The sequence below is a fragment of the Cyprinus carpio genome, chromosome A12 (genome assembly GCF_018340385.1).
Source record: "Cyprinus carpio isolate SPL01 chromosome A12, ASM1834038v1, whole genome shotgun sequence".
Lineage (NCBI taxonomy): Eukaryota > Metazoa > Chordata > Actinopteri > Cypriniformes > Cyprinidae > Cyprinus > Cyprinus carpio.
This window is the reverse complement of record NC_056583.1, coordinates 21,686,109-21,830,287: the sequence shown is the minus strand read 5'-3', so window position 1 is coordinate 21,830,287 and position 144,179 is coordinate 21,686,109. Positions and strand designations below refer to the sequence as shown.

The 144,179-nt window shown below is 38.8% G+C and overlaps 1 pseudogene; it reads right to left on the bottom strand.

Annotated features, from left to right (window-relative positions):
- Positions 1-40,513: 40,513 nt before the first annotated feature.
- Positions 40,514-128,792, bottom strand: LOC122133911 (annotated as a pseudogene).
- Between the last annotated feature and the right edge of the window lie 15,387 nt (positions 128,793-144,179).

Below are 144,179 nucleotides of genomic sequence, written 5' to 3'. Positions count from 1 at the left end.
AGGAATTGGCCTTAGGCGGTGGCTCAGTGTTGATAAGGAGATTAGTCCCCATAGAGCCTCATCGTTCCTCAAAGAGAAATTAAAGGCTGCCAATTCCTCTCTCACCTGTCCCCGCGACAGCTCTCTCGCCCCTAATCCCTGTCCTACTCCAAAGAAGCATTTATTAAGAAATTAAGAGGCCTTGTGTCGGCCCTTAGCACCTCCTCTCCTCCCCTCCCGTCGCAGTCAGGTTGGTCTTCAAAAAGTTGTCTCGATAGCAGTGACAGGGTGATTATCAATGAAAAAATTATTTATAACATCACCGCAGGGCCTTTTCTCTGACATGCCTAATAAGTCACAAGGGTAGATATCAATCAAACCCAGCCTGGATGTAGTAAAATATTCCCCCAAGTTCAGGCAAATTACCTTGATTATGTGGAGCTCTGCATGGGTCAGCTTTAGGGGAGAGGGCAGGCTCTGGGAGGAGACCCAGTGTGTGTGTGTTTGTGTGTGTTTGTGTGTTCTGAGTTTAGCAGGGAGGTAGCGACTGGGTCTGTTTGCTAATAAAGTTAACATCATCTGAGAACCAATTAGAATTAAAATTAAAATCAGTCTTTATATATATGTACTTTAATTGCCAATTTACTGTATCAGGTAGAATATTTTATTTATTCTAATATTTTTAGTAATAAATGTAACTTTTGAAATTAACCAATAATACAATACAATAAAAATGAGCTTTTATCTAGTATCATTACAGTGCATTTATTGTGAATTGTCCCTTTGCAAACAAATAAATGTTTTTATAAATAATGTATAAATAATTTATTATTTTAAAACATTTGCTTAATGTGTTTGTACATGGAACATTCACAATACATATATTGTATTTAATTGTATTTATTTATTTAATTGATACAGTTTTCTTATTTCTGTTTTCTAAAAGCAACAAGCCACATGAGACTAAAGTGTACAGTAATGTACTTTATTTAGTAATTTTATTAAAGCAATACATTAACTTTTAGCTGTGGCTATATTGACAGCGTAGCACAGGCATTACCTTGTAATTTGAAGAAAATCAAATTTATCCTCTTCAAATAATTGATAAATTAACTGCCATCAGCTTGCTGTCGCTTGGATGATCCACCCCCCGTCGTCACAGAATTTACCCCGCGGCCGAACGCGCCCAGCCATTAGAAAATTACTCGCGGACACCTCGCAAGATGACGGCCATCTTAATGACTCAAACAAAGTCCTGAAGCACGCTGATTGACACATTTAGGACTGCGAAATTCTCACGTCACACAATGCCAAGCGCTCTCCTTTATGTTCTTCCAACGGTGGAGAACACGCTCTTGTGCTGCTGCCACTCGTGTCTTCTCTTCCAGCAGCATCTCTCTGCCTCAGGCCAAAGACTACCCACATTGTAATCAGTCCAAATTAACCACAAATAACAACCAGCGCTACCGATACAGGCCTTTGAGCGTGCCGGCTCACTCTGGTGATTAAATGGGGTTTCGGGGCTTATTTCATTGTTATAATTCGCCGTTGAATTCAGTCAAATCGGTAATGGAGAAAAGAATGGATTTGAAATAAATCCCTGGTAAGTAATCACGGTACACAAACGTGTTTGCCTAGAGGAAGTCTGGCCCAGGTCTGGTGACACGACAACACCCGGTAATGAAAGCAAAGCTGTTAATGTGGTTTTCTTCTGTTAAATTGATTCCGGAATTTCGAAGAGAACATTATCTAATGAATTTACTCTGAATAGAAAGCAATTAAAAGGACACATCAGGCTGATTAAACCCCAATGTCACCCATCAGCCACAATTGATGTACACTTTTAAAATGATTTTCATAAGAAAAACTGGAGCAGATTTGCTGTCTTTCTGCCCTCGACTAATCCAGACAAATTAATGACAAAAAGTTAATTTCTGTGATGACCCTGTTCCACTCTGACCTGGATTACTCTGGTTCCTAATGCGGCCCGTGTCACGATGTTAAGGACTAATCAGCTTTTTTTTCCCCTTTTTCAATCAACTCATTACCTTTCACTGTAGCTGGAAAGCAAGTTCGGGATTTAGTTATCCTGACATTTTCAGGCACCGCTGTAAACAAGCTTAAAATTAGCTTTTTCCGAGCCGGGCAATTTATTTTCCCCTCTCCGCTGGAATGAGTTGACGGGGTCTGATAGTGCCGGAATTGGCCTTATTATTTAATTAATAAGCTTTTCTCTTTCTCTTTGTGGTATGACCTATATTCATCAACTTGTGTTAATAGTTCACCCTCTATAAAATGTTTGATTTTAATTTTTAATTGAGTTGAGACACTTCCCCGCTTAAAGAACTTCTTCTTTTGCCTCCAAAAAGCCAATAAGCGTGGGATAATGAAAAGACAGGATGTGAGCTATTTGCGCCATGGACTGATTAAAGTTCCCTGACACAGCAAGATCCAGATTTTTTTATTTTTTTTTAAATAACTGCTACTGCATAAGATAACTATTTATGCAAAAAATGACTAGCTAAAGATAAAAACAGTCAATCGATGCGTATTACATTACAGAAGTACAGAGGGAAAATGAAAACCTTTCGGTCTCTAGTGAAAGTCTTTTTCTTAACCTGAACCAGACAGTAATGTCTTTTGCTTCTTCCACAGCTGGTTTAACGCACGTAATTCATGCAGTGACCTTCAGTATTAAGATAAGGCAAAAAAAAAAAAAAAAACAAAGATGTTTTAACACATACTGTACAGCCATTCTTTTCACACTATACTGAGGATGTTGTGAGAACAATCCACTTCAGGAAGGAAAATGGGGCATACAGTGTAAGTAAATGATGATTATAAAATGACGTTATGCAATACTCACCAGCGTTTATGGGTAAATTATGTAACACTCATTTGTTTTACTATTTTATTCATTTTTGATAAACAGACAGAGGTCAAAATGTTAGAGTGGTGTAATTAAAAGGCTAAGGTTTGTAATCTTACATAATATTTATTTATTATTTGCCATAACCTTTTATTATTATTTATGAAAAAGCAGTGGAGCAGTATTGTTTATTTTTTTTTTTTATGTGACAAGAAAATCTTGGAAATAATATCACAGAGAGTCATTAACAGTACTTTTTTTAATAACATGGCAAACAACAAAGATATTCATGATTTTGAAACTTTGTAATTGATAATTTAATAATGATTTTTATACTAATTATTATTTTTTGATTAAGATGTGAACGTTTATGCATTGAAGGTGTGTGGAAAATATGTGCTTTTTTGTTACAACGTTTGACATTTTTAGACTCATTAATTCAAAAAGATTTTAATATTTCAGAGTCAGTTAGATTACCTTTTTAATAACATGACAAAAAATATCTAAATTTCATGATAATATTTTTGATATTTTCTGGCATGGGAAATGTCTGAAACTTTAAGTGTACATGTATGCATTCAGATAGTAGGGAAAAACATGCTATTCATTTGACTTTTTTAGACTCATTAAATCAAACTACATTTGACACATGCGTTTGAAACTGGCAGATATGCGTGTTATGCTTATTATTTAAAGTATAAGTCCGTATCAGGGCAGTGTGACAGTGCGAGTGTGATGAAATGTGTGTTTCCTGCACGGGCTCAAATTAAAACATTTCCAGCACTGACATCCTCTGCTCACCGTGGTGTCATATTGACTGCGATTTCGCTACCAGTGGCTCGATACCACCCAAAAATCGATACGCAGGGAGAAGTTTCGCCCGCATCTTTTTTCCACTTGACAAATCCTTTAGCTAGCAGCTAGTTTATTCAGCACCAGCCATGGCCATTAATGCCTGTGTCCATGTTTTTCTGCACTCATCTCCATGGCCTGCTGATAATGATTTTGTATCATGCTCGGCTTGTCATGCCTGTCAACTGTGTAGAACCATTTGACCAGAAGGAGGGGAAAAACGCATGCTGGACTATTGATTCCACCTTCTCCATGTCACTTGTTCACCAGGATTTAGCTATTGATGAGGCGGAGAGGGGAAACAAAGCTCTCTCCCCAGTGGCTGACTTACTAAGGAGAGTAAAAATGCAAAGTTGGGGGAAAATATTCAGCTGGAGTCCGAATGCGGGGCATTCCTCCATCGATTGGAACGCACCTTCATGTCGCTTTTCCTCCCTCTCTCTTTGTCAGCCAGACAAATCGGCCAAGGTTTCAGGACGGTTTATCACTGCTAGAATGGTGGGCTGCTGTAAATGATGAATTCTCGTACGGGATAAATTAGATTCCGCAGTCACTCGGATGCTGTCAGGACTGCCAGTGTGTGCAGAATTAATAGCGATTATCAAATTTGGCCACACACCAGCTGAAGGCGCACAGAGGCGTTTTGTCAGGAGTTTGTTCATCATTAGAGACCAGAGCAGGTATTTGTCCATCATGAGTAATTGAGTTACATGTCAAAAGGTCAACACGAATAGCCCACTTGATTACAGCACTTCGAGAATTCTCTGAAAGAAGTGGTGCACTGATTTTCCAGAGTTTGACTGATATCGCTTTTAAATTATCAGCTGAAACTGATTTTCTAGTGAGAATATAACATTATAGAAAAAAAATAAAAAATAAAACATTCAAGTACATCTAATTCATCATGTAATTCTCTTTTTGTCACGACTCTTCCTCTAATCTGATGCAACTTTTAAGAGCTGGAAACTCCAGCATTTAGAGCGAGAGAAAAAATGCACTTAAAGTGATAAAAATCCACCTCGAAGAATGAAAAAATGTACGCAGTTATAAAATAGAGCGAGCGAGGTAGGATATGTTATTCGTCTCTACCTCTTTTTCGGTCAGTATCATTCACAAACGTCAATCCCGTGCTCTGATACTGTATTCACCTCATCCAGTGCTGAGATTACATTTAGATATGGAGGAGTCTCTCAGTTTCAATCCAGCTTATCTCGTTCTCCACACAGCACAAACAAACCCTTCCTCTTTACTTCTCTTCTCTGTCTCAGGCCTCGTTCCACCCGAGCATGTCGGGTACATGGGTCATGTGTGGCCTTGTAGGGCACATGAAAGCTGAACTGCCCCTTAATATCATTACATGTAGTATAAGGATAGACTGTATTCATCGCTCTGCAGGTTCGAGCTACAAATATTCAGAACACATATAAAATGGATTTCCTTGCCATTTCAAAATACAAGAATTTGAGTTTTCTTCTCTCTGTTACAATACTGTTCAAAAAGTTTCCTCTTTTTTTATTGAAAGAAATTAAAATTTTATTCAGCAAGAATGCATTAAATGTATCATATGTGACAGTAAAGGCCCTTATAATTTTAGAAAATATCTATATTTCTATTCTATTATATCGATTCAAAATTAACTTTTTATTCTTCACATAATCCTGAAAAAAAGCTTTGTCAAGTTCTTCAAAAATATTCGTAGCTAACCTGTTTTCAACACTGATAATAATAAATGTTTCTTGAGCAGCAAATCAGCATATTAGAATGATTTCTGAATGATCATGTGACACTGAAGACTGGCAATGATGCTGCAGCCTTGATCACAGGAATAAATTATTTAAAATAAATAAATAAAAAATAAAAAAACACCTTAAAATAGAAAACATTTTACTGTATTTTTGATCAAATAAATGCAGCCTTGATGAAAAACATTACTAAAAGACATTACAAAATATTAAATGGTATATAGTTGCACTTTATTTTTTGTGTTTGTCACTTTTTCTGATTGAAACTGTATAATCAATTCTTAATGTATTAAATTTGGTGTGGGAATTGATTTTATTCATTGGGAGTTGATTGGATGGTGAAAAATGGTCTCTGTGTTGCAGGCGGTTGGAGGGGTTGAAAGCCCTTGACGTCAGCTGAAAAGTAATTAACAAGCAAGTTACTAAATTCTGATGAAAGATTATGAAGACGAACTGGCATTGATCACTGGCATTGAATCATTCACAATAAGAGCAGGAACATGCATTAAAAAAGCTAAAGAGGGTCAATTTTGTTTGCGTGTTGACTTTAACGTATGACCACATTTACATACCAACTGCTACTCATTATTCAGCAACTGAGCCCTGATGACAGTGTGAACTACGCCAGCGTATGGAGTTTAGACAGTCACAACTGATGTCATTTACATACTGAAGTCTTTAAGGAAGAAAGGTGCAGCAGAGCGGGGATTGAAAATGGTTTGGAAAAATGTCTTTACAATTGATTTTGATGAAAGAAAAAGACTGAAAAGGTATCAAATCTGGGAAATTTAAGTGACTTGGGTGCTTTATTTAAATATGAAAAGACACTGGATGTCCTGGCGGAGTGGCATCACTGCTTGCATTTTTAAATGCTTTTAGAGTGTAAACCGAATGCTTCATTCTACGCTGTGTGTTTCTGCATTTGTTCTGTTCCTCTGTTCAGAATTGTTCTATTTTTAATGTCCATGAAAGCCTGATTTAAAGGGACGGGTGGGGGAAGGGGTCTGTAGCGGGGCCAAACTCTGCCCCTAAAGAGATGGCCCTTTAAGGAAGCATCTGTTGTGTTGAAGGACAATATCCAGTCCTGGACGTTAATGTGTTTGTGTGTGGAAAAGAACATGAACCACTCTCTGTACAAACCTAAAACGCACACACACATCCCCGACCCTAAGCGAAAAACAGATGTCATAACTCATTGACATAATGCTTAAATTAAATACAGAAATGCACTGCATGCTTGTGTTTCTAATCAAGTGTTGTTTTGCAGTGCATTTAGAGTTCATTACATGAAGTTAATGACCTTGTAAAACGGGGAAACAAGTTTAGCAAACCCACACTTGTAAAATGCTGCCTCCGTTAAACTAAGCTTGGCAGTGGATATATAATGTAGCGAAAGAGTCATTAAAACTACACGCAATCACTGTGACATTTCAAATGTTATTGGGTTATTTAAACGCATCTTGCTATAGCGTGGATCTTTTTGGCGTGGATGCAAGCGGTCGGTTTTGTTGATCCGCAGGGTCTGTGGTCGGCTCCTGGTGTGTTTTCACTCGACTCTAATTATTCTTTATGGTTTGGATGGATTTCTTGTTAACTTTCGTGGCTCATAGTCTTGACTCGTGTTACGCTGGTGATTGTCAGCCAGAGGTGCGGTGTGTTTATATGTTACAGGGCCGAGGCAGATCGACCAAACTCTGAGAAACAGGAAATGGACAAATTTAAGCTAACGGCACGACTCAATTTAAAAACAAATATTTGAACAGAAACGCAATGAGATAATGAGGTGTGCAAAAATGTCAGTCTAATACATGTGCTGAGTGCAAAGGCAAGAATGTTTTATAATGTAGAAAACCAGAGCTGTGCCTGCGACGACACTCGTGCAAACATTACGCTTCTCTAGTAATGATTACAATATGACATCTGATTATTCTCAATAATTAAAGATTTACCATGTATCAACATCATGGTAAACAACCAGTTGTCTAATTGCTTGTGCAGTATAATTTGCATTAAAAACACTTCAATTTATAGCACTGAAATTAATTTATACAACAGTCTCAAACACAACAGATTCATTCTGAAGAGATGGGTTTTATTTTATTGAATTTAAATTGTTATGTTAAACGCCCGAAAGCAATATAAAAACACACATGCTTCAGTGTGTGTAGAGACTCAGAGCTGAACATGGAGGAAATTTTCTCCTGTCTTCCACTCATGTGCTGTTTGATATCCAACAGAGGGCAGTACTGTTTAGAGGAAGTGCGCGCACACACACACACACACACACACACACACACACACACACACACACACACACACACACACACACACACACACACACACACACACACAGTGGTAAGTTACTACAGACTTGAAGTATTCTTTAAAGATTTTATTTTTATAGTTCTGACAGATCATACCACCAGCAACTCCAGGATTATGGATTCAGTTTTCAAGTACTGATAAAATATATACCTTAAATTTATATACATTTCATTTTTATCTAATAGATTGTAATAATAAATTATATTACACTTTATGCATTTTATTTACTTAAATTAAGTTAAATGTTAGTCAATATACACATACTGTCATTCTGATAATATATATATATCTAGAATATATATATATAATATATATATATATATATATATATATAATATATATATATATATATATATATTATATATATATATATCTACACCTTAAATCATCATATACACCGAAAACTGATATTATTTAAAGTAATATTTCATTTTTATTCAATATATTTTAACATGAACATTTAATTCAAACATTTATGCATGTCATCTAGTAATATCATTTAATTTTTAGTTAATATACACATGCTTGATAAAATGTATACCTTAATTTAATTTAGTAGTTTATTCATATTATTTATTTTAAATATTAATTAATTGAACTAATATATGATTGTTATTTTATATGTTTACTTTATTTATTCATATTATTTTAGACATTATTTAATGTAGTGAATATTGAATAGGATTATATTTATAAATTAACATTTTATTGATTAATTGATCCCTAATGCATTGCCTAGTGTTAATATACACAGAGTTATTGTAAATGGTTGCCATTGTAACAATATGTTATTGCAGCAAGCCAGCAACACAAAGAGAGAGAGAGAGAGAGATGCCATTGTAACAATATGTTATTGCAGCAAGCCAGCTTGAAGTGAAACAAGAGGAAAGAGGGTCGTTGGTGGCCGGGGTTTTTTTTCTCTGTGCGCGCACCGGTGTGCACGACGGAGCATTTGTATGTATATATACAGCAGGAGTGTGGATGGGTGCATGGGGTGGGAGGAGAGGAGGAGGATGGGGGTTGCTGGTGGCCATGCAGGCGGACAGGTAGATGAAAGAAGGCCCGTCGTCAGACGCTGATTTCTGAGATTGCTAATGATGCCCGGACAGCAAGACTGGAGCCGACACTAATGAAAGGTGCCCACACAACTCTGGAACCTCAAGGGGTTCGATTTAAGAGAGAGAGAGTAAGAATTAACACACCACCACCAGAGCTGCAGGGAAAAAGGGCTGCAACCTCCCCCCCTCTGTAATTTTTAAGACTCGTTCCAACCTTTCTTTTTTAAACACTTTTTTTTTGAGGGGTGGGATTCACAGATGATATTCTTCAGGGGAATGTCTCGTCTCCACGAGAGGGGCTGGAGTGTGTTTCTAGACTTGGATGCTTTACTATAATTGCATTAAAGTCTGTCGTTGTTGTAAACTCTCTCTCCCTTTGTGGAACAAGCTCTTTTCTGCTGAGATTCTTGACACGTTTGCTTACATTAGAATGGTGTTTCTCTTCAGCCCTTTGTTTCATGCAGCACTGCATTTGCACACATTTTTTGGCTAAATTGAGCAATTACCTTCCACTCATTACAAGTGGAAAAAGTCAGATATTCAGCAGAAGTTTGTATTCTGTCCACTGTGATATATCTGATACTATCTGATAGAAAAGCTGTAATACTTTCTGTGTCCATTAACACTTCAGACAACAAGCACACACTGTGTGTGACATGTTGTAGTGTAATGTTAATCTAGATCCACGTTTACAATGGTTTAAGAATGTCTGGCATGATGTGAAGTGGGTAAAGATAGTATAGTTAGTAGATTTAGTGGACTTGGTGACAGAGTTCAAAATAAACACTTGCCAAGTCACTAATTTTGACTATAGTATTGCACAAGTTTATAAAATGGTTAGAGAAAGTGGAGAGACATTATATATATATATATATATTATATATTATATAATATATATATATAAATATATATATATATATAATATATATATATATCTTTTTCAAAATATCAGCAATCATTACTATAAATGTGTAATAAGCATATTTTAATTTTATGTTTTATATGTGTGTGTGTGTGTGTGTGTGTTTGTGTGTGTGGTTGTGTGTGTGTGGGTGTGTGTGTGGTGTGTGTGTACGTGTGTGTGTGCTGTGTGTGTGTGTGTGTGAAATAAAGAGTTCATTGCAGTTAAACATTTATGGCCAATAAATTTTATAGAAAATATCAACAAGTTAATATTGGACCCATTATAGTGCAAATAGGTTCAGCTGAGCTGATGTGCTGTTACAAGTGTACATGTATTTAAGAACAGCTTCGATTGTGACTCATTCAACTGAATTTCAGGTTTTGAGATCACGTATCTCAAATGAAAGAAAAAAAAAATAAAATGATGATGATGATGATGATGATGATGATGAGTTGATAATATAGTGCTGTTGTGTTTCGCAGGCTCTAACGGACGCTGCCTCATCATCTGAGAGTTGCTCTCACGACACAGCGTCCAGCAGACTGCAGTTGACTGTCACGCCTCTGGATCAGTTCTGCGGCTTTGTGCCCGTGCCCTTTGATGGTCACCTCGTGTTGGCCTCTTAGCCCCCCACCTGGCTGGGCTTTCCACCTACAGTGTTGTGTGGCTCTCAGATACTGCCCAGAACTCCAGGAGAGGAGGAGAGAGACGGACGGACGGACAGAGGAGAATGATTCTCAGAGATAGGCCTGTCCTTTAGTCCGCACTGACCTATCCAATTCCCCGCTCTTCTGCCCTGTCTGCCTTTGAACCGCTGACATTGAGTGACTGTTCACTCGCTCTGCCTCAGCAGCTGGCTTTGCACGCATCTAATACAGACCCATGCCCTGTTTTTAGCCCCTTTCCACCGAGAAAGATAATGAAAGATTCAAAAATAATATTTGTTTTGGCGCCGCTACCTTTATAATGAAATGGATGCCCTTGACCAAGGGAGAAATGGCTTTTTTTGTTTCGCTGGCCTGTTTCTGATCAGTGTTTGTGGGTCAAAATACTGTTTTATTCTGTTTTATTCTTCAGTGATTTCGTATTTCAGTCATGCGTACTCGCTTTATTCTCTCTCCCGGTGTCTCTCTTTGGTAGGTTTACTCCTGCCCGGTACAGGAAGTGCATGTTTCGCTGTAATGCCTGTCTTCTAGCTGCTGTGTTTAAATTCAAAAGAAAAGAGGCCACATGTGTTCCTCTGTGCAGACTTACTTAACTAACCTGTACCGGTTCTATTTTTTTCAGCTGAATAAAAATAGTAGCCCGGTCATGTCCTGCGATAAATAATATATTTCTGATTATAGATGTAGCTACTTTCAGTGCACCCTGCAAAATCCCACAACCATGAATTTCCTTATGTTTTTCCATTTGAAATATTTTCATGTTACAGCCATTGCCCCCCCTATACAAAGATAATGAATTATTAATATTAAAGGACTGGTGGGCCGCTGAGTTGTTTCTGAAAGAGCAGGAGGTCTGTGGTCAGGGACTGAAATACTTGTACTTTTCCCTTGGAAATCCCACTCCGTTTCACATTCTAACACAGAATAGAGTTTTTGGCCTATTCCCACCTACTGTGGATTTTGAAACCAAATTATAAAATGTAACGATTCATCATTCTATCACAAAGAGCAGCTAATTTTATCAGGTAATGGATTAAAAGGGGATAGTTAATCCAATAATAATAATAAAAAAAATGTACACAACCTCATGTCATTCCAAACCTACAGTTTTTTTGCTTCAATGGAATGCACTTGTTATTGCGCTGCTTAAAAACAATGGGTTTCTGGTCACCCAGCCTAAATGAACTGGTCTGTTGACTGGTTTTGTAGGGGTTTTGAACACTTTTTAGTTGGTTAGACTCTGAGACCAGGCTAAAGCAGCTTAAGCTTGGATTCCACTGAAGAAGTTTGTTTTATTTTCACTTAGCAGTATTTTGCATCAATGTGACATACATTTATGGTGCGTTTAAAGCTGGTATAAATATTACATATTTAGACAGATTGCAATTTGAGACAAATGAATGTTTAAATCAGTTTATGTTTAAGTCAAGTGGATGGTGCTCTTCATCTGAATAATTCCACCCATCTTGCAGAGGAAACTGAGATTTGGCCGCTTCCAGGAGGAAAATCTACAGCAGAAGTTGGATCTGTAAAACTGTCCTCCCCGTTGGGTTGCTCTTGGCCGTTCGTTCACTAGCTGTCTGGTCTGTATCTAAATTCACATTTTTTTCTTTTTCTTTTTTACTTTTCAGAACAGTACGAAGTCTGATTGGATTTCACTTAGTGCTCTCAGCACATTCATGTTCAGCTAAACGCATCGGACATTAAGAAAACAAACATTTCTGGGGTACGCTGGCTGCTCACTTACACAGACGTGGGTGATCAATGCACACATTATGCTCCAATTTTTTTTTTTTTTTTTTTGTTTCCTGGGCAACATAAAGTTGCAACCATTCACCCTCCACTGGAGTTTAAAACATTTGAGATTTTTTGGCCTCTGGTTACCCTCCTGCCAGGGATGCCTCAGATACCTCAACACACACACATTTTTAAACACAGGACATTAAATCGTAATCGAGCTGCTACAATCTATCCAAAATACCATGTTTCTACCATGCAGAACTCATTCTACATCTGAGTTTTTTTTTTTTTTTTTTTTTTTTTGGGTCCGCAAGATGCATTTCTTGTGGATAAATGGTTTCATCAGTGTAGCGACTGACTCTATTTGTTTGTCCAATTAAAATGGATATCAGTCAGCTCTTAAGATGTAATGATACTCTGCATGTGTGGTAAAAATAAAGAAATAAGACATAAGAGGCAGGGATTTCGAATGATTTTACCGTAGAGATTGCTGTAGACAGCTTTAACTGTTGGGTTTGTAAAATTACTGTAACAATGGCTTTAAGTGGCTTATTAATTTTATTAAAAAAGGGGACCCCAGAATTTTACAAAACTCTCCCAGTTAACCATTGTGAAATTATGTAAAAAAATGGACTCTCCCAGTTAACCATTGTGAAATTATGTAAAAAATGCCAAAATATGAGCAGCTATGGCAAAAATTTAGGAGCTGATTTTACACGAGGTTAAAAACAGAAACATTTTTGTAAAACAAAGAACTATTATGAAGTTAATTCTAAATAAATAAAAATCTTAAATAAAAAACAATCTTTCTGGCAAAATATTATGTATATATACATTTTTTTTTTTTTAAGTTTGAAATCATGTAAAACAAAGAACTATTATGAAGTTAAATTCTAAAAATATTAAATAAAAAAAAAACAATCTTTCTGGCAAAATATTGGTACTTACCTGGTGTGCTTTCTTGGTTCAGCTGAACAGAGTGAAGTTGAATTATTGTAGTGTTGTTCTGTAATGAAAATCAAAAAAGCTATTTTGGATCTATTTCATTGTTGTGTTTTGATATGCATGCACAAATTATGTGTGTTCACAAAATTTTATCACCATAATTTAAACTCCAATCTGTTTTATGGAAGAAATTGTAACGTGTGTATAAACCTGTCTGAATTATTACTGTAAAAGTTTGACGCTGATGTCAGTGAAATTGCGAGTTTATTTGTCTAGCACTTTGTCTTGTTGAAAAGGTGGTTTTAGTCTTGAGTTTTTTTGTTCCTTCATATTTTGGTTCACTTGAAAAGCATTTTATTTAGAAAGTAAATGTTAGGGAGAGCGTGATGAAAAAAAGCAGCCCCCTGTTACGTTTGTGTGTATGAGCGAGGTGTTGGATGGGGTTTGGGGCAGCTGGTTTATGTGGATGTGTTTTTGGGGGCCTCCACGCAGGTTTGGTTGGGGTTTCAGGGTGGCACCAGCGCCAGACAGCCAGAGAGTCTGGGCTCTATCAGCGCCGACTCACCCCAGACGTAGAACTCCAATCTGGGCAGGAGGAGCGCAGGGGGAGGCCTGGCTCTCTGGCTGCGCAGAGGGCCCGGAAATTGAAAGGAACGTGTTGCTTTGACAGCGCATTGATTGATGACGCCTGGCTACTGACAGATATGCTTTAAAAACTTTTCAGTGGTGCTCTTATACCTCTGAAAAGTCCAATCCACACACCACACACACACATGAACAGACAGACAGTGTGGTCAGGTGTGAGTGAGTTATCGCCAGGATGGAGAATCAGCCTGCGTGAAGCGAACACACCTTTATTTCTCAGGAGGCTAATTATTTCTGCTGAAAAAACAGAGACAGAACACAACATGGAGTGAGTGCAATGCATTCCAAATGAACTAAAACAGAAATTAGCCCATGTAGTACATCCACAAAGCATTCCCATTGCTCAGTCGAGTGTTGTGTCTTGAAAAGGTGTCAGAACGATTACTATTTTGAAGAGGTTTGAATAATCTCCATGGATGGTGACAATTAAAAACGAAATCTCCCGTTGCTCTTTTAGGAAAGACAACAGTGTAACAGCTTGTGCAGAGTACCATCATGTTCTAACAACGAGACCGTCACTTTGTGCGACTTTGATCGAAACTGTAGTATCGAATGTGGTCGCAGTATGAGAAAATTGATTACTTAGTAGAGTCAATGTCAACCTTTATTTTCTATAACACTTTATACAATACAGTTTGTGTTCAAAAAAGCAACTTCACAGCAAAATAGCAGAAACCATTACAGAACCGCTACTATGGAGAAAAGATCAGATTCTGCTGTAAAGCGGCTCTCTGGCTCTAAAAGACATTAGAGTGTGATATTTCAGTGTGTTTTATTGATAAGTTTAGTGCGGCGGCATAACAGACTGGTTTGGGAGTTAAAGAACAGGAGGTAAAATAATTCTACCATCAATTTAGTTTGGTCAATGTATGTACTGATATGCAGTGTATTTTTATTTATAAAATTTATCTTTTTTTTGTTTTTGTTTATTTTTATTTTATTTGGGGTTTAATTTGGCTAGTGCATTACGCCACATTACTTCTGCGATCGTCACTGTCCTCGCTCTCGGAGATAGAAAGCAAGGCTTTTGGATAGCTGAAATCCAGTGTAGCTCTTTGTTTATGCCCACAGGCTAATGTCTGGGCTTGGTCTGGGTCGCTCCCTGCTCTTTTGAGAGCAATTCGGATCGCCTCCCTCCATATTCATACTTTCCACTGAGCGTCGCTCCTCGGAAAACGTGACATGCACTTTTAGCTTTGGGTCATAGCCCAGCGTCGCTCCTCTCGCGGGACCCTCCAGAAGATCCTGCTGCAAGTGTTCTCCCCTCATTATTTTTAGTGGCAAGGAGCATTGCATTGTGGTGAGGTAGAAAGGCAGGGAATGCGTCCTGGCGCATGATACAGAGAGATCTTTGGTGTGCGTTTCTCAGTGGCCTACATTACAGTCAAACACAGCCAGGCGTGAACATCTGATTTGTGGCCCGATAGATTTCACAACAATATGGCAAGCTCTCTGTGAGTTTTCACTCCCAAAACTGTTTGAAAAACTCACACATGACGTGCAGTTCAAGTAACACCATCGGGGGGAAAGGGAGGAAGGGCGAACTTGGGGATGGCAGCCGCTTTCTGTTGGTTATTTCAGGATCGGGTTGACACAATTCTCCTGCATTGTTTTTAGCGGGGATGCTCCGTGGACACTTTGCCATCTACGGAAACCCAGCGTATCTGAATGGATTTAAGCTGGCATTCCAACAAAACTCTTCAGTCAACAAAAGGAAAGAAAGGATGGAGTTTCAATACTGCTTTTATTTAAAACTGTTGGGGACACATTGGTACTGACTCAGGCCTCTGAGGTATCGTAATTGGTGAATACTATAATATAATTTAAAAAGAGGGCCATCACTAGGCGGCAGGCCGCTGAAAGCACTGGTTGAACAACTCAAGGCCATATAAATCTGTATTGGAGCAGAGCTATTAGCCAAGGTCGTGAGAGCTGCTTAGATTGAAGTGTAATATTGCTGTTAAGCCCTAATACATGTTACTCAAGAAACCCTGATGAGATAGCCTGCCAAGGCGATTGATTCAAGAGGCCAGTGCGATTCAAGAAGAATGTTATGTGATTTCAAGCCGTAGGCCTTACGTGTAGAGCACAAGAAGAAAGATGGATGAGAACTTACCCTCTCCTATCGCCAGGTCAACAGTTCGGAGGAGAAAAAGATGTTTTCCATTCCCCGTTATTTGTCATTTGCATTTCAGCTAATAACGGGTGCCCACCACACATTTGTAATTAAAATATGGAGGTTTGGTGTACAGGCGGATGGGATATTGAACTCTAGAACCCCTGTGTTGACACGGATACAAGCTAACGATGATTTGACCTTACCGGACCTTTGCCAGGGGGACTGGACACAAAACAAACAAAAAAAAAAATGACACTATTTGCATGTGTGTCTTGTCGCTTGTTTTATTTTTTTTTTGGATTCCTGTGAATGGCAACGGTAATCAGAAACATTGTGCCACCCAGGGGTGGGTGGGTTTTGGGATTACGATGCGCAATGTTGATTTTCCCAGTTCTTTCACACAAAATGCTGACAAGTTAATGTCAGTACCGATGCTGGCTTTCCTCAGGAGAGCTCGGACTCTGCGTTTTAGCGAAGCTCTCTATGAGCCTGCAGCCTGTTATCATCGCACTATCACCAAATGAAGCACGGCTGCCGGTGGAGCTAGTAGAAACTGGGTCACTGTAAATTCACGCATTTCCTGACCAATGAAGCGACATATTCTCAGAGTGACGCTATCAGCCGACAGACAGCATATTACATGATGTTGGCAACATCCCAGCCGGAAGTGTGTTTTTAGTCTGGAGCGAGTTCTGTACTAGCGTGGCGCTTCTTGTACACACGATAGTTTGATGGCAACAATTAATAGTGTTACTTATAGTACCAAGCAGACTGCTCATACCCTACTAACAAAAATGCACGTCCTGTTTTACGAACAATGAATATATATTTGTATTACATGGTCATAATGAGAAAGGCTACATACATGTATGAAAAAGTTAAAAGCTGTGACATATCAAATTGTTTCTTGACCAATCTCACATTGTTAGCTATTGTTTTTTTACATTGATTAGATATTACAGAAAATGTTTAGTTGGATTATAATTAGTATTATTAGGATATAGTTTTTTTCCAAGTACACAATGATTTTTAACTATAAGCATGGTTTTCTTGAGAAATCGTGTTATGTTCATTGGTGGGATCAAATTTATCACTATTCAAATCAATTTAGTTATACGATCCTTTCATACCGACAGCTGAAACCAATTGGATGGTGAAATAAATTTATCTGTAGAGAGAAATTTCTTGTCGGTAAATTACAAGTCCATAAAAGTAACACACTGCAATTATGTCATCATGTTTTCAAACCGTGTGAAAGTCCTGAAGAAAAAAACATCAAAAAAACCTCTGCTTCCCTATTTACATCTGCTTCATGCGTTAGTTCTAAAATCTGGCTCATTATCTGACATGTATGTCAAATACATTGAGTTTGTAATAAATACACTAAAGTGCCTGAGCTGAGCCCCAGAAGCCACACAGTGAGAAGAATCGAAACTGTCATCTTTTTTTATAGAGAAAACGCACTTCAATGTTGTTGAAATATACATCGCTTTGATATTGCTAATGAATAACATAAGGAAGGGACCTCTGTATAATATAAAATACTTTTCACTAAGTATGAGCGAATGCCGCAGTGCCGTTGATTTATGCAACATCGAGACCAGCCTCTGAATAATGGTCGGGTTCCATCTCAGCTGACTGAGTGAGCAAAGTCCATATGCTGCATCGGATTCAGGTTTTACCTCAGACAAGCCAGAGTGAGAGAAGGAAATGAGCGTTAGGAAATCAGGCTGAGTGGCGGATCCCATTGTTAGCAGGGAGTAGGGCTAACTGAATGTCCATGAGTTATTAAAGTGAAGTGACTAATTGTACCTAGATCCTCAGATGATCCCCCAGGGGGGGCCTGTGCAGTGGGACATATGCATTTTCCATAGCTCGAAAGATCCCTACAACCCCAGGCTGTATGAAATGCATGGAAACACCCCCCTAATCTCTACCCAACCCCTGGTCTGTAGCTAAAATTGGTGGTTGTCGTTAGTTGTCGGTGGGGAGGAGTGGAGTATTATCTTACCTTGTGTAAACAAGGAGGGTGAAGCAAAGTCACTCCATAATGAAGTCCATGAAAAAATCTCAATTCATTCTAAATATATAAACTCTCATCACTCTTTCAACACATTACACCTGAATTGTTTGTGTGTGCTTGCTTATGCATGTCATTCATGCTTAAATGGTTAGGCTACTATAAAGCAATAGTACCATGAGCTAAAAACGGGACAAAAATAAAACAAGCAAACCAACTGAAATATTGAGCAAAGGTCTTTGTGTCGTGACCGTGTGGACGGAACTAAGATATTTACTCTGAATATCTGGCGTTAAAAGGAAACATTCCTTCTTGACCTGGTTTTGCCTTTAATCAACTGACTGACAAAAAAAAGATATATAAAGATTAATGATAATGACAGACACACATTACACACACTAGGTGTCAAAACTTTGGAATAATTAAGATTTTATTAAATGTTTTCAATGTTGAGGTTTTCAACAAGGTGCATTTATTTGATCAAAATACAGTAAAAACAGTAATACTGTAAATTATTATTACAATGTACAATATTTTTTTTTCTATTTGAATATATTTTTAATAGTAATTATTTCTTGTTTTATTCATGTTGAATATTTTTGTGGAAACCATGATACGCTACCATTAAAAAAGTTTGTATAATATATATATACCTGTATATATATATATATATATATATATATATATATATATATATATTGTTTTAGTTAAATATAATAATACCATTTCAGCAAGGACATATTCAATTAAGAAAAAAGTGACAATAAAGACATCTATAATGTTACAAAGTATTTTTACTTCAAACAAATTGTGTTCTTTAGAACTTTCTATTCACCCCCCCCCCCCCCCCCAAAAAAAAAAGAAAACTTTAAAATATATTAAAATATTTTTTTTGCAACAATAATTCACAGCAGGTAGGGTTTGCTTCGTTTTTAATCAAATAAATGCAGTATTAGTGCATAAACAAGCAAAAAATATAAAAAACAATATATATATATTCTTAATTATTTCAAAAGTTTTGATTGGTGTAAATAAACACTGTAAATGAAGATTAAGTATGTGTATGTATATGCAAGCTTCTATCTAGCTATGTTCATAAATATAACAGATCGAAACAGTCAAAACGACTAAATTAGTGCAACAAGGTGCCTAATAGGATCATTAACCCCTGTCGCTATATGTTTTGGCCATGGCACGAGAGTCTGCGTGTGTTTTAGCGTGTGCATGTGTGTGTGTGTGTGTGTGTGTGTGTGTGTGTGTGTGTGGGATGCTGGTGCGTGGCAGATTGCAGGAACAGGCTGACTGTTAGCGGCTAGCTCAGCAGTGCCGAGCTCGATCTGCCATCTTCCCGTGGATTTACAGCTGACGCTGTGGTACTTCAATTAGCTCTATAGCACACAGATGTTGCTTAAATGTGCCTGCTAATGATACTGCAATAAGCGTGAGATTCATGCCATATTCACAGGCACGTAAATTTCTCAAGTGGCACAGTTAAAGGGGGAATACAGGATGGGCGGCGGAGAGGTGGCAGACCCTCCAGTTGGAAAACTGCAGGTCTGATCTGTAATGGGTCACCATGCTATTCCACTTTAACGCTTTATTTCACTCAGATTGGGTTTTGTTTTTCGCTAAAGAAAGGAAAATAGCATTTTCTGGAGGCTTTGTTGTCTGAATATCTTCTCGTTTGCATTGTTGCGGAATGGTCGTAGAATGTGTTTTGTTTATTTATTCATTTATTTTTCTATTAGTATTTATGCATTTATTCAGTTTCATAAATATATTTTCTTATAGTTTAAGCTATATTATATAACCAATAAATGTAGATACATTACTTGAATATACTGTAAATGTATTTGTATAGTTTAAATTGTTCATTTCGAGGATGGTGTTTGGTTATTTATTAATTTCTTATAAATTGTTTATGTACTATATAACTATTTATGCATTTGGAAAAATTTATATATGTGTAAAATATATATAGTAAATTAGTGCAAAAAATTCTATATATTTTAACTAAATTTTTTATACAGTAAATATATACAGTACACACACACACACACACACACACACACACACACACACACACACACACACACACACACACACACATACACACACACACACACACACACACACACACACACACATTTGTGTGTGTGTGTGTATATGATTTTACATACACTAAAATGCAACTCTGACCGAATTTCTGATGTGTGTGTATCAGAACGTCAGAAGGTCATTTTTCCAGCACTGTGACTTCAGGCAGATCTACTGACCCAAACACTGAAGATCCAGTATTTCTCTTCACTCCCCGTGGAGACGATATAAAAAGCTCTCGCTCTCTCTTTCTCTCTCACTCCTGGATCTGGAAAAACAGGGATCTCTTTGATAGAAAGACAAAAGAATAAAAATGAGAATCAATGGCAGTTTACCAGTTTTATAAATGACAGATGTACAGTTCTGACAGGCCACCCTTGAACTCAATGCAACATTTATAGTCACGCAAATAATGACAAACTTAATAATTCTTCAGACAACAATGGCAGCCCAACATAAAAGCACCTTTGCCACAAAATGCAGCTATTTATAGATTATGTTTCATTAAAACTAATTCACAGCCTGTGGCGTGGTGTTTCTTTGATATATTAACAAAATAAACAATATATTTTATATGAAAATTCACAATGTATGCATTTTTCAGAGCTGCTGGAATTGCTATGATGGTTGTCACAGCAGATGGATCAATAAAAATCATCATAAAAGAACAGCAAGAAAACAGTTTCCAGTTCTCGTATGAGATAATCACTGATCATTTATCCTGCAACGGTGTGACAGATCTGAATACTGGTTATTCATAATAGTCGGTTAACCCTGATTTTGTTTTCCCTGCAAAAACAATGTTCTCATGCAAGTCAATCAAGTTGCGTCGCTTTCATGGCTAAATCATATCATAGGCAATGACAGATATGATGTTGATACATTAACACAAAGGTGCTCGGCTGCCTTTGTTCCCATGATGCCTTTGAATTCACGGTGTGTGTCATAAATAACTTTTGTGCCAAGCAAAATGCGTTCGACATTGCTTGTATGCGGCTGTTCCTTATTCTATCAAATCATCAGGACCTCATGGGACTTTGGGAAGTTGGGTGTCTTGGGATGTTTTGTAGTTTGTTTTACCTTTTTTCAATGGACGTCCGCCCAACTGAACAGGAACAATTGAGTAGTTTCATGGTGACGCATTTTGCGTTTATGAACAATATTGCATGTTGGTGTTGTGTTTTTTTTTTTTATGTGATGGTGAAAACCTGAATGTTTCGGCCTTACTTCTCTTCTCCAGGTTCTTCAGTGTCACGAAAAATTGATCCTTCAGGAAATCATTCCCTAATATGCTGATTTGCCTATTTTATCTTCAGATATTGTTGCTATAGTGGTTAGATGAATGTTAAGAACAGTTGTACTGCTATCATAATTTTTGTGGAAACTTGTGTTAATATTTTATATTTACTTTTTTAGTTTTAGTATTCTTTTATGGATAGAAAAAGCTCTAATAATGACTTCAACGCAAAAATCCAAATACAGTGCATAGACCAATATTATATGTGATTTTGTTATTCCTTTTTATAGCTTGACAGTATGTGGTCATTATGAACTGTTTGCATATTGAAGAGAATCTGTGCTCAAAGACAAGACATTTTATGTGTTTACATAGACAAAACCGATGATAGTAAATAAACCTGTCATTATTTCAGGGGTATTTATTTTTTATTAGTTGTTGTTATTGTTATTATTATTATTATCAATATTTAAACTGTGATAGGATAAAATTTTAAGTATGTACTACACACTTCTTTGCAATTTGTTCCAGCAAGCCAATTCATGCAACATTTGCTACATAATAGATACGTTTTACTTGAAAAGCAAAATACCATTAAGTATATTAAGTATTAGAGCTTCTGACAGGTGGAAAAAATCATTGTGTCAATAAGGTTTAACGAAACAAAAAAAATTTCCTTACAACGGTTGACCATTTTGGTTTTGTTATGGTTTTATATGATGCATTAAAAAATCAATTTTGTTTTTAGTACATGTTTTCAAGAACCAAGACTTTGTATCCCTTGATTTCCAAACGAATCCTTAGACCATTATAATATGGTAAAACAACAAGAGGACAAAAAACTGATTGATACTAAGAGAGAATTGTTTTTTGTTGGCGTGGTTTTGCGTACTTTTTTTTTTTTTTTTTTGCACTCGAATATTGTGTATGGTCTAACAATCAGAAGTACGTGTATAAACATTTTCAGCATGTTACCCTCCAGAAGTGCACATGGCTAATGTATGTTTATGTGTTACATAGCTTTGATTTCGCGGTTGTTTGACTAATCTAGAACAAAAAACTCAGCAAAAACACGGAAAACCTTAACCCATGCTGTGCCTCAAGGTACGATTTTTATACCTCTCTCCCTAAGGAAACCTCTCCCCGCTTGCTTTCCACATTATTCATCATACAAAGACTCTCGGTAAAAGATAGACAGGCCATTGATGTACATGAAGATAATTTCCCCACAGACTCAGCACAAACAAGGTTTGTATATTTCTCCAACAGCAAGAGCTCCATTTCCGACATCCTTCAACACACACCCATCGGGCCCTAGACTACAAAGTCCACCCGCAGTCTCCCAGTCTCTCGCAGACAGCTGAACGCGAGCCTCTTTACGGTAGCGTGGGCAGCACAGGGTGGAAGCTTCTCCGCAGGGTGGTATCCTGACTCAGGGGGACGAGCGTCAAGCGGTGTAAACGGCGGGCAGTTTATCGCGCCCGCAGTGTCTCCGCCGTGCTTGGATGGGTGTATCTGGACCAAGATTCACGCGGTAGTCCAGCAAGAGGGAGATTAAGTCATAAAACTGTCATAACAAACAGTCCACACACCCTGTTTCGCTGGGGAAGATCACAACCATAGCCAACAATAGTGTAAAGATATAAAAAAGCGTGAGTTTGTGCCAATGATGTTTCCGAACATCAACAGAAGCGATCTGTCGTGCTGTCTGGCTCAGCATGTCTCTTCTGTGCTAACACAACAGCATGATTAAGAGACAAGAGTTTCAATCCACAAATGAACATGCTGTCATCTTTTAAACTCAAACCCTGGGAAAAATCGAATGTGCAACGCAAAACTCACACACACACAACTGTAAAATGTTGAGACCGCCACGCTCTTTTTTCTTTTTAGTTTTATCAACAGTTTTCCTAGCATGTGAAGATAGAAACAACATGTATAAATCTCAAGATCCTTTCTTCACAAGTAGGAAATTGCGGGTAATGCCGCCTACGTTACTTTTTATGAGATATACCGTTTGAGAAACAAATGTTTTAAGATACGTTGTGGCCTTTTTTCATATTAATGTTAATATTTGGCGCCTAAAACTTTCTTCTGCACCAACAATAGAATAAGTGCTCCTGTAGCCCTCAAGTGGTAGAGATTGCGTTACAAAGAGCAAAGGTGTGGGGGTTCGATTCGCCCGGGAACACGTGATAGGAAGAGTAAGAAATTGATAGCCTGAATGTGCACGGTAGATGAGGTCCGCGGATTGGATAAAAGCGTCTGCTGCAAGTGCATACATGTTAATTTAATAAATGGTATTAAACCGTATATAAATAAAGTATAAAACATACATTTTAAAAAAAAATTATATGTAATGATGACCAAGCGTGAATTTATTTTTGATTAACAAGACACAGTAAAACAGTCGATACCTGTCAAATATTATTACAAATTCATCAAAGAACTGTTTTTATTGTTATATGTTTTTAAAATTATGTGTAATTTTATTTTCCTTGTGATCAATCCTGAATTTTCACAGCACTCGTTTCTTTCAGGTGGTACATGATACCAAATTCAGAAAAAGCCATTTTAAAATAAAAGTAGAGAGCTATGGGGATTGGCTGCTAACAAAATGCTAAAAAATTTTCAGGTGCTGAATTTTTTATTTAATTTATTTTTTTATTTTTAGAAAACCAATTCACGAACGTTTTTAAGAAAGACATTTTTCTTCTTAAGGTTGAGTGAAATTAAGGGCTTGTTTAAATAGATAAAAAAGAAAATAATAATAAGTATTACAGTAAACTGCTTACATACGATAGCCATAAAGATATAGACTATATTTAGTGAGCTTTTTATGGTAGGCTAGGGGTATAACAAAACTAACTAGGTTGCCCACTGGTTGTTTAAAAACAAAATAGTGACTCATAATAATACTAATAAAGGTCTGTGTGATTGCTTGTGCTATATTCCCTTAAATTGGTTTAATGCTAAAATAGTTTGTGATGAAAAAAATTAAAGTCGTGATTCACCAAAGGTAATTTTCAAATTTCAATCTAGACTAGAAGACGCTTTGTATGGCCCAAGATCTAGAAGAATGCCAAACTCCAACTTAGGTGCTCCATGAGTGCAGAAAATGGTGGTGATATGAGGGTGAGTAGATGACAGAATTTACATTGTTGTGTCAACTCACCCTTTAAAATAAGTAGACAAGAACCAAGTCTGGTCCCCAAACATTTTGGCTTTTTGAAAACCCCAGTCAATGGCCTAAGAGGCAGTTGTAGCATAAGCGCTAGGCGCAGTTTATCTAAGGTACAGCGGGAATCTGGCCAGCTTTCAGTAAAGTAAGCCACTACAACTGCACTCCCGAGACGAGATCCGGTCTAAAGGGTTATCTCCCCATTGTGATTCATTGTCACTTAAGCATTATATATTCAGCTAAGCATCTCAAGGATTCCCATCTTTTGTTTGTTAGTCTTTAAGAGGTTTAAACGCCAACCATGGTTATCCTGCACTATGACTTACTCATCTGACACGCCTCGACTCAGTGAATTCAGAGAGAGAGGGAGAGAGCTGTCAGACGTCCTAGAGCTGCTAAGTGTTTCACTAAATGAGCCACATTCAGAGCCCGCGGTGAGGGAGAGCCATTGGATATGGGTAGTTCAGTAAGAGAGAGAAAGCGGTGGATAGCTCTTTCCTTTTTCTCACAGTGCTTGTGAAAAAAGAGAGCACAGATCAGATGTCACCTGAAATCCTAGGCCGGTCTAGAAAGAGACGTGATCGTGGCTTCCTTTCCTTACCACAAGGTAGATCGTGACTGTTGGTCTATTCATTTACTGCCTATTAATAAAACGGGATATTGAGTAAATAAGAATTTTGAATGCTCACCAAAGCTCGGCATTTATATAGTTAAATAATTTATGAAAAAACAGTAAAATGTGTAAAAATATTATTATAAATTTAAAAAAATGACAGAGTGTCCCAATATTGAAAATAATTTTTGGTGTTCACATGTATCGTTCCCAGAAAACCATTTTTAATATACCTGAGCTTGTTTTCAGTCTCTTTTGATGAATAGAGAGTAAAAAAAAAACCAGTAATTTCATTTTTGGAAATACTATATATATATATATATATATATCTATAATATAATATATAATATATATGTTCTTTTTTAATATGAAGCATAATTGTTTTGTATCAATTTATATTCGTACAAAAAATTTATGCATGCAATAGAAGTCTTAATTTACTTAAAAACAAAAAATAATAATAATACCAAATAAAACCTTACATAACTGTGACATCAAACCTTGCATGAAAATAAAACACAACAGAAAAAATCAAAAAAAATTCAATTCCAAACACTTACTTGATATGCAAGTCAACACAGTGTTTTTAATCAATGCAAGCCTAATTTCAAAAAATTCATGAGGCTACTTATAGGTTTTGGCATAAACTTTTAAATAAAGAGGGAAAAAAATAACTAACTAAATAAATTTTAAGTTGAAATGCGTATTGATAACACACTAATTTGGCAGAGTGCTTTTGATGGAAACATTTACTTTTCTGTTAAAAGGAATGCACATTATATATTGCTAGTGCTGCCGGTTAGCCCAGCAATGCTTTGGTGGACTTGCTGAGCTCTGACCAGATTTGGGTTACAATTTACTCCTTTAGTAGTACCACACTGTCGGTGTCCGAGCTGTTTAGTCACATAAGTGTGGCTGTGTTTTTAGCATTACTGTTTTACTATTTGTCATGAATGTTGAAGGATCTCTGAAATCCTAAAGATCTGTATGTGTGGGTAAGAATGCATTGGCTTGGACAACGTATTGGATAGTAGGCCTTGTGGTTACATATTTTTAGAGGTTGCGTTTCTCGAAAACAGTCTTCTTCGTCCTAACAGTCTATGCATGCCCCGCCGTCTTTTCATAAGTGAATTTCAATATTTGGCCAATGAGATAACACAAAGTGTCCAGAAATTCATTTAAAAGAAGTTACTCTTCACACTGGAGATTAATCTCCACACTTGGTTTTGGGGGTCATTCATATACCCGAATCACCTATGAATGTAACAAGTCAAACCTGTTAAAACACCCTCTGTGGTGATTAGATATGAAAGTGTGTTCATTCAGGTGTACATGTATGTGAGGGGTATGAAAGGGTGTCCTTTTATTTATTTATTTTTTTATCTAACCAAAAGCTTGTGTTTTGTCAAGCGAATCGATCGCAAAATGAAGAATTCACAAGCCCCCCCAGTGATTTACAGAACTGATTGCTCAATTGATTAACCTAATGAATCATATCATCCATCCAATTATAGTTCCACAAGTCCCGCTCAACTGATACCCACTGAAGATCAATCAGCAGTTCATCTGCAGCTGTGAAGGACAAGAGCGTTTTGAAAGTGTGCATGCTCTCTGGTTACAAGACCAGAACTGTGCGAGAAATTAAAAAAACTGCCAAATGACTTGTTTCTCATGTGAACATTCAATAAGACCTGGTAGTATGTTATTTGGGCTCTTTCCTATCACAATATCAAGATTATACAAATTCATTAAAGGGACCATAACATATTCCTATCCACCACCCATGAAGTCCACTGATAATAGATACGTTATTTGTATTAGTACTATTAGTACTTTTAGTTGTTATATTCTTACCTGTTGACATCCATCTATTAAGTGTGTGGTGTTTTCACTTGACCCCCCCCTGTGGTGTGTGCACTTTAGATGGGGTTTAAAAAATGCAGAGCACAAATTCTTAGTATGGGTCGCCCATACTTGCTGTTTTGTCACATCACTCCACTCACATTTTTCAACTTATCACTTTTTTTTTTTTCACCTTTTTTTTTTTTTTTTCTGTTCTATGAAACTCTTGTTTTTATTTTTTTTTTATTTAAAAATTACTTATTTTTTTTTTAATTTATTTTTAAATCCTTTTAAAAAACATTTTTTTTTAGCATATCCCTATATCTTTCCTATATTATTTCTACTTGTATTTTTTTTTTGAATATTTTATTTATTATAAAAACCATATAATTTTAATTTAAGCGAACCACAAATTTTTTAAGATTTATTTTTTTGGATAAGTTATTAACGATTTTTTTTTATAAGAAACCTATATTATTGCTACTATAAAACAAAATTAACGACAAACAAACGAAAGCAACCTGTTATACTGGTGCGAACCCCCACCCCTGTCCCCGCCCATGAACCCAGATCCTACTGTCCTCTTTTGTTGAAAAACTAAAATATTGTCACCCTGTACATCCACGTACGTCCTACTAGACATATATCGTCAAAATGTCATCTAAACATTGTTACAACATCCTGCTTGCTGCTTTTGTTTCTGACCAAATAATGTAAATGTTTTAAAACTAAATCACGTTACTAACTGGCCTTTAGCTCAAAACAATGCTCAGGTCAGATCATCTCACATCAGAATATAGAGCGAAAGGTGCTCTCTCTCACTCCTCTCATAGCTAGCATTAAAATAAACTCACTCGAAACCTCACATCAACCTAGCAAAAAAGAGACAAAAACAACAACAAAGAAAGCTCGATACCTGAATCTGAATCAAGCAAATGAGTGCTCTAATGATAGCTAGCTAACGTTACCTATTGAGCTTGAAATGTCTTACCAGCATTAGAAACAAAAACCATTACACGACTGTTGCATCTCTGTTTCAGTCTTCATCAGTCCCCTTCAGATCTCGGAGATTGTTGGCACCTCTTATCCACCACCTTTTTCTTGACGGTAAAATGGCGCGTCCATTTGTAAAATTTTAATTTTATGGGTCTGGCTTCCGTCTCATCATTCTGCGTCCTTCTATCCAGCAGATTATTAGCTGAACAAAACAGTTCGTTTTGCTGCTTGATAATTGAAAGTTGGTTGTGTCTTATCATCTTTATTTTAATGTACTTTACTGTATTATCTTAATTATGAGGACACTGGTTTGTAGTGCAAACAGTTTTTTAACCTTTTTTACTGCTGCCGTTTGTTATTCTCTTCTTCTCCTCATTTATTTACCTATAGAGGTTAATGAAACCGGAAATCACTCACCCGTAGGCTAACCTACTTCCGCGTTTGAAGGAAAAAACGGGTGGAAAAGCCATGCTGGATATTTACCGCCGATTTTAATCTCGTGTTAGGCACAAGCCCTCTGTCACTTTAAATTATAATATTTTTTTTGTTTTTTTTACTGCAGACTCTCCGCCCTGTGAGGTTAGGTTTTCTTTTCTTTTTTTTAGTTTTGAACAACAGCTTCCTCCAACCCTTTCCCCAGATGTTAGCGATGCTTGCCCCTTTTATAAATTGATCAATCAACATTAAATAATCCCTTCTTCTGATGGAAACATTTAATGTAAACGGCTCACATCCTTCACAAGACATCAAGCAAGCATCCCGGGAAACTTCTTTCTGTTCACGGGACGTTGAAGAAACCACCGCAAAGACATCAAACTGACGAAAGGGACATACATTTCCCCGGAAAATCAGGCCAGACACCTGAAATGAAACAATTATTTTAAGCTTGCCGTTGCAAATTGAGTTAATGTAACAAGACTGTTTTGAACACTGATGTCTCATGTATTATGTACTTGTTTAATATCTGACATTTTTTTTTTTAACAAAAAAAGTTACATACTGCACGTAAATGATGTTTTCAGATGGCAAGTCATGCACAAGCCACAAAATTAAGATTTTCATTATGTTATGCCATAGACAATCTGCCAGTTTTCACATCTGCTTATGTTCTTTTAGAGACTTAGTTGTTCACTATGCTCATTATGAGTGCTTTCGGCACATCTTATTGAAGTCAGTCTGGAGCTGTGAGAGTTGTTGTGTGATGTTATGAGAGAGTTGTGTCTACAGAAGACCCGAACGAGCAGCTGGTGTCGGGTGTCCCCGGGTCAGAGTTGCCTGCCTCCGATGGGGTCATGAAGATCTCCATGGGTTAACCGACAGTTGGGCCTGCAAAAACAAAAGATTATGCCATGGAAGCCGGAATGGGGGGGCGGTGAGAAAAAATCACTGTCTGAAAGAAAAAGAGGGGAAGAAGAAGAAAGGAAGAGACGAGCAGACGAGGTCTGTTGTGTTGTTGCTGCAGTTGGCCGTGTTGTCCATCATGGTTGTTACTCATAAGACATTAGCAGCAGTACAGAGTTGAGAGGACAAGGAATTACAAGCTGACTGGGTTCGCCTAACAGGGAACCAGTCCAGGACACATTGATTACAAAGAGGTCAAGGCTTTCACTTTTCATTTTCAAGTTCCCTAGCGTGGCTGCAGTTTTCACCATACGCTTATGTCCAGAATTTTGTGCTTATATTCGTGTGAAAGTATTTATATATATATGATTTTCTATAAATGGAAAAGCAAAATTAGATTATAATCCCGTCTGGGCCATTCTTTTCCATGTAATGAAAGCAAAAAGAGAAAACAAAAGTGCATAAAAATGTATTAATCATTGATAAGCCTGATGCAAGGAATCCTGAAAGTGCCATATTTAAACATGTGTAAAATGCAAATGAGATTAAAAGTTTGTATAATAGTGAATAATAGGAATAAAGGAATCATTTAATTCCTTTTAAATTTTGACAGCCCGCAGCAAAAATTCATCGTTCCATTTATATATACCACACCTGGTCAAAATCTGTTTCATTTTCAGAAGTTCGTCTGAAGAGGACAAAACATCTGATTTTTCACAGATTCAGAAACCACCTTTGTAGGTGTTGAATATCCATATTTTTTTAAAATCAACATTAAAATTGTTTATTTTATTTTTATGTTTTATTTTATTTTTATTTTATTTTAATTTTATTTTAAAAAACTGAACTTGGTTTGCAGTGCATTTCTTTATGGGGGTCACCACAGACGAAAGCGATTTTGTATTAGAATATGCCCACCCAAAAGACTGAACCTTTAAGCACATCATTTTTTAGACACTTTTGTTGTTTCAAAAAAAAGCAAAACTCCATCATCACATCATGGGTCAATATATCGTCCATGCTTTGATCAAAAATCAACTGTGACTACTTGCAAAACTAATTGTCCTCATAATAATATGAACAGCAGATGCTTGCTGCTGCCCTTTGCCTAGTTTTGATTGTATGCAACCTCGTGACCTTTTGCCTTTATATTTGAGGAGCACACAAACAAAACAACGGGGGCCAACAGTAAATGAATGAGTGGCTGTTACTCCTGTCCTCCATAATGTGACTGAGGTTATGAAAGATTTATTGACTCAGGTTTTATAAATAGTTTAATGCTCACTATTTAAAAAACTATGGCAGAGGATGGCCAATTAGGGCTGCCGTAATAAATCAAGAGGCTTTGCTGTGTGATTGTGAGTGAGGTGAGGGCCGAGCAGGGCGGGGCCGATCAGGGGCCACTCTTTGATGAAGAATACGCAACAGAACACGGTTGTGGAAGGTTCTGTCCTTTGGCATTTATTTAATTATTTTGGAAAAGACACGCGGAACAGATTGACTGGACAGTACGGCAGCGTCACACGTGCTTCAGCTCGGCAGCTGCCCAACCATATTGCTTCAGAGGACCCCGACTTCATGTTTTTTTATGGCTGGTGATAGAGCGCAGAATAATTATTTTGAACTTCATAACCTTACAGTTGCATCACTGTAGTAGTTGAAAGCATTGGACATTAGTTGAATTCCCCCCAATAAAACGCTCAACGCTGTGTAGGGATCTGCATTCGTGGTACTTTCAGTGACGTTGGAGGATGTGATAAATGCTCCTGTTCATACATTTATAATGTAACTGTGGTAAACTTTTTTGATTGTTTTATTTGGTGTTACCAAGATTGACTATATTAGCAAAGAAACAGATGCTCATGTAAGCGTCTTCAGGCACAGCAGCCGTTCCCAACAGCGGACGTTAGCCCTGAATGGCAGGCATCCACTAAAAAATCGATCCCTAATCTGATTGAGGGTATTTTTATGGTTTTATTACCCGTCTGATAGGATTAGATTTTTCTCTGAAGAAGCAAGTTCTCTCGCGGGATTTAAAAAGAAAGCTTATTTAAGGGTTGTAGAACAGGCAGATTTCATATTTCTTTTCTGGGGCCAAGTAATAAAGACTATTGTCCAGATTTGTTCATTGTGGCAAAAATTGTCAGGAGACAACACGATTAGGCCACCGTGCAGTGTCCTCAGCAGTATATAACGCTCAAGTTAATCTGGCTACAGAATCCCCCGTCCAGGGCAAATAGGCACAACAGATCACCTTCAACCTGCTGATTCACTTTGGCATATTGACACATCGCGGCTATCAGCCGAGGCCTGTTATCTGACTGAAGCCCTAGATTCTATGCCAGTGGGGCGGGGCGCTGCCATATAACCTGCGAATCACGTTATGCAGAATAGGACTCTGCCTCCCCTTTCACACTGTACATTGTGGCCCATTGTGAGGTAAGAAAACATGCGGGGCGGAGCACCGTTTGTCTTGAGTGATAAATTGACATTTTTCTTTTCTGATTCTGACCTGCTATCCAGAGGCACTCAGAGAAACGACAGATAAGGATACGTGGTTGTTTTAAAAATTGCAGGGTAAGGTTATTCTTCACTAGGACTGTGCAGATGGAAGTATGGATTGAACGACCATAGACTATGAACTTATGAAGGGTTTCCACAACCGTCCTTTTAGACAAGTGATAACCCCTTGGCCATTTAATGCATCGACTGATTATTTTCGCAGTTAGTTTTTTTCCCCCACCAGGCATCCATGTAAGTGTTTTCATGGAATAAAATTATGGATGCTGTGGCAAACAAAACTTTTGAAACTTTTGAAGTGCATTTTATTTATTTTAACAGGGTTTTGTAACACCATTTTTTTCTTCTTATTGTTCAACTAAAACAAGCAAAGTTTTGTTAAGACTTGGCTTTGGAAAGAAAAGGCTGTCATTTTTATTTGAACCACAAATACAGTTACATACAAAAAAATAAAAACCAAAAACTGTATTAATGTGAAATATTAATTACACATTCAAAACCAAACAACCCGTGTTTCTAATTTGAATATTTTTTTTTTAAAATTATACACTTATATTATCAAAAAAAAAAAAAAAATTCCTATAAAAAAAACGCATGGACACAAAGGCTGAACATTTTTCCCCTCCAACACAGGCATCACTCAAGTACTTAGTGTCACCATGATCCTTCAGAAATCATTCTATATCCTGAATTTGCTGGTGTTTAAAAAAAAAAAAAAAAAAAAAAAAAAAAAAAAAAAAAAAAAAGAACAAACTAAAATTTAATTTAATGATCAAAAAGTTTTTTAAAATGATTGTGCAGCCTTAATACTTATGATATTTACAAGATTATAAGTGTCTTTACTGTCGCTTTTTGATCAATTTTAATTAAATTTTCCACTTGCTGAAAATACATTAAAAGTTATTATTTTTTTAAGGGTTGTTAAAGGCACAACGCAAGGCGTGGCAAAGAAAAAAAAAAAAAAAAAAGAAAAAAGAAAAAAAAAAAAAAAAAATAAAACAACAAAATAAAAAAAAAAAAAAAAAAAACAAAAAAAAAAAAAAAAAAAAAAAAAGAAAAAAAAAAAAAAAAAAAAAAAAAAAAAGAAAAAGGAAAACAATAAACATGATTATTTAAAGATGCAAGGAGTAGGTTCGGTATTCAATTAACTATTGCATTTTATGAATATTAAGACCAGTTTGTAGTCTGTTTAATGTCTCTTAAGTACTTAAAAATGATTTTAAAAAGAGGGCTCAGGCTGTGTGTCAAAAGAAATCAACACTTACCCTATTTGCTTTCTTAATACAGCCCTTATTGTGGAAGATCAATCCAAACACATTATTGAAATAAAACAGTTGTGTCATGTTTAATGTCATAACTTAATGAGACTTCTGATGACCTAATCAAACCCTTTGACCTCTTTGTTTCAAATTTCCACCTGACAGATGCAAATCAGTCACTTGTAAACTATGACGGCATCAAGCATGCTGACCTTTTTTTGAAGAGTGTGTTGAACCCTATATCAGCTATTTTACACCAGTTTTACCCACTACGTGTACAAAACACTTCCTAAATGGGTTTGAAAAAGGCTCAATTTGACTGTTAAATCCAGCGTGGTTTAAAAAAGAAGGCCACGACTCCCAGCGCTAGACTGCCCTTGTAGGGCTCCTTTACGCCTGAAATTGCTTCAACTTACCTTTCAAACACTGGGCTCAAGCGAGGCATTCCAGTTTTGACTCATTAGATATCGAGCAGCTTCCTGATGAGTACAGAGGACAGTGAAGCTCAATTCTACAGTCAGCTCACTTAATGAACCTTCAAACCCAGCGTTTAGCAGTGCAATGTACCTCTGCATTCACCTGCAGCGAAGAGCGCTACGTCTAATGATGCCATAGCCTGAATGACAAACTCCCATGTGGTTCTGCAGGTTGTTTAATCACATCCTGTGGTTGAAGGAACGAGGTGCCCATAATCCCATAATGCATGTATTGTTAAATGTTTTGATGGAAACGAGGAAGGGAACGTTTTTCCATTGTGCAGGGTTGTCATACGTTTTGCGCCTCTGGATGAAATTGCCAGATAAATTAATCATCCTGGCTTTCCTATCTGAGCCGAGGCCCCAAACCACAGTGCACATTGGAGTGTCCGGGCGTCGTGTGAAAATGGCAGTTGTTCTTCGTGGATCACTGCGTTGACACAGGAGGGGCGGAGCCTGCCCCTACCCCTCCCCGGGAGACACCCCTGTCAACGGAGGTATGTTTTTTTTCTCTTTTTTCTGTCCTTCTTTTGTTTATTCATTTTCCCCCCCCCCTTTTCCTTTCTTTTTCTTGTTTCTTCCCCTTCCTTTTTCATTTTTTTTTCCGTTTTTTCATTTCCTCCTCCTGCACTTTTTTTTTCCTCTTTTAGGGAAAGAGAGTCACAGAAATGAAATTAAAGCTTCTTGGCCCTCATCGTCTAACCCAAAACCACCGGCCGTAAAGAGTCTCAGCCCATTGCGAAACATCAATGCCAAAGGCCAGCCAGTAGAGAAGCGGGGCCGCCACCTCCTAGCAGCTTGGTTCTGCTTCACACAAAACTTCAAGTGATTTAATTTATAAGACCAGAATCAGCAGAAGCAACAGCCTGGGAACAAGCGCTCAGGCCTGACTTTTTTTCCTTTGTTTAATTGTTGCCGGCGTGTTTCCTATCTCGTCCCTTGCTTCCTTGACATTTTTATTACTCAGCTCAAAACCCAAGAAATTCAGAATGTTTGGTTAATTCCCGCCCCCCAGTTTAAACGTAATTACATTTCAGCAATTAAGTTACAAGAGGTCTGTATCTGCACTCTAAATAATTAGTGTTTTTAAATATGTTTAATATTGCTTTACAAAGCAGGTTTCATGAAGTATCCTCTTTCTGCTAGAACAGTGAAAAGGAAAGTAAAACAAGGCAAGAGTGGTCTGGAATGAGTTGTTTTGAGGGGAGGGACGGGGAGATAAATAACCACTTTAATGTTATCCATCAAAAGAAAATGTTGAAACAGTTGTCAGATTTGCCCTTGCAGAAGAGGGGAACATTTGGTGAGAATGACCAGTTAACCCTAAAAAAAGTTACATTTTTAAAATAAAGATTATGGAGGCAAACACTGTTTTATTTCAAAAAAAATTGTAGCATGACTGAAAAACCATAGTTGACCAATCAGCAAGCAGGGAAAAAAAATAAATAAAAAATAAACCTTCACATTTATCTAGATAAAAAAAAAAGGCAAAAAATGTCGCTCAAAGACAAACTTTAGGTTGACTTTGAGAAAGCCTATGCCCGAAAAGTTTAAAGTAGTATTGTAAAAGCCTGCATTTTGAAAATTTTTAATTGTAATTAGATAGATGTTGGATAACGTTTTTTTGCTAATCACGATTAGCACATGTTTTTTAACATGGCCAGGTTACTAGGATATATAGCTGGCATGATTAGCATTGTTTGCTAGCATGGATTAGCAGTTTACTAGCCATTTGTAAAAAAAAAAGAAAAAAAGACAACCTAGAAGTGATGGGGGGTCGCGGCAGAGGGTTACTAGGGCGATGGTTGCTACTGGGCATGGATTAGCATGCTAGGTACATGTTTTTTATCATGATTAGCAAGGACTAGCACCTGTAATTAACATGACTAGTCAAAGTTACTACTATGTCCCGGTAGCAGGATTAGCAATTTACTAAGCCTTTACCTAGACTAAGGATGTTTCGTGCCTTATTTAGGCCATGTTACTACCCTAGTTTGCCTAGGCCATGATTAGCATAAGCGTCTTTTTTTTTTTTTACAAGCATATGTAAGGTTTAATATGCATCTTGTACAGACGTGCACGTAGTTAATATCGTTAAAATGATTGTCTTTGTTTGTAATGTAAGACTTTTACAGTTGGTTTAGATTTAGTGTTTAGGTTTTTATGGTAATTACATTTAATCCTTTTTGGATTAGTCCCCCTTTTTTTATTATTGCACTGGCATGGTTTTGCTATTTAGAGCGCAAAACAGACCCAAATCAGATTTGCATGGAAGAATACTGGTCACAGACAAGAAAATACTTTTATTTAATATTAGGTGAAACGGAAACACATTGTACAATCAATACTCAGAATTGGTGGCCATATAACAACTCGGATAAAACCCATACATGAGCCTTGAAACAAAGGCATTGGTTCTTTAAACACTACTCGTTGTTTAGTCATTTCTTCTGAGTATTGGGTACTTTACTTTAGAATAACGACAAAACCAGATTGCAGAAAATGCCTAAAATCCACACAATGCACTTTCAACGTAACCATTAGGAGTTTTTCTTGACTTTCAGGTGGTGACCTCTCCGCGTCGCATTTTTGCGCAAGCGTTGTTGAGCAGACCTCACAAGAGCAAATACATGTACTGAGGTCATCATTGTCTTTACGTGTGCTCAGACTGCCTTGCTTCCTGCAGCTAAGGAAACATTGTGGTGCCGATAATGCCAAACTGAACATCGCTCTAATTTGGTTTGAAACAGAAGAGGTGAGCACCTGCTGAACCATAGCAGGGCATTTAAAAATCCTGTAACAAGGAGACGAAAAGCGACAAAAAGAGGCTCAAAAATGCAACCTGTGGGTTATCATGTTTGCGGGTGATTTGGCACAACCTCGTGAAATCCAATGTCATTGAGAGAAAAAAAAAGTGTAAATAAGGTGATCTGAATTTTGGCTATGCTGATACGGTGATCATGAGTTAACTTACACAATGACCATTACAACTATAGACGCATCTTCATCTTTGTTTACCATATATGATACAAAAACAAACCTAAATTTTATTTCCTGTTGTTTTCATTCCCTCTGAATTCTGTTTTATACTTGAGTAATAGGGTAAACTTAATGTTGAAAAATGACAAGCTGACAAAGAGTTCCAAAAAGGATGGAGGTGTCAACAATACTTACTCTGAAATTTTGTTTATTTTAAAGTCAAAATTGTTTATATGCTTTTTTACAACATCTGATCGTAAATGCTATTGAGATTCACTGTGGTGTCTGGTTGGTCAAAAAATGAAACGTCAGAACAGAGTTTCCTCTCAGGAGATTCACTTGAAAGCCTCGTTTGACAGGAGCATTTTGGGGTGTTTTTCGACATATTGTAATAAACATTAAGTAACTTAATTTATAGTTCCATTGGCCGAATAAGTATCTTCTCTATATTTGCGTTTTTTTTTCCTTCTATGATCCCTTATAAACAGTGGTTCAGAAAAAACGCTTAGGTTGCATAAGTCATTGGTTGTCAGATAGTAAAAATTGACTTTTTACATCTCTACAAAAGCAAAATTTACACCACCCATTGGTATTTTCCCCGCCCTGGTGCGCTTGACAGGATAAGACCTTTTTTATCATACTACTAAGTAAGTTATTACAGCCAAGGGGACACAACCAATTTATTTGACACTAACCCAACCCAGTTTTCTACTGTTCTTCAAAAAGGTAACTGTCTTAATTAGAGCTTTAAAAAATTAGAGCAAAAATACAAGCATGGGTTGTGACCTGCTCCTCGAAATACAAATTAAACAAACACACAAAACCAAATGGACGGAAAACATAGGGTCTGATGGCCTCAAAAAAATTCTGAATTATAAATGAAAATGACACAGATCTAATCGGGTACCAAAGTCATCAGAATGTAGGTGATTAATTCCTTCTGGCTTAACCTTCATTTGTAATTTTCGACCATGGAAAACAATACAGGTGAGATCAAAGAAACATGAGGGTGAAAGACAATAATACAAAAGTAACAAATGATAAATACAATAGTTTTTGAATTGTTTATATTACAAAATTCCCTTAGTGACCGCAAGTGTTTTGTGTAAAGTTGTTTGCAATGTATAGAAGCCATTTTACTCCTAACTGTAGGAATAAAGCTCTGTACTAAATCTGTTAGTGAATCTGGAAAATTTCAAAATAAAAAAAAAACAAAAACCAAAAAGAACATAAAAAAAAAAAAACAAAAAAAAAAAAAAAAAAAAAAAAACAAACAAATAAAAAAAGTAAAAAAAAAGAGCTATAAGGGGTAAAGGACAACTTTCTGGTACAAAAACCGACTTCACGTACTACGATGCAATAGTAGACGTGCTAGAAAAAAGTTGAAAAACATCGCAGATAACACGCTTGCTTTACGCAGACGCTTTTGCAGTAAAGAAATATTTTGCTTTCTTTTTTTTTCTTTTTTGTCTTTTTTTTACCAACAGACAGTAGCGCTTCGTCTCTGTTAGTGTGCTTGTTGAAGGCAAGAGAATAATTTTTGCAATATCAAAGTTACAACTTCTACCTACAATAAGTTACAATGTTCATTTCTGCCGAACGAACTGACCGATATAAGATCTCCTTTCCCGGTTCCTCGCACCGTTCCTTCTTCCTTGCCTTTCTTTTTGATTTATAAATCATATATCTTATATTATTTCCAGTTTATTGGCTCTGTATATATTGGCCCCCTTTTTATTACCACAATCAAAAAAAAAAAAAAAAGCAAAACAATAAACAAAAAATAATAATAATAAAAAAGGAAAATGAATTCACATTATGAAGATGTGCAGCGGCAGCACATTGGTGAAAGAGAAACATTCTTACACATTTTTTTTTATCAGTGTTTTCATCAAATGGCATATCCACAATGTTTCTTCCCACACATAGCAAGAACTAGACATAGCCAAGATTAAACCAGAAATGTTTATACAAAATAGGTACGTTTTGTTCTTTTTTTTTTTTTTTGAGATTGTGAAAATATGACAAGAGATTCAGTCAATAAAATGAAATTGTTCATGACGAAGTCGCTTGCATGTCAATTTCGAATAAACTCTTTGAAACAAAGTGTCTTTTTCCTGTGAATAACAGAATTAGTTGCTGATTAACTTCATGACAATTGACGACTTCGAGGAAGATCCTCCGTACAACGTACTACGCTTCGTCCTGGTGAGGAGGCGGCTGCTTTACAAGTAAAGGGGGTGCAATTTACATGGGTGGGACCACCAGTCCGGACATAGCTGAAAGAGAAAGAGAAACAATTTTAGCACGGGAGGTCCCGAGACGCCACATAGAAGACAAAAAAAGAACACAGCAGTAAGTATGTCACTCGCATTTCACAAAATACTCGACTCGAAAGGCGCTGGGGGATGCTTGTAAAATGGAGTCTGTTGCTGTCGGGTTCCGACGGGTAGGGCGGGGAGTGGATTGAGTGAAATGTGCTTCACCGGGACAAGACGTGGCTGGAAGTACTTCACTTTTTGAAAGAGGAGCTTTCTGACATTTTGAGGAGAAAGCATCCTGGACTCCCACATGTGTGATATTTCTCTTAGCGTATTGTCAATGGCAAACAGGGGCCAGGGGAACTCCCAGGAGAGGGTCCCTGCTGACAGCCGTGAAACAACACGAGTCACTTCTGCTAACGTCACGTAGACCCCGACGGTCTCCCCTCCTCGTCAGCAACCAGACCACCCCTCGGCTTTGCCCAATTTGAAATCTTTGCCTCGCTCCCTCCTGCCATTACCAGCGCTGAGTGGGATGCTGGGAAAACCATTTGCATTCTCTCTGTCAAGCCCGTATTTTTCCCCCAATCTCTCCCTTATCGGTTACATCTAAAGAAGGCCGGACTAGGTCCGTCGTACGCCCACTTCTCTGGCCGCCTGATGCAGAGATTGGATGTACTCGCTGCATTTCCGCAATTAGGTGTCAGTGAAGTGCCAGGGGGGGCAAACGGGAAGCAAGCTCTTTTGCCGCTTTCAACTTATTTGTAGAGTCATGCTTGGAGTGCTTTTAAGTTTGGCCAAGGCATCTGATGTTGTGGCATTCCTCATTAATTTCTGTAAACCACATATTAATAAGTAGATGCATGTAGCAGCATGAACTTTAATTTCTCAGTTCATTAGGTCTAACATTATTAATCTCGCTTGCACACGCTATGGCTAAAACATGTTTTCAAAGCAAACAACTGGGCCTTGACGGGAGAGCAAATAACGAGCACACTAAACAGCCAGAGTAAGTCTTTAATTTGCTGAACGCGATGCCGCCCTGCCGAGAATATACCATGAGCTCTTGCCTCTCACGACCGTCGCTCATTCTTCTTATGACCCCCCCCACATCACATTCAACCTGGGTTATAATCACTTCTTCTGCTGTTAAGTTCCTCTCTGGCAATGTTATTCGATGTCGGATGAGCGAGCACGGCGAGGCGTTAACATTTCTGCCCTTTTCGGCTCCATCGCTTGCGCTACTATTGTAGGAAACATCAATTTTTAACTTGCTACAGTTATTTAGAGGTAAGAGGGGGTCGTTGTACCGCCAATGTAAAGAGAATATGGTTACTCATACGCTGAGCTCAGTTGAATGCAAAAGAGCCGGTTGAATAATAGAGTCAGTAGAGTCGATTTTATTTGCGCAAGAAGCTGTTTCCGAATTATAGCGATCCCAGCCACTCGAGTATGAAATCTCATGAGGACACTTAACTTTGCTTAATCATTAATGAAATATAAATGAAATCAATAAAAACACCCACACATGCACATGCATCTTACATGCCCACATGCATAATGTCGTTCTTGCACTTATCCGACACACTCATCCGTCCATCCACGCGCAAATGCTAATGAACGCGGACGGGAGGCTGTGTTCGTTGAAGCGCTGGGGATGCCGGATGGGTGGCGTCCTGGGTACCAGAGTGCAATAATGCGACCCACAGGTGAGGCAAACTGCGGGGCGTTCTAAAAGGCAGGGAGTCGGCTCTCACCTTGAAGTCCATTGCCATTTGCACGGTGCAAGAAGGAGGGTGGAGATGCTTTGGGGCCTGGACAACTGGAGCAAAAGGCGCTTTTTTGTTTTCACTGCAGAGATGACATGGCAGGTGAGAATGAGAAAATGCAGGTGTGTACTGCTACAGTTTGAAGAGAGGCTGACCCGAAGAGGCTGCCATGGTAGGCTCGACGGAAACTACTGCAACAAAGCAGACATAGTCAAAGAAGCCCACCCCTCAGAGAGAGAGTCACTTCTTACAGACGAAGAGTCGGAGAGCCGGGCCTCGCCTCTTTTTCAAATCACTATTGCATGGGAATGAAACCCAAATCAGGGAGAAATGGTTGGGGGGGATATGGGGGAAATTTGGGTTGTGGGTCTTTTTTGGTGGGGGACTAAAACAAACGAGCAAATCAACAGGTAAATGAAGTTGGAATGGGATATTGAGATGTCCTGCCTTGGCCCACTTCTGGATAATAGGCGTTTTTATCGACTCTGACTGGGTAATTTTGCCGAAAACATTTGTTTTTAAGAGATTTTGAGTGCTGTTTTGGTGGCCTTCTTATAATTGCAATTGGATTTGCTTTTCACATCGGCAGCTTTTGATTGGTCGAATTTGCTAAATGTCATCGGTTGTTCAGCCTCCAGAGTCACCCCTCCTTTTATCCAGTAGCACACATTCCCAAAGATAACAAAACAAACAACAAACAACCAACAGAACAACAACAGAGGAGTGTCAAAAAGGAAAGGGAAGCACAGGTGGGGGACAGAGAGAGCGGGGGGCTCGTCATTACCTTGATACTTACTGCCGTAGGGAGAGTTTGCTGAGGAGCCGTTCAAGAAGCCCGGTGGACTGGGCACGCCCAGGTTCCGTGCATTCCCGCGTTGCATAGCCGTTCAAGAAATAACTTTTTTTTTTTTTTTTTTTTTTATTGACAGAGTTGTAGTTGGACTGCTGCGGGGTGCTGCTGGGCACGTAACCGCGAGGTGACACACTGCTCGTGTTGCGACTGTAGCCCACTGTGGATGGAAAGACAAAGGTCAAAATCTGCCACAATGTTCGCAATCTATATAATTCTTGAGGTGCCATCACCTGTTTCAAAGGTTTTTCCAATTTGTTGTATTTTTTTTAAGTTTTTTTTTTTTTCCTAAACAATTTGCACAGTAATGCATTCTACTTGTTTCATGAGTATGGCCCAATGTGCTAAATTCACCTCCTTGTATGTAAGGAGAATATTCAGCATTTTCCCTAGTGTGTATTCCGGTGTGATTGTTCCCTGTCCTGACCTGAGTGGTAGGCAACAACGGAACAGGTGTAAACCTATTATCGGTACACTGGCTAAATGCAGTGTGTGAGATAGTGCAGCGTGTTCTGGCAGGTGGCAGCGGAGAGATGGGGACAGGGTCAGGCACCTCCTGGGATCTATGCTATACACAGCCAGGAAAGATACAGTGCAGCCGGCCTGTGCCATGATTCATGCTGCTAGCAGCTCGCTAATGTTCGCTAATCGTTGCAAGCATTTTTCTAGAAACGTATATAACTCATTTTGATATTCGCAGTTGAATAACTAAAGAGGTTAGTAGGTTCTCCTGCCTGGCTGTGCTGGTTAGGCTGTTCTAGAGGGGCATTGGTGGTTATCTTTAGACTGACAAGCCTCCAGTTGGCCAGATTAACCACCTTTTATTCTGGGATTAAGCTTTTTTCTGCAGGGTTCATTGTAATCTACAAGCTAATCTTTTACGCCTTCTTCATGCCACATACCTGTGAGGTCTCTGAGACGTTGACAGCGAGCTGACCGCCGCAAACGAGTTGACTCCAATCATTCCACCGTGAGAGGCCGTGTTGGCGAGGGATGGGATCCTGGTTGTGGTACGTGGGGACACTGTACAAGAGCCTCTGCAATATCTGCGGCCCTCTTCAGGATGATCTCCTACCACACAGAAACAGAGAGAGGAGAGTTATCAGTCATGTTCTCAAAGGAACTTGAGGCCAGGGATCTGAAATCATTATGCCTCATTTATAAAAAACACTTATTGTGTAAATGTATGTAAAAACACATATAAAATGGCATGTAAATAAAAGCAATCAATAATACTTAAAGAATTTTTTTTTTCTTCTTTGTTTTCATGAATGAGTACATTTGGCATACATTTTGCCACTTATATAAATAGTATAGATATACACACATACACACACTATGATAACTATACTGTAAAAACTACTTTTTATATATAAAAATGTATATCTAAATATAAATAGAATTTTTACTATATATATAATATATATATATATATATATATATATATATATGATGTATAATATATATATATATATATACATACACATACATGCACATACACAAACACACACACACACAACCATAAATATGGATTTTTTTGTCTGCAGGTAAACATAAATGACATGACGTTAGCATTTGTTTTGCTGTAGTTGGACTGCAGTGTCTTCACTTCAGTGCTACTCATCTGGGGAAAATAATGTAATGGATCATTTCTTCTGAATATGTATTAGACCCTCTCAAGCATAGCTGGACCGCTCTGTAGAATATATTCCAGAAGTGCACCTTTTTAGGGCCAAGTTCAAGGTTATCCTCCAATTTAAATAAGCCTGTATATGGCTGTGCGCATGTGTTCTGAGTGATTAACTTGTCACTTTGCACCCAAGAGCTGCAGCCAGGAATTAAATTGTTGAAAAGCAGAAGAAGAAGAAAACAAGCTTTCACCCCGGCTACCAATACAAAGGCCCCCACCTAGCTTTGAAACATAACAGGAATGTAGCAAAAGGAGACGATATGCTGACTTAATTACAGCCACCGTGCAAAGGAAGAGGAAAAGGTGCTTCATTAGTATGAGTTGTTGTACCGGGTTGTTGTGTGGCATCCCGTACAGCGCTTCTACAAAGGTCAGCGGCTTCTCTCCTAGCAACACCTCCTGCAATATACAACATAATCAGTCATAAAGACATATAAACACCCTCAGCCAGTACATTGTACATAACAAAAAGCCGTGCATGTGGATCCGGGTAAATTATAAGCTCTTTATCTCTGGTTGGGGAAAAATACACAAGCTGACAAGTGGAAATAAAACGTTTTTAATTATTATATTAACAAATGCATTCTTTTATTTTTAGTCACATGCATTTGACTAGTTAGACTAGTGAAGTGGTTGTGCAACTTAAGCTAAATGAGTCAACATAAGGACTTGCGTTTCAACGATGTGGCCTTGTGGGTATAAAAACAAACAAACACTAGCACCCGAGTTCAAAACAGACGCCAAGTTCGCCTGCTAATGCCACACACTTTAGATCAGAAAGAACAATGAGTCATTTTCCATATCTTAATTAAACTGGCAGAGTCCTCAAAGGACAACATCTCACCCTAATTCATGCCCCAAATTTGCAGAAGAGTTCAATGCCATTCCTCTTTCTTCAGGACAATAAAGGAATTAGCTCAGTTAATCTAGGTCCTCCTAATGACATTAGGAAATTTTTCAATTAAACCTCTTTCTCTGGCTGTTGTAAAGGACTTCATAAACGAACTTCCCTCCAGAGTGGCGTGAGAGGCTGTGCCCTGGGACAAGTGATGCTGGGAACTCTCGCTTATCCCCGCTGCAAGCTGTCCCATGACTATAAACACAACAAGGATTAACCTGCGCTTATTTTCCCTTCAAAAATCACACCTAAGCTTGCCAACGAGGTGTGTGCGGCAGGACCTCCAAAGCGTTTTGCATTGGCTGCCGCTTGTTTTCTTTTCCAAGAGCTACTTTTTGGGAATTGATTATAGTGTTGTTGCATATTTTAGCATGTCTTGAACTTGCTGACATACTTTTTATCGATTTGCAGGCTGCGTTTGAGGGATAACCACATTCATGGCATTGTCCTTGCGAGTGCAAAGGCCCGGAGCGCCTTCATCATGGCTCGATGGCTTATTTCATTCCCATGCACAAGCGCCATTGTTGGATTCATATTTATCAAGATTAAATCCAGGCCTGTGCGTTTTATAGAGACACACTCCAAACCTGAGTCTACCGGATGACTGCTTCTTCAAAGGGCATTTACCTCAGAAAACTGGGGGCTGCGTTCATGTTGCATGCATCTAGTTTGCATACAAATAAGAATTAAATTGTCATTAAGCAGGTAGTGTCAATGAAAGGGCCCAGCTGTCTAGTCCGGCTCTCAGCTTCTCTCTAAGCAAGATTAAGTGTTTTTCTGAGCCGCTAATAACATTAATCATCATCTCAGTATCAGATCACAAGACGTCTTACATGCCTCCCAATTTCACCCGACGATTATCACAATAACTTCGCCAAAACCTCTCCCCGGCTGACACCTAATTGAACTTCTCATCCATTATGGCAGCGAGAGGAGGAAGAAGACGTAAGGATAGTTTAGGGGAAAACGATGTCTATACTCTAAACTAGTAATCTGTCATTTGCCATTGAGGGTGTTTCCTAATGAAACCGGATTTAGCAGCGACACGTTGAAGTGGGAGGTCTATGGCGTGTCGAAACGTGTTGGACCAATCGGCGAAGTAGGCTGTGAATGAGTATGTATGTTTGTTCCAGCATGCCCCTCTTATCCTCCCGGCCTCACGCTGAGAAATATGATTAGCGGTGGAGCGTGTGTTCGGAAAAGCATTTTATGTAAATTTCAGAGCGGCGGGCGTTAAGTGTAATTGGATCCCCTTCTTTCCGCATCGGACACAAGACTTCCAGGTTAGACTGGGAACTATTTAAGCCCGATAACGATCCCAGGGCTGTTCCGTGACAAATGCGAACGCTTATTATTACAAGAGCTCATTGTTCCGCGGTGGACGAGAATCGTTTAAATGGAAAACTTGTTATTATCACTCTTGAATATCGTGAGTGGTATATATCACCACTGTTAAAAGAAGCCAAGTGATGGTGAGGGGCTGGAGGTGCTAATGTCATTAATAAAAGGTAAAGCAATTATTCTCGGTAGTTCTTTGCCTGAGGTGATGAATGAATTGAGAAGTGCGGGACCAATACGTGTAGCTACCTCGCAGAAGCCGAGAGACAGAAAGATGAATTTTAATGCATAGGGTAATTTGTCAACATGAATGCATTTCTAATAATTTTTCTTGGATATAGATTGAACGGGAAGCGGAATATGATTGGTGTGTTTGCGAGCTGAAACAGGACGCAAAGAGGCTAAGGAACTAATGAATGGAGAATACGGGCTGACAGGTTATACTATATGATTCGCAATAAGATTATTTTATGGCACATAAGTGAACGTATAGAGCCTGATCAGATTTTTCATTCCAGTGTTTTTTCTCATCCTTAAATCGAGACAAATGGATGACACTGATTTCAAACAAGGACTTAAAAGAAAGAGGATTGGAAGGTCCCCTTTAGCAATCTTCTGCCTCATCACCATGAGTGACTCACATATGCTTTTATCTCTCTCTTGCCGTCTTCGTATATAAAACGTGTTCATTGGGTGCCCCTCCCCTTGGATCAAGCACTTTTGATTTGATCTAAAATTAGGGAGGTAAGCTTCAATTCCGAGCAAGTTGCTTAGTATGACTATGTTTAGGGATTTCAAAAAGTATTGGTAAAATAAAAAAAAGCAAAATAATTGAGGAAATACTTGTATTTTTAACGTTAAATATTTAGCAGTTGCATGTCACAGAATACACTGCACGCCATATTGGCTTTTCTGTCTGCTACGACTTCCCATCAGACCTTGTGCATTGTAGATCCCTGCCTGAAAAGGAGGAAGGAAAAGGAAAAAAAAAACAATCCAGGAATCGGATATGAGGGGCATATTATCAACTCTACAGCAGTCGAGCGGGCGAGCACGAGTGTGACAGCTTTACCTTATTTGCTAACACACTGTGTACATCCCTCCCCCCTCGAAAACCTATTATTACAGCGGTCTGTCTGCTGCCTGTAACATACTGATGCAGCCTCTCCTCCCAGACGCTCTGCCTCTTATTGAGAATATGTGTAAGGGTCAATTGCTGCTTTGCGTGGAGCTGGCTGTGACCCTCAAAACGCCACGATTAGAGGTGCAGACGGGCTGCGGTTAACTATGATGAATCACTTGGCACTTTCATTTACATGCTGCTGAACTCACATTGGGTCCATTAGAGAGCCAAAATCAAATATTTATGTTGGTTATTGGAACTGCTTGGTGTGATGGCCCTGTGTGAGGGTTTACCGAATTGAAATGAGTGAAATTGCATGCACTGAGAAAATAAATAAAAATGTTATTGTTTTGTTACTGTGCTGTTGTATTCTTCTTCTTTTAAGGTAAATAAAATATGTAATAACAAAAATACAATACCAACAAAATTTAAATAAGTAAATAATAAATACCTTATAGCTTTTGTCCAGCTTCAAAAAAGTGCTCAAGCAGATGGCTTTATTTTAGGTATTAAACTTTTAGCATTTATTGGAAGAGAATTCTGTCCAATATTGGCCTCCACAGAGGACAGAGAGCCAAGGTAATTTGAAACCAATCATGTGGTGGCAGGGCAAAGTCTTATGGGTTCTTAGTGTGGTCCTGTGTGCTGTGTCTGCGGGCACTACGCTGAGACAACGCCATTCCAGAGCTGTTCAGAGGAAGTTAATGATAGCAGCTGCTCCCATGCTGTGCTTTAATAGATATTTGTATGATATCTGTTATTAGGCCTCCGTGGTGGTCAGCTCGTGCCGAGCACCCATGAACAGGGTACAAAATAATCTCTTAACATATTATTAAGAAAAGCCCTCGGCGCCGCACCGCTCTCAGATGGGAAATTAGCACGTTTTCTATTAGCCGGGCACAAGTCATAGATCCTATCAAAGCTAAATGAGCAAAAAAAAAAAAAGAAAAGAGGGACGAATCAAAGAATAGGAAATAGAAAACGTCCGACAGGCATGCTTTGTCTTTCATGTCACACATCAAAACAAACAGACCTGTGATACGGTGTCGACCACATGGGAACTGCAGGCAAACTGCATGGTTGGTGGAATTTAAGTGGGGAAAAAAAATAAATAAATGAAGCTAGAAAGCCCAGAGAGAGGGCTTGCCCATATTAACGTGCGCAAAACTCATTTATTAACCTGCTAAGACAAGGACTTTTAACGGAAAGCTCTGTAAACAAAAGATTAAACTGGATCTAGCTTTGGAAAATGAAAGGAAAAACAAGACCAAAATAATCACATCTGAAAAGGCCTCTGCTTAGATTACAATCGCCACTGCCTACTGGGGGGGGAAAAATACTTAATTGAACCATTTCGACGTGCTGAAAGTTTGCGCGAATCCAGCGGAATCCAAACACGCCGGATTGCATAGTGATGACTTGCCAAAAGCGACTGCATGCACTTGCTCATCTAGCCAGTGAATTGTTTCCCATTTTGACATTTCTGTGACAAATAGCTCTTTCACAAACACACACACATAAACACAGAATCACTAACCTTGGGCAACCTCTCCGGATCACCTGGATGTCTGGGAATGACCTTCTGCAGTCTCTGGAAGCCGTTAGTCAATAGTTGGTTCATTCAAAGCTAAACCGCACAAAAACAAGCAAACGCCATCAGTTAGCATCCTGCGCAGGCAAAACAAATGAACAGATTTGTGTTTTCATCATAAATGTTATTACATTTGCTCTTGAGAATGTATGCACCCATCATGCATTTTATTCCAGATAGGCCTGAGCATTTGAATAAAAGGTAATAATGTGGTGTGCAATACTCTGTCAGAGCCACATCTATCACCTCTCCTATTTGGAAGAACGAGGCCTATAATTGATCAGATAAATTTGAAGGAGTTAGTGGATACATTATGAATGAAATAGGCACGCTCATACAGACTCACACACACACTCGATTGCGACTGTCAGCCCTGTGAAGTCTGCATCAGTCCTGCTTCCTGAAGCACCCGCTGGATTTATGGGCAACGGGCGATAATGACATATGTCTGGCTATTGCACCCTCTCAGATTTATCCCTCTTTCTCTGCCATCGTGCGCTAAAGCTAAGCAGGCAGGGAGGAACACTTCATCTTATGGAGCTTTTAATAAATCTGTGAATGGGTGACTACAAACTGATGTAGGGGCGCTATCATTTCACAGCTGTGCCGGGGCTGGCCTCATGAAATTTCTGGCCACAAATAGTAATTAATCTTTTCCTTCACACACACACACGGTGCACACACACACATGTTCCCTCCCTCTCAAATTGGAATTTTGAGTAGAAGTGCCCCGGTTATAAATCAGACAGAGCTGCTCCGTATACAAGGGCATGAATCATAATTCAACTTCCTGCTACCGCATGCATTGTGTTTAACAAGCTTTAGAAAGAGCACATGGAGGTCGATTATGGTCACACTACACTTTAAGCATGGGAAGTTATTTTCAACAAATATGAAATATGTTGCACTCTAGGAGTTTTTTTTTTTTTTTTTGCATAAAATGTGAATAGTATTTGCCCATGCCAAAAAAAGTCAAACAATGTTAAGATTATTTAGGTGCTTGATTAAGGTGTTGCGATGTGTTTGCTGTTTTTTAAAGTTGACATGAAAAAAAAAAAAAAAAAGGCACAGCGATCACTTATAAGCTTATAAGCACAACTTTAAATAATAACATATGACTTACAGTATCTTTTTCCATAAACACAAACGTGAGTGTAAAAGTGTGAAATTTCTGTCACTAAAATCTACAAACAGAAATGCACAAATGATAATTACTGATTTCAAACAAGTTTCCTAAACACTAATCTGCCAAAGGCCAGACATACAGGGAGCACGCCCACAAATGCATACCCACTTGTTTGAGTGGATACATACAAATGAACATTAAAAAATGATAAACAGAAGAAAGAAAATATCACAAGAGGAAATGAAGCAAGCAGAACATCAGCATTAAAAATATTATCAGACAAGAATGTAGACGTTGTTGTCAGTGATGAGGCTGTATGAATCAATGTGCTTTTTCTTTTGAAGATCAAAATCTGTTCTGTTCCCCGTATTCAGCAGCGGTATGCCTCTGAACTCTGCTCTGATGGAAACCGGGGAGGAACCACTGAGAAACAAAACTAAAGCACCGGAATGAGAGATGACAGCCTGAGAGGAGAAGATGAGCATATTGAACCAGGAATTTCCTGGAAATAATGTGTGTGACTTTATGATGAAAGGGCTACAATTACATCTAGAAGATGTGTTGAGAGAGGCGCAATCCAATCCGTCTGGATCTGATCAAATATCAAGACGGCGCTTAGTTTTGGCGCACAAGATGCTGTGTCATCATGGACAGCCAGTGATGATGCTATTTTGACTGCATCTTGCATGGCTGAAGACAAAGTAGCGTGCAGGAATCCGAAGTAAGATGTCGGCTTGTTAATAAAGCATTGATCGGGCGTATTGATTTTACATGACATGGCTTTCACAAGGATGTAGCTCTCTCATGCACACCTTCACCTCCCCCTTTCCTTCTCCTCTTGCCTGTCGTTCCTAGACGGACACCCTCCACCTCTCCAAGATTTAAATTGTTTGTATTACAGCACTTCATTATGCCTGATTTTGCCCATATGAGGGAATCCATCATTTTAGCCCCGTTTTTTATGTCTGGCGCCTGGAACTACACAAATGGATCATGCACTTTGACACAAGCCCTTCAGGATGTGTATTTGCCCTGGGACACATAATAAAAGTAGCCAGTGACATTAAATATGGCCCAAAAGCAGTCAGATTTACAGCCGTTCTGATGGCACTTTCACACAACGCAGCCCCGAGCAGCAACATGTTGTTCTGCGCTCTGACATTGAGGCTTTGCTGATGAAGGAATGTGTGCGGTTTGATAAATGTATCAGAACAGTGGGTGCTAAACGCTCTTCAGTTATTGATCTGATGCTAATGCAGTAAAAGAGGTCAGTGAGACCTTCATTAGTGCAAGACAGTCCCTCACCTCTGAGATCCTCCACCTCAAACCACGCCAGGAATTATTAACTACAGTGGGTGAAAAAACACACTGGATTTACTATGGTAACCAAATTCTGTGTAAACGCCCTAGCATAACTGCACCAGCATTGATTTAGCCAGATAATGTGTCATAAAACAAAAAGAATAAACGAAAATACTGAGCATTGTAAAGCACATATCAGGGCTCACATCTGTAAGGGCCCGTTATGAATTATGGAGTGTAGTTATAAAAGGAGAATTGTGTTGCTAACGGAGTCTAGACATGCTGTTCGGGCACTCGCCTTCGCAGAAACGAGTGGATGTGAATGAACAGAAAGGTTGCGTTTGATGGATGACAAATCTAAAGCTCTTGGGCTCGGTCATCCTGTTAGTTGTTTTTGTTTCACCCTCCATTTGTAAAAAGATGAATGTTAAGCCTCATCTGCCCGTTGACTTAACGGTTTGAAAACAAGCCTCTGATTTGCATCAGCGAGAGTCCTGGTGTGTAGTCTACATGCGCCTTCTCGTGCGTGTGTGTGTGTCTGTCTATATATTTCAGCTTTGAAGTGTTTCTACCTTGTTTTCTTGACAGGACTGTAAATATTGTCATTCTTCAAAGCTGACACACTATAGTGCTGTCAGATCTAAACTGTGACATAACGGTTTTTTTATTTATAGCATAAAGAGCGGGCCGCATAGTAATACATCCCTGGGACAGTAGACACATGAGCAATCCACTCACATAAATCCACGCTTCGGGACTCGCCCAAAGACGAATTACGAAAACTGACTTGAGTTCCACTATGCAATAAAACTGTTCCATCCACAATCGTGGTCATTTTCTGCCAAATCTGGTTAGAATCTGGTAAAATCTGGAACTCAATTCAGCTCTTTTAAGTATAGATTAGCCAAAATTTTAATAAAAGGTATGTTTAATAGCCCTTTCCTGTCTCCCTTGGCCTACTTTAAGAAAAACTGCAGGAAAATGGAAAGAATAAACCAACATACCGCCAAACAGCTTCTTAGGCTGATAAACCTGGTTCTCTGGTGTTGATTCTGGGTACTGAAGTGCGCTTCCACTAAGGTACATAAAAATGGGTGTGTGTGTGGGCGTGTGTATATATATATCTATGAGTATATATTATATTATATCTTACATACACACACTTTGGAACTATTACCAGATGTTGTTCATTCTGGTAAAGCAATCGGGACAAATTCAGCAGATATTTAAAAATTGCCATTACTTGAACACCCTTAAAATGCTAATCTAAACACTTGCTGCAGATCAAATTCTGTTCATATTCTTTTCATTTAGTTAAAAAAAAAAAAATCTGTGTCGTGCATTTCAGTACGTCCATAACATCCCGTTGATGATGATACGTCTGTACTCTTTGGCTCTGATAATGAATGGGCTTTATGGCTGGTTGCTCGTCTATGCGACTTCTGTCTCATTATCCCTTAACTGCTGCGAGGCGTAGCTCCGCCCCACCGGTCCACGATCAAGAACCCCGTTTCCACTTTTTTTTTTCTTCTTCTACACACAAATCCAGAAAGGGGAAACGCAAGAGATTTTAAAACGGAGTGAGATCTGGAATAGTTCTGCCCCCTATCTGGATTGGCATGGACCTGTTGTCAACACGCGCTGCGAAACAAAAACAGAAAGGAAATGTCTTTTAACACGGATTGGCCCAGTGTTCCACAGTGGAAAACAGAAACATGCATGAAACAGAAAAGGAAAAAAAAAATGAAAGAGGGAAAACATCACAGGCCCCAAAGAGTTTGTTTGAGTTTATGCCGCATCATAAAAAACAGAAACAACATTCATTGGTGTTCCAAGCACAGGCGGCTGGATTTGTCCTCTAAAGGAGGTTCATTTTCATTTCAATAATGATCATCTGTCCTGAAAAACTGCCAGACAAAGAGATGCAGTAATAATTTCAGTTACTTTTCTTAGTTGGAAAAAGACCACCGTTCATAAGCAGAATTTCTTTGTGAACAGACCTGAAAATAAACTGAGAGAAGACGACTAAGGCATTTTTTGCCTCTTAACAAGAGAGATAGATAGACACGCTAGCAACTGCCATTAACACCCCACAGAGTTTATATTTTTAATTCATGATATTTAAATTAAAATAAAATAAATATTATATTATATATATATATAATATCTATATATAACTGAGTGCTTTGAAGGTCAAGTCTGATTTGAACAAGGGAAAAAAAGCAAACGAGTGAGGAAGGAGGGGAAAAAAAAGTTGGTTTTTCGGAGAACAGAGTGAGCCGGAGCTCTTCAACATGGTGTCTAACTTCTTCTATTTTTTGCCAGCTGTCTCTCGAGGAAGCTATTTCATCTCCAAGACAATCAGCTACTCCGGAAATTAAAATTTCAAAGATCTGCGAGCAGTGAAAAAAAAAAAAAAGAGAGCGTGTGGGCGGAAAAAAATCATGGATGCAGACAGGCTCCTAGAAATGTTTCCCTATAAGTACACGCGATCGTTTTGCAACTCAGATAATTATGACCTTTGAAGCTGAGACAGCAGGATGATGAAATAAATAGAGATGAGCGTGCCGCTCGAGCCACGATTAAGTGTCCGACAAGGAATAGAAGCCCCCTCTCACAAATTAGGCCGTTCACTATTTATTTCCCTGACGAGAAATTAACATTTGAAGTCTATGTCTGTAACAAGGAAATGTTAAAAAAGACCCCCATTAAGTCCTTCCCTTCTCTTTTTCCCCCTCCGTTTGTACAGCATTCCCCTGCCATGTGACTCACCTCCACGGATCTACATCTTCAAACGCGCCCATTTTTTAACGGCTTGCGCCCGATGTAAAATCGTACTGGTTCCAACCTTCAGCTGATAGAAGACAGCAAATTAATATTGTAAAATGAAGATAAATACATGGATGATCGGGGCAGGGCGGGATCGATGGGTGCTAAATTATTGCTGCATTTTTTCCTCATTCGAGATGAGTTGTGTTTTAATTTGCCGGTCAATACTTTTGTGGCTTCTCTCATTAATCTTATAAATAAATCTGGCGATGAATGTGGTGCCCAGGTTCAGAGGGCTGCAAACGGGAAGATGTTTGGGGAACGATGGGGAGGTAAGGTAGAGAGAGCGCCCCCATCCATCAGAAACCCGAGTGCTGGCCACTGGAGCATGACGAATTTCTCTTGACTTAGTGAGGACCAAACCTATTTAAGTAAGCTGCCAGAGGTTATAAAAAAAAAAAAAAAAAAAATAATTATTGACCGAGCCAAAATAGCAACCAGCGTGGGCCAATTATACCCAAATCACCCCAGTACAACTCTCTTTAAGGAGAGAGGGTTCATTCGACCTCCCTTCCAGCACATGACAGGGGTTGACTTGAATCTTTTTTGGACCACTGCTTATATAGAGTTGTAGCTTGTCACAATATTGCGTTAAAATATCACCACAATCCCCAATGGTGTGTGGCATTGCTCACAATAATGGCACGCTCCTCTCTGAAGTAAAAGGAATCTATTTCTCAAAGAAAGGTCTGCAGAAAGAAAAATCTCATCTGCTGAGAAGGACTCAGTTCTTTGGTTCTAGTTATTAGTGAGCATCATTCCCCAGTATACTGTACATTAGAACAAGAGCGCGATAGTGAGGGTCCATCGCTTTTTTGCCCTTCCATTCATTTTCTCCACAGGAGACTATTTCATTAAAGCGTGTAGATGCAAAACAGTATTAGAAATTAAATAAAATACAATATATATATATAGAACATTTAACAATACGCCGAAATAGAACATGATAATTTTGACTGTATTTGTAAAACATTTAGTTCTAATTTAATTTAATTATCTTTAATTTAACCTTTATTTTCATTTAATTTAATTTAATCTCTTAATTTAATCGTTAATGTCTTCTTAATTGCTGATCAAATTTGGGAATCTTTTCCTTCGTTTTTGTTCTTTCCCGGATCTTTGATTCAGATAGTCGAATCTTTTCTTATTTTGAATGCATAAGCTTTGACGGTGAACGGAAATTGAATCGGAGATTGTGAAATTCACATTATTTTATTAGTATTTAACATGAGTAACAATAAAAATATTTTTGCCCTTTTCTAACATATTTAATTGCATCTGTACATTTTTATCTTTAAGGGCTTCTAAAACTCTTTCAAAATAAGGCTCTTGTCAAGTCAATATTCAAATTGATCTGACAAAACGTTTGCTTTCTAATTACAAACAACAGTTATGATCAAATTCTTGATTTTTCAAATTCTTCTTCTGTCCAAATCCAGTAAATTAGATGACAGAATTCTCAAGTTTAATTGCTGAATAGTGCACAATCCTGCTACTTAATCAAACAATTTCTCTATGGTGAAAAAGAATGGATCTTCTATATTAAGCTGTAGGAGTGCAGCTTATTGTACTTAATGTATGTGACATGATGGAGATGGAGAGAGGAAACAATCCTGGACTGCGTTCAAAACATCTGGTTTACTTTCCTTCCCCTACTACTGCTTACTTCTGGTACGGAGATTCTGTGGTGTTTGCTTATGTCTGTGTGTGTGTGTCGTCTGCAGGTCCGATCAGATACAGCTCGTGGCTTAGCTAGCCCAAAGGCAGTGGGTGGGGAACGAGGGTCTGATGGACAGATAGCCCAGTGCAAACGGCTGGCTGATATTCGCTGATATGCCGTTTTATGTGCCACCGTTTTAGATGTTTGTTTACCAGGTGCTTCCTGTTGTCCACAGTCCCCTCCCCATCTGCTTACAAGACCCCACTACTGAAGATTGTACTCTCCGAGCGGGTAATGACTCTTCTCTAGAAGCGGCGAGTCGTTTGAAGTACGATTGCGCAACTACAGAAGGGAGGTGAAAGGTAAAAAATTCACTCTTTACAAATTTAAACACTTGCGTCAGAGGTTAATTGCCTCTAAATGTCAGTAATTAGTCTAATGAAGACCTGCGTTTGGTTCCATGCTGGTGTGCATGTGTGCCAGGATCTAGATGGGCATCTTTAACGCGGCAGTGGCCGAGTGAGGTGAAGGGGCGAGGATGACCCCTTTGTCCTTTTGTGCTATGATAAATGGCCGTCTCCTCCTCTGTGCGTTTTGTCAGTTTCGGCGCAGTTGAGTCAATACCTTCACCTTGACAAAGAAACTTTGTGATTTTCAGGATATCAGGGGCCAATCAACAGGCCGGGAGCTCGGGGCCCTTGGAGAGGAGCCGAGAGCATGCTGTGGTCAAGTCTTGGGGAGCTGAATAGCGCGGACATTGTCAACAGCATGATAGACAAATGAGTCTTGTTAAAGCGGCTAAAAAAAGTGCGGAGGGGTCTTGAGATAGAGAGAAAAAAGTGAGAAATAAAAAGCAAAAAAACGCTTTGACTCGTACTAATAACAGAAAGAGTCTAGAGCGGTCACGCGGGTTAAAAGACGGAGCACCCTGTCACGCCGCAGGTTTGGAAATTAGCAAAAATGTTTCCCGAGCCCTGATAAATGTTGACAGGGCTCCCTCGCAAATCATTTTTTAACATTTTGATGCATGTCTACAAATCCATCGGAGGAAAGGAAAGTTTACTGGGCCCTCGAATGTGCCGTGACAAATGAAGGCTGGTAAGTGCACGATTTCTGTATGAAGTATAGTTCATTTTTGCCAATTCTGGTAAATGGGTGTCACTGATTAGGACAAATAAGTCTGGAAGGGTGATAGCTCCTGCCGTACGTCTCTATTCCTCTCTCTCTTTCTCTCCCCAGCCTCCAGTGGAGCGTTAAGGCCGTGGGTCACCAGTGACCATGCCTAAATAGAAAGCAATAGCTTTTTGATGCAATTAGAGTCCGACGTTGAGCTTTATTTATGGATGGTGTCATTGTTCGGATCGTTTGTAAAAAGCGCTCAGGAGGACTGCCTCCGTTAAAAGTGTCTATTAGAGCCGGAGCGCTCAAATACATATATATCTTAATTTATATCTCTCACTTTCCCCTTGTTAGGAGCCAAAGGAGATCATTGCTGCTTCCAAATATGGGTCATAGAGACGGACAGAAAGTATTTCCAAGTATTCCACTCTGTCATTCCAATTTTATTGATAAGGATGTACCAGCTTATTTTTAAGGTACTTTTGAGACCAAAAAGGTTCAATGACAAAGAAAAAGAAAAGGCAATTCTGACACCAGTTTAAGGTAAATTTCAAATTCAATTTGTATTGTCTATTAAAAAGATATAAAAAGTTATATATATTCCTGTTTCAATAGAAAATACATCAAGAAAATTCTGCACTCATCAAGCCATTTCATGAGGAATTTAAAGTGAACATCTGGATAGGGTTTTTAAAATAGCCAGATCAGCTAAAGAGAGCATTTGCGAGTTGAGAGCTATTGGCAAAGGGACAAACACAGCCATCCTGCTTTGATCCCCCCCAACACTCCCCTTCTGACAAGCTGTTCCATGCCAGACCTATACAGGTATCAGATGGTGCAGCGGTGGCCTTGTGTTAACAGAAGACACGATCGTACAAACATGCAAGGTTAAAGCTAAAAAAATAACAACACACAGATCTTTGAAGGATACAAAGGGATGCGGACTCAATAAACCACTGCAGTGTTTCCTTTTAAATGAAGACACTAACAGCCTGGAGCTGTAAATAGGCCTAACACACACACACAGACACATGAGGTAGAGCTGAGTGTTAATGGACGGCCACTGAATAACACATTGTTTTAGGCCCAGTTCTAGCAGCACATAAACTACCGAGACCCTCTGTTTGCGTAACCTTACAGGATGCCGACAGCCCATCACAGGCCCTCTTTAATGTCCCCAGGTCTTGGTGGATCTCTGTGGCGTGTTTAATTTCACTGCTGTTTAGCTGTGTCAGAGCGAGAGGTGTTGGAGAGTACCGGAGGACATTAGGAGCCGCTTTCAGAGTCTGAGCAGAGTAATTTGTTTAAAGAGCATTGACCTCTGAGACAGGCGGCTTTTGTTGGCCGTGATGGAGGAGAATTATCGACTCTTAAAGTAGCACAGCACTCTGACAGGAGATTGCCGCCACATCTGAGCGATCACTAAGGACCTTTTACAACACCTTCAGCACTGACACTATTGCAGGGCGATGAAGCTTTCTGGGGGAATCTCACAAAAAGCCATCATGCCATACTGTATATTCCTATGGCATATATATATATATATATATATATATATATATATATATATATGTGAATGTATGTATATACAATATGGCATGATGAAAAATCATTGGATTATTATTATATTTATAAAGATTTAAATAAAGCATTGTCATAAAACAAATTTTACTAAAATATTTAATTGTTGTAAAAATTATATCATAACGAAAAAAAAAATAAAAAATCCTTATAAAAATGGGGAATATGCATAGGTGTGATATGCAAATATTTCGTGAAATTCACCCCACTCACTGCATCATTATTTTAAAGTTACTATTGATATTATATAATATACATTTAAAAAAGCAATTTCAGGCACAGTAAATGGTGAAATCACAGCATACATCACTCAACAACAGATGGTTGCTCTAAGCTAGTAATGATAAACCCCATATCTGAATGTACTACGCCCCTGCAGCAAAAGGGGCCACAGCACTGTATTTAATTGGCCGTGAAGATGAGAGCAAGGGTGTGTCTGACTCAGAAACAAGAGGGTGGTCAGCATGAATTCTGTAACGCCCAAGAAAAACTCTCTTTGTACCTTTTTTTTTCTTAATAACTTTATAAAATATCCAGCCTTTACACAATTTAGCAAACACACACACACACAGAGAGAGAGAGAGAGAGATCTATAACTAGTGAATGCTTTTAGCATTTCCAGGTCAAAGCATCTGTTTATGAACTAATTACAGGCATAAACTTGAGCAATTTGTTTCACTCGATAGCACTTACAAGTGTTACAAGAGTTCAAGAATTGAAAATAGGAGAAGAGAAGAGGAAAAAACTGAAATATAGAATGAACTAAAAGAAAATAATCATAATTATAACAACTGTTTTTGATATTGTTGCATGTTTAAGAACAGTCATTAATAAATATGTTTTGAAGGGGAATTTAATTGACTTGAAATGTCAACCAGTTTAATAAAGCCTTATAACACAGCATGAACTGAATCCAGTCTAGTGTGTGTGTGTGTGTGTGTGTTCTGATTTGCCTGTCATTTGTGACCTCAGAGAGGGAGGTGAGGCATTATGGGGATTGGAGTTCAAAAGATGAGAGGGACGGGGTGTGTAGTCTGTGACTTCCCTTTTTTAATTTGAGGGGATAATTAAGTAAGTCCTCAAAATCTCCGCCAGTAATTATATCTCCTCAACTGATGAGCAGGAACAAGGATCAGTGAGGGGAAACAAAAAACAAAAAACATCTCATGAAGACAGGGGAAGGTGGGGGTGACAGACGCTGGATTGTCTTCTATAATAGCCTCCGGTAAATTTTGAGTATAGGATATATTTTTATAGTGTATAAGTTTATATATACTGTATAGATAAACTATATTTACAGTACTAAATGCATAAATTGTTAACATAAAGCAGCTGTTTTGTTTTTGGACACAGCCCAAGTTTTACTATGTTCAGAAACTATGGTTACCACTGTCAGATTTTTGTTAGGGTTGATGACGTCAAAACATTATAATGTGTGCTGAATTTGACACAGACTCCCTATTTTGTGCTTATTAGCATTAGCACATGTTTGGTCCCTGAGTCTCTGTGGCTTTAACGATGGCAGACATTAATGTCTCAGCAGGTCTGGTATTAGCTGGCCCCGTGTTCTCGGGTTTCATTATTGCAGGGGCTCGTTGGCCTCTGCCCTGCCCCTGCTGAGAGGGTTAAATGTGGGAGGGAGAATCGGCCCACAGCCCCTGTGGGCCTGAGATGGGGAACAGCTGCCTGGGGGGACCGGGGCCCCTTCCTCACCTCCCTCTCTCTCTCTGTAATTTTCCCTCTCTCTCTCGGCCTTGACATTCCTGAGTGTGAGAGTAATTCCTGATGATTATCTCATTGTCCTACTCAATTTGGGATCAGACACACTGCTTCCAGGTCAAACACGGTGTGACCGTGTAACCTCCAGTATCAGCTGTACCGAGGGAGAGATTACGCTCATCTACGTCCACATAAAAACACAAGCGGGCCCAAAATCCACACATAGCACAACCTTGTGAGCTGGTCACACATAGGTATGCACACATAAGTAACCTGGGTGACAAAAAACACTAGTGTTTTTGTGCAAAGTAGAGGACATGGTGCAGGAGAAAGGGCTTGGAGATGTGTTGTCAGGGTTTGAGATTAACTAGAGTTGGCAGCTGTCCCCAACTCCATTGCCTTGCCTTAGATGGAGGAGATATTGGGTTACAGAGGCATGCATCCCACACCGGATGGGGTTCAGCACTTAACGATGGAGCCAAAGATGTAAGAAAACCAACTGAAAAACTCACCTGTATACACAAATCGCCCTGGTGCACCTTTGCAGAACTGCTTGGACTTGTAGGACAAGGTGACCTCTACGACACCCGGGATGTGTCTCGGAGGGGTCTGCACTCGGATGGCATGGGGGGTAATGAGCTACGAGAGACAATGGGTAAAGTTGGTTAGGAGCATGCAAACTGCACCAATTGCTGCACTGATTTGAACAACTGGCATCCAATTAAAACATTTAACCAATGAGCACACGGGCTTCTCTAATTGTAATAAACCCTTTAAAACACATCAAAATATGTTTCTTGTTGTTTTAGGGGTTTTGCTTACACAGAGCTCAGAAATAGGGCATTACCAGACAGTGGGCAAGCTAGGTTAGGACCCTGCCCATTGTTGCACAAAATTTGAACGCCTGAGTGGTACATTAACCTGTCGAGAAGAAGCCATTCAAAACTGAACTGCAAAGTTTCTTAATTTTTCTTTTCCTCGCTTTAGAGTTAACGTCAGAAAACAGACCTTGGGTTACACTGAGCCAAGAAAAGGCCAAGGGGCATGAGTTCTGCTAAAATCACCTCCATATGTCTTTCCTTCACTGTTTTCCTTGCTTTCCCTGGCTTGTTTTCCCCCTCTGAGATATTTCACCCCTAATTGTTCAATTGTTTTGAAAGACCTCATGGTTCGGCAAGGAACGCGGCGGAGGCCTCTGTGGACTTATTGTGGGGCTGTTTAGCATGCAGTTTGTTTATCTAACTCCTTATCTGCTCTTGTGATTAAACTAGGAAAAGAAAAATAATAAAATAAAATTGAATAAACAAATGCTGATTGGCTCGTTGAGGCTCCAACCGGCAAATATATGCCAGACAGTTTTATCAACTCATAAAGGAACATACTAACCTGAAGTCTTTATTAGCTCCGAACTAATTACAATGCAGCTTCGGCATCCCTTTAGTTCACTCTTATTTATATGTTTATGTGGCGTGAAATGAACAAAAAATAAATGTAAAGAGACAATAAATGGATGCCAGCGTAATTGCATTAAACCGGTAGAAGCAGGGCTTCATAAACTGTGTATAATCACAGTTTTCACGTAATCACTTTTTATAGAATCTAATGAAGTTCATTAGAAGGCTGTTACAGAAACAAATGGCTGGGCAAATATCTCATGCACAATAAAATGGTTTTATGTAAAAGTCTTACCTCACTCCATACTAGCATGGTGCCAAACACGACCTGTAGTCCATCAAAGAAGTTATCGCCAATGATGATGACCGTGGCTCCTCCAGTGGTCCAGCCTTCACTGGGGCTAATGGCCTTTATGCACGGGGTAGCTGCTTATAACAGAACGAAAAGCACAACTCTCAGGATCCCTCTTTTGTACGGACATGCACTAGCCACATGCAGATCATTCTCTTGCTGAGGATAATCAAACCCTAAAGTAAACAAAGCATGAATGATTTGGGCCACGTAAAGACAAAAGGCCTGATTTGTACATCAACCCTTCCATGTAGAAATCAGCCATTAAACGGTTCGCTAACAAAATGAGAGGGAAAAGAAAACATAGACTGATGCGCCTACCGCCCATCTAGCAGATAAACTGCCGTACGGATACGTTAGACCAAATACGGCCATTACTGATGATTAAGCACTGTGCACGCTAGGACCGTCGATTTATCTGTCTGGCTTTCACAGATCTGAGATCAGTCAATCAAAAGGTTGTGGAGCAAAGCACGGTCAGAGAGTGCAAAAAAGTAGGGTTTCGATTTTTCATGCACCCGCTAATTGGGTCGAGCCTTTTCATCCACAAACTTCGCCTTTGGTTTAAAAACTTCCAACCCTTTATCTCCCTGGGTCTCTTATCTTTTGGTAATGAGTACTTTGTGGGGTCTTTAAAATCACATTTTAGAGAAGATGAGATGGGATTTGCAGGTTTACGATTGAAATAGTCAAGCTATCATGCTACTGCTGACGTACATGTGTTCTTAAATGAGAAAATGAGGTCGTGGCCTTGACCCCGCCTTTGTCGTGAAGTTAGCCAATGGCTTATTAGCATACATTATTGTACTGCCCCCTCCACCCCTGCAGAGTTGAGAGGTGCTATCACAGTTGTAAGCGGTCGGAGGCCCAGGGCGACTCGACCCCCCGTTAACATCTTAGTGCTGCCTGCTTTGATCAGCTTTTCCACTTCACTCTGTTGACTCTGTTCCGCCACCCCCTCCAAAGCACCTTTTAAATACAAACTCCTGTGCAAAGAGAGTGCGGATACAACAACACTCCTCTAATACTGTCCAACAATTCAACCGCAACAATAGCCCTTCACCTTGAGCTGTTTTCATTTTATTTTACAGCTTTCCCTGCCCACTCCCTTCATTTCTTTTCCCGAGAAAAAACCCGAGAAAAAAACAATGGCATTGTGCTTTTAGATTTTAAAGTCTCAGGGAGGTTATTAATAATGCACAGAAGATGGCTGGCCTCTTTGGTATCGGTTTAGAATCTCTCCACTCCATTAAAAGTGTCTGACATCATTTTCATCAGCCCACAGACTCTGACATCATTTTATCACCTAAAATATTCATTACTCCACTTATGCCAATACTAATGCTGCTCTCACAGTTTATATATATATATATATATATATATATATATATATATATATATATATATATATATATATATATAATTAAAAACCTATGTATTATGTATTAGAAATGTTCACAATTTATATAAATAAAAATATATTTAAAATTATATTAGTTATTTATATAATAGTTTTATAAATACAAGTGTATATTATAAATTCTTATAAATTTCATTTGATATTTTCATTTAAATAATTTGTTGATTAATATATTTAAGGAATAATTTAGAATGGGATGTTCTATTATCGAGAAATATTAAAATCACATCATAAATCATAAAATATGACTGTATAAAAATTCTTAAATTAAACATTTTTTAAAAAAGGAGACCCCAAGGTCTATATGATAGTCTAGTCCCTATATATGCCTTGGGTTCCAAAACTATGAGACTTGTTTGTCTGTTTAATGCTTCACAAGGTGAATAATAGAAGTCTTATCGCTGGTCTGGGACATATTAGATGCCCAAATTTAATACTTAAGATTAGGGGTTGTTCATTTACTTCTTAAGCTCCACTAATAACACAATAAATTATATGTTTATGACCGTTACATGAGGTAAACCTGCAGGGTTAAGCCTTTATGTGTGCAGGTCTTTCTCTTTCCTGCCTCTCTGCTGTTCTGGCGGCCCTAGTTAATCAACATTAGGTATTGTTGTGTAGAACAGCCCAGACAAGGCAGCTCTCTTTGTTTGCCTTAATGTTGGACTAGTGGAGGTTATATTTACTCATTCCTCTCATCTCCCAGAGCACCAGAAGCCCTGAGCTCGATCACTCACACACACACACACACAGACACACTGGGAGCTTGCCCTTAACTAGAGCTGTTGACTTCATGCTAATAAGTTCATACAAATTTTCATTTCTGAGGCTTGGGAATGACATTTGCTTTTCTTAATTGCAGGCAGAGCGTTTGAAAGAGGATCAAGTCTCTAAAGACAGACACGACTCCTCATAGGGACTGACCTTCATCAGCGCAACCAATTATAGCAAATCATTCACCAAAAATTACAGTAAACAAATTTACTTTGTGTAGGTGAGTAGAAGGAAGGGAATGCGTGCACGTGAGCATGTCTGCGCGTGTGTGTGATGTGAGAACGGGCCCACGAGAGGGACAGTCTGGCAGCTGTGGCCTGAGATCACCACGCATTGCCTCGGAATTCGAAACGCTCCCCCCCGCCATCCTAGAGAAAGGGCTGCCAGACCTCTCGCCCCTCCGCCGTGGAGCATTTGCATACATTCTGCGTGAATATAGAGAGGGAACATGTGTTGAATGGGAAGCATAAAGGAGTGAATTACACAGCCTGTGTTCATCAGCTAATGATATACGTGCGAATTGCACTCAGGCGGATGATGGAAACTGGAGAAAGGAGACATGGTCTATGGCGGCCCGGAGAGGCCAAGTTCAACACTCCACTAGGAAGTGACGGGCAGGAACATGTTTTAACAAGGGAGAACAATTTAGCAGGAGATGTAGTTTGGTCTATGTTAGCATAAAACCATTACATGGACTATCCCACAATACATTTATGAAATTTTGGATATGAACAAACATATATATATAAATAATAACAAATAATTATATAGCAATATAATAATGTTAAAATATTATTACAAATATTATATATTTTAAATTATTTATTTATATTCAAGTGCTGATTGGACGCCACTCACATGCAAAATAATGAGATCATGTGATTAAAAATGTGGCATACTATTGTTTGAAGTGTTTACTGTTGACCATTTCACTTTTTTTTTCTTTTTTTTATATTATTCAGTATATGTGTGCATGTTATTGGGACTATAAATCAGTGAAATGTGGTAAAGTTCATAATAGCATAAGTATTGCAAGAAGGAATCTGCATGCATGCATGGATGTATAAATTCATTGTGGTAGTTCTTTACACTCAGAGAAATCGCTGGCTTTGTTTCGACGGGCTTCCTCTGGCTGAAGTGGACAGTCAACCAGCAAGACTGTGTGTGTGTGTGTGTGTGTGTGTGTGTGTGTGTGTGTGTGTGTGTGTGTGTGTGTGTGTGTGTGTGTGTGTGTGTGTGTGTGTGTTTTCCCGTGTGTATTGTTTACAGAACACCATGGCGTCTTGGTGTGAAGCTTTAATCAGACTTGAGTCGTCTTCCATGGCAACATGGTGGCCGGCGTGTTTGTCACCTTCTTTGCTGCACTCCCCAATATTGAGGCACTCTAACAGGTCCCATCCTGCCTGCTGCAACCTTCCTTTGTTCCAGCGCGTAAAATGTCTTGTAATTGTGCAGGGGATGTCCAGATGGCAGGCTGATCCCGGCGCTGATGGGATTAGAGCTCTTACCTCACGTCGGCCCATCTGTCCTCTCTAACTGGCTACGGCCTCACAGACGCCGACCGCTCGTCTTTATTGCATAAACCTAACAACATTACCGCCACTTGGTATGCAAATCAACCCGGAGCTGTAGGCCCAGACCGGAGGGGGTGCGTGCGCCGCAAGAGAGACTTTCTTTTGCTTAGACTAAATGTCTTCCTCCTCTTTTCTGTCTTGTGCATCGCCATATTCACAGAACCAACGCTAGGCAGTTTCCAAATCTGGGAATATGTGCTTTTAGACAAGGGAGGGGGCTGTCGGTTGTGTATGTTGTGTCTGGCTATGTGCAGATGGGGCCGTTTTGGATGCGAGCGCGTGCGCACACGTTCGCACATGTGTGAATTTGTACATATGTTTCTGCACAGTGAATCTAAATGGCGCTAATGCAAAAGAAACCCTCCTGTAGGGGTGCGCTCTCGCCTCTTTCTCCTCCCCCAGGTTTCATTCTCCAGCTGTAAATAATGAAAGGGGCTCATGTGCTCGGAGAGCACGGCAACGGTGAGGGTCCACTGGGCCATGCGAGAGGGAATTACTTTAAGTTGAAGATCAGAAGGCAGAGTAAATTCACTGTCTGGGATAATTCCCCTGAATTAGATGATTAGATAAAAGTGTGAAAGGAAAGTAGAAATGGTTGGACCTCCCTGTGGCCGCTTTCGAGCTCTCTCAGCTTGCATTTATCACTTTCAAGAATGTGTTTCTAATCTAAAGCACCCTGTATCTGTGGCGCAGGTCCGGACTTGACCGTAAATATGGGTGAATTTTTATTTTACGACTATATATCCTGTACATGTGTGCTAGGAGCTCTTCTAGACCAGAATGGAAAGAGATGACAGGTTGAACCTTTCTCGAGTTTCCTTCTCAGCCGAATGATAAGTCTTAAATGTTCTCCCGAGTTTAAAGAAGTGATTAAACGCCAAGTTCGGCAACTGTCAGATGCTAGGAAACTTCTTTCCGTTTAACGGTCCCCTGGTTGCCCTTAAAAGGCCAGATATTAGACAGGTAGCTGTAATATTCACAACAGCCCAAATTTGCCATGAGGGGCGGGTGAAACAGCAGGTAACTAAGTGGTGAGAGCATATGTCTGCGAGGCCGGTGGGTGTTTAAGGAGAAGGTGAGCTTTTAAAACAGTCGGAAATTTAAAGGAGCTGTCAGGAATATCGCCACCACTTGTTACAGTGCTGTCAGAATTCACCGCGAGAGGGAACGGATTCATTTAAATTTGACCGTGAATACCGTATGCAAGGCCTAACGATAGAAAGTTTTGATGAAAACGATAAAATCACAAATTATGAACGATCTTTTCCCCAAGCACAGTAAAACCACTGAAATCTGAACTATATGATGGTTGTAAACACAGTAATGGAAGCTTAGAAAAAGATTTACAATAAAAAGAGCTCTGCAAACCAGGCTTTAATGAAGAATAGCCTTGGCAGTGTTTGGGTTGGGCGTGTTTTTCTTTCTTTCTCCCTCTCGGTCTCACGGGACTCAGGCAGACGAGGGGAGAGGCCTCAACCTTCTTAATTGCTCTCCTAATTAAAGGCGGTTGCTAAGGAAAACACACCTACTATCAAGCGACTACAGCGGAGAGACAAACAATACGTCAGCACACCAAACACTCGAGCGCTCAGGGCACAAACGTTCAATTACGCTACTTCTGTACTGTTTCACCGACGTTAATGCGCGAAGCCGGCAAATAGAAAACAAATATTTTTTACTGGGTTTTTTGTCTCACACGAGCAGGGATTTGATGTGATTTCTCTTGCATCATTAAATATTACTGGCGCGTTGGTTGATATGGTAATTACGGACTGATTAAGACAAAGAAAATACTAATGTTATGCTTTTAAATGAGCAGAGATTATGTTATTAGATTGTGTTTTAATGCTTAGCCCAGAGATTTGAGTACTGAAGTAGAGTGATCAAAACCAGCTCAGTCTAACAAAGCAGCAAAATCTGAATTTTACCATCCAGTGACTTGCTTTTTACCTTCAAGAAGCGAAAAATTTTGTATAAAGGTACACTGTTAATTAAAACCAAACCCGGATGAAATATGAATTCGGAGGAATATTCACAGTAAAATGCAGACATGAAGGTATATTCAAATCAACCCATGAGATCAAAATAACACCACACTTGATTTAAGATATAGTCTTCAGAATTACAAAAAAAAAAATTTATAATAATAATGAAAAAGTATTAAAAAGACTTGAAAAACGTGGCCCAAAATCATTCATATAAATAGCTAAAACTAAATTAAAAAAAATAGTACAGTAACATCAATAATAGTATTAACGATAAAAAAATAGTGAGTTAGTCAAGTAGCAACATCATAAAATCTAAACTAAAAAGTTCTAAAAGAACCACTCAGTGGACAGAGAAAGCATGAATATTCTCTAAAAGATGAACTAGCCATGTTTCATCTATAGCTTCACTACTATGTTTTGTGGAAGGAGGATGTGGATGACTAAAAGAATGTGAGCTAAAAATGAGAAAAAGGGAAAAGGGAAAGGCAGGAAAAAGGAGAAAGTGAAAAAAGCTCAGCAAATAATAGTGTCATGGGAAATGTGCCTACCATTTTCCAGATAAGGAGTGGCCGTACCTTCTGAGGGGTCAAGGCGGCGGGCTCTTCTGCCGTGTTTTGAGTTGTTGTGGACGAACATGTTGTCCGACACGGCCAACACGTGACCATCCACATTAACCGTTGTCGACACAACGACCTGTGAAGAAACCGTAAAGATTGTTTGAAGGCATGTTCCATCTCTGGGCGATGTGTGAAGAAGTTCATAGAGAAGTACTGCTTCACATTATTCCTATGAAAAATTCTGACTTGGTATTAATTGGTATTTAAAAATTAACTAGCACCATCCAAATAATATTAAATATTATAAACTGAAAAATTTAATTTTAAACAAATTCAAAACTGTTCTAAATTAAAAAATAAATAAATACAGATGATAGTTGTGAATTATTTTTGAATTTGGTATGATAGAGTTTGCAGAAATCTATTATTTCACATTAAAATCATGCTGGACATGTTTTTCTTGCCAAAAACTATGAACTTGATGCAAACAGACTCTACATAGACTTCATTCTAAATGAAACATTTGGCATCCAAAAACATCAGGCCATTTTATTTATTTTTTTTACTAGAGGCCTTTCTGAGTACTTAAAGGCCAGAGAAACAAGAAGGACACTTCTGAGGGGTTCTGCGGGGTCTTTATCAGAAACCGAGACTCTTTTTTCAGCTCCCTCTTTGTTGTGGGTCTTATTCGCAAGAAAACGAACACAAAAAGTCTTTTTGGCCTGTGGTGTCGACTCAACATGAGAGGAGGTCTCAGTACAGTTAGTGGATGAACCCAGCACCCCTCTGATCAGTAGGGTCCTTTGGACACAGACGCACACGCGCCACACACACCGCGTTCGTGGCTTTGTTTGTTTGACTTCTCTCCTCCGTACCAGCGAGGCTTTATTTTGAATGCTGACAACCGTGCGACCACTCCACACCTTCGAAACAATAACCGCAAACACATTTGCCTCACTAAGCGCTGGAGCTTGAACCCGTGCCCATTGTTTATTTTCCAAGCCAAGCAGGAGGGAGCGAAACACAAGGGAAAAGTTGCTCGCTTTTGCAGTCTTACTATGTGTGGGTGAAACTACTCCCCGCAGGCTTCACATTATTAAAACAATAAGTTATATCACTATAATCTGAAAAAAGGAGTCTGTTTTCACACCTTAAGCAACAAAAGATGACTTGCGCGGTTCAATACGCTTCGTGTAAGCTGGCACAGCGTCTGACTGCTAATGACCCAGCCTGAATTCGAACAGGCTACTCTTAGCTATGGCTGAAATCTGCTTAGAAACTTCCACATAAACACGTTCACTTCAGATAATCCGATTAATGCGAATGCATTTGACATGTTTGCACTTTTCCAAAAATGGACTACACTAATTCTGGGTGTCAAACATGAAATCATATTCGCTTAATAAGGGTGAAAAATGTTTAACATTGTCTTATTCTGGTCCTCGGATGCAATAGGTCATCATATTTCTTTCTCCATGCAGGAATCAACTCTATATAAAGCACATTTAATTTCTCATTTGAAGAATATAATTAACCTTTGTAAGAAGGAGAGCTGCTTTTTTTTTCCTATTTAAAGGAGACACTTGGGCGTTTACATGAGTGCACGTGTTAGATAAAGGACGAGAGGCTTGTCTGAGAAGAACTAGCCAAGCCCTTGTCAATCAAAGAGAGGCCTCCATTTTAAAGCGCTGTGGCTTTTTTCACAAAAGGCTACAATTAGTGTTTAATCTGCCACTTAAGGTGAACAGAAATAAGCGGAGAGTCTCTCATCTGCTCCATCATCCATTAGCAGCCACTCGAATGCAGCCTCCGGCCCACAGATCACTAGCTCACCCCATTACATTGATCTATAGATTTATTGATTAGCTGTTTTATCTTATTAGTCACAGCTTGAGTAAGGGCCGTGATGGAGAAGGGTGGCAGATCCTCAAAAGAAAAAAAAATAATTTGAAAAGAGCCCCCCTGGTAGCAGATGAGGGGCTTTTCTTTGTTTTTGTTGATCTGTTTACTAAAGAGGGCTGCCCATACAGTTGCATTGAGAGAATGATGGTTGTTTAGCATCTGAATGAGGAGAGGGGCTGGAGGGGTGGGCTGCGGTGTTGTGGAGGGTCCGAGGTGGAAATGGAGCAGTTACAATCTGGAATATTCACTCTGTCACATTCACAGACGTTGAGACCTATTCACAACAAATAAGATGCAATTTAATGTTCACAAACTATGTTTGCAATACCGAAGTTGATCCTATCTCTTGGATAAAATTTGGATATTGAAATGAATTATTTAGCATTGAACCAGTTTAAAAACTGAATATGTAAATATCATTTTAAAAGTAATGATTATTAATAAAATCGAATTGTAAAATAATTAAAATGTATGTATAAAAATAAATAAATAAATAATAATAATAATAATAATAATAATAATAATAATAATAATAATAATAATAATTTGGAATTTAAGTAAAAGAAGAAGAAAGAACTTAATAAAAAAATTAAAATCAGGAAAATACATAAATAAATAATGTAATAATAAATAAAATAATAATGATAAATAAAATATATTTTTAATAAAAAATAAATATATTATTAGATAAATAGTATTAATCGATAAACAAAATATAAATTATTATTTTAAACATTTTTTTTTTTTTTTAAATACTTGGAGTGTGAAGAAAAACTTACTGAATATAGAAACCAAAAATTGATGGTGATTACATTTTTTCTAATTAGGTTCAGAAGCATTTTTTTTTTCTTTTTTTTTTTGCATTAAATATAATTATGGATGTCTGTCCTGTCAAAATGACATGCTGTGGATAGGCCTCTTGATGTATTCTTCTCACAGGAAAAACAGAGGAAAAGACAGGACGACAGGAAAAAAAAGAGAGAGAGGGAAAATGGAATGGCAAATGGGGGAAGACAGAGACCCCAAAAGCACGACCTTGCCATGAGATCATGGAGAAAGGAACATGAGTGAAATTTATTCTGGAGGTGGCATTTAGCTTAGCAGAGCAGAGTTTAAGGGTTAGCGCTGGAGGAGAGGTGTCTTGTTAATGGACTCTGCTCACAGACTGACAGGCATCACGGCTTTGGGTCATTCGTCTCACAGGCTGCTTCCGGTTGGAATTGTCTTCTGATTATGATTTCAAAAAAGTGATGCTGTCATAAGCTCTCCCCGCAGGGTTTTTTAAATTATTTTGAGTAAAAACACCAGAATGTGGAGTGTAGAAGCGAATGTTTTGGTTGTGAAGGGTGATGTTTCCTTGAAGGAAGTTTTTAGGATATAAGAAGTGATTCCACAGGCCACGACTGATGGAGAAGCGAGAAGTCAGAGTGAGTGAATGAAAAGAAACGAGTGCTCTTTGAGGATACAGTGCATTAGTATGGCTCTCCACACACACACACACCTCCACCAGGTGCTGAGGCAGAGGAAGTGTAAATACGTTGAAAAACCAGACATGCTGCTACAGCGAGAGAAAGAGAGGTCCAGTGGCTTTATTGTGGGGAGGCACATACGCGGTGACGGATGTTTCTTTTACTCGGCATGCAGACAGAAAGGACACTTCCTCTCACATCGCCTCTGACCTTCTGCTCTGGAAGCATGGATCAATATCAGTGAAGACCCTTGACGTCCCAAAGCATGAAAAATGAAAGTTGTGCAAACGGCTGCAACACTGTTGCCTGCTCGACAATACATCTATATAACCACAAGTATATAAACACACATCCTCACAGCACTGGGTTAAGCGGAGCTGTCATACACACACACATAATGAAGTCCAAGGCTGCGGCCTTTCTGTGTACTGGATCTAATAATGCCTTCTGTGATTGGATGATACCATCCATAAATGCATGAAAATAGTGTAGATATTTATAGCCTAGATTAATTTGTGGAGTATAGACCTTTACATAAGAAAATATGTATAGAACGATATAATTATAGAATGACAGAATAATAGATAAAACGATGAAATGATAGATAGATATATAGGTATACAGACAGACAGATAGATTCAGGAATAGATAGATAGATAGATAGATAGATAGATAGATAGATAGATAGATAGATAGATAGATAGATAGATAGATAGATAGATAGATAGATAGATAGATAGATAGTGTGGGTTTATTTTTATGTGTATAACATTAGGAATGTGCTTCAGCAGAACTGCAGAATCGAAGCATCTCTGGAGGAGACAGTTCTGGCCTTCGACCGGGTCCAGGCAGGCCGTTTAAATATATCCACCAAGCGATACACCATACAGCTACCCCAGCAAGCCTGTTTTTAACATCAGGATGTGTGTGTGTGGAGAGAAAAAGAAAACATTACCTGGAATCTGCGCATGTCCCGTGGGTTTCCTGCATTCTTCAGGCAGTTCTGATTACACTTGAGGAAGAATTTCAAAAAGAATCTGCAAGAGAAGACAAAGAGAGGGAAAACTCCACGTTAGACAATCAAACCAGCACGGAACAAATCAATAGCACAAAATACAACTGTAGATTTCATAGCAGAGCGAGTCCAGGAAGTCCACACGCAAAGGTGCGATCAAACCGACAGCTGGATTCACCTTGTTTCTAGATAATTCCCCTCAGAGTAATGATCATTAGTGTTTTGTTCTTCACCCTCCCACGACCTCCCTGTCTCTCTGTTTATCTGTTTTTCAGTCTGTCCGTGTGGCTGACGCATCCAAATCCCACAGTTCCCCACAGAACCCATCTGCCCGTCACTGACAGGAAGTCAGTTAATATTCCGCCCCCCTCTTTCCTCCCCTGTTCTACCCTGTAATTAAGGCTTAACGTGCTCAATGGGGAGGTAAACCAGCACACCTGAGCCCTGCTCATCACAGACGAGGACTGAGTTAATAACGGGGTAGGAGACCTAACGAGGTGAGAACGGCCCGCAAACTTACAGTCCTGTTAGACAATTAGACACACCCCGCCACCGGCACAACAGCACCCGGTAATTATTGCGCAAATTACTAACTGCATAATCTGTTCGGCAAATGTCATGTGCGAGCGAGAGTCAGAGAAGGTCCCATCGGACGGGCACTCGCACACACACACACCTCAAGAACTAAAACCTGGTGTTTTTAAGAGGTAAAGAGACACTTCAAGAGTCCTTCAAGAGAAGGAAGAAGCATAAGAGGGCTTAAGGGAAGAGGAAGTTGAACGCTCGTACAGCTGGTGCCACACTCCTTGTATAACAGGAAGTGGTTAGTTTAAGAGGAAGACCACTTGTAGAAAAAAAAAAAAAAATATGGGAGAAATATCAATAGAAGTCAGATGAGCCGTTTTTTGATAAATTGGTTTTTAAAGCCATTTGTTTGCAGCTATAGAGTGAGAAATGGATTGATGGATGGAACGATAGAACTATAGACAGATATATGGATGGATGGAATGATAGAACTATAGACAGAAGGATGGATGGAATGATAGCACTATGGATGGATGGAACAATAGATAGTTAGAACCATAGAACCATGGATGGATGGATGGATGGATGGATAGAACTATTTTATTAATGATTTGACATATGCATATGCAATTTTGACAAAACAATTTTGGAAATTTCTGTCTGACCTATTGAAAATCACCAATATGGTTGCAGAGTGAGCTAACGTTTCCTAAAAGGGACCGCGGTTCATCCCGAATTATCCTGCAGGTGGAAAATTTGTCTTTGTATATGGATGTCCATGTCCACCAATATTTACCTCAGCGTTTCAACCCTTGAGAGGCCGGATGTACGACGTAAAGGTCCCTCATGCTCTCGCTTGCGTTCACGCTACAATGTCATGCATTGCAGATTGTGTTCAGTATTGAGTTAACACATGTATTTCACTAGGTAAACAGTGTGTGTATGCAGGATGAAGTCTCTCATTCGGACTCTCCGATGGGACCGCGAGCCGAGCAATATATCACTGTGTGAAATGACATCTGCAACCCTGAACACCCTTCCACTTCCAATTCTCATTTATATACAGTCACCCTTTCCTCCCGACAGAGAGGGAATGTTTAGGATTGAGACAGATTGAGGAAAAGTAAGAAAAAGGTGAAGCAAGGGCCCTGAAGGTGGCCTTGGTAGTTTCAGAAATTTTTTAGTGACCGGCGTCAATAAAAAGTGAATTTTAGCATCGCTGGGGGTGGGCGTAAAGAAATATGGCAGTCATAATGGCAAGAGGAGGCCAAAAACGTGTCTCTCGTCATTAGAGCATTAGCTTTAATTGTGTACAGTGTGTGTATGATAGTTGTTGGACAGGCCATTATCAGAATGAGTATTACGAGCTGTAATTCGTGGCCCCTGTTTTATTTCCCCATAGAGCTGTAATGTTTCACAGCAGGTATCGGAGTAAATCAAGCCTGAAATATAGCCTTTATTTACCTCTCTCACTCGCTATCTCTTTCTCTCTCACTTGTTTTTTTCTCACTCTATGGCCGCAAACAAATGGCTTCACACACATGTACACAGGTGGACACACTTGTGTTAACTCAAAGATTATTGCAAAGCACCCATTCAGAGGTTTGAAAGTGAGATGGACCGCATCAATTTCAATAGATACAGCAAAAACATGAAAAAGCCTAGAGATATAAAAATCCCGGAATGCATTTGGACTACACTTACAATGTGAGATGTGGTACAAAAAATAAAAAAATTATATATATATATATATATATATATATATATATATATATATATATATATATATATATATATATATATATATATATATATATATATTTGTATATATATACACCATTCCCTTTCATTCTATAGTAAATTATATAAAAAGAAAATTAAATAACTTACTATAGCACACCACACTTACAATTAATGTCAAAGCAAATCATTAAATTAAATTAATTATAAACGAAATTGCAGGTTATTATCACCAACAGGCAAATGTAGAAGTGTTCAAAAACACACACACTCTCATTAAAACTGCACTCAGTGGTTGCGCATGTTCGCTTGGGGTCTGTTTACCTCCGAGTTTGATTAAGTGAATTTCCACAGCTTTCTGAGCACAATGATATTCAGCTGCTGTCCACAACTGCACCGTAATTTCGTCTGAATTAGAGCAGTTTCACTTCTGCGTGGGGATTGAGTAAATTAGTCCTTTGTGAAAAGGCAAGCAATTACGGCCACACGGTTCTCTCTCCCTTTTACTCTCTCTAAATGGCTCCAGAACTTTGCGGCGATGTTCGCGACCGTCGGAAATAAAGAAAGCAGTTAAATAGTCATTTAATGGAATATCAAGAAGAACTCAGCATTAGATGCTGGCAATGGAGAGCAAGGAAGAGAAGAAAAAAAATTAACTGCAATTATGTTTGATTAAAGCTATCCTTCTCAATAATCAGCATTTGTGACAGGACACAGGACTCTGGTGGCCTATGGATGCCATGGAGATGTTGAGCAATATTAAGGCCAATAAAGGGATATTAGCATAGCTAATTATGGAAGAGCTGTAGCAGTGAAAGGGGGCCTCTGTGTATTGTAAAGCGCAAAATAATTGGCTGAGGCAGTTATCAATTACACAAGACACAAATTTGGTTGTCAGAGGGAAAAAAAGCAAAGCAGACATGTTTAATTTCACATCAGAGACCCTTCTTCCCTCGCCTTTGTTCTTCACCGGAGGCATTGGACTTCTAGCTTCCACTGCAACTTGTCGACAAATCTGTGATAAAATGATCTGGCCAGCCGGCGCGGAGTAATTAATACAACCTGTCCTTCACCACTCTTTCTGACCAGAGGCGAACGAGCGCATGAGAGAGAGAGAGAGAGAGAGAGAGAGAGAGAGAGAAGATGGGGGCTTGTCGTTTGAAAGGACTTTGGCTTCACAGGCTGAGGTAATTGAGAGGAAAAAAGGGTACGTTTCAAGCACATCAGCTCAATAACAGCCCTTAGCTCTTATCTTAACCCAAACCATCATTGGATCGTTTTCCTGCCCTCATTCAAAGGAGAAGCCCCCTCCCAGCCTCTCCTTCACACTAATCCCACTTCATTCAGCACAAAAGACGCAAAAACAAATAAATGCAGAGGCCGATGCTAAAGCAGGTTAACTGCAGATGACAGCTATGACAAAAATCGAAGTATTATTGCTCTTTCCTAGCTCAGATACTGTTTAAGTATCCGTTTTGTTTAGAAGTTTCTTCTAAAATTACTGAAACGAACAAACAAAAAAGTTTCATATTTCAAAATTTCATTTGAATTCAATGTTACTTGCCATTTCTTTTAAATTATTTGTGAAATTCTCTAGCAAATTCTGAGAGAAAATTGCCCACACCATTTTTTTTTTCTGTTTGATTTACTTGTATGTATATGAAATGATTTTCACTTAGAAATTGCTAGTAAATTTCACAAGTAATTACAAAATAATGGCATTGTATCTGAATTAAAGATGAGATTTTAAAGTAGAAAGACTCGGGGTAAAATGGTATTTAGAAATATACTTAGAAATAGCATTTTCTTGTAAAATATACTAATCTGTTTTATTAACAACTGAATATATGTTTTAATTTGGACATTTGGGAGAATTTGATGAGAAATCTTGTTATTCTCCTTTTGCCCTCAATTTAACATCATTGCTGTGTAGGAAAAATCTAAAAATAATTACATTTTTGTTTTAAAAAGATACTAAAAAGAAAAATTACTAAAATTTTATGTATGTATGTATGTATGTATGAATGAATTAATGAATTAATGAATGTATGTTTGTTTGTTTGTTTTTTTTTTTTTGGTTTATTTTTTTGTTTGTTTTTTTTTATGGGACAATAATCAAGATAGATTTATTTGCAGTCCTTTATTCTGAAATATTTGATAGCTCCATAAATTATTGTATTGTGTTTGTTTTGTTGTCTTATGTTGTCGTATTTAAACAAAAGATTGGGAAAAACTGCAACTGCTTTTTTTGCTGTCGTCCCAAGACAGATGAGTGGTTGTAAAGAGAGGTAAAGAAATACAATGGCAGATGGGAGTGTGTGTGTGAGAGGTCAGTGTGGACACTAATTGCTGCTCAGGCGTTAATGGTTAGGGCACAGCTGTGTGACTCTGCTGAGTATTGATCACTAAGCAACTTTAGCTGATCAGACCCCAGCCAGCCAGACAATACAGAACACAGACACATATACACACACACACACACACACACACTCTTACACAAGTACATTCTGCTGATGTCAGGTCCAGAAGCTGAGACGGTACACAGGTCAATACAGATCGCATTTCCAAAATGCACAAGCTCTGGCTTCTGATTGGCTGACGGGTCTGATTGTGTCTGATTGGTCTGTGGGTGCATCTCATTTGACAGCGAGACATTTTTCCAAAACCTTTAACCTCAAGTACTGAACTTCGGTGAATAACTCTTCTACATCATTTCTGGAGTGCTATTTCTTTTCTAAGCGATTAGACTTAAACTTTACACTTGGCAGACAATAAAACAAGCATAAAAATACCACAGACGTACACTTAAGGAGAAACCAGAGGAGCCCAAAATATCAAAGAAACTTAAACACCTAGCAACCAGTGCCACAGACAAGCACTACTGAAATCTACTTAATAAAGTGCAAAAATATGAGAAATATATATTAGAAACTCTAAATATGTTCAAATCAGGTTCTGAGCATCACTGCACTTCCTTGTTTAATCACAAAAGTAGTGACCCGAACACACAAAGTTATCAAAGAGACATAATTTCGTATGTTTGAGCATATCTGAGCATCTGCCTAAACATATTTATGCCAGAAGTGTTTTTGGGACATGTGGTTCTGTCGTGTGTGTGTGTGTGTGTGTGTGTGTGTGTGTGTGTGTGTGTGTGTGTGTGTGTTTTCTCCCTCAGGCAGACTGCTGTACCAGACCCAGACTGGTGTGCACATTCTCTCCTCCTTTCTCTCTTGCTCTCTCTATTCGTCTTCTCCTCCATAGTTTTTCCTAATGTGTAACATGCCTCTGACATTATTTCCCCAACAGATCACTGCTTCTGTCAATCACAGCATTTTGTCTTAGACTGGGGCCTCATTAACAGACTATCTCTCTCTCTCTCTCTCTCTCTCTCTCTCTCTCTCTATATACTCTCTCTGTCTCTGTCATCCTTTTCCATTCCCTCTCTTTCTCCCCTTGTAACACTTTTTTTTTCTGGTTTAGGTGTATACAAGCCTCTTGTGGAGGTTCTCCATTGCAAATCGGGCTTCTGTGCCTCTCTTTCAATTACAGGGTGTTATGTGAGATAATATATACATCAAATAAATTTGGTAAAAGACAAGAACAGAAAACAAAACTACATCGTTAACATTATAATTAACGAAAACATTTTTTTAAGCTATAGTTACGTTTTTTATTTAATAATTAAATAATAATTAATGTAATAACTGTAGTTATTAGTAGTAGTAATAGTAGTTAATATATTAAATATAAAAAAAAAACATTTACAAACATAACATAATTGTGATTAATATTAATTATTCATTGAATATTAAAAATAAAATAAAAATACAAAACGAGACTGCTCAGATTTTAAATCAACAAATCCCTGCAAAACCTTTTTAGATATAGTTAAATACTTAAAAAAAGAATTTAACAATTAATTATAACTTATTAATAACGGATACAGATACTATTATTATTATTATTAATAATAATAATAATATTATTAAATAAAAATGTCATTTTTAAAACACTTCATAATGAATTTTATTCATTAAATATTTAAACAACTTAAAGCAGCTTGTGATGGCACAAATACACTATTTCAAATTCTTTAAATATATTGGATAAAATATGCTCTGGAGACATCACATAAAAAAAAAAAAAATGCTAGCAAATTATGTAGCAAAATAGTCAATTATGTCATCATTCAGCTCTCTGGAAATGAAGGCCAGTTCTGAAAGAGCTCTGCAAATCCCCCGTACTGAGAACCAGCACTGTTTCTGGGGTAGAGGGGTAGTAGGCTATGCATGTTTTACCTCTCTTGCTCTTTCAGCTCTTTGATGTTGGGATACAGGCTCAAGTTTCCCTGGGAGGAGGTGAGGGGCGGAAAAGGAGTGGTGGTGGTGGTGGTGGGGGGTCTGTTGTGGTGGGTTTCAAACTGGCTTCTGATTGGTTGAAAGACTGACCACACATGGCCAAGGATGCTGTTGTCTTTACCTGACCTAATGCTCACTCGCTGACAGATATGTAATCGCTATTTTGTTTGTTTCTTTGTTTGTTGTGTCTCCATTCTACTCCAGACGTCTCCTTGTGTGTTCATTACCCTTTCTCGACTCTCTCTCTCTCTCTCTCTCTCTCTCTCTCTCCTTTCCCATCTAAAATTCATACATTCCCACATTCTTTCAAGACAGCCCTAATTAGGAACTGTCATCTTTGCCGATTTTAATTATTAATTAACAACAGGAAGGAGAGAGTGAAAAAAGCACATTTCAAATCAGGCCATGGAGAACACACACACATACACGGCTTGCCTGATGTCTGAAGGCTGTGGTCTCAGTGATGCTGATTAAAAACGTATTAAAACATTATAAATGATTAATGTGGATCCAGTTCTGAGTGGCAGTTATTGGTTTTAACACAGGTAATGCAGCCTAATGACACGGGCACATGTGGGCCCTTCGTCCATGTCATTATTCCTGCATGTCAACAACCACACAGAGAGAGAGCGAGAGAGAGAGGGTCAGGTCGTTACATCAGAGCGTTTTCAAGTCATCCATCAGCTCGCCGTAGCTCAATCAGAGACGCTGAGGTGCTGTAACGTGCCCCCAGACAGGCGGCGGGTGATCGCCACTAATAGATTTCCATAATGGACATGAGCAGAGGATGTGCAGGTCACTTTGCAGAAGCTTCGCTTCAGTTCAAAACCAGAAAGTGAGTCTCTCACCAAAATAACTCCAATGAACACCAAGTTGGGAGGGACTTCAAAGAAAACAATCAGAAATTAGATCTCTTTAATACCTCATTTCAAATTGTTTCTATTAGATTGCAATGATATTGAATGGAGAACAAGCTGTGATTATCTCATTATCTCATATGTCTCCTCTACAATTTAGGATCTCAAAAATGCTTCAGACTGTGCTCATATTCACTAAATTACCAACTTAGATGAACGTTTTATTGCTCATTGGTTGCTCTTTCAGTGCTTAAGGAACTTGGAGTTTCACTTAAGTCTCAACTTTGTTTCTGCTCATCTCATATGGGAAATAATAAATAGACAGATTGTTTGGCAAATCTGATTGAGACATTGTTGAGATTTCTTCTTAAACTCTACTTATGTGAGATTACTGGGGCCTTTTTCTCACTCAGGCTCATACTATACAGATATACACTGAATTACCAACCTTGAAAAAAGATTTATTGCTCATCGGTTGCTCTTTCATTGCTCAATTAACGGTTTCTGCTAACACATCTTAGGAGAAATAAAATAGCTGACTGGCAAATCTGAGCACAGCTCGAGACACTGAGATCTTTTCTTAAACTCTACATATGTAAAATACTGGGGTCGTTTTATCAGGAGATTGATGCATAAGTCTTTATTTGATCTCCAGTTAATCTCATTACTGTCTAATAATGTCATGAACTATGAAAGAGCTTCTGAACAATAAAATCCTCAAAAGAGAAGAGCAAATAGAGTGGTTGTTCCAAGAAACGTGCATCATTTTATTCCTAATGCATAATATATGTTTCTAAAGTGAATACGAGTGTGAAGTAGTTACCACGCATGAAAAAAGACAATGATAGACAGGGAGAGGGTACATAGAGAGAGAGAGGGTAAAGGTGCATTAGTGCTACCCGGTGCACCGTACGGCAAGAGCGAGGGGTCAGTCATTAAGAGACAGAAGGGCAAACGCAAGAGCTAAAACAACAGAGCAGGTGAAATGAAATGACAAATGAAGAGAAGCCGGATTAGGTGCCGTGCCCGTCCAGAAATGACGTGAGTGCCATATTTTGTGAACAATAATGCGGCTGGCAGCACGGATCCATGTTCCTGATTCATCGTTATGGCCGTATGGCGTAGCTTTGTCAGTCTGCGCGTGGTATAAATTATTCAGTCTGAGAGATGGCAATTACAGAACCCTGCACAACCAAAATGAATATTTTTATAAGGACTAAAACTGCACCGGAATGAATCATACACACACACACACGTACACACACAGACTGGGAGTGTGTTTGTACATGGCAGGACCAGAGGCCTTTGGTGCTTTCATATTGTTGACTGAAATCCAGAGAATTCTAATAAGCAAATATATTAGAGGTTTACATTGTCACCGTTTTGCCGGCCGTGCCTGTGGACAGATCCCATGAAAAGGGATTCTGACTCGGAAACTCCACAATCTGAAAGGGTATGTCAATTCTTTTAATTTAGAATACAAAGCAATTAATGCAGCATTTCAAATCAAAATGGAGCATCCTATCACAGCCTATTTTACCTACTGTAATTTTGACATCTAAAGTGAAATGGGATAAATTTAGACAGAGACTTAATTTCACTAATCAGGAACTGTGGTGAAAAAATTGTGGAGCTGAAATAAAAGATTCCTGACGTCAGCCCACCATTTTGTTGTAAGATTATGAACACATTTTTTTAAATAATGTGCACTAATGAATCATGCAAAAAATAAGAGCAGGATGTGCATTAAGAAAGCAAATACGGTCCGATTTCATGCTGATGTATTTTAACATCTCCAGTTTTAAAACACTTTGTTATTAAAGCAGAGAAACTCTGTCTTGTCATGACCCCTGTGAATGTAATCTTCGTTTTTTGCCAACAAGAAAGAGAGCAAGTGAGTGAGAAAGATGGAAAACGAGGTAAAAAAAAGACAGAGAAAGAAAGAGAAAGAAACACACTGAAAGGCTAATGGAGGTGGATTACTACTGCCAGCCTACCCGAAGCATCGTCTGATAAAGGTTTTGTCTGGTGAGTTTCCTGCAAAAGTTCCAGCTTTATAATGCTGAAACAAAAAATAACATTGTTCTTTAGGCTTGCAGGAGCAAAGCAAACCTGCTTGAATGGGCATTGTGTTAACAGAGGCAGGTGATACCTAAAGCCTTTGTACAGCAGAGGCAGGTCAAGCCTATGACATCAGCGCGACACAAGCAGGCCTCTGTGCGGCCCGCTACAGCAGGAGCTCAGCATGGTGGGAAAATACGTCTGGAGAAAGCTTCCTTTTTTTTTATCTGAGCACTCTCTCTCTCACACACACACACACACAACACACACACACACACACACACATTCATGACGATGGGACACCACACACAGAGGCCAACACATATGGGGGGTTTTTTTAAATCACACCTGAAGTAACATTTTAATGCTCATATTTTTTGCTCTTTATAGTCAGGAGACATAACTGTGAACTCAATGAAGTATAATCATTGTCTTTCCTGAAATTACATGAGAAATGAATAATGTAACGAAAAAATGTTGAGTTCATACTGAAATATTTTGAGTGCAGTTTGAGTCACTGGAGAGATCTCATCTGAAACGTGTTTCTCTGGAACAAATCTTCTCTATTTCTTTTTGATTTGATCTAATTACTGTCTAGTAGAAACAACTGATATATTTGAGATTTTTTTCTTAGGTGACACAAATGCACATTTTATTGCTCAGAAGTTGCAGCTTAATATCTCATGAAACTCATGTTAAACATAACAAAGAACTCCGTGAAGTTTAAAATTTTTCTTCTTATTAATTTATTTTTTGTGCAAATCTGAGCACAATTTGAGACATTGCTGAGATCTCATCTAAAATAAAAATAACTGAGAACTCCATGGAGTATCGACTTTGTCTAATCTAAAATTCCTTAAGAAATAATAATGGTGGAATTATTACTATTAATTATATATAAACCTGAGCACAGTTGGAGATATTGTTGAGATCTCTTCTGAAACTCTGATGTTTTTCAGTAGGATAAAACATCTTCTTTATTACTTATTACTGTCTGAGAAACAGCTGATATATTTCTTCTGATTTTTCTCTCCTATGTGACCCAAAATGCATTTTTATTTCTCAAAGCTTGCTCTTTCATTGTTTAAGGCACTTATTAGGAGTTGTCAGTTATGGATCATTTTAGCATCCACTTTGTCTCAGATGTGTCTCCTATAAATACATGACATAAATCTTGGCCAACTGTTTGAGGTGAGTCATTTGCTCTCCATTTAACTTCACTGATGTTTAGGAGAAATAATCAAGACATTAAAGAGATCAAATAAAATGCTCATTTAAGCAGTAACAGATGAACTACGAGTTCTGTGAGGGAAGCGGCGAGATGACAGAATCCGATTTGCATGCTTTAAAAGTGAACAGGAGGGACAGGGAATGACAAAGTGCTCGCAGCACAGCGGGATAAATGGTCTGAAGAGGAGTGAAATACAGACAGGGAAGGAAGCGGAGAAGGAGACATGCATTCCAAAGCTGCTGTCCCTCTGATGGCTGTTACCCGGATAACTGACACCGCTGCTTTTGCCTGTCTGCATGGTACACATGGGCTTTCAAACAGGGTTATAGGCAAATAATAAGGATGCTCTCGCTCACAGAACTGACATGCAAGCATCCTTTACTACAGAAAAAAAAACAAGACGGGTGGAGGGGGGCACTTCTCTCCATGGAGAAAACAGCGAGTTGTCAGGTTGATTTTGTAGAGCAGTAGTTGAGGCAAGAGCCGACAGAGTTGGCCTCTGTCTTTCCTGTCACAGGTACACAAATGTGTCAGCATACCTGGAGATGCGGCTCCTCAGGGGCCGCCACACGCACGCTGGGGTTTGGGGGCGATAAGCTGGAGGTTATTAAAGTATCTCATAGTGCTTTCAGCTGTATTAGGATGACAAGCCACAGGGAGAGGTGGTTTCCAAACTGCTGCGTGCCACTAGGGGGCTTTCGGCTCAACAGGAGAGGAAACACAAACATATTGCATTTTAAATGATAAAAGGAAATATGATTCTAAAGTGGGCGTGCAATGGTTAAAACTGTGTCAAGCGGTTGATATAACCACTTTATTATTTATTTTAGTCTATTATATAGCTTGATCCAATCACAATAACTTTGAATGTAACTCAAGAGGATTTAATTTAAATGCCAGATTTTAAAAATGGTTTGCTCTGAATAATTTTAGGATTGGATTGCATGCATAAAACCGCAAAATAAATAAAGACAATTATAAATGAAGTATATTTAATTTGTACAATTTATTTGTTAAATATATATTAAATTTACTATTATTATAATAATTGCTATCTATTTGGGCCATTCTGCTCTCCTAATTATGAAACTACTCTTGTTCATGAGATCAAAATGTTCGGATGAAGTGTGGCGCAGTAACAGTTATTATAAACGGCCCACGTACATGTTGAGGTCAAAGGGCACAGTTGATTTAAACCTTGCCTTTCTCTTCTCATTTTAAGATCTATTTGCAGACATTACACCCTGCTGGCCTGATTATCTGAAGTCAATCAGAAACCCTGATCACACAGAACGACTCCCTCACATCTATCAGAGGAGCCGGCGAAGAAGAAAAAAAAAGCTAAATCTTGTTACCTATGTACAATAGCGGTGCTCAGGCCTGGGAAGGCTGGGGCCCTCCCTGGAGGAAACGGGCCCATTAATTGTCGCTGTAAGTGTGGATCTCCAGCACAAGGGGTGGGATTCAATACAGAGCCGTTTATCCGTTGAAACCTGCTGTCACGGCGCCGGGGTCACGATCCCAAACCGTCCCGTCGAAATCACCAAGGAGAAGCGATAATGAAAAATTTCTTCATGTAAAATCCTTAATCAAAATGCTGTCGGTGTCATCTACCGGCAGCACTCGCTACTTAAATTAATATACAACAGAACCTTTGGCAAAATTAACATGCCCTCTTTTGACATGCGATTCCCAACCTCAGCCTAGATGAAGGGATGAAAGAAAGAAAGATACAAGGAAAAAAGAGAAACAAACAGAAAATAACTAATAAAAAACTCTAACAAGCTCGCAATTGGGCCTAACAATTGAATATCTTTTCACTTATAACTTTTAAAAACAACAAGAAAAAAAAATCCAATTATTGGGCGCGATTTTTTTCGCTGTGTTTATGGGTGTGGATTTGTTGATGTAATGCTTCCTCTATCTGTCCCAGGCGGATATTAGTGAACTCGCCCTCCGAGAAACAACAGTTTCAGCAAAACACCATGGAGTAATGCAGATATTCACACTTTTCAAATGACCTCAGGGAACACAGCTAGCGTTAGGCAGCGTGCTACGAACAAAGAGCAGACTCGTAGACTATCTAGCTCCCCTCCGCTGCTGACACGGCTGCATCGCGCAAATAAAACCTGTGTTTGATAAACAAGAGCTCTGCTATGAAATGCAATAACGCTACAAGGGACACGTTGGCGTAGCGACGCCTGGGGGACTGCAGAAGTCTCTCCTCAACTTTTCATTTAACAATTGGACCGTTCCAGTGAGTGCGTCTATCTGAATGCACTCGCATGTACTTAGCACAGCTCGGCCCGGGCGGTTATCTGGAAATGTGTTCAAATTGGCCACTTTCTTTGTGGAATGTCATAGCGATCATTGATTTCACAAACGTCGGCCCCAACAGACCGAACATCAGCTTTTCTCGTGCATGCAGGAGAACTCTCAATTTACCCTGAGACAGGTCTCAGACTACAACGGCGGGTCCCATCTGCATGCTTGCAGATTAAACATTCAATTTGCTCCCTGATAGGCCACAACTCCCACCACTTACCATACAAATGAAAAAAAAGAAAGAAAAAAAAACACGTCAGACCTGCGTCTCAGCCTCTGTCCCTCAATAGCCTCCTATTGCTGTAATATTTACTTCAGGGGAATTGCGACACGAGGTGTATTTATCTTCATGAAAAATGAGCATCTGAAATTGAAATCACCTTTTGAATGGGGCGCGGATACAGCCTGCCGCTAATATGCTTCATGAACTATAAAATTTAGTCACACGGTACGGCTGTATTACTGCCGAGGGTTTGGCACACGCTCGCGCACACACATCAGGCAAATTTTCCCCGTGTTAAGCTTCCGCAAGCTCCGGCAGTTGATTCAGTGTGATAGTCATTACGCTTACATGACGGTACAAGTCAGCCCTGTCAGATTTATGCCCCTCTCCTCCGTTTCTGCTTTAATCTCACCCTCAATAAGCTATTTGCACTTGCTGCCTCACGCAGGCAAATTGAAATAGGGTGCAAATTGCGGGTCTAAAATCTGAACAAGTACAGACGCATATTTTTCACCTGCCTCCCCTCATTTTCTCACAAGTAAACACAATACACACATCCTCCGTCATGCATTTATGCCTCCAAAAAGATTTGTCTTTCTTCTTCTCATTTCCACTCTCTCCCTTTCTCTCCACCTTCGCAGCGAGAAAATAATATGCTGCTAAACAGCTGTTGGCTAAATCCATGAATGCTTGCGTAACTCGACAGAAAACAACATTTCCTCTTTAAAAATAAATAAATAAATATCGTAAATCTCGCTGATTGGAATTTGCATGGCAATTATGCTTTCTAAAACACTTAGTGCAATGTAGCGTGAATCCCCTCTTCAAGAAATTAGGGTGATGATGGTGCCGGTTTGGGAAGTGAAATACAAAAACAGGTGTTTGTTATGAATGAGAGCGCAGGAATATTTCCCCCAACGCTAGGTGACATTTAGCGGACAGAAACGTTTATGTGAAAACCGCTCAACGTCGGAGTCTAAAAGTCATCCAGGTCCGGCTTTAGCCTAAAGATCAAAGGTAGGCCGTGGGATTCTCATGGAGGGCCGAGGTGTTATTTGAAACAAGGAAAACTGCAAAAAGTGCTTTTTAAGAGCATAGAAAATGCATGCTATCAATAAAACAAAAAGGGGATTTTTCATCTTATAATGAAACAGACTAAAAATGCTTTAGAATACTGTATTAAATTACAAAATAATGCAAAATATCAGCATTATCACATCCCACTCTAGATCCAGACTGCTCTTGAGCGAGTGGATATAGATGTAGAGGCGCTAGAGACTGGCTGATGTGGTGATGATACAGATATATGGGGCCCCAGACTTTGGCCTTTGACAGCGGTAAAGCAGGAAGTCGGAGCAGGGTGAGTCTGATGTGTGACCTTCGGCCTCTGCAGCTGTTGTTGCGGAGTGATTTATCTTAATACGCATCTGTCTCTCAGTCAAGTACACCCTGACCCAGGGCTGCTCGGTGCCACCACAAAACACTTATTTCATAAGACTGACAGTGGCAGGGAAAAAGAAAAGAGAGAGAGCGAAAAAGAGTAAGAGATGAACCCCGGTTCTATTTATCACTGCCCAGACAAGGAGGTCTGATATGAACAGATCTTAACACACGTGTGTGCGCAGCAAGGTTGTGTGCCATTCCGAACATCGTTTAGAATGCTTTTAAATTACAATTGTAATTTTTTTTTTAAATTCCAAACTTCTACATTTGAATTGAATTTGATTTGACATAACAATGTGAAAGTACCGAAGCAGGATTAAAATGTATTGAAATTCGAATTTAAAAATAATTTACATTTAAAATGTTGAACTAAAAAAACTAGAAAAGCACATTTATCACAACAAGCTCGAATGTTCACTTGAAAATGTTTTAAAACCTTTGAAGTTTTAAAGTGGACTTACATAAATATAATTTATTTATTTAACACATTAACATTGTGGACCAGGGTGAAAGAAACACTTTCATTTACTAGAATGATTTTAAATGAGATCAGAATTCAGTAAATTCCACTTCATGTAATTCTGATTCAACTTCCTTCAAAAAACAATTCTGACTGTACGAGTACTAAACAAAGACAAAAGTAAATAAATAAATCCAATGTTTCGTAAATACAGATGTATAATAGGAAAGATAATTATTGAAATAGCCGGAGTAGGTAAAAGTACACCCATGGGCTTTGAACCTGTATGCTTCCATTACAGCCTTGTTTAAACACACTAAAAGGAAAAAGGAAGCAACAGAAAATAATGTGTGTGCGAGAGAGGATTTTTTCTTTAATGGACAGGGTCAAGACCGTTTAATGCTTAATTACTCCTCTCCCATCACTTCCTCCCAAAGCTTCAAACACTGCGGGGGCAAAGGCTCCTGTACTTCTGAATACACACACTCACACACACAGAGCGATGAGAAATCTGGAAAGTTAATCTGTTACAGCGATCTGATTATAAGTAGGAGTAATCAAAATTCGTGTGATAATCAAATATCATTATAGCAGTTATCTGCCGAAAAAGAATGACCAAAAACAAAACATTGCGCAAATAATAATATAGATGAATGCGTTATGTAGGAATATCAATTGTTATATTTTTGGATTCTCTGTTAAATTGCTAATGTGTTTCTTGCTAAAATCTGAAAGCATGGGTCGCCAACTAATCCAACACATCTTATTAGCGGAGCCATACTATATCAATCCAGTATTACATTCCTCCTGCACACTCTCTCTCTCCTCATCTCTCGTCTCTCTCTCTCTCTTCTCTCTCATCTCTCCCGCTGCAGATCTCCATAGCGTTATGACTATAATGATTGTGATTCTCAGCTGAAAGCCAGAGAGTCCCAGGGGAAGCGGAGGAGAGCCGCCATTCATTCAAGACCCGGCCCATAAGTGAAAATTTATACAAGGTATGCAGATGTTTAGAGTTTTGGGGTAATCAATAAAGGGTAAATAAAAGATTGCAGTCACTATACTCCACTGACAGACTCCCGCCTAATGTTTGTCAAGCAAATTAAAGCGTCCCCGACTCCTCACCTGCCTCTGAGCTCACTGCCACATATGGCTCTGAACTTCAAAATAAGAAAAATGTGCATACATTATCATGCATAATGTACAAAACTCCCTCCATTTAATATGCAAAATTTTGTAAAAAAGATTACTGAATACCTTCTGTTCTAAATGGAATAATAAATTTGAATTGCAATTAGAATAATCTTGTATAATTAATGAAAACCTGTCAATTTTTGTTCATAAGTAAGTATTGATTAAACATGTTGATAGGACACTTATCAAGTTCAGTAAACTGTTAGATTAGGAAGATGAAAAAAATTTGAGGAAAATTTTTACCAGCTCTGACAATTTCCCCTGGCATGGTAAACAAAGACGCTGCTGGCAAACTTCCTGACGTGCCGAGATAGGATTGGGGGGGGTGGGTTACAGGAAAAGAAAAAGGGAAAAAGCCAAAAAAAGTACAGAGAAGGAGAGTCTCTTGAGCAAATCTATGAATCACAGTCCAAAGATGAAACCGAGCCATCATGGGCTGCTGCTAATTTCATTGATAAAGAGACAAGGCGTCTGCGGGGGTCAAGGCGAGGCGAGCCCCCTCGGCACAAGCAAATTACACGAAACACACACGCGCGTGCTCTTATCCCACTGACATACATACAAACATACAATTAACCCTCCAACGTGCATGCAAATGGCGTTTGCTTGTCGTTCTAACTGTGCAACATTGTTCCCACAGTCCTTTGAAAAAAACAAATAATCTACATGTGGTCGTGGCAGAGGGGAGCGTTCAGACCCCTTGTTAAACCCCTGCGATTCAGACCCATTACCACCCCGAAACCCACCCACTTCCTGTCCAATTCCGCACAATCCCAACAAATTTTCCAAGTATACCGCATTCCCTCGGAGGGAAAATCTGTCACGCTAGTCACTTAGATGTCTCCTGCAAGGGACTTTAGCGGTGTTTAATTCATAAATTCTGTCAATCCATACAAGACAAAACCCCATTGTGAAATGACCTTCCTTTTCATCCTTTAATTAATTTAATAATGCTTAAATAAAGGCGGGGGGCATGAATTAGTTAACAAACATTAAATAAAGGCGGGGGGCAAACGAGGCCCCCACCAATCGGCTTCCTCTATTCCTTCCAACCCCTCTCCCGGCCAAAAAAAAAATGAATCGGATTTGATCGTTTCATTTCTTTTCCTCATTCTCTCCGAGAGCTGACAGGCTCAGTCAGCAGGCCGTGTTTTTACTTTCTTATACCGAATAGCTAATAGAGTTTAACCCGGGCCATGCTCAGACAGAGATGGATGCTCTTAAATGGAGCCTCTATCATCGCTCCGCTCAGACCTTACCGGAGCCCCGTATCTCTCGCTCTCTTCCTCTCTGATGGCTATTTCTGATTGCAGAACTCTCATGGCCACCGGGAAGATTGGTTTTTTCCTGTGCAGTGTTTAACTGCTAAGGTGTGGGAAGTGTTGTAAATGTAGAATGTAGATAGTCCTCTTTGATCTTATTTATCTAAAGCTTTCCCTCTCTCCTGCAGTTTTTTTTTGCTCAGGATAAAGGATCTTGTGTCCCATGTTCTCCTCACTAATGTACATTATCTCCAATTATTGTCCATCATGTTCTTGCCAGCGCTGTTAGCGCTAAGGAGGTCTATGATACCTAGCCATGTTTTTGAACCAGAGTGGGCTAATGCTAAATAGCTGAATACACGGACCTGAATGGGAACGCACACACAAACATATGCATGCATGTTAATGGAGGGTCACCGTATTTTCTTTGCGATTCATTTCCCCCCGAAACACCTCACGGGCGATATTTATTTTCAGGGGTGACCACGGCATAGAAAAACACTTCATGACACAATTATTTTTTTCATAAGCGTATTAGTTAAAATCCAGCTGACTCCAGAGTTTTGTCAATAACGAAGGTCTGGTAATGAAGTGTTTTGAGCGAATGTGAGATGTGGACGTGTGTATGGCATCATTTGGAGGCCAGTCACAGATGCAGCATGAGGATCTGCTGCGCTGTAATTAGCAAGAAATGCTGTACAGGTTTTCCAACTAATTAGCAAATTATGCTGAAAATAGCATCAAGCTAATTAACAGTTATTATGGCATTGCTTTGAAAGTATGACTTTAATTAGCAAAAGTCCTGACGCCCATGCAATGTTTCAAACTTGTCCAGGAAAAACACAGGACATGATCAAGAGGCAACGTGGATGATTAAGAAAAAGTCGCAAAAAAAAAGAGGGATGGAAAACGAGATGCGAGAGAGAGGGGGAGAGCGTGCTTTTGTCGAATTTCTATGCAAATGAGGTGATGCATGTGCATGTATGCATGTGTGCACTAGAGCAGTGTGGCAGTGTTTCAATTGGTGGAGTGCAGGTAAATGCACATTAAATTGAAAATGATTTAAAAATATAAATTATAATACATTTGAATGACGAGTCATACTATTAATACATTTCAACATTTATTTTATATGAAATTTTTGTTGTACTATAAACTATTTTTTATACTGTGCAGTAAAATCCACATCCTCAAGCAAAACCAGTATGCATATGCATGTACTTGTGTGTGCATGCATGCATAGGGTGTGTTGTTGCCAAAAGGCTCTCTGTACAGCAGGACTGGTGGATGTCAGGGTGGCAGCGTCACCCATAACAGAGACTGAGCTCAGCTGCCGCTCCGAGCAGTTACTTATTCTACTCCAGTGCACATTAAAAGAGCCTCGCAGTCAAGCCAAGCAACAGCACCCAACCTGACAGCATAACACACACACCCCACAGCCTGTGGAGAAAACACACACACGCAGCAAAGACACGTAGTGTGCCAGGTCTTTAACACGCATGCAAAAACACGTTAACACTGAAGCAGGGACATGAATACATGCTTTCACACAAATATGCTGTTGAATGCACGGTTGCTATCACCCAGGTCTCATTTGGCATTGAAAAAGGCTAAAAATGTAAAGCAAAACTATTTGAAACTGCTAAAGAACATTGGTGGATATCTTTAGAGTGGATGTCATGTGCTTCAGAATGATTGGACGAATGAGTACCTTGCTTGCGACTGGCTGTTAAATCAACATGTCATTTTGGTTTTGGACTTGGAAAAATGACAGTTCTCTAGTTGTCATCCATTTCTCAATCTCTCCATATCTTGCTCTCCTCGTGACTGGTCGTCTACGCATTGGGAAGATGGTATGGAGGATAGACGGAGAGATGTCAAGCCAAGCTGTGACACTACCACATATGGCCTGTTCATCAATCAGCTTAATCAAGCAGCAAGCAGAAGCAAAGATGCCTAATTGCCAACCGCACTCGTCAGCCAGATTCTTTTGCCGAAAGCGATCCAGATTCAGCTAGGGTGGAAGAAAACGCAAAAAGAAATCACAGATTTTGCCATGATGTTTGTGATAAGCGGGCACATTTCAGAGAAAAAGAGCACTGAAGTAAAAAAAAAAAAAGATAAACATGGCTTTAGTCATAGCAAAAAAAAAAACAGTTATAGCACTGTATTGAGTACATTATTGCTTTTAATAAAATAGTTACTAAAATACAAAATATTAAGGACACAATTTTTCCATTAAATTATATATTTGATGTATTTTACATTTTTTTAAATATACAGTCTTTTCAATATTTAATTATACTGTGTATTTAATAATGCAAATATTGAGAACATTTTTGAGCACACTTTCAAAATAATTTTATAAAATACTTTTGAGTTGTACGCTTTCTTCCCATGTCTATTAGCTTTGAGGTCACCTATATGCAGTGTCCCTCATAAAAGTTATTTAAATTTGAGGACAAAAAGGACCAATAAGAAAATATTATAAATGAATTGTCTTTAAGCAGGAAATTTCTGTGTCTCCTTCTGAGGCGTTGCTGTTTTTGTCTCAGAGAGAGGAGCGAGAGCTTTTCTGAAACACATGAGGTTCCTTGAGGGAGGAAGAACTCATGGAGAGCTTCCTGTTTTCCAGATCAAACCCTCTGGGACTTTCGAGGGGGAACAACTACACTCACAAAATGCAGAAAAAGAGGGGGAAAGTGGGAGATTATTCCCCTGTTCCTCGCTTCTAAAGCCCCTTGTGCACCCTAGCTTAATTTCCATCCTTCTTTCATGGGATAAACACTTGCTTGTCGCAACCGGCGGGATAGCTTTTGTCTGTTCTTTCTTTTTTCCCCATTTTTTTTCTTTGCCATTCTGTCTTGTTTTCTTTAAAGGCAGTGACTGACAGCTGACATTCTGATATTTATTATTGAGGAGGAGACTTTTGATGCTATCTGGCCATGCAGAAATATAAAATACACGGTCCAAATGTCAAAGACCGAATATTTTCTCCTGTTTTATATGAAATGACCTCTTGTGATGCTTCTCTTATTGTGCACGGGGCGGTTTGCGGCCTGCCGGCGATATGCATGTGCGGACACAGATAGGACCAAACTCTGTTGTTTCGGAAGAGGCTGGGATAAAGAAAAAAAGCCGGGAAGCTTTCCGGCCTCACAGAGCAGGGGGAATTCGGGATAAAGCAGGAAAATCAAATGACTCTGGGCATCGGCGTGATCCTACGTGCTAAACTTGGACTCAATTCAAGAAACGAAGAGAGATGGATGGAGAGAGAGAGAGGAACAAAAGAGCAGGCCGATGGCTGTAGTCAATTTTCATATGAATGGCAGGTTTAACATATCTCTAGGAAAGGGCAGCTCTCGCAGGCTTGGGCGACGTCCAGAGGTCCAGAGCTCTCTCGTGCACCCGCATGCTGAAGAGGGCACGCACACACAGTCAAAGATACACACACACACACACACACACACACACTGTGTTTCTATAATGAAACTATCATGTTTCAAAGTCCTGACAACAGCATAGAGAGGAGCAGAACAAGACGATAATTTCATTAGGCCAACTCATAATGAGGAGCCTTTCACCACCAAAGAGGGGGGCAATCTTGTGAATCGACCACCCTGCCTCACAAGGTAACAAAACAGAAGGCCACCATACAACATGTCCTACCCAGAGAAAAAATAAACAAAGAAATTTAGAAAAGGAATAATAGAAGTAGAACTAGACTACACGTTATGAAAAAACAAATCTGTAGAAAAACTGATAATGCCCTGGCAGAATATTATCAGGACATTTTCTGGCTGGTTGCTAGGGTGGATATGGCTTGGGACCAGGCATTTTTATTTTATTTTTTTTATGCCTGTTTTATTCTAAAAGAACGGCTAGAATTTGAATTGAATTTAAACTGAGATAGCAAACAGGATGCAGAATTGCAATTCGAATTTGAATGTAAGAAAATTAGAATTAAAATAGATTCAAATTGAAATAAATTCGTATAGCCTTAGTTGTAAGTTTGAACTACAAAAGCAAAGTTTTACATACTTTGTCAGAAAATTTATGGGTAACACTTTGTCCTTTGTTTACACATGTTGCGTTACATGTACTTACTAATATAATAACAATTAATTATGCACAATTACATGCAAGTAACCCTAAACCAAACTCTAATCCTAAACCTAACCCCTCATCCTTAATCAAACCCTCATCCTTAATCATACAGTAAGTACATGTAGCTAATTAATATTACTCCTTAAAATAAAGTGTAACCAATGTATGATAGATAGAATGATAGAACAACAGAAGGATAGAACGATGGATAGATAGCAAACACCTCTGAAACACCAATAACATTCTCAAGCTGTTGGTTTTAATACCAATTTGTATTTGAAATTCTGTTTTTCTCGGTGTGTGTCGTATGTTATGCTGCTGTTGTTTGATCATTGAAGGAAAACAACAGTTGCACGTTGGTGTGGGTGGGTTTTTTGCAACTGGAGTCTCTCTCTCTCTCTCTCTCTCTCTTATATCTGCATGAAATTAGAATTATATAACATTTCCTTAGACTGACATAAGGTAAAGTCAAATCTTATAGCAGGTGTACACACAATACCTTTTTTTAGGCTGCTGGTCGTTCCCTTTCTTTTTCTTTTTTTTTTTTTTTTTTTTTACTTGAGAGAGTCATTACGGCTGGGCTTAATTCTTATTGTACTTTATTTATTTCCTCTCTTTAGTCAGCAGGAGGAATTTGCATACTTAATTGATCAATATGCTTTGGTGTTCCTTTTGCACATCTGCCAGGCTGCTCCCTACTGCCACAGTCTCTCATTCCTCAAAGTGGACAGCTCTCTCAGCCTCACACACACATACACACTACACTCTCACTCCTCCCGCTCGCTTTCCAGCATGGACACTCATTCACCGAGCCTCAATGGCCCTGGGTTTGAAACAATGGTTCTTCAACGCGCCAGACGTTTAAATGGACTGATCCACAATGGACAAAGAGTGTCGGTTGCAATTTACTATTCTTAATTTGTTCAGCGGTTCAGATCTTGTATATGGGACTTACGTGCTAACTTAAAGCATTGGTGTGGGATTTCTTAATACGGATGTTCTTTATCGAGTACTATGTGTGTTTTCCATCTTTGTCTGTGTCATAACAAAACGGGCCACACTGACAGCCCCTTATCAGTCCGGTGTCAGAGACCACAGAATCTCACACTCACAAGTCGCCTGAATTTCGTCTCTGTTGCTTCCAGGAACTTCCCTTCAACATACAGTGGGATCCAAAAAGTCAGAGACATTTAGTGAAAATTCATCCATTTGCAGTCCTTTTTCATTTAATATAATTTTTGTTAGAAAACTTTTCAGAATCTTAAAACTTTAAATAAATAAATATTTTGATTTTAATTTTATTTATAAAATAAAATTAAATTAAATTAATTCAATTCAATTCAGTAAATCCCAGATTTTATCATTTTCTTTTTCTTTTTCTTTTATTTTTTATTAGTATTATTTGTTGGACCTCATTGTATGTTTAAGACAAATGTACGTGTCCACTTGGGTCTAACTCTCCACTTCAAGAGATCAATGTAGTTTACGCTTAATGATTTGTTTCCTCTGCTTCCTGTCATATGAAATACTTTTTAAACTGTGGTTTGAGGGAAATTGGATCTGGGGTTTTGGAGCTGTTAGCTTGTTAAAATAAAAAAAAGAGAGGGAAAAAAAATCCTCATCTCTAATCGCTGCCAAAGTTTGTCGTGTTGCTACTTTTTGATTGATGCCTCAGCCAAGTCTGTCATTCCTCAATTAATTTGCTTGCAGGAAGAAAGAGACTCTCTCCACTGCAAAGCCCTTATGAGACTCTAAATATAGGAGCTCGTCATTTCAGCGTGAAACTTAGACGCACCGCTATTGTCATCTCTGCAAAGAAAAACTTTAATTTGATCAGAATTCCTCAAGAGGAGTGTTAAATTAATTTGAACAGGGTTGGAGGGGAGAAAGGGATGCACAGTGACTTTGAGAAAAGGGAAATGAAATAGAATTATACGGGAAGCAATGAGTGCTGACTGCACACTTTCTGTCTGGGTTGGCGCTACTAAACATCTCTTTCATATCCAACTCGGGCTAAATAAATGCCAATATTCACCTTGAGAGTATCATCATAAAGAAGACGCTCTCCGGAGACTTCCCAGAGGTATAGAGCGCTCTTAGTCGCAGGAGTGCTCGGGAGGAAGGGGGAGAAATATGGCTCTTCTCAATGATTTCCTCGTTCTAAGGTGAGCAGTCACTCTGTGAAAGTGTCAAGGATAAAAACCAAACACCATCAAATAACAGAGAAATGACTTCAGAGAGAGAGTGAAGGCAGACCGAGATAAAGAGTCACATGACTGCTTTTAATTTGAGTTTGAAAAATACAACCTGTTTCCTCCCAACACCCTAAAAAATCATCTTCCATCGATCCAGTCTAAATCTGACAACCTTTGCTTCTAAAAAGCCGTATAAAAACCCCAGGCTTGCTTGCACAGAGAAACGACAGTCCTAAACACTTATCACCTGATGGGTGACCTGTGTGCGGTCAGGGCGAAGACTTTGTCTGGCAGCACAACAGAAAAGAAACTGATTGGGATTGAAAAAAAATAGATGGAAAAGTTACACAGATGAGATCAGATGGAATCTGTAAGAAGGGACATTTACAAAATGAGAAGTTCTCAACAATGTTTTGAACTGTGCTTAGCTTTGCCAAGATCCCAAATCCTTCAATCAAAGCTCAGATCTCAATATCAACTCAAGCATTTCTCATTATATCTCCCAATACCAAAGGCTTTCAGCTGCTATCCAAATTCATTTTATTGTCATTAGTATCAACTGAATTTTAGGAGAAACATCTGAGACAAAGTCGATATCTAAATGAAATACAACTGAGGACTCACAACCAGAGCAGAACAGCTTAGAGATAAAGGCAGGATAGACGCAAACCCATCCATGTACCTGTGTTGTCTAGCAGGCGGGTTGCTAGAGTGATTTCAGATTTGCTTTTAATTGTTCGTTCTGGATTCCACGCTGAGCGGGTCTTTGTGTTGCTGGCATCACAGCAATCTCCTCTCATTATTGTGTAAATAGGTTTTGGCAAGGCTCAGTAAATAAAATACAGACTGACAGGAGGACGGGAGGGAATTAGCCTTCCTACCAATTAGACTAGCCTTAGGCTGTACTTTTAACTGCAGATGAATCCCACAAATCGCTGAAATGAATGATCCTGTCACAGACCCCTGATATGAAAACCCCACTGTGCAGTGTGGGAGAGTGGAGGAGAGAGGGACAGGAGAGGAGAGAGAGAACGGAACGGAATGGGAAAGAGGGAGCGCCGAGCCGAGAGAGGAGGGGAGTGTTAGGGAAGCTGTTTTAATGAGTTGGGGAGGGTTTCCAGGCGGGGGCCGCACCTCACAGCTGGGGCCTGTTGATTGACAGGTTGGTTCAGGTTCTCCAGCCAGTGGGGCCAGATGGAAAGAACAGGAATCTGCTTAAAATGCAGCAGTTTTATGCTCTCGATCCTACTTCCCAGAGAACGGAAATTCCCAAATTGTCTCACCTCCTACCTGTAAAAATTATTTTCCATAATAAATGCAAAATATGCTTCTTGTTTGCCAAGAATCCATTTTTCCCCCATAGCCCCGGAAACGATTTATTACAGGAGTTGGTTGGTAAAAAAAAAACAAAAAAAAAACACAATTATAGCTGAAACAAAAATGTCATCTTCACATGCCGTGAAAGCTTAAAAACAAACACATGCAGGAGAAAGAGGAAAATCAGAAGTAGAATGAAAAACGTCGTACTCCGCCAAACGTGTAACCCAAGTCAAGAGCGCAAGGGGGATATAAAGCTTCCACAGTCATCTGGGAAGTGAATTTTAACCAGATTTTTCCTGAATTTGGCGCGAACACAAGCTTTATAGTGTTTCAAATCTGAGCTCCCAACTGAGGATTCTCGAACACGCCAAAACTTTTTCAGCGGTACGTGAGTCTCACCCTTCACTTCCTGTGCTCCTTCAGAAACACTTCCTGTTTTGTGTGCTCGTGTGTGGCAGCTCATGTTTTTCTCAGCCAGATATGTTTGCTTGCTTTAGCATTGATCTCATCCTTCCGTGGCGTGCGGTATCATATGTGCGTGTATATGTGTGTGTGTGTGTGAAGAGGTCATGGAACGCCACCCTGAGATCAGAAAGGTCACGACTAGCCGAGACAAAACAAAGCACACATGCGTCTCTCCGCCTCTCCAACTGCACAAAAATGAAAAAATAAAAATGCCATTGCCATAATAGTAATACCATGATGTTTGATGACTTACAGTATAATTTAAAGTACCATAGTTTTACTGACTATATATAAAAAAATCTAAATATGCATTTATTAATATCGATTTATTTATTCAGTAATTTGAGTAATATATATTATTATATATCTAATATATATATATATATATATATATATATATATATATATATATATATATATATATATATATATATATATTGTTGTAAATGTTATTTATTTTATAATTTTATATATAACATTTACAAATTTTATTCTGTTCACAATTTCAAGTCAATGTAATATTTTAGAGCAGTGCATAACAAGAAATATTTATATTCACTTCTGAAATTTCCATGACTTTTCCCAGGCCTGGAAATCATAATCGACAATCCTTGCCATTTTTTGTTTTCTCTCTCTTTTTGTCTTCTCAGTTTGAAGTCAGCTCATAAAACTTCCTTAAGAAAGACTTAAGACTTAAGTTTAACTCTCACATCTCGATTCCTTTCCTGCAAATTCCTCTTCCCCTCCATGAATCATTGTTCTTTTCAGGTCAGAATTAATGCAAATCCCTGGCACAAATCACTAAATAATGCAGCCAGGACAATAAATTTGTCCTTATAACACTTAAGGATCTGTCCCGTTGGGATCATAGAGTATCACAACAAGGTGTAGGGTTGGGGGTAGGCCACCACACTGTTCTTTATCATGACAGATCTCCTTTGCACACTAATTTTCTTGTTAAAGAAGAGAGCAACGACTTAAATCTTCTCTTTTCCCCTCCCTGCTGCCGGTGCTTGTCAGCTAAAGCTCCCATTAAGAAACAGAGCAGTCACATTAGCCCATATTACCATCTAACCGGGTCACTTCACACTTACTGAAGAAATATCTTACATCGCTCTGAATCAATCACCAAAAAGCGGATTTCCATCTTGCGCACCAAAAGGCCATCTTTAACTAGTATGTGCCTCAGAAACTTTTTTTTTTTTTTTTTTAAAAAAATATCTGGCTTTTTTGGCCCTCTCTCTCGCATTGACGCTAACAGCAATAGTTGCAATAGCGTACGGGCCAATGTTTCGCTTACACAGACGAGAGACGAAGGTCGAAGCTGTCATTCCGCTCTTCAATTAAACTAAACGAAATTAGGCATCGCGCCCGTTCTTTTCAGCCGGAATCGATCGCAGAAGACTTAATAAAAAAACACGTGAGAACGGTATCGAGGGCTTAAAGATGAATTTGCTTCCAATTCAATTTTTTACAGTGTTAAATTTATTGCACCTGCAAATAAGGCCTGTTGCGAGTCGAGTCTATGAATTTGAGGGAATCTAAACGGAAGTGAGAAACACGGCTAAATCGCCGCCCTCCTCTTTGACAGATGTGCTTCAAAAAGGACGGACTAGAGAGGAGGCAGTAAAGTAAAGAAGACAGAAAGAAAGACAAAGACTCCAGCTCTTCACCTCTTAATAGACAGCTGTGAGGAGAAACGGGGAAAAAAGGAGAGAGAAACGCACTCATTTTCTCTTCCGACGGAGAGCACGGAAGCGCTCAGCGGGAAAGAGCAAGAGAGAGAAAACTGCAGGCCGCCGAACGCGCCACGGTGAGATGATGAAAGTTGTCAGGGTTCAAATTTACTCATACGCTCACTTACGACATGATTGATTTTCCTTCAGAGTTCTCAAACACACGATTGTCTTCCCTTCTGCAGGGCAAGCTAATGTGTTAGCCAAAAACTCATTCTCAAGAGCACCTTTTTTTTTCTTTTTTTTTTTTTTTTTTTTTTGTTGTGCTCTCTCCTCACTGTCTCCGGCCCTATGGGAGCTTTGACACATAGTAGAATGGAGCCAAATGACTGGGATGAGTTTGAAAGCGTAATTTTCCATCTGTCAGTCACCAGGACTAAAAGGAAACAACTTAAGCAGCCGTCAGAAGGGTCTGCGGCAGGTCACCCCTCTGAAACAAGAGTCGGCTTTGTCCTCTGAGTGGACACGCATATGACGGGATCATGGAAATCTGATTTCGGGAAGGTGACAGAAATGACTGAGAGTCAAATGATAGCCAAATCCTCATTTTAACCAATTGAAATGCAGATGCACAGTCTTGGTAGTTTTAAAAAGACAACTTCATTGGCCAAAATAAAAAAATTATGTTCATCATTTATTCATCTGTCTTATGTCATTAAATATAAACGGAGACTGATTTTGAAGACATTTCCAATTATCAATCCAAGCAAATAAAAGAGGAATAGTATATATAATAGATATATATATATATATATAGAGATATATATATAAATATATATATATATATATATATGTAGTATGTATGTAAACTGTCCACTTTTATTGCTTGGATTGAATTTCCAACCTCAAAAAAGTACAAAAGAAAAAAAAATAAAGAAAAAAAAAATACACAGACCATAAAAACCATTATCGAAATATGCTAAAGTGACTTTTTGCTCTCTAATACCTGCGTCTTCCGGAAAACAATAAAAAAAAACAAAAATTGTGAGGGAAATCTGCAAATTTACAAATTGGAGATTTTTATCAATAAAAAATAAATAAATAAATAAAATTTGAAAAACTTTGGAAAACACAAAATTGTGTGGATCTAGTTTGTATGGTACTTTTTATTTATTTCAATTACCAATGAAAGTTGGTGAAAAAAAAAAAAAAAAAACTTTTTTTTTTGTTTTTATTCTCCTGGAAGAAATAAAGTCAAGGTTTGAATCCGCCTGACCCAACGATATACTACATGCGCTTAATTTCATAATACAAGTCCTTATTTATTTATTTTTTCATGGTAGGTGCTTTTGAGAATGGACACCCGTTATGGCTTATTGGATTATTAAGAGAAAATACATAAAAAACGAAACACGTTAAAAAAATCTTTCTGTTCCAGTCAATCACTCTGAAACATTAATGCGGCAGGACAAGAGTGCCATAAAACCCGCTATAGGCAACAATAGTGACTTATAAATTGATATTGATTTTTTCTCTTCCTTCACAATAAAGATTCCAGGTAATCGTGTGTGTTACCACATGCTACCACCCCGTGCAATTTTCATGGCAGACAGAACACCCAGGGATGTGTGTAGACCGACACACACGCGGGCTTGCGATGATAACTACACATGAGATGGCCTGGATTAGAAGACCAATGTGTTATATTCACAAACAACAAAAAGAAGGGGGACGGAGCGGAAGGGACACACACACAGGGACACAGTGTGTGGGGAGTCCACAAGACTTTATTGAAGCTTAGAGGGAGACCCCGTGAGTGCAATCGCTTGATATGTTACCTTGTTAGCATCGCTAAGAGGAGCATAAATATTTCTTTATTATTTGCCAGGGCAGTCCTGTCACCCCTAATAGACAGGCCACATGGAGTCAACACCATTAGCCTCTGACCCAACAATTATTCATACAGAAAAAAAAGAGAGAGATTGAAAGAACCTAAATAAAGATTTATCCTCCATATTAATAAGCAAAACCTGACAGCATACATGCATGCTCATGGGGTAAAGATGAACGCTAAATAAACTGTAAAACACCAAGCTGGCGCTTTTTATTGATGTGTTTGGGTACAAACGATCATTGTTGCTTTTTTGTCCCAAGACAACCTCATGACATAGCCTACAATTACTAATGGCATTTTTACATGTAAATATTTAACACTCTCACAGCTACTTTGGCCCTAAAAGGCCATTAAGGGTATGGCTTCAGGCCCCAAATGGACAGACTCTCGGAGGAAGCTACTCCACAGAGCTTCTCCCCGCTTTATTGGATTACAAAGCTTAACACAAATCTCTGCGTCGGAGTGTGTGGGAGGCCGGAGGACCCAATTTGAGGTGAGAGAGAGAGGCAAGGCGCTCACGCAGGGGGTGACAGGGCTAATGGCGCTACAGCAGAGGGGTTGTCATTAAGTGGTCTGTCCCTGCCGGTGAGGGCCCCTTTGTCAGGTTAACTGATAGTTTTGGCCTGCAGTTCATTAGGCAGATCGGACAGCTTCAAAGTCACATCGGACAATAGTGCGCCTTCTGCCTGATATTATGTTAATCTGGAGACGCCTCGATACAGCCGTTTTTCTAATTAACTCTTGTACCACCGGGCCATATGTAGTCTCTTTTCTCCCCACGCACTTTAAAATACTGGGGTAGAACTATTGATTAAGGAAAAAACTGTACTTAAAACAGAGTAAGTCAGACTAGCCTTACAATTTTTTTTAATAAAAAAATAGTGGTGTATCAGACTTAAAAACACCATCTATACTCTGGAATGATGACCATTCAGTGCAATATAAAGCTACATGGTAAATAAATAAATCCGTACAACAATTATTATAAAAATTTATAAAACAATCAATTATAAATAATCCAGAAATATATGCAAACATTATAAAGATTAAAAAACAGCTTTTTAAAAACTACTCAAATGTAAAATGTAAAAATAAATAAATATATATTTATGTACTCCTTTAGGACACAACAATTGTTCAAAGAAGCTGAAAAAAGTCCTGGTGGTCTTCAAACATAAAAAAATAATAAAACAAATTCATAAATAAAGTAAAAATATAATAAAATAATAATTAAATAATAATATATTTTTTTAAGTTTTTTTTTTTTTTGATGATGAAAATGTTATATATATAAATAATTCTTTATAAATATTATAAGATTAAAATACTTTTTATAAAAAAAAGTAAAAATAAATTCTAAATAAACAAAATATTCCAGAAATATAAAATTTAAATATATTTTTGTAAATGTTTTATATATAAAACTAACTAACTAACTAAATGCTAAAATAAAAATAATAATAATAAAAAAAAAAATAATGAAAAAAACTTTTTAGAAAAGGTTGCTCACCTAAGATAAACACAAACAAAAACAAATTTCTATAAATATATTTAAACAAAAATGTTTTTTTTTTTTGTTTTCATTATTACCATCTATAAAAAAACAGAAGCAATTAAATAATAACAAAAAGATGAGAGGTGTAAAATATAGATATAATAGTATAGTACTACAATAGCTATAAATAAACAAACAAACAAACAAAACCTTTGGGTTTACAAAAAACACAAAAACACAAATAATATAATTAAAGTCCAAAAAAAAAAAAAAAAAAAGAAGAAGAAGAAGAATTAAAAGGAAGTCTAGTATGTAGAAGAGGTTTCTTGGGGTAGCCCTGTTTATTTTTTCATCCTAAAGGTAAAAATCTATGGGGGATAAAATGAAAGGTGGGTAGGGGGATGAAAAACCTCCCACAGTGGTGCGTGAGGGTCTTGCAGAGCTTCAAACGCAATATAAAAAAAAAAAAAATAAAAGTATGATAACAGTGAATGATTTACATGTGCATTGTTTGCCTGAAACACTAACAAAAAATATAAAGCAAAAGTGAAAAAAACACTCTGTGGCTGAATAAAAAAAAACAAATAATGAAAACACAAAAAAAAACAAAGATAAAAAATAAAAAAAAATGGGGTGCAGACCGTCCTGAAGCAAAACACATCTACAGGAAACAGCTGAGCCAAAACAAAAAAAAAAAAAAAAAAAAAAAATGGGTAAAAAAAGAGAAAAAAAAATAATGGTGAAAAAAAATAAAAAAAAATGGCCAGGAAATCTTTGTATTGTCCTATAATAAAAGCTGTGATTTCAGGTGTTCTATGGTGGCTGAATAAATCTATCATTGCTGTTCCCTTTATACCAAAAAAAACACGCCAACAAGGGAGAAACATGATAAAAAAAAAAAATCAGAAAAATCTGTTTGGAAATCATAAAAAAACAAAGCCTAAATTAGCAACCATAAAGGGTCCTTTCAAACAACGCAAAAAAAAAAAAGTATACATAAAAAAAAAAAAAAAAAAAAAGAAAAAAAAAATAAAAAAAAAAAAAAAAAAAAAAAAATAAACGACAGCTCATAAAAAAAAAAAGAAAAAAACAAAAAAAAAAAAAGAAAAAAAAAAAAAAAAATTGGGGTAAAAAAAGAAAAAAAAACAAAAAAAAACGACAAGCGCATAAAAAAATAAAATAAACTACACTTCATTAAAAGATGGCACCAAAAAAAAAAAAAAAAACAAAACAAAAAAAGGAATATATCGAGTGAAAATATAAAAAAAAAACTAGCAGAAACACAAGAAGAGAACTTCTGCAAAGTAAAAAAAATAAGGCCTATAGAAATAAAATAAAAAAAAGAGTCAAAAAATATATAAAAAAAAAATAGAAAAAGTAAAAAAACCTAAAGACCAAGCAGAGAAAAAAAAAACACAAAAAAAGAAACAAAAAAAAAAAAATAAAAAAAGCAACATAAAAGTAAAGCAAAAAAAACAAAAAAAAAAGTAAAAAAATGTACAAAAAGGTTTAAAAAATAGGAAAAAGCCATAGATAGGAACAATCTAAAATACCCCAGAAATAAAAAAAAAAAACAGTAATAAAAAAAAAAAAAAAAAAAAATTAAGACAAATTCTATTCAGACAAAAAAATAAATGAATAAAACTACTCGAATAAGTATATATAAGCAAAATCTAAAACAAAAAAAAACATATATGTTCCCAAAAATAACCTCACATACACTCTGTATGCCACTGTATGCAGATTCAAGCTCTCCCTCAGTCACCGCAATGACCTCTTTGTTCTGGAAACAATTATTTCTGGAAAGCCTGTCAATTTCATTATTTTTACAAGAGTATTACACTTCACAAAGGTAATGAGATTCAATGGCGAGATGTTCACCTTCCTCTCTCTCTCTCTGTCAGGGCGTGAGTGGCCAGGCCGGACGGCCGAGAGCAGATGACAGATTTAAACTAAATCCAAACTAACTAACGAAAATAAAATAATAATAAGAAAAAAATAAGAAAAAAACTTTAGGAAAAAGGTTTGCTCACCGAAGATACACACAAACAAAACAAATTTATAATATATTAACAATAATGTTTTTTTTTTGTTTTCATTATGTATCATCTATAAAAAAACACAGAAGCACTTAAATAATAATGAAACGATGAGAGGTCAATATGGGTGCTATAAATAGTATAGTACACAATAGCTATAAATAAACAAACAAACAAACAAACCTTTTGGGTTTACAAAAATATTACAAAAAAAATAATAAAATAAATTGATAAAGTGCAAAAAAAAAAAAAAGGAAGAAAGAAGAGAAGAATTTAAAAAAGTCAGTCTAGAAGTAGAAGAGGGTTTCTGGGGCGCCTGCTTATTTGTCAGACTAAAGGTAAAAAACGATGGGGATAAATGAAAGGTGGGTAGGGGGGGATGAAAAAATCCTCACAAGTGGTGAGCAGGGTACTGCAGAGCTTCAACGCGATGTCTGGGAAGGACAAGGGGCAGTTCATTTCACAGGCGACCAATAAACCGCTCTGAACCACTATCGACGACAACGGCGTTTTGTTCAACCTAAATCTGTGTGTGAGCTAGCGCGGCGAGCACGTGACAAAAACCATAACACAGGGAAACTGAAGCTTTCTGTGGCGGAGAACGGCACTCCCAAGACACCTCTACAGGCTTCAGCTGAGACCCTGCCTGCGTCACAACACCTGAGAGAAAAGACGAGGGGAGAAAAAAATGGTATGAAAGTGGTTTCAGGACCTCTACAGGAATGTAGATATGTCTTCTTAACCTCACAAATGATTACAGGTGTTCCCTGCCTGGCTGTAAACAGCATATTTCCCTTTGTACCACTGCTTCTCGCCAGCCATGCAGAGAATGAATAAAGACAGCGAGAAAATCTCAAATGTCAAAGCCTGCATTACACAATAAAGGGTCTCTTTCTCTCCCTCGAACAACTGTCAAGGTACACAGCAGAGGAAAAAAAAGTGCAAAGGAAGTGCAAAGGGAAGCAGCGGTACAGCGATGTGTTCCTTGCCAAGGAGATAGCTCATTGTAGTTACATATAGACAGCATGGGGTGTATTTATTTGTGCTGCTTGCTCACGCATTTAGGGTTAGTGATGTGAACTGACAAGTCCAGAGGTGAGGCTTTTATAAGTATTTGGACTTACAACTACAAAAAAAAACTTAAAAAAAATAAAAAAAAAAAAAAAAACAGAAAAAAAACCTGATATATAATAGAAAAGGGAGTCAAGCTATATATATAAAAAATATTCAAATGCTAATATATATATATATATATATATATATATATATATATATATATATATATATATATATATATATAATGATAATAATAATAATTATAATAATAATAATAATAATAATAATAATATGTAATAATATGGAAAAATGAATAAAATAATTTGGTTCATTATTGTGTAATGTGTATTAATAATATTAATATCTAAAATTATATATATATATATATATATATTAAAAATAAACAAATATTAAGAAATTAATATATAGTTTCATTTTGTATTCCCTTTTTCAGAGTATGGCATATAAGTGTACAATCTAAAACTAATTAAATGGTAATGCATACATGTGTACAGTTCTGGCATTTAGCGTAGTTTGATTAGTGTGGACTTTTGTGTAGAGTACTCTTCTGCCAAACCCCGTCACTGACTTCATGTAAACTGCCGGCATTTAGCGCAGTGTGAAGAGAAAAATAGCCTCACATGCACTCATGTATGCCACTGTATACCAGACAAGCTCTCCCTCGGTCATAATGACCTCTTTGTTCAAGAGTAATTATTTCTGGAAAGCCACAATCAATTTCATTATTTTTACAAGAAATCAATACACTTCCACAAAGGTAATGGAGGCGGTTACAATGTGAGATATTTCACCTTCCTCTCTCTCTCTCTGTCAGGGCGTGAGTGGCCAGAGGCCGGACGGCCGAGAGCAGATGACAGATTCTGCTGGACGTGTAGCAGACAGTGTCGAGCGGAGAGAGAGAGAGGAGGAAGGCGGCTGAGGCAGGCGTGGAAAACGTCAACTCCTGCAGGCTCCTAACGGAGCCAAAGATGTCAGCCGCTACAGTGTCACTTGCCAACGAACAACTCGAGAGAGAGAGAGAGAGAGAGAGAGACAGAGAGAGAGAGAGAGAGAGAAACAGAGAGAGAAAGTATGTTGGGTAGCACATGCTGGCAGACTCTCTAATCGGGTTTCCAAGGCATTCTCTATCTCTCTCTCTCTCTCTCTCTCTCTCTCTCTCTCTCTCTCTCTCTCTCTCTCTATTAGTCCTGAGATGGCCACAACCAGAAAATGGACACAACATTATTGTTAGTTGGCCAAAAACAACAACATTAAAAACCAGGACTGCACATACATAATACAATCTCACACACCCACGCGTGCTGTGTCAAAACCCTGGCGTATTTCACCTCCCCCAGATGATAAATTAGCCGATCACTCATCATTAATTTATTTGAAATATATTAATCATATTTCTCAGAGGAGATCTCTAATCCTCTTCTCACATCACTTTTGGTCTCCGGTGATTTTTTGTTCCTTCCAGAAAGAGCGAGCGCAATCTCGTCCTACTCTCCCCCACAGCGGTGCCAAACGTCTCCAAGCGTTATTTACTAACGGCTTCGGAGAAATACTTTCTGCCGCGTTCGAGCAGTACTTCCCAGATCCCCCCAAGCTGTGCCAAAAAGGCTCTTGGCAACAGCCTTGAACTATGAGATCATATGATGACAAAGAGATAGGTCTTTGAGATCTCGTCTGCGTCAGGAGTTCCACTGTCGTCTGACTGTCCAATTCAGCATGAGCGAATATTGCGGTCATAGCGGTCAGCGAAGGAGACCGCGTACGGCTCTGATAAAGGGACGTGTCCGACAGTGCCGTGGGCTCTCAGCAGCTCTGCCGAACAGCCGCATTGAGCCCGAAACCACCGCCATTTTTATAAAATATTGAGCAAAGGGTATTGTGCGAAATGTTTCACAAAGCTCTCCCACGCATCTAACAAAAAGATTACAGAAACAAAAAAAAAAAACATTCTGGTGTTCCCAGACAACAAAATACTATTGCTTAGAAGTTGCTCTTTTGGAAGCTCAGTGGAGTTCTCAAATGTGGTTCAATGCATCAGCTTTGTCTCAGATGTTTCTCCTACAGCTCCTAATAAATGATAAAAAGATGCAAATGGGAATAGCATAGCACAGATCATTTGGTCTTGGAAGACTTTGATGAGAATTGCTTGATTTTTAAAAAAAAAATTACTTCAGTATTTTGCCAGACAATTCAAACTGAGATAGTCTGAGCACAGTTTGAGACATGTCTAAAAAAAATGCATTTGTGGGATAACTGGCTGTTTTATCTCTGAGAGCAGATGTTTCCAAATCTCACTAAAGACAAAACGGTGACAATATGAGATATCATTCACACGCTTTCGGGGTTTTTTGTTTTGTTTTGTTTTGTGGTTTTTCACCTCAAAAGTGTCATTGTATCAGCTGCCCAAATGTTCTCCTACTTATTGAAAAAACGTCACAAATTAGAAAACACACTGCGAGAATATTTGTCATGAGAATTTATTGAGAAATATAGTAGGAAGACTGATTTATGGTTTGTAGTTTATTGGAGGGTGCTACATCTGGGCTGCTATCTAGTCATGACATCACCGTAGAATCAGGCGAACACATACAGACACAACAAGAGTGGTAGCTATAGGTAGAAACCAATGAGACATCGGGATGATATATTCATACCGGTTGCCACCTTAAACAGTCATTCTATCCGCTAAGAGTCTTAGATGCTTCTGCTACACTTCCTAACTTTAAAAAAATAAAATGTAGAAAAGCTTACTGTGGGGATGATTTGATCTAGAAGAATGTTATGAGAAAATTTTTAGTTTAAAATGAAATTTTTGATTGCTGAGAAGATCTGAGCCTGGTTTAGGAAACATCTTCCTAGAAACCCACAAGAGGACTCGCCATTTTCCCTCATGAAAATTTTTAGAAATTTTCACTTTCACATTTAATCTCTTTTATGTCAAGGAGAAACAATTGAGAACATTAATGATTATCATTGTGCTGTTTTTCCCCACACTTAAAAGTGATATATATGTGTTAAATCTGCGTCTTCGTTAGGATTTTGAGGGTAGATAGTGGGATTTTTAGGGTTCGGTTGTTAGGGTTAGGGTTAGGGTTAGGGTTAGGGAAACAGCAACTATTTGGATTCTAATTGCAGAGGAGAAAACTATAACTCGATAAATCATATACATTCTCAAGCTGCAAATAATTGCACAACAAGTATCAGAATTGAGCGCGGCAACCACCATTTGAGATGTTTATTTTTGTAAATGTGTTGATGAATTATTTCTCTTGGCATTGTGTGCTGCTGGCATGACAGGAATGAAGTTCCAAGTTTGACGAGGCTCTAAGCATATTACACAACAGACCCACTCGCAGTTATGACTGACTGCACTACACCAGGAGACAGGCACATCATATTACACACTGTAACTACACAAGCTCTTTACAGCATGTTGGGATGATGCAGTGTAAGAGGAAAGAATCTCCGGGTATACTACATGCAGGCCACATGTATAAGTGGGGCTGATGTATCGGAGGGCTAATAAAACAGCTGCGGGATGACTCTCAATTGGCCCTTGAAACGGAAACTGGCGAGAGGGGGAAACTAGAAATCATGAAAAAACACCCACAAACAGTGTAATCCAAACCAAAAAACACTTTTAACATGCCCACCAACCGCAAGCGAAAGCAAGGAACGGAAGAGATGGGGGGACAAAAAATGCATCCACAGGCCCAAATTGTAACCATTTGCCAGACATGATGGGAAAAAAACCAGCAATGTTTTCTGTTCTGTTGTCCACATCCACGATACCGTGGCTCCTCCCCTGCGGACTCGGAACTGGCACTTTATGAATTATCTGACACATTTTCTGACCAACAAGAGCCTCGTGTGGAAATTGTCAAGGCCTCTTTTGTCTGAACAAGCACGAATATACAATCTGTGAATACATTGCCGATTTTTCAAAAATGTATTTTTCTTATGCCTGGAGCAGGGGTTTAGTGCTTTCTTTTTCGCAATTCCCTCGAGGGAGGAATTCAATGCTGTTGCATTTTATTCCGTGGCTCGGAGCTGACATCAGAAACTTGGTTGTACTGATGAAGTTTAACTTCCTTCGACGTGGGCAAACACAGACCTGTCCTGGTAAATAATATAAAATAACAACACGGAGAGCTGTCGATTCATTAAATTGACACGGCAAAGTAGTAACGTTAATCCTCTTAGAGATCGTTGTAGATATGCACGTCTTTGTGCGCGCTCGCCTTATTCTCCGTTTCGGAGGCAGAACAGGTTTAAGGGTTATTTTGCCCTACAATCTTTCGTTTTCTCTGGACAAACTGAGAGTCGAGGCTGATAGAAGAACTTGTTAGGAAGGATCGGAAAAGCGCGGACTCTCATGTAACAAGCGGGGAAAAAAAAAAAAACACTATTAAAGACAACAAAACCTACATTCATAAACATTATGAGTGTTGCAGGGCTCGTCAGTCAAGCGTGATATTAGAATAAAGTAATTTAATTTGATGAGAAGGTGTGCGTTGCATGCGTGTGTGGGTAAGCCGTCGCTTTTTAATTTGCATGACGGAGTATGTATACGGATCTTTAATAGGGACGCCAGCTCGCTGGCAAACGTTCTTCTGAGCGCCAACAAGACAAATGTCACTCGTATGTTCTATGAGCGATCATGTTTAATAACATGCATCATTAGCGTATGGATCAATACGGATGTCAGCAGGCCTGTTCAAGCAAAACAAATATGACGAGCTGTAACTCCTCCTTCCGCTCTCATTTTATACCAGCAGAATTAGTGGGATGCATTCAGCTGGTGATTTATGCGGAACCAGTGTTTGCTGTAAGGAACGAAACATGGATTACGAGGAGGTTACATGGAATCCTCTTACTTAAATGTATTTTTAGTGTGCTAAGCAGATTAATTCCTCACACTTTGGGGTAATCAGTCACGTACAATATATAGTGGCAGCAAAGTAGAGTAAGTCATTTGTTCGGGTTTTTGAGAAGCGAGTGTGGGTGCTCCTCGTATCTTGTTTCTCTCTCTTCTCCTCCCTCCTCCTCCTCTCCTCTTCTCACCCCCAAGGTCTGTCTGTGTGATGTGTTTTGGGAAGGGAGAATCTCTTAAGATTATCACAGCCGCTACCCTGTCTGATTCGGTCACCGTAATGAAGATTGCCCTGCCTCCCACTATCTTCCTTTCACTTTCTCTCGCGCTGGTGGAGGACTAAAACCTCGAACACTCTCTCCCGCCCCGTCAACCACCCCCCGCGAGCTGCCTGTCCTGCTCTTTGCTTAGAGCATCAGCCCTCCGTCAGCCTGTGGTCATCTCATTTTTCTCCAGTCAAACACTGGGGCTTCAACAAGCAGCAGCACTGCGGGGTGGCCCTACACATCCTGAAACAACATCCACATTTGTTTTGCCTCGCTTTCTTTTCGTATTTGTAGCGGCCTAAAACGTGTGGTTGAACAAAATGGGTGTTTTCAGTGATCAGGATGCTGAGTCAACAGAGTCATGGGCAGCTCATGCAATGCCAAAAAATTTCCATATGAAATGCACAGATAAGTAAATAAATACGTTTTTGAATATTCAAACCTGTATAGATCTTCTTCCAATTTAACAACAAAACTGATCATACTGATTTCTTTAAGAAAATATTAAAATATTATGGAATTTTGCAATATAAGAAATTATTATTAATTAGTTTGTTTTGTAAAATAATAGTATGGAAATGTTGGAATTTGAAAATGGGAATTACTACAATTAATCGATAACTCTCAAAAAGGCTAAATTTTTGTCAAATAATGATTTCTAGCAATTTGAAACATATTATTGGGAAAGGTCTCAATAGTAAAAACAATTTTTTCCTAACTGAAAATGTTTTAAAAATTCTGAAAATCGTAATTATTAATAGATGAACTGCTATCAGCTGTTATAATAAATCTCCAAACGGCCAAATTTGGGACAATTACAATTGCAGTGTCCAATAAAATCTCAGACCCATTATTAACCATTTTTTCCAAACCCTAAAAAAAATAAAATGTTTTTATAATTGGAAATGTTTTAAAATCTGAAAATCGCAACTATTAATTGATTACTCATCAAGCGGCTGATATGCTAGTCTCATATTTTTCATTGCTAGAACCAATAAAATCTAAAACTATTATTTAATTAGAAATACAATAAGTGCATTTACTAATTTTTCCCCCAAAAACTCCTGAAGGCAGAAAAGGTTTATCTATCACATCACTGATTGAAAATCTGACTGAATTTATCAGTTCAACTCTTGCGTAATCATTGTATCAGCCAAATGCCACAATCCCACACCAAACACATATATCGGTCAAATGCCAGCTTTTTGTTCAATCGCTTACACACTCAAGATTTTTATATTAGCACAAAATAACTAACCATTACTTCTGCATCTTTGAAAAGTGATTGAAAGCAGTTTATTATCAATTGCCAGTGACTGAAACCAAACGCAAACAAGAACTACCAGCTTACAAGTGGGTACATTTAAGGTCTTAAAAACCAAAAAAAAAAAAGGTCAAACATATCGCCGATTAATCACTTTAGATGATAAACGGTTGAGCGCTTGTGTAAACAGAAAGCAAATGAGTCTGACTTAATTCCACACACTGTTCAAAACCATATGATCGTGTTTGCCACGTAAGCAACATACTCATGCCGTGTACACGCTTAATTCGAGGTAGTACGTGGTGTCCTGCTAATAACAGAGCAGGAATTTGGGTTGGCGGGGTTGATATCCGGGTGTCTAAGCTGTCCGTGACGGATCCTGGAAGCATTTAGGGGGTGGGGGGGGACCATCTCCCCTTTTCATATTTGCACTCGGTGCCTGTGGAACCAAACATGAGTTCTGATGCGCTTGGTCACCCTTCAAATGGACACACAGCCATCCGCTAATCAGAGATATACAACCTTCAGTCAACCGTGTGATTTCACTAAAAGAAAACGAGAGGAGCGAGAGAGAGAGAGAGAGAGAGAGAAAGCGAGCAGAAGGAAAGAAAAACACAACAAAAATTATCATAAATATAGGAAGCTTGAGCTGGACTGGTGCGGCCCGGTTGTTGTCGAGATAGCAGAACGGTTGATTAAAATCTCATTCGACGGGAATCCGCGATGAGGCGCGCGGGTCAAAAAATGTGGAGGAACACACACACATTCACGCAAAACACACACTCCACAGTACGAGCGAGTAGTAAGTGAAGATGATGGAACTCGCCCCGGAGGTCGCATCTGATTTGCACATGTGCAGCACCACAAATTGGCACAAAAGTAGAATTCATGAACAACAAATCAGTGCAGGAGGAGCCTGACCTCTCACAAAATGAGTCCTTTGTTACAATCATTATCATTCAGCGCTGGCCGCCACAAGGTGCCCTCATAGCTAATTTGCTGTCTCTGTGAGAGAAACTGTGCTGCCCCACAACAGGTTAACACACTAAAATGCTAACACGCTCACCTTTAAACTGGATGTCGTGACGTGTGACCTTTATTCAAGGTTTGGATATTGAGGCTAATAACTTCCTTCGTTGAAACAAATTACCCAGTCCTTGGCCTAACATTATTATTTTGCCTGTATGTTTAAAGAGACGATATTTACAACAGGTGACCAGCTGTGAGCGAGAGAGAGAGAGTGTCTGTGTGTGTGTGCAAGCACCATCTTGACTGTGTGTTACGGTTTAAATTACCACATCGGCACGTGTAACTGATGGCAATAACGTGACTGCTCCCGGTGAAACACCTGTACAAACACGCGTCACTGGGAAAACTCTTCCAAGATGTGTGCTTGAAATCGTGGGAATTGCTAACATGCAGGCAAGCGACTCTAGACCGTCTCGCTTACCGCATGAAGCTAATAAAAACAAGTTTCGGGCTAGCGGGTTAATGGCGAGACTGCAAAATTTTGGACTTGGGGGCCGCAGTTTTGTTTTAGCTAAGCATCATTATCCATCCCTGGAGAGACCGTAAGGTGTAAAAAAGTGCAAAGTCAATGTGTTCATTGTCCTTTCCGTCAAACGAGAGGGCGCAGGTTTGGTGACGGCAGGAATCGGAAGAACTGTGAGAGCCGACTTGTTTTTCTGAGCAATTAAAGTGTTCGGCTCAACAGGAGAGAAGGTGAAGTGGGTCTGCCATTAAGCCTAGTTAGAGGGGGTCGTAAAGCTCAACCTGTTGAGGGACTTGAATGTGTGTGTGTTGAGGAGCTGTCCTGGATTGTGTCAGGTTGTCAGGATTGGCCACTTTAACAGAAGGAAGTTAAGGCGGTGACTCACGAGGCCAGACACTTTGAGGAGATAATGGTCCAAGTCTTTCTTTCACTGCTTTTTCCCTCTTTCCCTCTCTCTCTCCGCTCCCACAGGCCAATTAAAGCCTTGACTCACGGGAAACACCTTGCCCCCAGGACTTCCTCTCCCCCCCCACCGTTTCTGCTTAGCAACGTCTTGTCAACACACACAGATCCATTGCATTCTCCTCACTATCACTGGAATTATTGGAATGATTTTTACGGTATTAAAAACCTAGAAACTCTCGTTCTGAACATGTTTGTTTGTTGTGAGCGCAACTATGCTGTGTTTCCTTCACTCAGAAAAGCACAAACTTTTAATTGTAAAACGGCTTCTCATTAGAAAACGCAACCAAGAAATTAAATTAGCCAGAATTTGGTGATACAAAGGGAGATGTGCCCTACGCTTAATGATCAACATCCATTTATCAAATAAGATGCATCAATTAGTCAGTAATATGAAGCCAGTTTAGCGAACAATTACAGAAACATTTTTAAAGTAATACTTTTAGTCTGCAAGGATGCATGAAATGTATCGAAAGGACAGTATAGAAGAATCCCAAAATATTTACTATAGTTTTCAACAAAAATACTGTTTTTGTCTGTTTTTAGCTGTTTTAAAACATTGATGAACAATAAGAAATGTTGTCTTGAGCAGGAAAATCGGCATATAAGAATGGTTTCTGAAGGATCATGTGACACTGAAGCCTGGAGTAATGATTCTGAAATGCAGCGTTGCATCGCAAGCATAAATTACTTTTTTAATTATATTAAATAGAAAACAGATATTTTTAAATTGTAATAATAGTTAACAATGAATTACTGTTTTTACTGTATATTTGATGTAAAATGTCATGCAACCTTGGAAGCATAAGAGAGTTCAAGTCAGAAACATTAAAAACCCAAACCTTCCAACATAAGTGTTATACACCGATATCTATTATGCAGGTATAGTAAATAGGCGAACAGCATTAGCATATCCTACCTGACTTAGCTTGTGTGGATAAAACTGGCTAAATCTGTTTACATTGTTGTTTTTGCTGGCGCGACGCTCGTTTCAAAAGCATGCTCTGCCCATCGTGTTGGCCAGATGGAGAAACGGAGACAGAGGCATCCATCGCAGCTGGCTCTGATTACTGAGTGTCTATCCGTCCCCTCCAGCATCCTTAAGTCATGCTTTGAGATATTGCTCGAAATCATGAAGATCCGATGGAAGCCCAGATCAGATAAAGGTTCCAGACTTACTCGATCAATACTGTCATTTTGGCAGCCACAAAACTTTGAGTGCCGTAACGCGTGATTCTGTTTGATAACGTAAAACGATATACAAGGGTAACAAACGTGATATGCGCTAATTCTTGCTTCCTCAGGCGCAAGCATCCTGGTCTTTACAACTCATGATCTCCATCTAAACCCCTCACAAAAGAGCTAAAGCTCTGTGACAATCTCACATTACACACATGTGAATATCTGAAGTGCTTTTGCCACCCACCCTCCCTGAGAATGATTTTCTTTCCTTTTGTCTCCCCCTGTTCTTACTCTTTGGACAAGCAGTTTGTGCCTGAAGGATTCTAACACAAAACCGAGTGTCATTTGTCCTTCATTTCTACCCACTCAAGTGGTGATTAGTTTGGTTTAGCTGCTGCGCTAAGAAAAGCAACCAATACCAGCGTAGATCCCAAACAAAGAGAGTACGCCGACGCATGCGCCGACGGGGGCAGAGCGACGGCTCTGTGATTGGCTGCTCATTCATTATGTCCCGCTGTAGTGAGAAGGTCAACATAATCACCACAAACACTCAATTGAGGGACCAGCCTGATTTCAGCCCACCACCTTAATCAACACTTAAGGAAACAATTGGATTTGCCCTATCAGAGACAAATAGACTCCAGATTGTGTGTGTGCGTGCCTCTCTCTTCATTGTAAGAGTGTCAGATATTTATCTTTGCTAAGTCAAAGCCGAAAACTACAGTGATGCATTATTTCTGTACTGTTTTACGATGTGTTGTTGCAATTTATACTTAAAGAATAAAATAAATAAATGCCATATAATAATTATATAGAATTATTATATGTAAAATAAATTTTTAATGTTATTACATTTAAGTATATAATTTGCAGATGCACTATATGATATATAATATATATATATATATATATTATATCTATATATATATATAGGATATATATATATATATCTATATATAACATAGTGCATCTGCAAGTATATACTAGTCTGTCTATATAAAATAATAAAATTAGCTTTTTTTGCAATAAATTGATAGATAGATAATAGATAGAGTAGATAGATGATGATAGATAGATAGATAGATAGATAGATAGATAGATAGATAGATAGATAGATGATTGATCAATAGATATGAAAATTATTAAAATACTTGTTAGTAAAATAATACATGTTGTAATAAATTCTGAGAAATAATATATGCATATTAAATAATTAATAATACAAAATGACTAAAAAACAATAATAAGCCCGGCTAGACCAGTCTCTTTCCACAACATGTTTTTTGCTTTACATATTCAAAAATGTTTTGGGGTCGAAGATCATGTGCAAAAATGCTGAATACAGCCTTGGCTAGCACAAAATCATTGCACAACACCACATTATTTACAGCCAGTATTCAGTGCGCTTTATATGCCAAGAATGTATTTTTTTATTTTTTTTTCCTAAAAGAACAATGGATCACTAGATTTTTTTCCCAGAACAAAGTGGAAACAAGCCTGAGTTGAGCAAGCCAATGTAAGTATTAAACGAAGATTCTAGCTATTTATTCAGTTCGCAAGTGTTCTTTGCATCAGAATGTGGGGTGGAACGCAGAGCTGGGTGTGTGTGTGTGTGTGTGTGTGTTGGGTCAGTACCATGAGTAAATCCTGTAGGTCTGGCAGAAGAATGCCTATTTTTTTAAATACATTCCTTAAAATCTAGGGTGCAACCCTACTGAGGCCAGTGGTTTCCTGCTGTCATTACAGAAGTGTAAACTCCTGGATGTGGAAGATTGAGGGTAATTTCTTCAGATGCAGATCCCTCCTCTGGCTCTCAACACAGAGATTTATGGAGAGAGGGAGATCCACCCGCCAGGAAATCGGACGAGCTGGAGGAACTGGTCCCAATTCAGGACAGGGACGAGGCTCTTACGATTGAAGAGTCACGGCATACACGTTTCAAGCAATGAATCTGTGACTGAACGCAGGTGTATATTACTCATCACAAGCTTATCTGGGAAGTATATTATTGTTATTATACACAACTGTCCATGACATACTATACCTATGTAATCATTGGGTTTGGTGCTGGGAATTTGCACACACACCACCACACAAGAGGGCCCAAATTTGATGTTTATGGTCATCTTGTTTATAGTTTTAAAGTGCCTTTAACTGCTATTTAATGGCAGAGAAAGGAGGGGATATCCATGACAAACGCAATTAATTAACCCTTGACATTTCACTTTTCAAAACATTGTTTTAATGCCAACCCTGCTAGATTCAGGGACCATTTCCAATATTCTTGTCGGTATTCCGTGTCATAGTACATATATAAAAAATTGTGCCCAAAAAAACAATAATATAAAATAAAATTAAAAATACAAAAAAATATATAATAATAATACATAATAATAATAATAAAAAGGGAATGGCCTATCCCGTCTGCCAACTCCTACAGCCCAAGCTCTGCTGTTGTTTTTTACATGTGCTAATGTTCCTTTTCATTTTTCTCGTATCATTAGAAGGGCAGAGTAAACGATACATTTTTTCATTCAGCCTATTGAGTAGGTCCCTCTGGACAAGCCAGCCCGCAGTTTTATAGTCAAATCAATATCAATTCCATTCCAGCCTTGATGTTAAAATAGGGATCAATTACAGGCAAGCTGTGAACTGGATCGGATTTAAATTGGTTGGCCAAAGCAGTGGGTTTTTAATCTGAAGCTAAATCAGACGAGGAGAACATAAAGTCAGGGTGAATGTACCAACTGTGCTCCTTTCCCAGCGCCAAGAAAACGCCTGTCATATTTTATTTATCACTGTCTGGCAGGTTTTATATATTCACACCCTATTTTTTTTTATTTATTTCATTTTGTTTCCATTTCCACGAGAGAAAGAGATAACAGCGCTGTCGCTATACAGACTAGCATAACAAAAGAAAAGGGAATCGTAGTTCCTCAGCTTCTTTCTCAGCTCTGATGGAGTGGGAACCTACGAGAACGCGCACTCCCTTTTTTGTCTCTTCTTAAATGATTTGGATTCAGAGAGACCGGACAGCATATCAAGAGAAGGTCTTAAGGTTCAAGATGACGCTTCCCCGACCAGAAGATCATAAGGAGCACATCTATTTCTGAATTAGTCCACTGATTGATTTTGCACAAGACAAAGACCATTCTCGCGCTACAAAGAAGGCCAGTTATTTTAGCCAGAGAAGGAAAAAACTTACCCGCCCTTTTTTTTTTGCACTACTAGCTGTAATAGAACCCGCAAAATTCTCTTCTCGTCCTAAATGTTGGCCCCTTGTCTTTAAAAAAGCTGCCTTATCTACTCAATCATCTGACGCCAGATGAAATAGCAAGCTCTCAAAATGAAAACCCTGTCATGTATTCCTGGAGATAAGTGTTGTCAGCCACCACACTTTTGCAAGGACCCCCCCAAAGCCCCCCCACCCCTGAAATCCCACTTTCGAAGGGAGTAAGAAAGGAGATAGATGAATACCATAAAACATCCGACTCTAGTGGGATGCTAGATGAAAAGCTAGGCCCCTATAGCACGATGGTATCAGCCAGCGGTCAAGCCCTGGCCCCGGGCCCGCGCCGCCAGATGTCCCGCTCCTCTTTTGTGGTCCATCTTATGATGTTAAATTAGCATTAGATGGAGCCTAATGAGGTTTACTAAACATTTGGGATTTTGCGCTATATAAACTGGCCAAGCTAGCAGGCTAGCAGTGAGAGATGGCAATCCTGAGCAGCCCCTTATCTGAGAACACATGACATTTAAACACACGCACGAAAACACGTCCAATCTGCCATCGATTCATCAGCCTGGCGCCATTTGTGCATTCCTTGCACAATAGAGGACAATTTATGACAGGAGGCGAACTGCGTTAGTGTTGTTACACAGAGAGCGGTATGGCCGTTGATGTTGCATGCAATACAGTACTCAAGGGAATAGCTATGGTTTTTAAATCCATTTTGGGGCTAGCATTTAGTTGCAGAAATGCTAAAGAAAGGAACGAAGACGAGGACTCATATTCATAATGACTTTTTTAAAAATTTTTTTTAATTATAAATAAACCATGCATAGCAAATTAAAAATGCTTGCCGGCATGAGTCTGGTCATCAATAAGGACACAAAAAACCAAGATTTATCTGATCTCAAACGTTTGATTTATCCTCCTGCATTAACACATCCATAACGTTGTCTTTTTTTTTTTTTTTTTTTTTTTTTTTTTAGAGCAGCTAACAACAGCCTGCCCTTGTGCGTGCCAAACAATTTAAGAGTAAAAACAAATATTTTAGCCATGCCTACCATTCATATTATAGGGAGAGTCGACCTACAAGACAAACACACAACTCAAAATCACACGTCATCGAAACCGCCATACCCTTTAAAACAATGTAACATTTAATTATCCGGCAGCTTTGAGTCCGAGTAAAGCGGCTGATGATGTTGAATGCTGGAGATGGTCAGACGGGATGTCTGGATGCTGTAATTGCTACGGCCCAAATGAATTTATAATGATGTTGTTGTTGGGAAACTTAGCAGAGACTCCACTTATAATGATAAATAGCCTTAGAGCCAGTGTGTGAATGGGAATGGGGGTCGGCCTAAAACCGTTTCAACTACAGCGGCTCTTACTGCTGACTTCTGGTTTGAAATGTTTCTGATTCGCGTTCCTTCCCCCGGCCTAAAAATGTAATTCCTGACATTCACAAAGGGCAGTAAAAGCCAAGTGCATGCACACATCAATAATCGTCCAGTGCCAGTGATCGGCAAGTGAGCGCAATCTACTCCCATCAAATGTTCATTGTGAGATTCGAAAACATGCTTTTGTTATCAAGCAAGAAGAGGACCATTAAGCCGATAATCTTTTTGACAGAAGGGCCTATATATCTGAGACGATAACTTGTCAGCTTTAATAAATGAATTAGTTGCTTGGCGCAGTTTTTTTTTTTTTGAAGGTTGCCCCAGAGCTGATGGCCCACTTCCCCGGGGAGCCCATGGGACAGGCCACGCCAAGGCCCATTGCCTCTGTGCCTCTCACAGAGAGAGGACTGCTGAATTGCGGGGTGTGCCAATGTCCAGATCACTTTTCCTGCGGACCCTGCAAATTGGCGCGACCAGACCATTGTCCAATACAATCCCTCACGAGACAACTTTTTTTCCTAACCGTAATCTCAAGCAGTTGTCAAGCAACACGACTAGATTTCGCACATTCGGGAAAAATGGAATGGAGGTTGTGGTGGTTGGTGGGTGGGTGGACTTATGGGAGGGGGTAGGTTTTAAAAAGAAAGAGAAAAGGACCATGGGAGCTTTGTGTTTTTTTGAAAAGAGAGAGAGATCGTAGGGACAAGAAACGGATATTTTTCCACGAGAGGACGGCACACACTCCACCCCTATCTGATTACATGCTCCTAATGGCAAACAAATGTTGTGGGTGTGTATTTGCGAATAAGAAAGAGAACTGATACGGATCTACTGAAGCAAACATCTACGCAAAACAAAAGCCAGGTAATCATGCTTTTACAGCCTAAAACACACAACTGACCTAGTGTTGACAGAATCAAAACAGGAAACTCCATAAACACGCACATGTACAATAGACCATGGGCCGCCAAAGGAAACCAAACACGTCAATTTAATTAGCATGAAACATTCTGCTGCGCCGCAGCGCACGGGAAAAAACTAGAAACACACGCAGAAGTAGTCAAAATAAAAATAACTTTTGATTTAACATTGTTTAGATAGTGCGATTGAAGCGATTGTTCTCCTGAATCCATCACCCACCTGGCGGAAGTAGGCAAAAACAGGCCTTGAGCTGTGACAATGGACACGTTGGCCGCAATGGCACGGAGGGAAGCGTCATGGAAACTTCGGACATGCATCAGTCAGTTCCCCATAAAACAAACTGATTCCAATTTTCCCGGTTGTTATCAAAAGGAACGTGCACCCGCGCCGAGCTATTGTGTGACGACACACCCTCGCCAAATGCCCGGGGTGAGTTTTTTTTTTTTTTTATTTTTTTTTTATTTTTTTCCTCCCCCCTTCCCTCCCCATCCCTTCCCCTTTTTTTCACCCTCATATTTTTTTTTTTTTTTTTTTCTTTTTTTGTTTTTTTTTTTTTGTTTTTTCCTTTTTTTTTTTTTTTCTTTTTTTTTTTTTTTTTTCTTCTTGTCATTTTTTTTTTTGCCCCCATTTTTTTGTTTTTTTTTTTTTCTTCATTTTTCAGTTCATTCCGTTATTTTTTCTTGCTTTTTTTTTGTTTGTTTTTTTTACTTTGTTTTCTTTTTCTTTTTTTTATTTCTTTTTTTTTTTTTATTTCTTTTTTCCTTTTTCGTTTTTTTAATTTGTTGTGATTGTTTTAGCTCTTTTTTTTTTTTTTTTTTTTTTTTTTTTTTTTTTTTGTTTTTTTTTTTTTTTTTTTTTTTTTTTTTTTTTTTTTTTTTTATTTTTTTTTTTTTTCTTTTGTTGTTTTTTTTTTTTTTTTTTTTTTTTTTTGCTATTCTTTTTCTTTTTTTTTTTTTTTGTTTTTTTTTATCTTGTATCTTTTTTTTTTGTTTTTTATTTTTTGCTTTTTTTTTCTTCTATTCTTTGATCCCTTTTCTTTTCGTGCACCGTCTGCAATGCTTGCGGTGTGTTGGAATCACATTTTTATGTGTCTGACGATGAATTGTGCTTTTTGCACGTGAGTATTTGTTGCAATTGTGATCCATGCGTGTAATATGCATGTGTTGTGTGTGGGTGTGCGTGTGTGACACACTCAGCGGGGGTTTTCACATAGCCCAACAAAAGAGGGAGTGTCGTTGCTTTTTGTGCGGCTCAATCAATATAAGGGGCCGTTTTAAGGCACATATGTCCCCTCCACCAGAGGTCCTGATTAGACTCTCATTATATCTACACCAGGACACATGCACACACACACATTACGCCACTCATGCTGGTTTGTTGCAGTAAAACTATGCATGTTTCCACATTTCTTCTTCTACTTTTACATCCGCTGCTTTCTCACCACTAAGAGTGTGTTTGGATTTGCATCTGTCACTATAGACTCCCTCGGAAGACAGCGTCTTCCGGTTACAGGGCGCATGCAGCATGTCTTACAACAACACCAGTGCAGGGTTTCCCTCCTGTCTTCACATGCTAGAGCCATTTCCCATTCCCTCTTGCAATCCTCACACACAGACCCAGGTGGCAGAAAAAAAGAAAAGCACACATTGCCATTGGCCCAGTACTAATAGCACTGTAGCAGCTAAAATCAAAGATCCAGGTGATCTTTCTTAAGCCCTTCATGAATTTAAAAATAAACGTCCATTCCTTTCAGACACCAGAGATGGGGTGTTCAAAGCCAACAAAACTAACTGCAAAAGTGCAAATCAGGTCACAGGAAAAGAGCATGAAAAAAAAAGCAATGACAATGTTTTTTTTTTTTTTTTTTTTTTTTTTTTAAATATGCAGCAAAAATGTTATGACACTTGCAAGAAGAACAAACAAATGGGAGAGTTGGCGTTTATGGTTTTTAGAGTGTTCATACAAATTAGAAAAAAAATAAAAAAAAAAAAAAAAAAAAAAACCCTAGGAACGGGTTTCCTGTTGAATCCAGGCTGAAAAAAACCCAGTTGGGTTTGAGCGAGCAACGGAATTATTTTTTACAGATATGAAAGTGTTTACCTCTCTCCTGTAGAGGACATAGTTGTGGGAGAAGTCCTGCTCTTGAGTTGTGCTGCTGTCGGACATCTGCTCGGCCTGGACCCAGCTTTCTATGGGGGGTTGTGTGAGCAATGTGTGGCAGCGCTAAGGTTTGGCTTTTTGACCGCAGAGGGCTGTTTCTCATTTTCTGTGTGAGTGCGAGTTGAGTGCTAGCTGCAAGGGCAGGTTAAGCTCTCTGCTTCTTCCCTCCTGTAGAATGTCTTGGCATCCATTCAGTTCATCGCATAAAAGGTGGCAATCTTCATTAATCACTCATTTGTGGGGGGGGGGGGGGTGTTTTTTTTTTTTTTTGTTGTTTGTTTTCTCACAACAGAACATTTTTTGTTTTTTTTTTTTAAATGTTTTTTTTTGTTCTTACACAGACAACTGTCAGTTATTCACAGTTAGAAAGAGCCAGCTGTTCTCACTCACTCACTCCCTCTCTTGATCCCCCTCTAGTGAGACAGAAGTCACTGGATTCATAACTAGAAGTGTAGTCGTTTCTGAGCTGTTTCAAGGTGACAGTGTCATCCCACTGCAGCGCAAAGGCATTTTGTATATCATTATGTTGAAGAGACAAAACGCGGCAATTAACAAATATTTACACAAAAGATTTTTGGTCTACATTTCAACAAGCCAGCCTAAGGAGAACCTTAAGTATGCTAATGATGACTCCATTTGCATACTAACAAACAATGCCCTATTCTCCTTTTTTTTTTTTTTTTTACAAAATCCTCAATTTATTAATGCAAGATGGATTAATATTTAAATGCATTAACTGTTTATCGATTGAAAGAAAGTTTACATTTAATTTATTGCACATAATAAATTGTGCCAGACTCAAATTGCAATCCAGTTTGTCCAAGTAAGACAAACCGCCAACCAAAAACATTAACTGTTTTTTCCATCTATGGCGAATGGGGGTGTCTTTAAAACTTGTTTGAATACAGTCATTATTTTTGCATACCCTTCACTGCCCCACCCCCGCTAGAGGCACAAAAATAACACCACACCTTTAACACTGATGCCTTCCCACCCTACACATAGGAAGAGTGCATTCTAACTAACAATTGTACACTTTAAACCTGTGCCAGACACCTAATTTTACACAACATACACCAAAGCAGTACACTTGCAAGCAACCTGAGTATACACTGTGTGACAGCATGTACACTATTCTGGTGTTAATTTTCATTTTCGTCCTAGGTGAGATCTACACTCTACTTTCACTTTGGCCACAACTGGACTTGCTCTTCATTGAAGGAAAAAGCTCTCTCTCTCTCTCTCTCTCTCTCTCTCTCTCTCACTGATGTTAGGGGGGGCAGGGTTTGCTGACTGTCTCATCAGAATAAGGAGTTGCTGCGCCACACCTGTGTACCTGCACAATGAGGCTGTGTTACATGGCCCAGAGACTATATTTGCTGTCTGCCACCTCATTAATCAGGTTCTAATGGAGCCTCCGCGCTCTCCTCCTCTCACACGTTGTGTCTCTGTGAACCTAAACACACATAAATATACGTGCATGCGCACCTCCAATCACTGCTGCTGGGCTCTACGGAGATACAAAGGACTTTTCGAATAAAACATTCATACACACACACAGTCTGTTGTTGAATGTCACCTGGAAAAGGTAAGATATAAATAAATAAAAATATTACTCTCTCGTGGCTGGAGGCAAAAGCAGCAGTTCAGAAGTGCCCCTCACAGTACCGCTCTGTTTCACAAATCCTGCATGGTATTTTTTTCCTATTAAACAGGAAGTTTGGGTGGGACATACCAGGGGGATTGTCTTTTATTTGAGCAGTCCCCAATTTATGTCACAGTGTGATTTGCTACTTGCTATATTAGCCAGAGTCATGTGACATCAGGGGGAGGGGCATTCTCATTTTATAGAGCATGTGATTGACAACAATTTGGATACTATCAGAGAAATCTGAAAAATTGTACCTTTAGGGCTACCACAGTTTGTCACTGGGGGAGTACCCTTAAAAAGACAACTTAGTACCTTATCTACCTCTCAAATGTGCATAGGACCTTAGAGTAGTAATGCAAAGCCTTAAGCTAATACTATGCAACCTTTTGGCTGTAAATAAGGTACAGAGATATTCTTTAAGGGTACTGTGGTTGTACCCCTAAATGTACAACTTTTTGCACATTGTTCTGAGAACTGATATGTTGAAAAAGACAGCTCAGTTTGGTTCATTAAAATCCACTAAATGTGAATTTTGTCTATGTTTAAGAGTGCATAGAAGGTTTCAAAGCTAATAAACAAGGATTAAAGCCACAGAAATCTGCACAAGGTGGGTAAACAGGTCCTTTCTTTGGAGGAAAAACAGGCAGAGGAATTAACTCTTAACATGGGCTTAATTACGGTACGCACGCGCCTGTGAAAACCTGCCATTCAAGTGCATTGGTAAATAAACCTCTCTTTACAGGTGATCCAAATGTGTCTCGCTCCAGACAGCCCTCTGTTCCAGCACTGATATGTAATTAAAATCATCTCCAAAATTCTCCTCGACAGGACGGGCCCGAGCCAAAAATGTAAATGACATTAAGGGAGACAATGAATTGAATTTTGTTTAATGTCCCTTTTGCTGGTGCTAATTTACATAGCGCTTTTCCAACAAAAAGCTTGACCTTCTAAATGCTGGCATTTGCTCAGCTCTGAGAGCAGGCCTGTGCATGGATGAGAGGGAGGAGGTCTTTTTAAGTAGCCTGGTCAGAGAAGATACAAACAAAAGGGCAAAAAAAAAAAAACGGAAGAACGATCTGTGTTGGTTTTTACAGGCAGAGTTCGAACACAAATTTTTTTACCCGGCATATGGCTCAAGGAAGACCTAGGCAATAACCAAGCGTAATCCCTTCTGGAAAGGTCCTCTGATACGAAAAATTAATGAATGTTTAGCTAAAATCAGCATCGGGACCCAAATACCACACGGCCCGAACAGGTGCAGAAGCCTCAGCGAAATGAGCTACATAAACCGTCCTGCTACACAACTGTGTACTCTGACAAAAAAAAAAATAAAAAAATAAGTCAATCTCATTAATTATTCAGTCGAGAGGGAGGGGGTTGGCTGTCAGAGGTCAGCATGTCTTGACCTTTCTGAAAGGAAGTGAAAGGGAGAACGGTTGGCTAGGAAAACCCTGATCGCTCTGAGAGTCCAGAAGGGTATTATTAGTTCTAGGACCGATATGTTCCCCGGCTCACACGTTGACATGTGCGGTTTCAAGACATCACCCACAACAGTTCGAGTCTAGCCACAGAACCCCTCATTTCTGAGGCTCAATCTATCTTTCAAAAATACCAATTAATAATCCATGGCAAAGCAGGGTCGGTTGTGAAAATATTTAAAGACCCGCTTGAGGTTGAAATTTTGTAACAGCTGTGACATACAACCAAGTTTTTCTCTCGTTTTTTTGTTTCTTCTCTCTTCGTGAAGAGACCTAAAGCTGCACCAAGTCCAAGAGAAATAGTATAAAACAGATGTCTGGGCTTGACTACAGGAAAAATAGGACACATTTGGAATGATAAGTCCTCCTAAACTCCATTGAAAAAATGCCAGAAGCGAGCGGGGTGTGCCCGTTATTGTCCAAGCCTGTGCCAACGAGCAGTATGCCTGCGCCCATGTGCCATCTGGGAGAATGTGGGCTGAAAACGTTATTGATAATGGATCACCAGATCTTCTGGTCACCATTAGCCCTGTTTACGCAGAAATTACTCTTCCTCTTTTAGTCTATCTATCTATCTATCCCAAGTGCCAACCCAGTAAAAGGTGTTTGATTATAATGCATCGACCCTCACAAATTGCACTTTGGCTCTACCTTCCTGTGCACGCAAACTGCTTGGTGACTGAGCATGCATGTATCTTAGCTATTGCATAAATAAAACTCCCAGGTGTACTGTAATGTTTCACTTGTTCAATCAGATGACAAGGAAAAAAAGCTACGGGACCTAACAAGACATTAACCCCACAGGATTGGTTTTGGGGGTGAGTAACAATTAGCTTTATCATCCATACCACCCAACTGCACGAACGTTCTTGGTGACCGTTGCGTTCCGGGCTCTCTTGGCCGCCTGTTCTCTGATCGTTGGATAAAATCATCTGGTTCACAGTTGTGAGTAGGCAGACTAATGTATCGGCTAATGAAGCACATCTGCTCTGTTGTGCATCAGACCCAGAACAGATCGCCCCTCTATGAAATCGATCCTCTCGAGTCTTTCAGATGCCTCACAATCAAAATGTGAGCTTTGTTTTATCCGCGTTTTCAACCTACCACAATATCACTCCTTTTTGCCGATATCAGAACTTCTTTGGCGCTGGTTCTCCTTTTCCTCTTTTTACTAGTGTTACACACTATTGTTCAACCAGATTGAAGCACAAAGCGCCACACGATCATCTGATCCATCCACCTCTATTTAGTCCACAACACAAAGCCCAGCACTTTATTGGGCAAGAGTCCGTGCAGGAAATATCAGTGATGAAAAACTCTGTTGTAAAGTGTCATGTTTTTTTTGTCTTTTAAAGGTAAATACATGGTATAAGCCACGGCGGGTGGGGAGAATCAACTCTGACTGCCTGAGATGCTTTTCAGGATCTGTAAGAGGAACGTGATTGTGTGTTTTATCTTCTGTTCAGAAAAACCAAAACAAATCCTCCTTCCCTCTCCTCCTCGCTGGGACGCCTCTTTTTTTTCTCTCTCTCGCCCCACTAGCTTTTCTTTATCCTGCGGTTGAGTTACAGTGAGTGCATGAATGTTGGTCCTGTAACTAATCCTACTGGTTCGCACACTGTCAGAGCTCTTGCAGAACAAAAGTCTATTGTTAAACAAGCTACATCATTAATGCAAAGATTAACCAAGGTTACTGGGATTGATTCACATTCTTTGAGAGTGCTTACCGAAGAAGATGTAAGGAATCCTATTCCCCCAAAAAGGATAAACAGGGGCTCTGTGCCAAACCTAGTGAGCCGCGACACAGTACATTTTAAACATTTTAAGGGCAGTACATCATTATGCTAATGTGAATTAATATTTAGCAGTTATGATAACCTCATAAGACACCACATTGTTAGCCACAATTGTAATAGCCTCATTGGCTAATTCATGGGGTGAGAAAATCTCAGAATGTCAAAAATAAATAACGCATTCACCAAAATCCAAGCAGGTTTATGCTCATTATAGCAATGCAGAAGTAGCTAACATGTTAACACCAAACTCTAATCAAATTACTGATGTTTATTTCGGGTTCAAACAAAAAAAAAAAAAAAAAATCCATCTGAATCAAACAGCGCTCTCCCCCATGAACTAATTACCTCACATTATGTGTAGTACCGTTAGGGTTTCCACATTACGAAACCACATGACGTGAGGAGCGGGAAACGCCTCAGACCTCCAAGCACGCAAACACGCCACAATTTCTACACACAGGGCATGAGTCCTTTTTTCCGAGAGCTTCACACACTTTATGTAACAGTGAGTGACAGCGACAAACGGTCACGGCTATTTGATTACTAAAAGAGAGATGTTCCCTATTGTTTCAGATACCAAACAGCCCCCGCTAAAGCAAACAGTCATTCAGCAAGTCAACACAGTAGCATTGCTATCCACTGGTGGCGCATCTATCGTTCCCGGCTTTACCCATCATCTCACCCTCCAATCTAATGCCCACTCAGTGGGACAGACAAGGTCCCTGATCGGGAAGATAACTCGGCAACAGCTAAGTGAGCAAAACAAGGAAAGAGAGACTCGTGCCGCTGGCACTGCTTGCTGGTTATTCATGGCTTCTTTACAGCAGATGGAAACTGGGGAAGCAAGGTAGGCGGGGTTCTAGCTCACTAATCTCCAGGATTGCCCGACTCCAGCAGCCAGTGCCCGTCCCTGTCACATGTAGCCGGTTTCAGGCCGCGATGTCCGAGACCTGCCCTGCCGTAATCCATGTACGTTGCTGCCACCACAGGGGATAATTGGACAAAAAAGAAGAAGTGTACGTCTCGCAGAGTAAGTGTAAACCTTGAGCCAGACTCACAAAGCGTAGGAAACATAAGCTTGCAAAAAAAAAGGAAGATAGAAAGACAAAGAGCGAACGTCCAATTACCCAGTCGGAGGGGGGGAAAGCCGGTGGGTTGAACACGCAGTTCCCTAATGTGATCATCATGCATAACCGCCAACAGCCAGCCCGAAACATGACTCATGTCCCACCGGATTAGCCATACAGAGCACAAACGTAAAGATGCCTTTTTCCCTCGAACATGCACGTTTGGAGACTGCAACATTACTGCTATGCTCCAGAACACAGCGTGCCACAAAGCGCGATAGGCAGTGCATGTCTCTAGAGAAGTAAGCAGGAGTAGTTGCTAACAAATCGAGAAAGAGTTGTGCATTAAAAGCCAAATGCTCTCTCGATGCAGTGAAATGCTGCAAGTCTCGAGGCGGAAAGCAATCACCCTGACAACTAACAGCAATTACACGGTGCCATAAAGACCCCCTGTCAACCCAAATCTGCGCGGCCCAACGCAACAACAAACGTGGGGCAAACCCGGGCCAGAATGCTGGGCCCACAGCGCCCTAACTGATCACAGGGACCAGAAGAGGCAGGAAGCAGGACAGATAGTCTTACCTGTCGCTGATTCACGGGCGTCTGAGGGTGTTTAGTTCCTGTTTCCGCAGGCTTGTTTTGTCACAAACCGACTTAAGCGAGAAGGAACACAGGGACCGGAGAGAGAAAAACGAGGGACATGCGATGAGCTCTGGAGCATCAGCAACCCAGGGCTTGCATGTGTCTTTCCTCTCCTAGCACCGTGTGGTTCCCCCCCCGATTTATATTATTTCTGATACTACAGCTCTATCGTCCGCTTTTCTAGCTAAACGCCGGAGGGTGGGTGGAGGGTAGAGATGCGTAGTCTGGCCCTTGCTGCGAAATATCGCGCGAGCAGAGAATGGCAGGTCGCGGGTCTGGTGCCATGCAGTTCTCACAGCATTGCGGGCGGCGGGTACAACACGGAGCCCGGCGCTGTGGGGGTGAGTAAGAGGTGAACCACAGCAGCTGTTTTTGGTGTTTGTCTTAGTGCCCTGAGAGGAGGACGTTCGAGAACGAAGGCGCCCGTAGAGAGTGAGCAGGAAGGGCTGGGGGGGGGAGAAAAGCTCTCTCTCAGCCACCCAGTTTGGTTTTCACCTCTAATTGTCAAGGCTGTGTGCCTTAGAGAATGCGGTTGCCAAGATGCCCCTTTCAACCCGGATGGTCTGTGGGGAACTGATGTGAATTACAAGCTCAAAAAGCCTCCAATCAGTCTCTACAATGTGGCACACTGCCTACAGTTTGAGGCCCTGACGACTGCTTCCATTATGCATTGCTTTAATTAATGTTGAAAAACTCCGAGGGGAAAAAAAAAGAAAAAAAAAAAAAATGTTATGGCCTCACTTGAATTTTGAAAGAAGCCCACTTGATAATGTTAAGCATGTCTAAGTGACACCAAAATTAACAACATATGCTATGGAAAAACACGTAAGGCTCCTTAAAGTGAACAGCTAACGTGATAAGGTATGGTCTATGGACTGCTTGGGCTCTGAATGATCTGTGCGTTTTGGACATAAAGCAAGCGAGTGCAAGAGAGGAGCTTTCTTGATGGCCTCAGGTAAAACTCTAAGCAAGTCTGAAGCGCTTGCAAAACGATGTGGGGCCACGTGGACCCTTTGCCCCAAGGTTCCTGATTCCTTTTCCGATTTGGTGGAAAATTGAAGTGCTTGGCTCGATAAGCGTCGGGTTCTCTTTTAGTGCAGGTTATTTTATTTACATCTTAATTTTTCTACTTTTTAAAAATAACCACAGGATAAGGATTTATCGGTGGCAGTAATGGTCTAAAAATCACAGAACAGCACAGAGTAGGGCACGATTAAAAATGCTGAGGATGAAAACGCCACTTTCAAAAAAAAAAAAAAAAAAAAAAAAAAAAATTGCAGTGCGCACACACACATCTTACATAAAGTTTCCTCGGGAAAGAAAAAAAATCTGAAATAGTCTTGAAATTCACTAACAGAAAAAAAAAACCTCAGCGAAGGTTGGCATCTTGCTACTAGAATTACATTTGTGGATAAAACTGAACTACATTTTAGGAAACCAAACGTAAGTTAATACGGCTCCACCGAGCGAATAAAACACTTGTAAATCTAGCCTTGCTGAATAGAGAAATTTACACTTACCATTGCTTTACAATAGTTGTAGTTTGTAATGTATCCCATTGTTAGTTTTTTCACTGTTAAGGCTCCTGAACAATAAGCATTTGTTTGGGGTCAGATTGGCATAATTGGGTTGTTGAGAATTTTATTTTAGTATATTTATGAAATGCATGCATTTTTGTCTGTATGCATGTTCTCTCGTATTTACGCTTTTATCCAGCAGCATCTATTTCAAGGATGTAATTTTGAAGATTAATTCCTGGCAATAATGTGTATAATGCATATCTATTTCTGTGATATCCGTCAAAGCGGTTTAATGGCGCACGTGTTTCCAAAGATCTAGAAGTGTGGAAGTTTTAAGGTGAAAATTCAAAGCAGTATTCCAGAGTGGCGCTTACTTTCTCCTTTTCCACAAAGTCCACAAAAGTTGTCCTTTCGATCTCCACTGGCTGTCCCTGTCTGTCATAAAGCGCCAGCACGAAGTGGAAAAAATTGGATTTTCTGAGGTTGGATGGCGGTTGTTTCTCATAGTGCGCCCGTGCCAGACCAAAACTCCACTGCGGAGGAAAACAAGACACCAGTGTGGGTTAAAACAACAGGCGTACACTTGAGATATAGATAGATGTAGATAGAATGAAAACATGGGAGAATTCTTGATTTGTCACTTAAACTGTAATATGATGTAATGAACAGGGGAAAGCGGCGAAGAGGTGCATGGGGGAGAGTGTAATTGATACATGGCATATGGGGATTTAGGGGTCGATCTGAGAAATGCATTAAAAAATCGGATGATTTGGCAAACGTACCTCTGGGCGGCCGTGTTCGCATCCACCACCCCAGCCGTGTGCATCCACGATCGGACCGAATTCATGCCACTGCCCAGCGGTTCCTCTTTCATAGTGGTACCCCCCCTCTTGGTATATTTCCTGAATCCCAAACATTTAAAACAGTTCGCGTGTAACCCACTTCCAGCCAAAGAGATGAAATGAGAGTGTGAGCGAGGGCGCGTCGTTTCTCCAAGAGCCCCTTCGGATAGCCGTAAGAGTTTGTTTGGGATTTGTCGAAAAGAGAAGAAGAAAAGGAAAAGCAGTCCCGACTCCTTCTTCAGTCCGTCCTGCGTTGGCACCACATGAACGATTCAGTGCGTAAAGATTCTCAAGCCTCTCCAGCAGCTTGTTTGGATAGATGGAGATCCTCCGTGGAAGAAGCGAAACAAGTCGCGCAAAGAGCAGGGATATTAGAGACTTGTTTAATTCAGTTAAACATTTCTTGCAACTTTCTGTTGTTGTTGTTGATGATGATGATGATGATGGTGGTGATGGTGCTCTTAGCTTGGTGGCATCCTATAACAACAGGATCAAAAAAGGCTTCGGGACACTGCTGAATCCACCACTTCTGGCTCCAAAAGACAAATAACGCGCCGTAAATGATCACCGTGGAGGTGTTCCCGGACACGGGAGGAGGATGATGAGGGGCCTTTAGCGCGTCTTTGCAGTATGGATGGAAGCATACAAAACTCAACCCTCTATCCCCCAGGACTGGAACCTTTCCCGGGAGCCAAAAACTCCAGACCCACGGGATCCACGCTGTCAGAGGATGACGCGCACGTGGGCGTGGCTTTGCCCATACATGGAGAGCATTGACGCTTCCTGCCGCTGAGCTTTAAGCTTGGACCTTGAGTACATACACGAGCTTTTTGCTCGCTGCTGCAACTGCTTTTGCAGTGAACATCGTGTCAAGTAATCATCAGAGAAGAACAAAAATGAATGATAATGAAAGCCCGCGAATGAAGCGCGGTGCGCGGGAACTATATATCCTAATATACTGCCATGCAAGTTTATAGAGTGCAAAAGAGCACTGACTGACCACCCATCCGCTGCAACTGGGTTCCAGAATAAAAAAAAATAAGAGAAAAAATTCTTACTGGGCCATCATCACAATGACAGCAGTGCCAAACTTCCTGGACGCAAGCCTCCAAATCGATTCACTTTGATTACTCTCAGGTCAGGAAGGTGCACTGGCATTTTAAGACTAGATGCTCCTTTTAATAAACACCCTGGGCATCTGCATAATGGCGTAATGCGCGTCTTAAATTATGGCAACGTTGACTGCTTGACTCGAAAACCCAGTTTGCGTGCGTGGAGCGAGCCGAGGCGATGTCAAACTCCTAGTCCTAGCGCGTACACGCTTAATTTTGTAAATTATTGCAGAATTACATCTGAAACTGTGAACGGACTCGGGGGAAACATTGCGTCCACCCTCTCCTTCTGTGCGCAAGAAGTAGGATGTCTTTTGTAATAAAAATATAATCATTTATCAGGACAATAAGGGTCATTTTTTCTTTCATTTCGTAAGGTGCTCGTGTCTCCGATATTGGCAGACTCTGCATGTATGTTAATATTTGAATTAATGGGCGAAAATGGAAGTCCGATGTTGGTTATCTGGGGACCCTGTGCGCTGGAGGGGGGATGGATGGATGGACGGAGAGAGGAGAAGAGAGATGTGTTTTTACACAGCAATCTATTCTGCTAGTGTTGGGGGTTAATGACTATTGCCAAAGATAAGTGAATTATCAAAGCTGTTGCTCTTGCCTCGACTCAAAATCCATCACATTGCATCGTCGTCTAATTAAATACGTAAGTAATAAAATTATATTTTACGACAATTTAAGATTGATATGCTTTTTGTCTTTGATTTTCAATTACTTTGATCCATGCATACACTGAATGCCTATGTGAACTTGAATGTTAAATGGCACTCTAGGCAGCAAATTGTGATTATTATTATTATTATTATTATTATTATTATTATTATTATTATTATTATTGTTTGTCTTAATCACAAAACAGTTGTTTTATGTTTCACGTGAAATGTTTTTATAATTACTGTTATCAAAAAGTCTTAATAAATTGACGTGTGTGCTTATGAATAAACCTAAAGTTTCCGGAGACCTATTTGGCATGTGATAGATATTTCACTTGTTTTTATTAAATTAGTATTATTTGTATTTTTATCCAAACCCTATTCTAATTTACCATCATAAATATTTCAGGTTTGCTAACTCTAGGCCTAATCTACATAATCTTTAATACAGATTACACACCAAAGCGATTTCAATCTGATTACCAAATTAGGGTTTTAGTCTAAATCCCTTTAAATCTGATACTGTTGACTAGAGAAGTTCAAACAATCCATCGCGTAGGTAACGATCCCGTCCTAAAAAGGAGTTTTTAAACCTTATTTGACAACAAATGCAGCTGCCCTCTTTTTTGGAAGATATTAGGCGAAAATGAATGCAAATCTGTGTTCAGAAGCCATCTGGCCGGAGACTGGAGAATCAGCTGCTCGCCTGAATCCATCTCGGCTCATTTCTGAGGCTCATCTGGAGCCCGGAGCCAAAGCGTGCAAAATGCGCTCTTTAATTCACCAACTTTGACTTTCACTCCTCGACGTTTGAAAATAAAGTGCGGGACAAATTTATGACACACAAACAATCCGGCGTGTTTATTGTGATAACCGCTTTAATTGCGTTTTACATTTCGAAAGTGTCAAATGTGTCAGTTTTTGTTATGCAGAAAAAAAATAAAATAAAGGCGCAGCTAAAATATCTACTGCATGCAAGAATTTCTGTAGGAAAAAAAAAGACAATTTGCCAAAATAAAAAGGTTTATAGGTTTGCAAAAACATAATAGTAATAATAATAAAAAAAAATAATAATTTGTGCATTAAATGATTAGATCTTTAATATTATCTTTAATCATAAAACTTGCTAAATTATAGGTTCTTCAGATCAGTGATTTGGTTTATGCGTTTTTTAAGATTTTTTTTTTTTTTTTTTACTATGACACGTAAAAGCTTTTTCCTTCTAACTGGAAGGTTTTATTTTTATTTTTTATTTTTTTAGTGAACGATGTGAATTGAGCTCTATTCTGTCTGCCCATGTTAGATCTTATTTGGGGAGATGTACTAGCCGAGAGCGCAGGACAAAGGAAAAAGTTAGTCATGCAGAAGGTGTGTGTGGGTTTGAATAAGATTTGTTCGGCGTTGCCAAGACCTCCCGAAGAAACGACCCTCCTCCTTATGTGTGTGTGAAGTGTTCCTTTTGTGTGAATTTACGGGGTGAGGCTCCAATGATCCCCAACAAATTTGCATTTAAATAGCGACATCAACCGATTCGCGTGCCACACACCAGTGGCTTTCCCAGATGTCAAGGCAAAGTCAGTCAGATGGCCAGTGCCCAGATGTCCCCTCCACGCATCATACCAGCGCACCACGACTTTCCTATTTGCATCTTTGCGCACGGCCAAATCACCCAAAGCCCAGTTTTAATCTTAAAGGTCTGGAGCAGAAATGACACCTGCAAAACTCTAGAGAAGCTGTATAGGTGAGGTATGGCCGGAATAAAATTGCTTGGAGAGAGTAAGGGCCTGTCTGTCTCCAACATCACAGAAAAGCGTTGACATGTGCATGCGTCCAGGCTGGTATTGGCATTGAGACATGAAATTAAATTAGCATTGCTGAGATTCTGGGTGCGTAAAATCGGACAACTGACCACTCAAAGAGCACGTCGTGTAGTGAAAGGCGTGAACCAGCTCATCATAACTCATGTAGAGATGCTGAACGATGATTTACCTTCGGAATATCAATCCAAGTGCTCAAGTTTCTGTGTTTTAAGCGGATATGCCAACTCCAAACGTCCCAGTTCTGTGTTTGTGAGCATCACAAATAAATCTGGAAACGAACGAGAATCAATATTTCAAGTGTTAAATTTCATATTTGCTTTTAAAATCAAGTCCTCTTGAATCAGGACTCGAAAATAATTGTTAGATTTGTAGTGGGTTTAGCCTATCTAAAAGGGAATGTGCGAGAAAGAGAGGGAGAAAGATGGAAATCAAAGATGCGTAAACGTCAGTGCATGACAAACAGGGTGAATCAATCATTCGTCTTTGCATTTTTAAACTGTTGCATATGTTCTCTTCGCCTTAATCATGACAACTAATTACATCGTTAATGATCAGAAAAGGGAAAAAATGAGGGCAAATAAAATCTTGATGAATTATGTGCATTACTATTAGAGTCGAGACATCATTTTCCTATAACTTTATTGTAGTAGTTTCTGGCGCCATTATATAAAGCTGTGCTTAGAACAAGCGCAGATATTGCATAAAATTATATTGGCCATTTTATTATGCATGTTTTATAATGAAACAAGTTCAAATATTTTTCAACTGTGGATTTGTAGCGGGTTGAAATACAGCTTAAAAAACAAATAGAGTTAAATAATAAAAGACGTCAATAATAAAATATGTGAATAAATAATGCATTAACAGGACAAAAAAAAAAATAGACAAACAATATGCTTAATAATTTACCTCGTCTAAAATATCATTAACGATATGACAAATCTCAACCTCATTCTTTCCCGCAAAGTTGAATTTGAGCATCCGCCTAAATGAATAAAACGTGAAAATATATTAATTTGTTTTCCGGAAAAAAAAACTGCAGGAGCTTTTGGCGGAGCAGCTTTTAATCTTTGAGAGAAATTTAATGAAGAGCGCCTCCTTTCGACGCATCTGTGGAACAGCGTTTGAGATCACAGCACAATTAAACGCGCAAGAGCACTAATCAATAGCATATTATCGATCAAACATGAGCCAATCGGTTTCTGATTTTCTTGTAAAGAGTGCCAGAATTTATCACTTCACAAATGTCGCGCAATGGATACATGCTTGCAAACTCAAATAGTCTGAATTTAAAAAAAAAAAAAGAGAGAAAAAGACGATGGGAAAGCCTTTCAAAAAAAGAAAGAAAGAAAGAAAACGACAGTCTGATATGATCATCACATGTTAAGGAACATTCTTTTCGCCGATTAAAGAGTCCAAAATAATTTGAATACACACACACACAAAACATTTAGCCTAACAATGAAATATAATGTGGTGTTGCTGTAGAAAACAATAAAAACTCCAATAAAAGTATTGTATCGTGTGACACGCCGTCGTGTCAAGTATCTGCTGATGGTTTTATTTTGCAGACCAACATAAAAAAAATAAAATAAAATAAAATAAAAAAATAAAACATCTCCATATCCAGCAGCATCTGTATCGTGCAGAAGCACAAAGTGCATGTGCTGCAGAATGCATATGTTATTTTTGTGTGAAACAGATCGTGCTGAGGGCACCTTCACTGTGAAAACAGGTTTCGATTAGGTAATTTTAGATATTGTAATTGGCTTTAATTAAACATGTATCGCGCTAATTAACTCAGATTTTTGCTCAGCCGCTGGGACTCTCGTGTCGGCTTTGATACAGTCGAGCAGATGTCCCAATACAACTCCAGTGACAATTACAAACTCCAGCTCTGTAGTTGGCTGGAAATATCTTCAAACCTCACATGCTGTCTGACGACATTAAACAGGTCAACGTTCCTATATATTCAACATATACTAAATATATATTTATTTAGTTAAATTATTTATTCTAAACTAGTTATTCACAACGAGTATTCTTATTTGATATATTAAATGTGATGTTTCGAACGTAACATTTTAAATATACACTGCACCAGACTAACTTGAATATAAATTGCCTTATAAAATTTACAAGCATGAATAATACATTATTATTAGCTTTGTTTTTAATGTTATTATTGTTGTTGTTGAAATAAAAATCATTCAAAAGTATAAAGAATAACAACAACAATTAAAAGTTAAAATTACAATATAAAGTAGGCTATATGAATTATACATTTATAAAACATTATTAATGATTAAACAACAAGTAATAATAATAATAATAATAATAATAATAATAATAATAATAATAATAATAATAATAGATGTCATTATTAACCTAAAGTTCTCTCTTTGTGTGTCAGTGTAACAAAGATCGTGATTCACAGCTGATTTTAAATGAAAACAGCAGAACATGTAAAATGGGCTGGTTATGTCGAGGTTGCCATATAATAATTAGCATTTTCATTCTGCTGCTGAAATGAAGAGGGAGAGAGAGAAAGAGCCCGAGGCGCAGCTCCAGGCAGCACCTATAGAAAGAAAGGAGCGGAGAGCCATTCTACACAATTAACATGTAAAATATCTAGTGGAAATGGGCTCTGAAAAGAGACGGAGCGGGTCAGCTACACCTCATTTCAGTAGATCCCGTAAACTCTCGTGATTACAAGTTTACCGGAGTAATTAACGGCGCGGGGCCGTCAGCTGCACCTGCGCTCGGGCCCCCACACACACGCGCGAGCGCGCAGACATACACCACCAGTGACAGAGATTTCAAGAATCGTTATTAAAGAGCTCACTCTGCAATGAATTTGTCACCAGCAGCACGTCCTTCACGAGACGTGATTGACCTACTTTATTCCAGTTATTTTCACAAATCAGACGCTCGTTGGGAGCTTGAACATCTGGTAACCGAGAGGAAGAGCCACCGGTCTGTCTATTCAGGCCTTTCTATAGGCGTTCAGCCACTTCTGCCCCTTTAGGTGAGACGATCTCACGCTTTTCTGGCACGGAGAGGACCGTTATGTGGTGCCACTGCCCCACCTACAGGCCTGAGAGGTAAAAAAAAAAAAAAGACCCTGTAGTCGGAGCTTGAGGTCAGAGCCTTCATCTGATGGTGAATAGAATAGAATAGAATAGAATAGAATAGAGTATAGTATAGTATATATTTGATTAGAGTGAGTATAGTATATTATTATGGATAAACTCCCACACTCTGAAAAAGTGTGGTCACCTCTCATTCACTATCTCACACCTGGCAGTGGAAATTAATGTTTCCCTCTAACTATAATATAGTAGTATTTAGACGGAAGGATAAGGCTGGGTAGGGTGGGGAAGAGGTTTTTTTTTTTCTGTACTCTGTATGTCTATCTGTTGATTCTGTTCTTCTTTTACCATTGTTGTATGTTCTAAAAACAAAAAAAGAGGACAGTAGGTCCAAACTGCACATATTTCTATGTGGATATACATTATACTCTTGTGTATGATGTAGATAATATAACAATGTGAATATGTGCTCTAATAAAAATATTTGAAAGATAGAATAGAATAGAACTTTTAAAGAATAAAACAGATAATTAATAGAATATTTACATCAGAATAAAACAACACAAATCCATTCTTATTGCTGCATGTGTGGTTTTAATTGCTTATTTAAAAATAAGTTATCTACACTAAAAAAGATTGTGTAGAAAGTAACCATTTTCACTCAGAAATTGGTAGTAAATCTCACAAATAATTACAAAGAATCAGCAAGCGACATTGAATTAATGGTGAAATTCTGAAATAGAAAGACAAATAATATTTTCTTGTTTTTTACAACTTTGAAAAATGTTTCTTTTTTATCAGTGTACAGAAGCAATTAAAATAACTATACAAATATAAACATTCAAATCCCTTTCAATAATGCAATGACAATAATTATTATTATTTTCTGTGCATTCAAGTGTAGAAAAGCTAAATGCTTACACATGAAATAAACTGTTTATAGCCATTATAATCTTTATATTTTCACTTAGATATTTTGCTTATCTTTTTGTGTTATTTATTCATTAAACTATTTAGGAAAGGCTATGAGGTAAATGCCATAACTACACCAACATATGTATTTTCATATAATGTTTTTAACATTCTGAGCATATTTGAGCAAACCCCGTCTCCCACAGGACAGATCATAGCCTAAAAACAATTTCACCTTTGCATGGCAGAATATTTCAGAGACAAAAATCACATTTATAAAATAGTGTGATGAGTCTAAAACATTTACGATGCTGTCCGAAATTAAACTGCATTATGGAAAGGTGGTGCTGATGGTTAGAACTAATGTACATGCTTACAAATGTTTCTTAAGGAAACATCAAATTTTACTTTCAGATTAAGCTGCCAAACTAAAATAATTCTCACTCAATTGCAAACTATTATGAGACTACTAAATGTAGTCCACAATTTATCATTCGGAACTTCCTGCTGTTTCCTGAGAGCACATCACCCAAACACTCCACATGACAGAGTCAAAAAGGTCAACGCTATGAAATGAAAACTACAGAACAAAGAAATTGAAAATGTGAGAAATGACAACTCGTAGCACGAAGCGGGACTGTTAGTGACTGCCTTGCTGTATCAAAATGAAATTCCCCAGCTACCAGCTCTAATAGGGAGGGTCAACAGGTCAAAGTTCACACAGCCCCTTATTGCTGTGTTACGTTGCAGTTTAAATTCCCAGTGGCACTGGTGTAAGTGTGGAGGCACACACTCACTTAGAGACGTGTCTTACATCCACATAATAGCAGGTCAGATTGTATCCAGGTGCATTATTAGCCCATGCATTTTTAATTGAGTAGCCTTAATATTGATATAGAGTCTGGTAGTTAATTATTTTTTTTGTCATTCATTGTTTTGATGTCATAATGGCATATCATATCTGAATTGTTTCAATACCACTGCTTTAAAAAACAATTTCACACCCAAAAGAGCCATTTTTAATTTCACAAATGACTAAAGAATTAAATCTCTAAGTAATCATTCTGGATGGTGAATGAATAGCTTTGTCTAGAATCAGTCCACAGTAGTGACACGTCTCACGGCTGGGAAGGCAGTCTAAATGTGTGTGTTTGTGTGTGTGTGTGTATGTTTTACACCATGTGGGGATAACGCTGTCTTCTGTGGTTTCTACTGTATCTCTGTCCCCTTCAGATTCACACAGTTTCATTCTAAAGATGTTCGACGCCGCCCACGTGCATAACTGAACCTTTAATCACACAGAGGAAGCAAACAAACAGACTCTTTAATGATATTCCTCAAAAGATGGAGATGAAAACAGCTGGTGGAATTATTTATTTCCTAAAAGCAGCATTTTATGCATTTTTAAGTACAACACAAAACATCAGATGTGGATTCCTCGAAATTACCAGGCGACCGCTTTTGGGATGCATTACTTTCACATATCTTAGAGGAACTTTAGTGGAATAGTGCCACTCCAAACTGAAAGATGTTGGGCAAAATATACAGTGGGGTCCAAAAGGCTGGGGATTTGTTAATTTAGTGCAAAATTTAATGAGTGGAATAACAATTTTTTGAATTGCAGAATGTCTTAGTATTTAGTGCCATCCATTTGCTTTAATCACAGCAGCACACACACATACACACAAAAGCGAAACAAAACCTGAAGTTCATGATCTCCAGCATGATTTGAGAGTGTCGTTTGGCATTTTAACTCCATGCCAGATTTATTGACTATTTTTAGTAACAAGTTGAAATAGTATAAAAGAGCCAACTTACAACATGTTTTTAATGTTTGCTTTAGATAAAAACTCAATTCAAGGTTAAATTTCTCAATTCAAGGTGTTTGTGTAGTAATATAATTTCCTAAAAGAACCAGCATAATTTAATCAAATATATTTAAGTTTACTTGGCTACGGTAATTAATCACAGTTTATTAGTGAATGTCGCTCATGATAGTTTGATTCCTATAATGGAACACAAAATTGACTTATCAAATTTAGTTGTGTGGTCTTCAAGTTAAAGGTTTTTCATTAAATGCTGTGTTTTTGTACAGCCATATGCAGTAGGTTTTGACAGATGCTGTCAGAGAATCTAAGAGCTGCAAAATGAAAGAAAAAGGCAGAGAAAGTAAGAAAGGAAACCTGCTCAGATGGAGAACGTGAAGATCATTCTGATGTGTGAACACTACATTATTAACAGACAGAAAGATGAAGATGCAGCCGTGAAAAAAAAAAAAAAGAAAAGAAAAGAAAAAAACACAAAAATGTTTTTAATATGTGTTGTGTTATTTTCGGTGTTTTGCACAGAGGTGAAAAAAAAACTGTGAAAAAAATCAGAGCTTTAAATTAAACAGTGAAATGCAACATCTGCGTTCAAAAACCTTTTACCCCCAATTTCACATGTATTGCTTTCTTTTGTTTTTTTGTGTGTGTTTTAATAAGTGTTTTGTATTTATGATTGGAATGCAACATCTGCGCTCTGTGTGTGTGTGTGTGTGTGTGTGTGTGTGTCTATGTACGTGCAGAAGTTTGAAAAGATTGTAGGTATTGAAATGCTTGTCTCATTTCCACTGATTTAAAAATCTAAGGGAACGAACAACGACGTGATTGTGGTGAACACATGGCCTTGGTGAAGAGCCGCCCTAGTTTCCTGAGCTGCTCTGCGAGGAAGAGGGTGTGCTGGAAACAGCATATGGAGGGCATGTTTGTTAGTGCATGCACAGCTGATAAATGGATTAATTGGTTAGATTAGGCAGCCAAAGCTTTGATCACAGAGACCGCAAAGAAATTTGTTTATTGTTTATGATGACTTTGTTCATTGAGCTGTAGCATGGGCTAAATATGCAATAAATAAAATTGATGCACTCATGTGTACATGTTATTTCCTGTTTGGAGCAGAAAATAAACTCATAACTCATTGTGAAATGGTTTTGAATGTGAAATATGGGCCGTAAAAGACTGTTCTCAGATTGTGCTTCAATTTAAGGACTTTTTACAGAACCATTGACTAGAAATGAATATCCTGAAACACTGAAACTTGAAACATTTCACACATCAATTGGATTATAAACAAACTAAGCTCAGATCATTTAACATTTGCCAACTTCAACTTGAGCAAAAACACACTTTCAACTCATAAAAAGTATAAAAGGATTCCACAGACTTTTAGTGGTTAAAATCAGACACTGAAACAGCTTGAACTTGTGTTATTCAACCAATGTTTATACAACCAAACTGATTTTTGTCATCACATATCTTTCATTAAACCGGATGGGATGTTCTAGAATGAGACAGACCATGTACACTCTTAAAAATAAAGGTGCTTAAAAGGTTTTTCACAGCGATGTCATAGAAGAACCATTCAGTCAAAGGTTCTTAAAAGAACCATCTCTTTCTTACCTTTTTATCAGCTGAAGAGCCTCTTTCGACACAAAGAACCTTTTGTGAAACAGAAAGTTTCTTCAGATGATAAAGGTTCTTTATAGAACCATTTAGACAAAAAGGTTATTCTATGGCATCGTGAAGCACCTTTATTTTTAAGCGTGTAATACTACCAAAACAATAGTATTCTATGAATCCATTGCTTTTACTCACTAATATTTGTACTGTTGTTTTCCTTCCAAAGTAATGTCACTTCCTGCCTGGATGATGATGATAATGATGATGATGTCATTAAGGAGTGTCTGTAATTTAAAAAGATGTTATAAAAGACGTTTCAGGATGACAAGTGATATTGAGAACACATGAAAAAAACCTATGACTTGATTATCATTTGAAATATTCCCAATTAAACAGTATTAAGAAAAACAACTGGAATATTATATATATATATATATATATATATATATATATATATATATATATATATATATATTAAACAAGCTTTTTTGAGCAAGCTAATATTCACACACAACTAACAACTAACACACACACACACATACACACACACAGCATATAATTTGTTGTTGTTTTATGGCAGAAATCATTACTGAAAACTGTCAACGCAGCAGATATTTTCGAGGAAGCTCAACAGTATCACTTGCAGGCGTTTCCCAGCATTTTACGCTCCCTCAAATTTATATTTCAAGCTAATCAGAGAGCAGCCAGCAGCATGTTTATCCCATTTGGCTGCCAGAGGTGAGTAGAAAGATGTGAATTGAATCTTCGCGAGTGTGAATTGACAGGCCTGTCATTGCCAGGAACCACAAAGTTTCCTCCCCAGCAGAACAGCATGCGTCTTAATTCTCTTTACCTTTCTGCGCTTCCTCAGGGGACAGGCTGCAAGTTCGCCCCTCTTTGACTCGGATTTGATTTAACCTTTAAAGCCAGGTGCGCGGCTTCCTCTGTAAACATCTTCCGATGTATTTACCACGACTGCTGCTGCGTAGATGGGCTACAAACAAGACAGGGGGGCTATGAACTTGGCATGCATTATTAATCTAGATTATGCTTTATTTTCTTTATCAGGAGGGTGTGAGGAGATAAAACGCAAGCATTAGGTGATTTTGCTCCCTTCCTGCATGACACACGTGGGCCTCGCTTCCTTTTGTTCACTTCAGTCTTTTCTGACAACGCAGCCTGGCGTTAAGCAGAGTGAGAGAGGTCTGTTTGTGTGTGTGTGTGTGTGTGTGTGTGTGTGTGTG